This window comes from Benincasa hispida, chromosome 3 (genome assembly GCF_027475165.1).
Source record: "Benincasa hispida cultivar pf3 chromosome 3, pf3_genome.v1.1, whole genome shotgun sequence".
NCBI lineage: Eukaryota > Viridiplantae > Streptophyta > Magnoliopsida > Cucurbitales > Cucurbitaceae > Benincasa > Benincasa hispida.
The window spans coordinates 71,723,748-71,867,926 of record NC_143480.1 but is presented as its reverse complement, the minus strand read 5'-3'; the positions used below and the strand labels follow the sequence as shown (position 1 = coordinate 71,867,926).

Here is a 144,179-nt window from a genome sequence, read left to right as displayed (position 1 = left end):
CGATACTCAATGATCGCATAATCGATCTTCGACACGATGCAATCAACCCTTGATCGCTTACTCGATCATCAACAATTGCATACCCCATCGGCTACACGATGTGATCAACACTTGAACGCATACCCCATCATTTAACCGACGTGATCAACAGCGATCACGTACTCCATTGTCTGCACGATAAGATCAACCCTTGATCGTCTCCTTCCTCGAAGGATCACAATGCTTGCTCCGATCTTCTTCACGAACAACTCAAAACTCAAATAGACTTTGAATACAGACTCGATAATGATTATTAATGCCCAAAAAAATGCAAGGGCCTTTACAAACAACCGCAAATGTAAAGGCATTAAATCAAATCGAGATTAATGATAACTTTTAGAAATACAAGTTATTTATACTGTTTTAATTAGATATTGCGGTAAAAAGAAAGGGAAGTTGCGTCGATAGTATACAAATTGGTTAAGAAATGTGAAAATTATAAAATGTCGTAAATTAACCCACTAACACCATTGCGATGGTAGAATAGAATGTTCAGATTCTGTTTTGCAGGAAATAAGTCACTGCATGCATTCATGACTCAAAAGCAAAATAAACAACGCATCTACGTTGTATTACGCCCATCAATCAAGAACGAAGAGATAATCAATGCAATGATAGCACATGCGACAATCGATCAAGAGCTCTAGCAATCAACGCAATTTCAGCCGCATGCGGTAATAAAAAACAACACCGCATGTGGCGATAGACCGAAGATGTAAAGAGCAACGCATTTACAGAAGATTCAGATATGTGTACAGCTTTCAGTTGTGCACTTCTGATGGATTGATTGCATAACAAAAGGAATTTTCCATTCCGCCATTTCAGGAACTACCATAACTATACAGTGGGGACAACAAATTCAAAAACATAGGCCTCGCCTATAAATAACTTCTTCAAATTCGCTGAAATATATACAGATACAGATACTAGTACATACATATATACATAGAGACGTGCATATACTGATTCTGAGATAGAGGTTGGTCTGAAGTGACTGTCCAGAGTAGATTCGGGAAGAACCACGAGACAAGGCCGAGAGGTGAGTCTCCGAGTAGAGAATTCTTCCAATTCCCGTAGTTGAAGCTCTGTGCAAAGGTCAATTCTACCGAGAAAGCAAGCCTGAGAGGGAAGCTTTCCTCTCCACCACTACTATACGCTGGCAAGCACTATCTCCGATCGGGATCTGTGTCAAGACGTTGACACTCTTTCTATATTTGTTTCTAATCTCTATTTCATCATCTTTATTCATCTTCTCTAATATTTCATTCACAACATGTATCGAACGCTTAATTTTAGAATTAAATGTTATGATAGTCACCATTGTCATCTCTCTGTCTCTTTCCGTACATCCATAACCCATTTTCTCCATGATGTGTTCTTAATCCCATGGGTAAATAGCAAGAATTAAGCAAGTGAGTTAATTTTTGTTAAGGAAATAATTAAGTTTAGCTAAAACATGCTCGACGGCATCTTCACCTGTGAGAGCAGAAGTGAAGATGTTATTCCACCTATAGAGAGAAGGTTGGAAGAATGTGTTAACTAAAGCGAGAAGTTCTTCCAGAGATGGAAATAACCTTGTGTTCATCATGTTCATCCCTGTTTCACCATAGAGATATGGGAATGCGGCTGATCACCGAGAGGTGTACGCCAAGGGAAAGCGGAACCTTAGTTGCATCTTTAACACAATTGACCACAGTGGCGAAATTCCTCAAGAAAAATATCTTTACTCGATATGGAACGACCCGGGCCTTAATCAGCGATGAGGGCTCACATTTCATCAACCGCATCATCACCAACCTGTTAACCAAGTTTAATGTCAGCCATAGAGTTACAACCGCCTATCACCCACAAACCAATGGGCAGGCAGAAATTTCTAACAGAGAGATCAAAACTATCTTGGAGAAGGTAATCAGTACCTTCAGGAAGGATTGGTCACCCAAGCTCGATGAAGCATTGTGGGCATATAGGACTGCCTTTAAAATTCCAATAGGCATGTCCCTATATACTCTGGTCTTCAAAAAAGCTTGTCATATGCCTCTCGAGTTGGAACACAAGGCAATACGGGCAAGCAAAAAGCTGAACTTTCATCTGGCAAGCGCGGGGAAAGTCCGGAAGTTGCAGTTGAACAAGCTGGTCGAGTGGGAATGAACGCCTAGGAAAATGCCAAGCTCTATAAGAAGAGAACCAAAAAGTGGCATGATGACCGCATAAGCAACCAGACACTCTTCGAGGGTCAACAGATACTTCTATTTAACGGGCGTTTGTGATTGTTTCCAGGGAAGTTGAAGCCCCGCTGGTCTGGGCCATTCCGCATCAAGATTATCTTTCCCCATGGTGCAGTGGAGCTAACAACTGAAGATGGGAGCAACGCATTTAAAGTAAATGGTCAACGAATTAAGCCCTACTACGGGGGTGATGTGGAACGAAGCATGGAGACAATCGACTTAGGCAATCAGGATTGACCGCTTGCGGGGATGCTATTGCAGTAACTCTAAAAAACTTCCTTCAATCAGCATCCCAATATCTATATTTCATTGCTTTCTTTACAGCTTTCATTTACAATTTCTCAATTCTGTTAGTTACTGTTTATTAGAATTAGCCTTTACTGCTTCATGTGTTTACTTTCAATTTAATTCAATTGTGTATTTCCATGTTGTGTTTAATTTCTTTACTTTTATGCATTAGTAGCGCTGTTCTTAAAATTTCTGTGAATGACTGAATAAAACGATGAACACCGCAAAGTCTTATCGACTTGCATGTTTTATGAATTAAAAAGAAAAATAAAAATCGATGTGCATTGCTATGATGGGTGCATCTTGCACTAACAAGATACACTTTGTGTCTATCTTACCCAAATGCATTACACTGAGGGGTGTGTTGCGCTCGTATGTATTTTTTGCTCGTCCTTAGCAAAAATGCACTATGTTGAGGTAGTGTTGTGCCAGTATAAATACCGTGCTCCCGTCCTCTAGAAATGTGTTGAGTTAAGGGGTGTGTTGCACTGATACATGCGTTGTTGCTCGTCCTTTGCAAATATGCATTTGCAGTAACAGATGCATTGCGTTAATCTTTAACTTTGCACCCATCTGAGTAAAATACAAAGGATAATTTCATTTCATCATTTTTATGTGTAGAAGCTATTCCTTGATTCTTTGTACATGCTAAAATTTTGTATTCTGATATTTGTAATTCTTTGTATACATGGTTAATTTTTAATACAACTGAGTAACAATTCTTTTTGTATGCGTTAGCCTCTTATTTATCATCCTTTGTCAATTATTGCGATGTTCTTTACCTTATATTTTGCGTTATTCATTGCGTTGCCATGATGAGTATTATGCATACCCTTATCAACATTTCCCACACTTCACACTTTCTGACGAACACTTAGATAATTCGTAGCAATGGCACTGCTTTACCGTTTATCCTTCAAGACTCTGCTCAAACCTTCTTTTAAAAATTTTAACTAAGTGTTTTGTCTATTCTGTCTAAAACAACGCAATGAGGGCGTTATGCATCTCTAAATTTGGGGGTGGGGAAGGTCTGAGCAGAAGCGATCAAGCGGAAGCGGTTATCAGTAGAAAATGCGTTTATTATCAAACAAAAAATTCATACAAACTCTAATGTCAACGCAAGGGAAAACCCAAACCTGATAAGAGTTGAGTCGTGAAAGGACCTACTCGTAGTTGGATATTTGCATGACACCCGTGGGAGCAAGCCAAAACGAAGGTGGGATTCCAAGATCGACGCAATATGAAAAGAAAAGAAAGAAAAAAATGAGAAGAAAAATCAGAATATAAGAGACAACTCCTCTGACCAGCAAAAGTAAAACTTAGCTAAGAATCAAGAGTTAAAGTTGAGATTGGCACAAAACCGTAGTTGGATGTTCGCATGACAGCCGTGGGAACAAGCCAAAACGAAGGGTGTAACCATGATCAACAGTCTCTAATAAAATGACGCAAATTAGACCACCGCATAAAAACGCACCAAGTTGCTTTTGCAAGAAGAGGTAAACATTCTTTTCAAAGCAAGAAATGAATTTTTCAGTAGAGATTTGTTGTATAGAAGAATAAAGTAGGGCATGTTAATGAATTATTAAAGGATAGAAGGAAATTGCATTGTTAAGTAATGTTGTGTAGGTGGAGCATTCGAAGCAACCAATCGACGCAAAAAAATTGAGGATAAGAACTAAACAATAGTGCCTTAGTTGAAGAAATGCTTGAGGACAAGATGATGGAATACGAGACATACGCAGCGGAATTGGGACCTATACTCTAATTGCTTCTAAATTAAAGGATAATAGCATGCAATTGAACGGAAAATAGTGATTAAAAATGATGAGATGCTACCTTTGAAGCTCCCGAACAATGCTTTTCCTCGTCGAATCTCGACCCGAACACGGACGGACCACCACTAGAGTTGAACTACTATCCTCTGGACTCAGAGTCGAGTTGTGGGATCCGGTGGATGAAGAGAACTGAGAGAGAGAAAAGAGATGAAAATAAGGTATGGAATTTTGAGTAGGTTTGGGTGTTTCCTTTTTTTTCCACAAAGTTGTAATTTTCCAGCCCAAATATCAAAAAACTAATTTTCAAAATGGAAAAAGTCTTTTAACTAAATTGAAAAGTCCAATTTATAGAAAAAAGGCATGCAACAATTGCATGAAAAAACTTCAGAAAAAACCCAACACCTAGAATCCACTCACTTAGTGGGTTTAATGTCTCCACTATAAGCCAACACCTAGCCCACTATTTTGTTAGTGGAATTATCCAACAAAAGTTTGGATTTTCCCACAAACTATAGTCAAAGGGCAAAATAGTCATTTGGTTAAAGTCAAACTTTTACCAAAAAGTCAACAATTTGACTTTTTTAGATTTTTTTCGTGTTGACTAATTTTCACTCCCGAGCATGAATCCACATTCATTTTCTTAAAATTCAAATCACATTTGAATATAAGGTCGGTCAAAGTTTTGACTTTTCAAAGTCAAAAGTCAACTCTTTGACTTTTTACAACTTTGACTATTTCCATCATTTTCGAGCTTCCGAATATGAACGTATTCATATTCTTGATATTTAAATCATATTTAAATATTAAAGCTGTATTCTAAGCTAAAAAAAACCCGACCACTATACCACATATACTTGTCGGTTTCTCTCTCTCTACCTAATTTGAACAATTCAAATTATTCTATCATACTATTCTAAGTTTATTCCATATAAGCTAGTAAGGGAACCTAATGGACCTATATATCATGGGCTCCGACGATCCAAGATTAGCTAGCTAAACTCTTTAGACGGAGCTAATCAACATTCGTTAACTAACGGGTCATTCCACTAAAGTCCCGTAGTTGCACTCCCCTCACTATAGATATATTTGTGTCTATTTGATATAACCATGATGAGTAAGTTAATCCTTCACAGGTTGTTCGTAATCTCGGCTAGGTCATAAAAACCGTTTTACCCCCAAGACTACATCTTGTTCCTTAAGTTTCACTGATCCTCTAATGAACAATTGGTTTAAGGTCCAACCGATAAACCAAATTCTTCTCGGGCCAAGGAGAGGGTGGGGCCCCTTGTTCAAGACCTGGATTCAGTACTAAAGGGAACAACCTATCTACTATCCCTATAACGGGTAGGAGTGAATTCTGTCTTGCACCCTATGTTCCCAACTATCCACCCGTTCTTACCCCTAAAATGGGAGGTTGGGCCAGCGATATTGAGCTACCCTCACCATGCAGATATAAGAATAATTTCGAGTGAACAGGAGTTCATAGTTAGCTCAAGATTAAGATTAAGTTACCTAGGTCATCAATTAACGAAATAGTCAGTTTTATACATAAAACGGCATTTAGAACGTAAAAAGTGACTATTTCATGGTTCAGACTTATGTAAACTCTTTACATAGGATACCCCAGCTCACATATCTCTATATGAACGATTCAGGATCACATCGTTTGTACTATCTACAAAGTGGGCTGCATCCATAGTGTCCCCAGAATAAGGCACCCAACCTTATTCATATACTATAGACCATTTTGGCTATATATTTGAACTTGATCCACATTTATGTCACTACATAAAGTTCAAATTACATTAAATAGACTCGAAACCTTAGTTTATTGGATTCAAGATTACAATTTCAGTAACAACTTTATCGAAAAAGAAAACATAATGTATTTATTAATTTACAAACTACGAGTTTTAGAAGATAAAATCCAACACAAGTATATATCTAAATTTGGGGATGTGATAAATTGTAGAAATACAATTATTTATACAGTTTTATTTAGATATTGCAGCAAAAAGAAAGGGAAGTTGCGTCGATAGTATACAAATTGGCTAAGATATGCGAAAATTATAAAATGTCGTAAATACACCCACTAAAACCATTGTGATGGTAGGATAGAATGTTTAGTTTCTGTTTTGCAGGAAATAAGTCACCGCATGCATTCATGGCTCAAAAGCAAAATAAACAACGCATCTACGTCGCATTGCGCCCATCAATCAAGAACGAAGAGATGATCAATGCAATGACGGCGCATCGACAATCGATCAAGAGCTCTAGAATCAATGCAATTTCAACCGCATACAGTGATAAAAAACAACACTGCATGCGGCGATAGATCGAAGATGTAAAGAGCAACGCATATGCGGAAGATTCGAATAAGTGTACAGCTTTCAGTTATGCATTTTTGACGGATTGATTGCGTAACAGAAGGAATTTTCCATTCCCCCATTTCAGGAACTACCATAACTATATAGTGGGGACCACAAATTCAAAGAGCCAAGGCCTCGCCTATAAATACTTTCTTCAAATTCGCTGAAATATATACAGATACAGATACTGGTACATACATATATACAAAGAGACGTGCATATACTAATTCTAAGAGAAAGGCTTGTCTGAAGCGACTGTTCAGAGTAGATTCGAGAAGAACCACGAGACAAGGCCGAGAGGTGAGTCTTCGAGCAGAGAATTCTTCCAATTCCCATAGTTGAAGCTCTGTGCGAAGGTCAATTCTACCGGGAAAGCAAGCTTGAGAGGGAAGCTTTCCTCTCCACCACTTCCACGCGCTGGCAAGCACTATTTCCTATCGGGATCAATATCAAGATATTGACACTCTTTCTGTATTTATTTCTAATCTCAATTTTATCATCTGTATTCATCTTCTCTAATATTTCATTCACAACATGTATCAAACGCTTAATTTTAGAATTAAATGTTATGATAGTCACCATTGTCATCTCTCTAACTCTTTTCGTACATCCATAACCCATTTTCTTCATGATGTGTTCTTAATCCCATGGGTAAATAGCAAGAATTAAGTGAGTGAGTTAATTTGTGTTAAGGAAATCATTAAGTTTAACTAAAGCATGCTCAACGGCATCTTCACCTGTGAGAGCAGAAGTAAAGATGTTATTCCACCTATCGAGAGAAGGTTGGAAGAATGCGTTAACTAAACTGAGAAGTACTTCTATAGATGGAAGCAACCCTGCATTCATCACGTTCATCCCTGTTTCACCATAGAGATATGGGAACGCGGCCGATCACCGAGAGGTGTACGCCAAGGGAAAGTGGAACCTTAGTTGCATCTTTAACGCAATTGACAAACTTGCGATGTTTTTACTCTTACTCTTTCTCTTTCTGCTTCATTCATAAAGACTTGTCATCGCATACGTCGATTCTTTGTACAACTTCACAATCAGTTCTCGACCTCAGTATCATGTTGTAATCGCATATATCGTCGCAAAAATAGAGGATAGGAATTGAGCATGATTGCCTTAGTAGAAGATATGCTTGAGAAAAAGCATATATCTAAATTTGAGGGTGTGATAACTTGTAGAAATACAAGTTATTTATGCCACCTTATCTAGATATTGCGGCCAAAAGTTAGTAAATATGCGTCGATTGTATGAAGATTAGCTTAGAATTACAATAATTATAAATGATCGCAATTACACCCACTAACACCATAAAGATGGAAGACAAGCCCAGTTCTACTCTGTTTTGCAAGAAACCAAGTCACCGTTTGCGCTTAGGGCTCACGAGAAACTGATCAATGCATCTCTGTCACATTGCGCCCGTCAATCAACAATGAAGGAACGATTACCGCAATGACGGCGTAATGCGACAGTCGATCCAGAGCTGACTTTCAACCGCATGTTGTAATAAAAACAACACCGTATGCGAACTAACGATTGAAAGATGCAGCTGAGCAACGCAAAAGCGGAGGATTGAGACACGTGTACAACTAACGGTTGTGCAGAATTGACGATCTAATTGCATAATAGAAGGAATAATATCCCTCCATCTTCGAAATCACCATAACAATCAGTGGGGACCACAAGGCTGGAGTCAAAGACTTGCACCTATAAATACCCCATAGATTTCAGAGAATATGCTACTTGATACGGGGCGAATTACTGCTAAAGTGTTGAAAGAAAAGGTTGAACTAAGTGCTTAATTGAAGAAATCCGGGAAGAAGAAGACGAGACAAGGCTGAGAGGTGAGTCTCATATCTATTCTGCCAAATACCTGATCAGAAGCTCTGTGCATAGATCTCTGCTACCGGTGGAGCAAGCCTGAGAGGGAAGCTCTTCCTACCATCAAATCCATCCTATCCAGCAAGCAGATCTCCATAGAATCAGTACCAAGACATTGGCACTTTATTGTATCTGTTCTATCTCTTTCATCGTTGTATTTCACCTTCTCTTTATCTTTTCATTCACACACCATGTATCAAACGTTTAATAGATATACTAATTGTTTCGATAGATTTCATATACCATTCTCTGTCTATTTCCGTTCCTCCATTAATCATTTTCTCAATGATGTCTTCTTAATCCTCTGATAGTTAATATGAAAAAAACAAGTACATAATCTGTGTTAAAGGTATAAAATGCGTTTAGCTAAGGCATGCTAGACGACATCTTTACCTGTGAGAGGAAAAGTGAAGATGTCATTCTGATCTATCGAGAGAGGGTTAGAAGAATGCGTTAACTAAAGCGAGTAGTACTTTCAGACATGGAAGTAACCTTGCGTTCATTACGTTAGTCTCTGTTTCACCACAGACATGTGGGAGCGTGGCCGATCACTGAAAGGTGTACGCCAAGAGAAGAGCGGAACAATATTTCTAGCTTCAACGCAATCGAGAACTTAAGTTATTTATATTATTTATCTTTCTCTTTCAATTCTGTTCATAAGACTTGTCGCTGCATTCCACGTCTTTGCATAACTTTCACAGCCAGCCTTGACCCCAGCATCTTATAACATGAATCCTATATCTTGTATCATCTAGCTTAGGTTTATTTTATTTTATTTTATTATCGCATCTTTACTACTTTACTTTATTTTATCGCAATTTATATACCTGTACAAATACATTTTTAAAGATTGAAAACCTGGTCATATATATCATGAACATATCACAATAACCTAAAACAGCCCCTGAGTTCGACCTCGGATCACTACGTGAACATCCATAATTAATACATATCTAGCAGTAGTATTACATCAGAGCATAGAACATCATCAATCATACCTACCAGCGATTCGTCAACAAGTTTATGGCACCATTGTTGGGGACTGGTTAACAGTTAATGTTGAATATTTATGTTCTGTGGAGGACAGATCTCTTTGTACTAACTGTTCAACGCGAAGAGCAGTCTCACGGCTTACGAGTGCTGGAGTGATCTGGTAATTCTAAGTAGACCCAGAGATCAAGTGTATTCTTCGCATAGAGTTTATCGGGGCTAAATTAATTAGTGAAGAAGTATGGCTGATGAGAATGTGGCACCTACTAGAAACCAAAAGCGAGATTTGCCAGTGCAAGATCCCGTTTTTCTTGCTGCTGACTAGAACATCCCTATGAGGGAATATGCAGCACCAAATTTCTATAATTTTTCACCAGGAATTTCAAGACCAGTAGTTAAGGGGAATGCAAGATTTGAAATAAAACCTATTATGCTACAAATGATTCATAATGTGGGACAATTCGGAGGATTACAAGGAGAAGACCCACACACTCATTTGACTAATTTTGTAGACATGTGTAGCGCATTCTCCATGCCTAGTGTAACTTAAGAAAGTCTTAAACTATACCTATTCCCATACACATTGCAGGATGAAGCAAAGAGGTGGGCTCAAGCATTAGAGTCAGACGAAATTAATGGATGGGAGCAATTGGTTGATAGGTTCATAAACAGATTCTTCCCTCTGTCTGTCAACGCAAAGAGGTGGAAGGAGGTTTTGAATTTCGAACAAAAGGGTTATGAAACCTTGAGCACCGCCTGGGTGCGATTCCGGCAGTTAGTGAAGAACTGTCCGCACATCGGGATTCTTGATAGTATTTTGATGGAAACCTTTTACAATGGCCTAGACCAATCAACGGAAGCAGTTTTCGATGCCTCCGCAAAAGGATGATTAATGAATAAGTCATATATAGAAGCGAAGAACATATTGGATCGCATCTCACGACATTCTAACGAGTGGATTGATACCGACTTGAGGTAAGAGGTCCGGGAGCAAGAAAGAGTAGAAAGGGCCGATGTGCCAACAGACACAATGAGTGCATTGGTCGAGCAAATGACCACAATGACCTCACTTCTCCAGACAGTGGCTAATCAGCAAAGAACTCTCTCTCAAGGAGCAGCGCAAGTTAATATGGTGACTCATGTGACCACAATGGATTGCACTCAATGAGGGGAGGTACATCTAGTAAACGTTTGCCCATGGAATCAACAACCCATATATGCTATCTATGATGAATCATTGGGCAACAACCACAACCCTGGTTGGTGAGGTCACTCAATTTTTGGTTTGGATGAGAATCTCAATTAGGAGGGCCATAGTTTCTATCAATTCAGTTATCAAGAGGATCGAGGCAGCCCTCCGGTATTCACTAAACCGGACTGTAGCCTAAGTAATTCTCAAGGTACGCCACCCTGTGACCAACTGTTCGCATATGATACCTCTTGCAGTACCTCGTCTCTAGAGACATCATTAAAACATTATATTGAAAAGAGCGAGGCAATGAGACAATCACAAGTTGACTCTCTTAAAGAATTAGAAGATCAGATAGATCAACTTACGAGGGAAATAAAGAAGAAAACACCCGATATGCAGCACGAAAACTCAGGAGTGTCGGGGCCAAGAGGTAAAGAAGAATGTCATGCAGTGACCTTGAAGAGTGGTAGAACAACAACCCTTATTATGTTGAAAGTACCAGATGCGATAACAACACCAGCAAATTTGGCGGTTGATGATGACTTGTTACTTAATAACGAAAGCAACACCAGTTCAGAAGTAAGATCATCTACAAAAGATGAAGCTCCTCAAGACATGAATTCTCAGTCAACGCAACCTCCAGCCAATGACACACAGCAAGCACATGACCTCGCCAAACAGCAAAGTGAACAAGAAACATGGTGGTATCCTCCACCTTTCCCGTCCAGGCTGAAAAAGAAAGATGATAGCAAGTAATTTTAGAGGTTTTTGGACGTTCACCGAGAGCTACACATTAATATTCCCTTAATAGAATCATTAGAGAAGATGTCGAGTTAAGTGAAATTTCTCAAGGATATTCTCGCCAACAAGAGAAAGATTGGGAAAAATGAAATAGTTGCACTAACATATGAGTGTAGCACTCTGTTTCAAAACAATCTCCCTACTAAAATGAAGGACCCTGGACTTTTACATTGCCCTGCACCATAGGAGGGAAGATGGTTGGGAACGCGCTATGTGATCTAGGGGCAAGCATAAATTTGATGCCCTTGTCAATTTTTAAGAAGCTGGACATTGGCAAAGCAAGACCAACCACGATCGCATTACAGCTAGCCGAATCGATAAAGCTTCCTGAGGGTAAGATAGAAGATGTTCTCATGCAAGTGGACAAATTTATCTTCCCAGTAGACTTTGTCATATTGGATTATGAGGTCGATAGAAAAATCCCTATCATCCAGGAACGCCCATTTCTCACCACAGGGCGAGTGTTAATCGATGTGCAGAAAGGAGAGTTGACCATCTGGGTCGATGATCAAGAAGTAAAATTAAACGTACTCAATGCGTTGAAGTATCTAGGAGATATAGAGAACTGCCAATATATTGAGGAGCTGCGGGGAGAATAGTGCCACGAACCCCTGAAGGAAATGGAGAAGGAAGATTTTGAAGTTGGTGCAATGTTGGAGGAGGACTGCGCTGCAATTCATGCTGAATCTAATTTTGAACCGCTCAAGTTATCTGAACGGACATCGCAGTGTATTAAGCCATCTTTAGAAGACCCACCCACCTGTGTTAGAGTTAAAGCTGGTGCCAGTGCACCTAAAATATGCTTACTTAGGAAGTAACGACACATTAGCAGTTATCATTTCTACATCACTAAGTAAGGAGAAAGAAGATGCTCTCATACGGATTCTAAGAAATAATGCAAAAGCCTTAGGATGGACCTTGGCAGACATTTGAGGAATCAATCCCTCGTATTGTATGCACAAGATTCGTTTAGAAGAAGGAAAGAATGGATCGGTAGAAAGGCAACGCCACTTAAACCCTGCCATGAAGGAGGTTGTAAAGAAGAAAATAGTAAAATGGCTGGACGCAGGTATCATCTACCCGATATCTGATAGTAGTTGGGTGAGCCCAGTGCAATGTGTTCCAAAGAAAGGGGGGATGACAGTCATCACTAATGACAAGAATGAATTGATTCCCACAAGGACAACTACGAGGTGGAGAATCTGCATGGATTATCACAAGCTAAATTTGGCCACTAAAAACAACCACTTTCCACTCCCGTTCATTGATCAGATGTTAGACAGACTTGCGGGGAATGAATTTTTCTGCTTTCTTGATGGCTATTCAAGGTATAACCAAATAGCAATTGCACCGGAGGACCAAGACAAGACAACCTTCACGTGCCCATTTGGTACGTTCGCATTCCGACGCATGCCATTTGGACTCTGTAATGCACTAGGCACTTTTCAACGATGCATGATGGCAATATTCTCAGATTACTTAGAGGAGTCAGTCGAGGTATTCATGGATGATTTCTCAGTCTTCAACAGTAATTATGACTCCTGTTTGTCTAACCTTGAAAAAGTCTTGAAGAGATGCGTGGCAACAAATCTTATTTTAAGCTGGGAAAAATGCCACTTTATAGTGGAAGAAGGAATAGTTATGGGTCACAAAATCTCCAAGGCAGGATTGGAAGTTGATCAGGCAAAAATCGACGCAATTTCCAAATTACCCCCACCTGTGAACGTAAAAACACTTAGGAGCTTTTTGGGACACGTGGGGTTTTATAGAAGATTTATTCGCAACTTCTCCCAGATCGCAAGACCCCTAAGTGCACTTCTCGAAGCTAACCGCAAGTATAATTTTGATGACGCCTGCATCAAAGCATTTAACACACTGAAATATGCGCTCATCTCCGTACCCATTTTGATTGCGCTAGATTGGACGCAACCATTTGCGTTGATGTGCGATGCTAGCGGATATGCTGTGGGCGCAATTTTGAGTCAGCGCAAGGATAAGGTATTGCATCCTATTTATTATGCAAGCAAAACACTGAACGATGCGCAGAAGAACTATACGACCACAGAAAAGGAAATGATCGCAGTGGTATTTTCACTGGAGAAGTTCCAACAATACTTAATTGGAACAAACGTGGTGGTATATACGGATCACTCTGCGATTAAGTATTTAATGATGAAGAAGGATGCAAAACCGAGGCTGATACGGTGGGTGTTGCTCCTGCAAGAGTTTCACCTGGAAATTAAAGACCGAAAGGGTACCGAGAACCAAGTCGCAGATCATTTGTCAAGATTGGAAAATTGCAAGGTTCAAGGCACAGAAAAGGATATTGAGGAAAGATTCCCTGATGAGCTGCTGATGGCAGTAGACATTAATGTTCCCTAGAATGCAAACATAGTAAACTTCATAGTTTGCGGTCAACTACCGGAGGATTATACATACCAGCAGAAGAAGAAGTTAAGACATGACGCCAAATTTTATTTCTGGGACGATCCATTCCTATCGACAAGGACCTGATCATATAATACGTCGGTGTGTTCCTGAGTATGAAGCCAAGCACATTTTAGAGCTCTGTCATGAGTCTCCATATAGAGGATATTCTGAGGGGCAAAGGACTGCAGCAAAAGTCTTACAGAGCGGCTACTTTTGGCCAACACTGTTTAAGGATGCCCATGCCCATGTTGTGAAATGTGACAGGTGTCAAAGGACGGGGAATATGTCTAAAAGAAATGAAATGCCATTGACGTCAATCTTAGAGGTTGAATTATTTGATGTTTGAGGAATTGACGTCATGGGCCCGTTTTCACCATCTGAAGGTCATCAATATATTCTTGTAGCGGTTGATTATATATCGAAATGGGTTGAGGCCATCACATGTGCCAAGAATGACGTGGCCACTGTGGCGAAGTTTCTAAAGAAGAACATTTTTGCTCACTATGGGACGCCACGGGCCTTAATCAATGATGAGGGCTCTCACTTTATCAACCGCATAATTGTCAACCTGTTGACTAAATTCAACGTCAGCCATCGAGTTGCAACTCTTATCACCCACGGATTAATGGACAGGCAGAGATTTCTAACCGAGAGATCAAAACTGTCTTAGAGAAGGTAGTTAATACTGCCAGGAGGATTGGTCACTCAAGCTTGATGAAGCACTATGGGCTTACAAAACTGCCTACAAAACACCAATTGGCATGTCTCCGTACGCCCTGGTCTTTAGAAAAGCTTGTCTCTGCCGCTTGAGTTGGAACATAAGGCGATGTGGGCATGCAAGAAGCTGAAGTTTGATTTAGCCAATGCGGGGAAAGTCTGGAAGCTGCAATTGAATCAGTTGGTCGAATGACGAAGGGATGCCTATGAAAATGCTAAGATATATAAGGAGAAAACAAAGAAATGGCATGATGACCACATAAACGACTGAACATTCACCAAAGGTAACCAGGTATTACTATTCAATGCGTTTGAAATTGTTCCCAGGAAAGTTGAAGTCTCGCTGGTCTGGGCCATTCCGAATCAAGACAATCTTTCCTCACGGCGCAATAGAACTAACAACCTTAGACGGGAGCAGTGCATTCAAAGTCAATAGTCAGCGGATCAAGCCATACTATGGAGGCGACTTCGATCGGCGCATAGACACCAATGACTTGGGCAAGCAGGATTAAACCGCTTATAGAGAAAACGATTGCGGTAACTCTAAGAACTTCTTTCAATCGACCTTCCTATCTATGTTTACTTGCTTTCTTTATAGTTTTCTTTTACCGTTTTCTAAATTCCGTCAATTACTGTCTAGTAGAATCTGTCTTTAATGTTTTTATATTTTCTTCCAATTTAATTTTGCATCTCTCCATATCTTAAATTTAGTAGCACTGGTCATATAATTGTTGTGAATGATTGGATAAATCACAACAAGGTCTTTTCGACTGGCAGTTTTTATGAATCAAGAAGAAAGGAAACTAAACTATGAGAGGATGGGTGTAGTAAGTGGTACCGAGCGACACTGTGCATCTAGTACACCCAAATGCATTGCGGTGAGGGGTGTGTTGCACACGTATATGTCTTTTACCCGTCCTTAGTTAAATGCACCATGTTTAGGTATCCTCCAGAAATGTATTTAGTTAAGGGGTATGTTGCGGGGATGTATGCGTGTTTCCCGTCCTCGACAAAAATGTATTTGCGTTTATTGGAAGCATGGTGTGAACTTTAAATCATGGACCCTTCTGAATCAAATTTGTAAGTTAATCAAATTCTTTGACTCTTGTACAGGCAACAGAAAATTTTTGTAATGCGTTCATTTATACTTATTTGTACACTTTGTTAATATTCAATATAATTAGATTACATGATTCACTCTACTTTTTGCCTGTGCCTTTTTCTTTATGTTCCTTTGTCAATTTTTGTAATGTTCTTAATCTTTTGTTTTTATGATCTTCATTGCGTTGCTATGATGTATTATATGTTTATACAAAAAATTTCCCATACTTAGTAATTTCTGACTAACACTTAGTTAATTCTTAGTTTGGTAGTACTTTACCTTTTATCTTTCAAAGTTCTGCTCAAACCTTCTTTTTGAAACTTTCTTCTAAGTGTTTGTCTAATCTCTCCAAATAATGCAATGAGGACCTTGCTTATCTTTAAATTTGGGGGTGGGGAAGGTTTGAGCAAATGAGATCAAGAATATGTAGTATTTAAGAAAATGCGTCTATTTTCATAAAAAAAAATGCAAAACTCCAATGTCAGCGCAAGGGAAAACCTTAAAACTGTCCCAACTTGATAAGAGTTTAGTTGTGAAAGGAGCCTGCTCGTAGTTGGATGTTCGTATGACATCTATAGGAGCAAGCCAAAACGAAGGTGGGTTTCCAAGAACAACGCGGTATGAAAAAAAATAAAATAATAATAATAGATGCAAGAGACAACTCCTCTGAATGTCATGAGTTAAAGTTAAAATTGGCACACAACCGTAGTTGGATGTCCGCATGACACCCGTGGGGATAATCCAAAACGAAGAGTGTAACCATGATCAACAATCTCTAAGTGAATAAATGGCACAAAGTTTTCCTCACCGCATTTAGATACATTAAGTTGTTTTGACAAAGAAGAGATAAACATTCTATCTTGAAAACAACAAAAGCATTTTTGAGCAGAATTTTGTCATATAGAAGAATAAAGTAGGGCTTGCTAAGAATTAGCAAGGATAGAAGGAAAGTGCGATGCCAAGAAATGTGCCTAAGTATAACATTCGGAGCAACCAATCGTCGCAAAAATAGAGGATAGGAATTGAGCATGATTGCCTTAGTAGAAGATATGCTTGAGGATAAGCATATATCTAAATTTGGGGGTGTGATAACTTGTAGAAATATAAGTTATTTATGCCACCTTACCTAGATATTACGGCCAAAAGTTAGTAAATATGTGCCGATTGTATGAAGATTAGCTTAGAATTACAATAATTATAAATGATCGCAATTACACCCACTAACGCCATAAAGATGGAAGACAAGCCCAGTTTTACTCTGTTTTGTAGGAAACCAAGTCACCGCTTGCGCTCAAGGCTCACGAGAAACTGATCAACGCATCTCTGTCACATTGCGCCCGTCAATCAACAATCAAGAAACGATTACCGCAATGACGGCGCAATGCGACAGATGATCCAGATCTGACTTTCAACCGCATGCTGTAATAAAAATAACACCGTATGCAAACTCACGATCGAAAGATGCAGCTGAGCAACGCAAAAGCGGAGGATTGAGACACGTGTACAACTAACGGTTGTGCAGAATTGACAATCTGATTGCATAATAGAAGAAATAATATCCCTCCATCTTCGGAATCACCATAACAATCAGTGGGGACCACAAGGCCAGAGTCAAAGACCTGCACCTATAAATACCCCATAGATTTCAGAGAATATGCTACTTGATACGGGGCGAATTACTGCTAAAGTGTTGAAAGAAAAGGTTGAACTAAGTGCTTAATTGAAGAAATCCGGGAAGAAGAAGACGAGACAAGGCCGAGAGGTGAGTCTCATATCTATTCTGCCAAATACCTGATCAGAAGCTCTGTGCATAGATCTCTGCTACCGGTGGAGCAAGCCTGAGAGGGAAGCTCTTCCTACCATCAAATCCATCATATCCAGCAAGCAGATCTCCATCGAATTAGTACCAAGAAATTGGCACTTGTTTGTATCTGTTCTATCTTTTTCATCATTGTATTTCACTTTCTCTTTATTTTTTCATTCACACACCATGTATCAAACGTTTAATAGATATACTAAATGTTTCGATAGATTTCATATACCATTCTCTGTCTATTTCCGTTCCTCCATTAATCATTTTCTCCATGATATCTTTTTAATCCCCTGATAGTTAATATGAATCAAACAAGTACTTAATCTGTGTTAAAGGTATAAAATGCGTTTAGCTAAGGCATGCTAGATGACATCTTCACTTGTGAGCGCAGAAGTGAAGATGCCATTCTGATCTATCGAGAGAAGGTTAGAAGAATGCATTAACTAAAGCGAGTAGTACTTCCAGACATGGAAGCAACCTTGCGTTCATTATGTTAGTCTCTGTTTCACCACAGATATGTGGGAGCCTGGCCGATCACTGAAAGGTGTACACCAAGAGAAGAACGGAACAGTATTTCTAGCTTCAATGCAATCGAGAACTTGCGTTGTTGATATTATTTATCTTTCTCTTTCTATTCTGTTCATAAGACTTGTCGCCACATTCCATGTCTTTGCATAACTTTCACAGCCAGCCTCGATCCCAGCATCTTGTAACATGAATCCTGTATCTTGTATCATCTAGCTTAGGTTTATTGTATTTTATTTTATTATCGCATCTTTACTGCTTTACTTTATTTTATCGCAATTTATATACCTGTACAAATACATTTTGAAAGATTGAAAACCTGGTCATATATATCATGAACATATCACAATAACCTAAAACAGTCCCTAAGTTCGACCTTGGATCACACCGAGAAACTTGCGGTGGAATTACACTTGGTTCCATCGTAAGGAAACTTGTGACAACGCATGGCATACTACGTGAACATCCATAATTAACGCATATCTAGCAGTAGTATCATATCATTTCGAGCATAGAACATCATCAATCAAACCTATCAGTGATTTGTCAACAAGTTCATGGCCATCTTGTGAAGCTGAGTTCCTAACTCCCAAATTAAACGAATCCCCAAAGTGGTTGATTTGAGTCGACATTCTGGTCACTCACATTCATGCAAATTAAAGGACCGCATTCAATGGCAGGAGTTCCCAATTCACTCAGGATTGAAGTCATATTACTTATGGTCATCTTAGTGAAGTGAAGTCTCAGTCATGAATAGTGTTATATGACAAGACATTAATACTTTGAGGTCAAGTCTTATACAAACTCTTTGTATAGGACGCCCCTGCTCGCATGTCCATTATACGAATGATCAGGATCAGACCATCTATGACAAGTCACAACATTTGTAACAATTCCACAAAGTGGTTCGCGTCCATAGTATTACCAGGATAAGGTTTCCCTCCTATATTCATATATTACAGACTATTTTTGTTGTCACTTAAGACATGATCCACTTGTATGTCACTACATACATGCTTAAGTTACATAAAGACAACCAGGGATATTAAGTTTATTGATTTGTGGTAAAATGAAAAACATCTAAATATGAAAAGTCAAGTAGTGAAGTAAATATCATTTATATTATACATCACAAATATTCGTACAAAGTTGTTTACAAACTACTGGACATGAGAATTTAGGGCACAAACCCCAACACCGTTAATTGCCAGGTACTCCATTAAAGACCGACAATTGAACTCTCCTTACCATAAATATATTATGTGTCTATCTTAACCAATCAATAGCGTGACAACCCTTCACAAATCGCTAGTAAGTACAGCTCAGCCAATAACCGTTATGCCCTTGTAGTTACATCTAACTTCTTAAGTACCACTGAATCCTCCAATGAACATAAGTCATAGTCTTACTATGACTGAGTCCTCTTTTCCAAAGAGAAGCTGTGGCCACTATGTTCAAGCCCCGGAGTCAACCCTTAAGGGAGTAATCTATCTACTTACCCCTGCTTCGGGGAAGGAGTGAATTCCATCTTGTGTAATTGAGTTCCCAGCTCCTAAATCAGACAAGTCCCCAAAAAGGTAGGCATGTTGAGTTGGCAATCGACCACTCTCACCTATACTAATCAAAGGACCGCTCTCAAAGGCAGGAGTTCCCAAAACACTCAGGATTGAGGTTGTGTCACCTATGGTCGTTTAGGTGAGATGTAAGTCTCCGGTATCAACGACATTATATACAGAGTCTAGTCATCTCGTGGTTCGGTCTTATACCCAGGTTTAAGGCTAGACTCGTGACAAAGGGTTATACCCAGGTTGAGGGAGTTGACTATGAGGAAATTTTCTCACCTGGGGAGTCTCGTTGTTTTGTAAAGATACACATTGTTTAATGAATAAAATAAGTGTTATTTAATTCTGGTATTTACTCATATCCAATAAACAAAGCTCCTTGGTTATTTTATGTGAACTTAAGCATGTATATGTGATATACAAGTGGATCATGCCTTAAATGATAACTTAAATAGGTCCGTAATATAAGGATTAAGGTGGGATACCTGATCCTGATGACACTACGGATATGGCCCGCTTTGTAGAAGTTTTCAACTGTTGTAAATTACTATAGATGGTAGATCCTATACAAAGAGTAGGATAGGATCATGTGGAGATGTGCGAGCAGGGGTATCGTATACAAAGAGTTTATATAAGACCTGGACCACGAGATGACTAGACTCTGTATATAACGCTGTTGATACTAGAGACTTACATCTCACCTAAACGACCATAGGTGACACGACCTCAATCCTGAGTGTTTTGGGAACTTCTGTCTTTGAGGGTGGTCCTTTGATTAGTATGGATGAGAGTGGCCAGATTGCCAACTCAACATGCCTACCTTTTTGGGGACTTGTCTGATCTAGAAGCTGGGAACTCAATTCACAAGATGGAATTCACCTTTTTTCCCGAAGCAGGGATAAGTAGAGAGATTTCTCCCTTAAGGGCTGATTCCGGGGCTTGAACATAGTGGCCATAGCTCCTATTTGGAAGAGAAGACTCAGTTATAGTAGGACTATGACTTATGTTCATTAGAGAGATCAGTGGTACTTAAGTAGACAGATGTAACTACAGGGGCATAAAGGTTATTGGCCTAGCTGTATTTACGAGCAATCTGTGAAGGGTTGTCGCACTGCTAATTGGTTAAGATAGACACATAATATATCTGTGGTAAGAAGAGTTCAACTGTCGATTTTTAGTGGAGTGCCTGACAGTTAACGGATGGTGGATCCCGTGACTAAAGAGTTTAGCCAGTTATTCACGTATGAGATACATCTAGTGGAGGATTGATGTAAATGAGATATACATTAAGTACCATGAAATAGAAAAAAAACTATGGTTTATATGTTTCATGAGATGAAATATTAAAACTATAGGTTATAAATATAGTATGATAAGTTAGTTATCATTTGGACAACTAATTCCTTTTCTTTAATAACCAATTGAGTGGGTGGTTAAAGGTGATTCATGGCAACCATGAGATAAAAAGGAAAATGGTTTTACTAATTTAAGTAAGTTTTTATAAAAAGTTTTTAAGATTTCTCTCTTGCAGCAAAAAAAAAAAGGATCTCATGGAGTTGTCAAGTAAATATAGATTTACTAAACGACAGCTTGAGCTAGCTAACCGATCGTGCAGTGGTGAGCTAAGCGATCGTACAGTATTCACTAAACGATCGCATTGCTTTTGCTAAACGATCGATTGCCCAAAGTAAACGATCATGTAGTGTTTGTGGGCGACAGACACGAGCTAAATGATCGCATAACTTTAGCTAAACAATTGGGCATCGACCTATACGATAGGTCTCCACCACCTCCCACTTGCCTAGTCGAGTACACAGTCAGTGTTTTCTTCTTCATCTGCCTCATACCAAGTCCGAACAGAGCCCACCCTCTGGATTCTCACACCGAGAATACCAAGGTAGCCTTGTTGGTGGTGTCATACTCAACTCGACACCATCAAAGTGTTGTGGAAGCCATTCGTGCTGTTGTTGAGGAGTTCGTGGCCGAGGCGATCGTTAAAGACAAGCACAAAGTGTTCGTGCTATGTTGCGGTCGTGTAGATCAAGCATTCGAGGTTGTTGTTGTTTGAGCGGTCCTACACAAAGGAGCGTGGAGACGCATCTTCAAATGTTCATAGAGTTTTCTCTTTGTTCATTTGAGTTTTCATGCTGTAATTTCTATATTAATTACATAAACGTATGTTTTGTATTCAACTGTAATTTGTAATGTTCATTCATGATTGTAATTTGGAATGATCTTATTTCTGCTGCTCATGAAAATCTCGAATCCGATTTCCTTCAATTGATATCAGAGCTAGGTTCTCTAATATTCCAAATTATAACTTTGAATTGAACTCATTTTACAGTCTATCTACTCGGCAATTCATCTAGTGACTTCACGGTCGCATCAATTTTGGAAAAGGTGAAAAATCCATACCCGGGCGGTGGGACTCTGCATTTGTGGTTAATCATTTTCTGCATTTGTGGTTGAGTTGATGAATGTTTCGGGTTTAATTGCCTTTTTGTCAAAGCTTTCAGTATTACGAAGTGTTAATTGTAAGGGCCCTTGTGTTTTTGGGCGAAATTAACTTTGCAATCGAGACTATAATTCAAAGAGTTTAAGTTCATTGAGTCGTTCGTGCTGAAGCTTCGAAGCATGGAGATGCGGTTCTTAACGAAGAAGAAGAAGACCAAGTGTTGGTCGGATCGTGTAGCCTTAGGTAAACGATTGTTGGGATTTAACTAAACGGTCGTTTAGATTTTTCTAGACGATCGTATAGTATGTTCTAAACGATCGTTTAGGTAATGCTAAATGATGGGGCAAATTGTTTACCATATCGCGTAAGTGCTGGAGGTAGATGATCTAGAGGGAGCATGCGATGCTCATCGTTTAGTAGAAGGCGCGCGCTAGATGATCATGTAGTTAGCAAGCTTCATCGCTTAGTTACTACCTAGCTAAGTGATCGCTTAGGCAATGGTGCTTCGTGGCATCATAGTCGTTTAGACGATCGAGGAAGGCGGGCGTTTGATAACGGGCAGAAATGCACGTTATTACAGCGCAAATAAGTAAAACAATGAGGGAATGCGACGGTTAAAATATACAAAATCATGTCCAAAAGCGGTAAACTGAGAATAGTTGGCTTTATTTTTGTGATTTTAAGGCAATTTTACCCGATTCATCAACATTGGTTGTTTATACATGTGATGTATGGTACTTATATGCAAAGTGTTTGTCATATAGTTAAAACCCACCTTAGGTTGTGCAATTATTCATGCATCATGTATTATAATTGTTATAATCGAGCATGAAGAAATTACATGAAAGCATGTGCATGCATCATGAAATATAAGAGTTATATTTTGCATGCAGTGAGCATTATCATGCATCATCCTTTTATTATAAATGTTATAGTCTAAGGGTGAATGGAAGCATGTTTTGCTTGTTTCATTGTTGTTTTGTATAAGTGTTATATAAAAGAAGTAGCAATGAATGGACAATGCATTGAGCATGACACTTAGGCTGTTTATAATTTTTATGAATGCCTTGCATGTGTTAGCTTCGCATTGTGGTGGTTATTTCCGTTTATAACTGTTTGAAAGGAAATTAGACCTAAATCAATAATTCAGAGTTGTATGCGGACTTATGGTGAACTCAAGTTTTTAAAAGGGTTTTAAAATTGGATTGAGATAGACCTAAGTTCAAGTGGTTCTAAAGAGTTTAGTAACCTAGATTAATCTTTTAAAATCGGTTTACGGATTAAATTGGTTAGAATAGAAGATTAAATTTGTTATAAACCTATCTATAAGAGACTTTTTGTCTAAAGCGAGTTCTGGCTAGGCTAGGGTTCTTAAGTTGACGGAAACGTAACACCCCTACCTGGGAACCTACCTGGAAAGGTGAATTAGATAGATTTTCAACAAGCATGCGACGTTTTGGTCAAAGACTCTATTAAAGAGTTTAATGGATGATGATCAAAAGTTGTTCAACTATCCAAGGTAAATGTTACTCTTGGGAAAACCTAAAAGTCAGTTAGTTAAAATCCTTAATCGTTTTTTTTCTAAGTAAGCTAAACCCTAGGTTATAAAATACTTAGTGGGAGGAAGAGGCGTATCAGATGTGTCTATGATTCCACTCACGTTTCTCCTTGTATGTTCACACCGTGAGATTCATGCTTGGCCTCGTGGTGCCCTGGGAGCATTCCCCTTTGGATGGCGTTTGCATGAGTCAATATCAAGGTGGACGGAGAGAGTCTTTATAGTAAGTGGGTGAAGGGTGTGTGTCAACACGTCCTATGGTCTCTATCATTGGTTCACACCGTGAGATCATTTTGTACTCCCTCGTGTCACCTTTGATGCGTCCCCCTTCAGATGGGTTTTGTGCAGTTGGTCAATATCAATGTGAACTCCATAAATGGATAGGGTCACTTTAGGTTTTGCCTCAATCGGATTTTTTCCCTTCGAATTGGTCTTTTGAGACGGACCTTTAGGGCTTAAAATGGCGGGTCACACTTACGGGAGATTGTTAAGCAAGTTAATGATCTTTTGGCCAAATCAATGATGGCTAGTCGCTATAGGAGCAAGAGTTGTTCTGTTATTAATGACTGGTTGAGATCTTCTCAATTTAGAGGAGGGATAACTGACCTCCCTTCGACGACTTTTATTCTAAACCTTTGAAGTATCATTGCGAAACTAGATGTCACATGGGGTTCATGTTAGTTTTGCTAAAACATGTTGTTTTGTTTTACAACAGGTATTTGCTTAAAACCTAACGTAGGTCAATGTGTTTTTCTTTTCAACAACTCATTAGTATTTCCTTCTAAAGCTTTTACAAATGATCGAATATTTACAGTGGAAAGAATCCCGTGAAACAAATTTCATGGCAAACAACCTTGATCGCACTACTCTCCAAAAGAGGAGACAAGACAGTAAATATGATTTATTGGTCTTGGAGACGTGTTTGGTAGAGAATGTTGATTCTACCTGGATCCTTGATTCAGGTGCTACCAATCATGTCAGTTCCTCTTACCAATGATTCAGTTTCTGGTAAACGTTGCCACAGGGAGAGATGACTCTTCAAGTCGGTACTGGTGAGGTTGTTTCAGTTGTTGTTGTAGGTAGGCTGAAGTTATTTGTTGACAAGAAACATTATCTGTTACTGGATAATATTTTTTGTAGTTCCTCATATTAAGAGGAACTTAATCTCGGTTGCTTGTCTCATTAAACAAGGCTATACCGTCTCCTTTTCTGAGAATAAAGTGTTTATTTTCAATAATGGAATGGAGATTGGTTATGGTTCAATGGAAAATAACTTATATGTACTAAGGTCGTTAGTCATAAAAGCCTTGTTTAACATTGAAATGTTCAGTACGACAACAACAACTAAAAGGCCAAAGGTTTTTCCAAAGGAAAACTCCCATCTTTGGCATCTTAGGTAGGTCACATCAACCTCAATAGAATTGAGAAGTTAGTGTAAAGTGGACTTCTAAAGAGTTTAGAAAAAAACTCCTGGTCGGTATGTGAATCATGCCTTGAAGGCAAGATGACCAAACGACCTTTTACTGGAAAAGGTTAGAGAGCCAAGGAAACCTTGGAGCTTGTACATTCAGACCTCTATGGTCCGATGAATGTTAGAGCTCGAGGTAGGTATGAATATTTCATCTCTTTCATAGATGATTATTCAAGGTTTGGGTATCTCTTCTAGACTTCGAGACGGGGTGCGAGGTATTGTGCAAGCTCTGAAGTCTCCCACCTACGCCGCAACATTTCGAATGGTAGGACATGTGGGCTGTCCTTTAGGGATAGAGTTCCTGAAGTCCTTGACAGAAGAACCTGCCCCAAGCCAAAAGAGGAAAGCTGAGCAGAAAGCTCGGGGACCTCCATAGAAGGTTCAAAGTACAGACAGGTCACTAGGGCACGCCCAACGGCAAACTACTGCTTCAGGAGAAGTTTGAAGGGAAAGACCGGTGTGCAAGTCATGTGGGAATCTTGATAGTGTCGAGTTGAGTATGACACCACCAAGAAGGTTACCTTGGTATTCTCGGTGTGAGAATCTAGAGGTGGGCTCGATATGGACTTGGTTTGAGGCAGAAAACCAGAGGAACCACAATCGTGTATACGATTGAGCAAGTGGGAGATGGAACAACCTATCGTATAGGTCGATGCCTAATCGTTTAGGAAAAGCCATGCGATCGTCTAATAAAAGCTATGCGGTCGTTTAGTTCATCGTTTAGCTGAGTGTCTATCATGTAAGAAACTCCACGATTGTTTAGCTAACTCCAAGTTGTCGCTTAGTAAATCTGATTCACTTGACAACTTCTCCGTGAGAAATTTTCGAGAATAGAAATCTCAAAATCATAATTTCTTTTCTTTTTTAATTCTCTTACTAAAATTAGGAAAACATTTTTCCTTTATCTCACAGTTACCAGAAAACCACCAATAACCTCCCACTCAATTGGTTATTAGAGAAAAAGAGATAATTATCCAATAATTAATATTATTATAAATATAAATGATAACCAACTTTTCATATTATATTTATAACCTATAGTTTTAATATTTCATCTCATGAAACATATAAACCATAGTTCTTTTTCTATTCCATGGTACTTAATATAAATCACATTTACATTAATCCTTCATTAAATGTATCTCATACATCATATCGATCATATCATATATAATCGAATTACCTCTTGTCAATTTGAACATTTCAAATCAACACCAAGAACTGATCCTCAACTGAATCCATTGAGCTACCAAGGGGACCTTATGGACCTATAACTCAAAGCTCTAATAGTACGTGAATAACTGACTAAATTCTTTAGTCACGGGATCCACCATTCGTTAACTGTCAAGCACTCCACTAAAGACCGATAACTGAACTCTCCTTCCCACAGATATATTATGTGTCCATCTTAACTAATCAACAGTGCGACAACCCTTCACAGATCGCTCGTAAGTACAACTCGACCAATAATCGTTATACCCCTGTAGTAATATCTAACTCCTTAAGTACCACTGAATCCTCTAATGAACATAAGTCATAGTCCTACTATGACTATGTCCTCTCTTCCAAAGAGAAGTTGTGGCCACTATGTTCAATCCTCAGAATCAGCCCTTAAGGGAGCAATCTATCTACTTACCCCTGCTTCAGGGAAGGAGTGAATTTCATCTTGTGTAATTGAGTTTCCAGCTCCCAAATCAGACAAGTTGCCAAAAAGGTAAGCATGTTGAGTTGCCAATCTGGCCACTCTCACTCATACTAATCAAAGGACCACCCTCAAAGGCATAAGTTCCCAAAATACTCAGGATTGAGGTGTGTCACCTATGGTTGTTTAGGTGAGATGTAAGTTTGTAGTATCAACGGGGTTATATACAGAGTCTAGTCATCTCGTGGTCCGATCTTATATAAACTCTTTGTATAGGACACCCTCGCTTGTATGTCTCCATATGAATGGTTAGGATTTATCATTTATAGTAGTTTGCAACACTTGCAAACCTCTACAAAGCGGGTCGTATACGTAGTATCACCAGGATCAGGTATCCTACCTTAATCCTTATACTACATACCTATTTAGGTTATCACTTAAGGCATGATCTACCTGTATATCACATATACATACTTAAGTTTACATAAGATAACCATGGAGCTTTGTTTATTGGATATGAGTAAATGCCAGAATGAAATAACAGTTATTTTATTCATAAAACAATGTGTATAATTACAAACAACGAGACTCTGGGAGCATTAGGACACCAATCCCAACACAATTACCATAACTGATCACAACTTACCACTAAGTTGGTTATTGGGAGAAAAAATCGTAACCAATTATCCCATAATTGATTTTATTACAAATATAAATAATATATATTCATGACCTATAGTTTTAATATCATATTTCATGCAATATATAAACCATAGTTCTTTTTCTCCCTTATAGCATTTAATAATAATTCTTCCAATTAATGTATCTAATACATTAAGTCAATTATATCTCACATAATTGATGCAATTTAATTATATCATATATAATCAAATTTCCTCTTGTTAATTTGAACACTTCAAACTAACCCAAAAAATGATTTTCAACATGAATCCATTGAGCTACCAAGGAGACCTTATGAACCTGTAGCTTGAAGGTCCAACAACACATGAATAACTGACTAAACTCTTTAATCACGATATCCACCATCCGTTAACTGTCGGGCATTCCACTAAAGGCCAACAGCTGCACTCTTCGCGCTACAGATATATTTCCGTGTCCATTGGATATAACCAATCAACAATACGATGACCCTTCACAAATCGCTCGTAAGTACATTTGAGCCAATTTACCATTTTTCCCTAGTAATTACATCTAACTTCTTAAGTACCATCGATTCTTCTAATGAACAATACATCATAGTCTTAGTATGAGTAAATCCTTCTTGGGTCGAGAGAAGGTGTGACGCCACATTATTCAAGTCCCAGAATCAGCCTTTAAGGGAGCAATTTATCTACTTACCCATAAATCAGGGAAGGAGTGAATTTCGTCTTGTGTAGCTTAGTTCCCAGCTCCAATTAGATGAATCCCCAAAGTGGTAAGTTTGAGTCGGTGGTCTGGCCACTCGCACCCATACAAATCAAAGGACCGCGCTTATAAGCAGGAGTTCCTAACTCACTCAGGATTAAGGTCATATTACCTATGGGCATCCTAGTGAAATGAAAGTCTCTGTCATGAACAACGTCATATAATGAGACTAAACATTTCGTGGTCCGGTCTTATACAAACTCTTTTGTATAGAGCATCCCCGCTCGCATGTCTAATACATGAATGGTCAGGATTAGATCATTTGTAGCCCTTTACAACACCTGTAACATCTACAAAGCAGGTCACACTCGTAGCGTCAATAGGATAAAGTTTCCCTCATTTATCCATATACTAAGACCATTTAGGTTATTACTTAAAGTACAATCCACTTGTATATCATCACATATATGCTTAAGTTACAACGATAACCAGAGATCTTAGTTATTGGTTCATGGTTAATGCAACTAAAATATCTCATATTTCAAAGAATGTAACGAATAAATTATCTCATATTATTACATCACAATATATTTGTTCATACATGTGTCTACAAACTACTAGACCCTACGAGATTTAGGTAGAGATGTCCAATTTTCCCACCGGGGCCCCGTCCCGATCGGGGCGGAGATTCCTCGATTAGGCAGGGAATGGGGGAAGGAGTGAGGGAAAAAAATTCCCCGTGAGCTAAATGGGGATGGGGACGGGGAATGCATTCCCCGTCCCTGCCTCGATTAGCTTTTACATATTAATTTAGTATAGTTATCTAATGTTATGTTATTATTATTATATAAATATTACATTTAAATTTTAAATTTGATTATTTATTGGGAAAGATAATGAATATGTTTAAATTGAATGTTTAAATTTAGATTATATATGTGAATAATTTGATTTATATTTCTTTCTTTCTACTAAAAAAAATTAATTAGCTTTTTTATGCCAAAATTTGAGTAAAAGGTAACGGGAAAAAATTTCCCGTGGGGAACCCGATCCTTACGAATTCCCCACGAGGAATCCCCGCCCCGATCCACATGGAGAATTTCATGGAGATGGGGAATGAAATGGGGAGCGGGGACGGGGATGGGGAATGGCATCCCCAACCTTGCCCTGCCTCGTGGACATCTCTAGATTTAGGGCATCAACCCCAACACATGAATCCGCATTCACTTATTTAATATTTAAATTGAATTTAAATATTATTAAATTCTCCAATTTCGTTGAATTCGATAATTAAACATGTAATTTTATCGTATATAATTACTAATTACCTTAATTCGAATTCGAACGTTTTAAATTCACTTATTACTTTATTCTAAGATTTAATCTGTTTATGAGCTAGTATAGGGACCTAATGAACCTATAGATCGTGGGCTCCAACAATTCAAGATTAATCGGCTAAACTCTTTAATTCCGTTTAACCAACATTTGTTAACTATCGAGTTACTCCACTAAAGCCCAATAATTGCATCCTCTTTACTGTAGATATATTTCAGTCCACTTGATTTAACCGTAATCAGTAAGTCAATCCTTCATAGGTTGTCTGTAATAACGACTGAGTCAAATGTTGTTTTACCCCCCAAGATTACATCTTGCTCTTTAAGTTCCACCGATCCTCACCAAACCGAATCCCTATTGGGCCAATGAGAGGGTGGGGCCCCTTATTCAAGATATGGAATCAGTATTTAAGAGAACAATCTCTTTACTGACCCTAAAGGTGGGTAAGAGTGAATTTCATCTTGCACTCCATGTCCCCAACTATTTACTCGGTCTTACCCTTGAAATGGGAGGTTTATTGAGTCGGTCCTGTAGAGCCAACCCTCACCTATGAAAATTTAAGGATAATCCTGAATAAATAGAAGTTCATAGTTAGCTCAGGATTAAGGTCGTGTTACTTAGGTCATTGATTTAAAATAGTCAACCTTAAATAGTAAACAATGTTATAAAGTAACAATGACTCATTTTTTGGTCCGGTCTTATACAAACTTTTTACATAGGACGCTCCACTTGTATGTCTCCTACACGAACAATTTAGGATCGCATTATTTGTACTAAATACAAAGTGGACCCCATTTTGTAGTGTTACCAGAATAAGGTACCCAACCTTAAATCATTTTGGCTATGTACTCGAATTTGATCTATCTCTCTATATAAAGCCCAAGTACTCATGTAATAGCCATGAATATTAGTTGATTGGATTTAGGTTTTTAGAAGTGCAATTTACATATTCAATAACATATTTATTGAATAAACTTCATATCTTTATTTCAAATAGAACATGTTGAATATTACAAATTGTGAGTTAAAGGACATATAACCCAACAAACTCTCATTTGGATTAAAACTATATATATATATATACAAAATGCTGAGCATGAGAGAATAATAAATATAATAAATTAGGATATCAGATATTCAGCATTTGGTCTTCCAAATGAGGCCATCTGGAAAAAAAACAAAAAAACCAAAGTCTCTCTTTTAAAAAATGATCCTAAGAGCTTTGATCCTCAAAGTTCCGTACCAAATTCCTCTTCCCTTTCTAATTTCGCGTTTGTTCTCTTCTGCCTGGCATTCCAATGGAAGAAGACGGAGGCGAACTGCTCCTATGGAAGTCGGACTCAGCACCACAATCTATGGCCTCCGTCACTATTGGCAGAGTTATGGTCACCTTACTCGCTGCTCGCCCAAAGAAGCTCCACGACGCTATTTCCAGTCTTTCACCCGACCACCGCCACGGCGCTTCTTCACTAGGTTCGTCTCTCATTTCACTAGCAGATTGTATTCCTCTTTAATCGTTTCCCTTTCAGTATACACTAATGAATTTCACCGATTCCACAGATTCTCTTGACCAATCTCTCTGGTTTCTGCACCAGTATGTCGGGGACGCTGTACAAAACCATGCCTCTTTAGATGAAATCCTCGTCCCCATAATTGAACATGTACTCTCATTCTTCTTCTTTTTCTATGTTTACGACTAAGATACGCTAGTTCGTCTGTAAAAATTTCGAGTGTAATCGTGCAGACTTTGAGGTTCAAGGATAAGAACTGGAAGCGAGGGGGCCAAGTTATGGTGCTTCTTAACTGGTTGTTCCTTGATGAACTTATTTTCCAAACGCTGATAAAAAATCTTGCGGATATTATCGTGAGAAAGGATGATCGCTATGTCGCCCTTGGCTGGTGTATACTTGTCCGTAGCCTTGTGGAGTACGAGTCTGTCCCTTGCGAACTCCCATTGAACGGTAATAGTATCATCCTATGCCAGAATTTCTATTTGTATTCATACAGTAAAATGCTGATAAAAAAACGTCCTCTGTTTCTGGTATTGTTTCCCTTTTTTTGGTTGTTATTTATCTTTCTTTTTGGATAGGGTTAAGGGAGAGATTCAATGATATGTTGAAGGTACTCTGTTCGTGCATTCCACGTCTGACATGTATTTTAAGTAAAGGAAGGTAAATTCCTTCTAGTAGTCATAGCAAGGCTGTCAGCCCCTGCTTTTCATGTTTATTAGTCTATCTTGCTTTAACATTATGGAAAGACGTAAAAATGGTTAATGCTGCAATGAATACCATCTTTTGTTATCCATATGTTGTCATACTAATTTTCAAGACAAATCAAATCACCCCTTTACTTCTCAGTTCTCATTGTGGGAGTATGTCATCTACCTTTGTTTGTGTTCGCCTTATTGGATTTTACATCTCACAGATGACTTGATTTTGCAGTATTATACAGGAAGGGTTTGAGTTACCTTCTCGCCTTTCAGTTTTTGCTGCTGATTGTGTTGTATCTCTTACTAATGCACTGACCACAAAGGCTGAGGTTCAAACTAGGCAGAAAAGATTAAATGCAAGTTCATCATATCAGCAAGATACTTTCTTTTCAAATGTTGTTGATGACCAGCGAGAGAAACCAATCAGTAATTCTTCAAAACACTCAGACTCGGACATGGACTATTTACTCTGGCATCAGTTGAAGGATCTCATGATTTTAGTACAGAAGCTTCTTGCAGTATGTTTCCGTTTGCATGTTATTCTCTTCTTCTGTATTGCAGGGTACATCTTTAATTTGTTACATGTTACTGGGAACCTAGGTTGGCATGCTGTTTTATCCTGGTTACTGATAACACTTATGCAGCAAAATATAAAACATTTGGGAAATGATGTATTATTTTCTAATTGTAAATCACAATTACTGAATCAAATTCCTATCTATAAAACCAAGTTAATCGCTGTAAGTTTATCACAGGCATCTTTATGTGTGTGTACATACATACATACATACATATATAGGAGGCTATTCATTGATATATGAAATATTAAAGATGTACGAAGGGGCCCTATCAAACGGATTACAAAAGATGATCCTAATTAGAGATGAGAAAAGAGTACTGAGGCTCTTAATGGCATGTATATCTTTACACCAAAAGAAAGCATTGAATAAGGTGGAATCTAAAATGTCCTTTGAAGGATTGGTTTTGCCTTAGAAAATTCTAGCATTTCTTTCTTCTCAAGTCTTCCACAAAATAGCTGTAATGCCCAATTGTGTCCTTTATTGGCCTTGAACAGGTGGTCTATAAGCAACAACCTAAGCCAACCATGAGAGTCATTAGGGGTTACCACGGACCATATCTGTAGTAAAGGGACAATTGATAAACAAGTGGCTATGTGATTCAATCTCTATGGCATAAACAACACCATGTTGGAGAGAGGCTATTCCAAAGGGAGCATTTACGAACTCTGTCTATAGTGCTGAGACATGAATGAGAAATTTCCGAAACGAGGAATTTGATACTTTTAGGGCATGACAGCTTCCAAACCATACTGTAAAGATCTCGCACCACAGTTTGTTGAGTGTCAAGGAGATGTGCATAGAGGGATTTTGTAGAGAAAATCCCACATTTGTTGAGATCTAAACCCAAGAATCAGTGAGATGCGTTAGATGGGTGCTTGGGACGAGGTGAGGTAGAGGCCCACTTGGTAATTTCTTCTCCCTTGAGGTTTCTCCTGAAATTCAATGTCCATGATCCATTCTCACTATTCCGAACATCCAAAATGGAAGCCTCTTTGCAATTTGACAGAGTAAAAAGTTTAGGGAAAACCAGTTTCAATGGCTTATTGCCAATCCAAGTGTCGGACCAAAAAGCTATGGCTGCCCCATTTGCAGGATTGAGAGAGTTTTTGCCAATGTTTGTAACTTCCCAAGATCTGTGCTTGATCCATGTTTTCATGGCTTATGATAGTTTTGTTAGGTTGAAAAGGGTCAATGAGCAGTATGCATAGACATTGAGGGTTATGAGGATTTTGTACCAATCATCATGAAAATTCATTTTTTGATCACTATGATGTTACTAGTGTCAAAAGAAGACCAAAGTAGTTGAGGATGCATTGGTTAACTGGCTCACATTAGTGGTGGTCATTAGATCCTTGGAGGATAAAGCTTCTTTCCTACAAGAAGAATTTATGGTGGCCTTTGTATTGCCTCCTTTAATGAAAGCTTCCTTGTAGGAGGGTGGTTGGGCTTCATCGATGAAGATGGAAGAGTTTGACTTATAAAAAGTGGTTAGATTTATGAAGGCTTTGCAACCATTTCTATTGTCTCTAGAGGGAATAATTAGACGATTCTTACTCCCTTTTTAGTCGAGCTTGACTATTTCCATTAAATATCCCCTTTTGCTGGTAATTTTCTCTAGCCAATCAATATGGTCATCAACCCTTATTTCTTTGGAAAACTTTTGGTTAAGGGGGCCGGACAGTAAGGAGGGAATTGAAAGCCTCAGTAACCCATCTCAAAGTGCTCTAATGAAGTGAGAAGGAGAAGGATCTGCTCTAATGAAGTGAGAAGGAGAAGGATCTATATCTAGTAGACTTTGTGATTTGTACTCTTTTACCTCTCGATTCAGGTTCTATATCTATCGAGAAGTTTTTTCTTTCCACGACAATCGATCTATGCGACCAAGTAGTGTTCATGACTAATGGTGGCTGGATGGCTATGGGGGGAGGTCATGGCCGAAAGTAGTTGTTGTTAAATGAGGCGGTGGGGCTGAAAGGGAGCGGATGAGAGAGGGGGAGAAGAGAGAGAGAGAGACTTCATCTTTCTACTCACATATATTCTATATTTTTGTTGGAGTTCAAAAAATTGAAATTGAAGTATGGTTGAAATACCATTTTGGTCCTTGTACTTTGAGACTTTGTTCTATTTTAATTCTTATACTTTTAAAGGTCCAAATTTTATCCTTTTACTTCCAATAAATCATAAAGTCTTTTAAATAATATTTGACAAACATCTCATTGCATTATTTTGAAACGAAAAATTTGTCAAATATTGCTTGACAAGAATCATCACCTGATTTTGACCAAGTAAATTTTTCATCGACTAACTCAACAATAATTTGTCTAAATTGTTGCATTCCTCCGGTAACACGCTTGATTGGAATCCTCTCATGAATCCATCGATCATGTTGAACATCTCTTTCATGATAACCATCTTCTGATTATAGAGTGTTTTGAATTAGCTCGTTTGGATGTCTCTACTTGGTGCTCTCTTTCCAAATCATTTGGGGTGTTCTTCTTTTTTTTTTTTAAAAGAAAATAAGACTTTTCCTTGATAAAATAAAAGAGACTAATACTCAAAGTACAATGATATAAAAAAGTAAATGCAACCATTAGATCCAAATACGACCAATTAAGAACTCATAAAAAAATTTGCATCTCAGTGATCAAAGATCGACTCAAGGACCAAATCAACAAAAAATAGTTACAAGCATTACTAGAGGTAAATATGCTCTCTCCTCTCTCCTATTTTCTCTCTCCCCTTCATCAGTAGCTCCGGTCATTTCGTTACCTCTTCTGATCAACATTTCATTTTCCACCTTTTCCGGTTAGCAATCATTCTCTTGAGGCTTTGTCTTTTTGATTTCGTTTACAAGAAAAGAGTATCATGCTTTCAGATTTTGTTTATTATTGATTTAATGGAAGCTAAAAGCTCTTTGTATAACTCCTTCATTTCAGATTAGTATCATCCATAGGTCTTATACTTTATGCTCTTTGTATAACTCTGATGTACTTTGAGCATTAGTCTCATTTAATTTTATTAATGAAGAGACTTGTTTCCTTAAAAAAAAAAAGGTTTAATGGAAGTTAAGAGCTCTAGTACTAATAAGCACTACTTCTTTGTTTGGCACGTTGGAAATGGCTTCTTTGTAGAAGACGAGTAAGAACCCGAAGACCTTTTCGTTGCCAATAGTAAGATCGTTAGGGGCTCGTTTATTTGAGTTGTTGCTTTGCCCGATACATGTTTTCTAAAAAAATCTGGAGTTGATAGTGGTGTTATCCGTTTATCTAAGTTTCATTTTCCAGCGGGTTGGCTAGCTTCAGGTGGTAGAAAGAATATCCATGTTCTCGTGGAATGATTGTGTTCACCTTTTAGTGTCCGTCCTCCACCCATCAACATGCCTGTCGTATAAGCAATAGTAGATAATCTCAAAAATAAAAAATTATCATTTGATGAGTTTTTACACTTCGTGGTTCAAACATGCAGTCTATCGAAAGCAATTTCAGCTCCACTTATCCATTGCACCAACATTTAAGTATTGATTGAGATTCAAATGAGGAATCAATTGTTAGCATCAGTAGTGAAGAATCTGAGCTCGTTCCTCCTGAAATAGAAACTTTTGAGCTTTCTTCAGTGGATTTATTTGGGGAAGATGTGGCTAATCGGAGTAATCTTGGTAGCCCTTGTTATCCCCTTCTCAAATTCCATCCGATTTTTCTTCTCTGATTGACATTTGTGGGCTCTAATGAAAAATATTTCACCCAAATCTACATTGGTTTCAGCTTGATCGTGAAAAGATTTTCTAATATTGCTTGGATTTTTATTGAATTTCTCACGGTCTTAAGGTTAACCACATTCGTTTAGCAGTAAAGCTTTTATCATATGGAAATTTTTTAAATTGGTCTTGGTGCAAAGTTGTTTGAAGATGACTTTTTCTTTTGGGTTTACGTTTCATTGGCCACGTTCTTGGTCTTGTTACTCTGAAAGTCTTCCTTTGGTTTTATGTGTTGCTTGTCTTGTTCGACTCACCTCAAAGTCTCTTCCTGTTGTTCTTTTTTCCATCTTTTTGTTGGCTACTTTGTTCATTTCTTTGTATTTTTTGGATGCTTAATTTCCTTCATCAAGGTTCTCTTGGTGTTCTTTTTCTTTCCTTCGTTCGAGATTTATGTACTTTGAGCATTAGACTCTTTTCATTTCATCAATGAAAAGTATTGTTTTCTTTTAAAAGAAAAATTCACTACTTCTTTCTCCTTTCGAACCCACGTGGATAAATCATCAACCCTTGAGCCAACTAATGTTTTTTTTTCCTATATTAACTAAAGCCGGAAGAAGAGTGTTTTTGCAAAACCACATATGCATAACTTCTCTTATCCTCTTTGGCAGCCTTCAATTCTAAATCAAATCGACCAGCCTGTGAAGCCTTGGGATGAGTCTGAGGCTGAAAATTTTCAAATGCCGCGAGGACATCTTCGTTCATTTCCTAGAAAACTAGCCACCATTTTTCTTATCAAATCCAGTAGGCACATGAAGATTGGCTAGCCAAATCACACACTCAAAAAATCAATTAGACTGATTTCAGAACTTTGCTAGCTGAATCACTATGCAATCATTTTTCCTTTTCCTCTGGAAGAATTCCTTAATGGGAGATTGTAGCATCCCCACCAAGGCACTAATCCAGCTTCAAGCCATTGTAATGCAGATAGAGGAAAATCTTCCTTTCATAAGTCATAACTTTCAAGAATAAACCATTTCCCTCCCACCAAATACAAAAATATGAATTTCTAATGTAGCAACTTCTGTCTTCCATTTTCTGCTAGTGGAAATAACCTTGAAGATGTTAACCAAAATCCTTCGAATGAGCGTGAAACTAATTGATAGTACTCGGATTATATATCCACAATTTAGGCTTAATAGCCAAGGAAGCCGAGGCCCCCTCCCTCTACAAGCTCTCTGAGCCATTTTCAATGAAAGCAAAAGATGCCCAACCTTCTCCCCCCATTCCTATTTAAAGAAAAGCCTAATAACAACTTAATAACAGAATGATAATGGAACGGAAAATGACAGAAGGAAAGAATAATCCTAATAACAGAAAGATCCCTGGTCCTCATAAAATCCCCTACTCATTTTGCATTACATCATTTTGTCCATTCTGCCCTTTATCTTGCTTGTTCTTCTTTTGGACGTATACTTTCTTGATCAGGGGTCTATCACTACCCGCCCCCTAAAGAGTCACCTTGTCCTCAAGGTGAAAGTTAGGGAATTGTTCAACAATGATGTGCCATTTTCCCACGTAGCTTCTTTCGAGAACAAGCCATCACACTGGATTAACACTTCAAAATCTGTTGGAGAGACTATAGTAGTGCCAACCTTTCGAATACCCAACACTGCTAGTGGAGTGGTTGAGGATGCAGCCCTGTGTTATGCTGCCATGTCTGGGGGGCGGCGATCCTCAGTAGGATGGACCCAATTTCCTTCCGTAATTGGGACACATGAAAAACTGGATGAATGTTCACGTGGGCCGGGAGATCGAGTCGATATGCCACTAGGACGATCCGTTCATTGATCTTGAAAGGTCCAATGAAGCGAGGAGCCAGATTTGGGTGTTTGTGGATGAACGTGCCTTGCCGATATGGTTTAAATTTAACATATACCCATTCATTGACTTGGAACTTCACTTCTTGTCGTTTGGCATCCGCGTAGGCTTTCATCCGTTGTCGTGTTTGTTCAAGTGTGACTTTTAGATGATTCAACATGTCATCTCTTTATTTCAAAAGGACATCCACTTCTGCAACTACTGCAGTGCCAGCTTCATAAGCAATTAAGGGGGGCACTGGGTGACCATAGACTCCCTCAAAGGGTGATTTTTTCAGTGAAATGTGGTAGGATGTGTTGTAGTTATATTCGGCCCAAGCTAGCCATTTTGCCCATTTAGTCGGGGTGTCCATTGTAAAACACCAAGGTACGCTTCCAATCCTCGATTTACGACCTCTATCTGGCCACGGTTTGTGGGTGGTATGAGGTGCTTCGTTTCAATTGGATTCCTGTCAACTTAAATAATTCTTCCCAGAATAAGCTAGTAAATATCGTGTCCCTATCTGAAACGATGCTTCGAGGTGTTCCATGTAATCGAACTATCTCACGAAGGAATATTCTGGCCACTATAGCTGTTGTGAAAGGGTGTCGGAGAGCGATGAAATGCGCATATTTTGATAACCTATCGACCACCACCATTATTGCATTGTGCCCTTCTGACTTGGGTAAGCCTTCAACAAAGGCCATGCTAATGTCATCCCAAATCATTTTTGGTACTGGTAAAGGTTGTAACAACCCTGTTGGCTCCAAGGACAAATACTTAGCTTGCTGACAAACTGAGCAATCCCCACGAAAGATCGTATAGTCGCTTTCATCCCTTTCCAGAAGAACTCCTTCGTGAGGCGTTGATACATCCAAACTGTCCCATTATGTCCCCCCACGGGATTATTATGGAATTCTTGGAGTAAAAGGGGGAAAGTAGGGGAATTCGTAGGTAACACAATCCTGTTTTTGTAGAGCAGTAGGTTCCTTTTCATAGAATAGTCGATTGGTGTCGGATCGTCGGTTATAATTGCCTCCCGAATCTTCCTCAATTCCTCATCTTGGTTGACTTGGCTACAAAAAACAGCTGGGTTGACGTTGTCCACACAACTTAATGCTGTTAATTCGATGGCTGTATGTACTCGAGACAAGGCATCAACAACTGAGTTATCTAAGCCTTTCTTGTATTCGATGACAAAGTCGTAACCAATCAGCTTTGCCACCCACTTCTGGTATTCACCCACAATCACTTGTTCTAATAGAAATGAGACTCTTTTGGTCCATTCGCACTGTGAATCGACGTCCTAACAAGTAAGGGTGCCATTTCTGAACAGCTAACACAATGGCAATTAATTCTCGTTCGTAAACTGCCTTTAATCAATGTGTTAAGGGTAGAGCATGACTGTAAAAAGTGAGTGGTCGGCCTTGTTGCATTAATGCAGCTCCGACTCCTACCCCAGACGCATCTTTCTCGACCACAAATGGTTGTGTGAAATCCGGGAGGCCTAACACTGGAATCTTAGCCATGGCCTTCTTTAGAGTATCGAAAGCTTTTGGGCCTCCTCATTCCATTAGAACTTGTCCTTTTTGAGCTGTTGCGTGAGAGGGAAAGCGATGGACCTGTAGTTGCACATAAACTTTCGGTAGTACCCCGTCAAACCCAGAAAACCCTTCAGTTGCTTCACTGTTGTTGGGGTTGGCCATCTTACCATAGCTTCAATTTTAGACAGGTCAGTTGCCACCCTTTCAACCGATATCACATGACCAAGGTACTCAATGCTTGATGTCGCGAACGTGCATTTTTTAAGGTTAGCCACTAGTTGATTTTCAGTCAAGACTTGCAACACCATGGAAAGATGGTTTACATGTTCATGAACATAAGTGCTGTTATATTAGAATATCATCAAAGAAAACTAATATAAATTTGCGTAAAAAAGGCATAGGATGTCGTTCATTACCGATTGGAATGTGGAAGGGGCGTTTCGTAGGTCAAATGGCATTACCAAGAATTCGTTGTACCCTTTGTGCGTCCTGAAGGCCGTTTTGTGAATGTCCTGTTGTGCGAGATCAATCTTAGAAAATATTACTACCCCTTTGAGTTCATTAAGCAGTTCATCCACAACTGGAATAGGGTAATTGTCAGGAACCGTTGCTTGCTTGGTTCAATGCTCTATAATCGATGCAAAACCTCCAGCTGCCATCTTTTTTCCTAACCAATAGAACCGGGCTGGAGTAAGGGTTGGTACTTGGGTATAATGTCTGCTATCAGCATTTTTGCTACCAATCGCTCAATCTCGTCCTTTTGAAATTGTGGGTATCGATACGGGCAAACCTTGATCGGTCCTCCCCTAGTTTCAACTCAATAGCATGGTCATGATGCCTTAATGGTGGTAGCCCCTCCATTGGTCTAAATACTGATTGGTATTGTTGCAAGACTTCCTGAATTTCAGAACATTCGCGGGTCAGTTCACAGCTGAAGGGCTCTTCTTCAGGTAGAATCCCTACTGCATTTAACTTGAGGAGAATTCCTTGTCCTTCCTCCATTATGTGTTTCATCATAGACTTCAACGAAATCTGGGACTTTACCAAACTTCGGTCCTCTTTCAAATGTACCTACCATTCACCCACTTGGAAGTCCATCTCCGATGTGCTCCAGTCACATTCAATGCGCCTGAGGGTCATGAGCCACTGGACACCTATTACCACATTGGCACTGCCCAACGATATCGGAAAAAAACGTTAATGATAGTTAAATTTGGGAGGTTAAGGACTACACCTTTACAGAAGCCATTGGTTCGAATCAATTTCCCTGTGCCAAGCACAATTCCGCAGTTGGAAGTTGGTGAGCGTGGAAGGTCGATTGTGTTGACCAACTTCTTGTCAATGAAATTGTGGGATGCTCCACTGTCAATCAACACTACCACAACGTTGTCCCTTAAGGTGCCCATCAGTTTCACCGTCCTTGGGGAGTCAAGCCCTGCTAAAGAGTTGAGGGATAGTTCAGCAATTTCGGTTTATGTTGGATCTATTATAGTCGAGTGATGCTCCATGTTTTCTAGTGTAGCTGGGGAAGCTCCTTTGGCATTCTCTGGTCCCAAACTTCCTTCGGCTAGGGTTGAGGGAGATTGTACTGGCTGTGGGGGTTTTATTTGAGCTAATTTGGCCCGATACTGAACCCGTACCCGAGGTCGTATTGGACCTGGTCGTTTTGACAGATGGGCTTTGGTTTGGGCTTGCCCACTTCTTTTTGCGGGCTTTTTCTGTATCTTTGATCAATTGGGCCATTCTCATTTTCTCTTTAATACCCACTAGCTTAAACATCCGCATTTCAACTTGGATGTCCTCCTTCAGCTCACTAACAAACTTACTTTCTAATGTCTCGTTGGACAAGTCCTTCAATGGCCCCGAAAGTTGCTCAAACCGGCGTCGACATGCTCTGGCCGTCCCTTCCTGTTTCAGGGTCAAGAACTGAGCTCGTCAATCTTCTTCCTTCGTGGCAGAAAGTGCAAGAGCATCTGCTCTTTGAAATCTGCCCAGCTCTCCATCGGTGTCCGCTCTTCTTCCCACTGATGCCACTCCAGTGCTTCACCTTCTAAGCACAAAATCGCAGCTTCAATCTTGTCCTTCTCTGACAAGCCATCGACGACAAAGTAGCACTCATCGATGGAACCACCCAAGCGGGTCATCTCCCACCTCCCCTTTGAAAATCGGAATTTTGAGCTTCTGGAAACGCATATCGAACAGGGGTACCTCTTTCTTTTCTCTATCAGACGAGCTCTCTTTCTTATTGCTTCCTTCACCCTCTTGGATGTTTTTCTTTGTCCGTCGACAAGCTGGTGCCTTCCCCCTTCCCTGCAGAGTCCCTTTTTCTGACCAAGCTTCGAGTGCGAGCAACATCTTTTGCTCCATCGTTTCGCCCAATGTTTTGAAACGTGCTGTCATAACATTGTCCGTCACCTGTTGCATCTTAGTAAACCGTTGATCCATCCCTATTTGTAACAAGTGATAGTAGAAATTTGAGCTTCCATCTTTTTCACCATTCCCTAGTGACTCTTGGCTTTGATACCAAAGTGATAGTACTCGGATTATATATCCACAATTTGGGCTTTAATAGCCAAGGAAGCCGAGGCCCCCTCCCTCTACAAGCTCTCTGAGCTATTTTCAATGAAAGAAAAAGATGCCCAACCTTCTCCCCCTTATTCCTATTTAAAGAAAAGCCTAATAACAACTTAATAACAAAATGATAATGGAGTGAAAAATGGCAGAAGGAAAGAATAATCCTAATAACAGAAAGATCCCTGGTCCCCACAAAATCCCCTATTCATTTTGCATTACATCATTTTGTCCATTCTGCCCTTTATCTTGCTTGTTCTTCTTTCGGAGGTATACTTTCTTGATCGGGGTCTATCACTAACATGGAGATGTATGTAGGCTAGACGAAGAGCGGCGAAGAGCGAGAAACTAAAAGTAACTTCATGTATGTGTGTATTAGTTCCTTAAAAGGAAAAATGCACTGGATACTGTCTCCATTTAGGTTTTTTGGTGGAAGACATGCTTTAAGTTTGTTATTAATCTTTGTTTTTCAAGTTGTATTGTCATGCTACTGTTTTTTTTTTTTTTTTTTTCCTCTCATCCTTTTGCTGGAGTTTATAAATTTGAGCAATAGTTTCTTTTCATATCAATGAAAAATCTTGTTTCTTGTTTCTTCCTCCCCTTTTTAAGAAAACCTAACATTGTATTTTGACTCAAAGAGGCGAGTTGATATAATTGTACTGATATACTTCTCTTGCACTTTAGTGGAGCAGGAAAAGTCGGCCGTTGCATGCAAAAGGTCTAGAGCAAGTGCTTAAGTGGTTGCATGAGATAAATTTGCATTATGGTAACTTCCAAAATGAGGCAGGTCCTACACCCAGTAAATTATTCGATTCATATATTTTCTGATCATTTAATATTGTATGTTAAATCATTTGTTTGGTTTGCCATAGGGAAGGCAAAATCTAAGATTCCCCGAACTGGAGCACTGCTACTTTCTTCTTGTTGGAGGCACTACAGCATATTATTATTTTTGGAAGATTGTCGATTTTCTCAGCATTATGAAGAATGGTTGAACCAGTACTTGTCAGGCATTCAGGTTAGGTATTCTAAATCTAGCTTTGATGATTTTCATGATGATACATTTATGCATTTAATTATAGGTAGTGCAGTTCCTTAGTTGTTCAAAAGTCGAATTTCCTATCTAAGTGTAACTGATGTGGCCTCAAATTTGTCCTTTTTATTTTCTTTTTTGTCTTATCTAATATGCATTTCATGTTCTCCGTTTATAATTATATTACTTTATTTTGTGTGTTCACTTTAAGTGTTTCTCTTTCCTTGCTGCTTGGTTTTGTATGTAAACATCATGTAAATATATGAAGTTTTTCTTTTATATAGAGCAGAAATGTAAAAGTTTATTTCTTCCTGGATTAGAGCTCATCTGATATTTTCTTAGGTTGATGGTTGGTCCTTTCTACCCCTGTTATCAGAAGTAGTTGACATTTTGTTGCACATCCCCTTCTGTAATTCTCTTCACTATATTAGATAGAGCAGGAGATTCATATTACAATTGAGCCTATCAAGTCCAAGTTCTTGGAGAAATTTGAAATCAAAGCACAGAACCAGACATCAATTACCAAATAAAGTTGACTGACTTACGGTTATTACCCAAATAAAGTTGATGTCCAAGTTCTTGAGGTTATTTTAAGAGCATCAAAGATTATATAGTATTTGTTGAATTTGAATTATGGGAAGCCTTGGACTCCGATCTTGGCCCTAACCAGACGGAGGGGCAAATCAAGCTTTTCAACGGATTTTAGTGCCTCCTATCTCGGAGTTCATCGCAAAATCCATACCAAATCCTCGACTTCAGAGCTTTCTATGAAATCCTTGGTTACAAGTGGAAGTGCAAATCAAACTTCGGTTGGAGACAAAGGGCACCATATAAAGGTTTGGACTCATTAGAAATTCGTACTTATTCTTAAAATAATATCTTCCATCAATAAAAATTTATAAGAATTTGGGCAGTGTCTAGCTTTTTTGAGATGCGATTTGTTTCACTACTTCTGTCACCCACTATCTATACACCATGGTGCAAGCATTCTCATCAGGTCAACTGAAAAGAGAGTTTGTGGACGACCGACCAGTACTTGCCAATGCGGACCTCCTTTGTTCCTGTTAGCTTAGCCTCTCCATTCACTTCACGCTTGACACCCCACTGGAATCATCATCTTCTTCCTATCTCTGTGCTTCTTAGTTGGAACTTGGCTTTGATTATCTACGAGACAATCTAGCTGGAAATGATGGACAGCTTGTGATGAGATGGTATGTTATTACGTAACATGAAATGAGTCGCCATGGCTTTGTTGAACTACCGGACCCACAGGTCGTAGACAAATTTCTAGGCAAAGAGCAAAGAGCGATTCTCCAATGACTTATCTGGCTAGGTTGAAAGAGTCCTAAAATAACAATATAGCGATGACTTCTTCACGCAAGTTTTTCAAAGAAAGATTGAGAATAGACTTTCACACGTGAGTTTGACAGTAGAAGTAAAGGCAGAGTGGTTCATCTAATGGAATCCCACCTCAATAGATCCTTCTGAATCACCAGAGAAGAAGATGTTATTGTTTGGCTTTCCGATACTTTGGAGGATGTCCTTTAATGCCCCAACCCACAAAAATTCTTCAGGAAGTCCTACAATGGAGGTTTCATATGGGTGCAGAAAACGTCGAACAAAAGAGGCTGCTTTCTAGAAATCACAAAAGTCCTTAATTTTGGAAAGAAAGATAATCTGGTTGTTCACTTTGTAGAAAATCGTAGTGGATGGGTGGCTTTTAGGTCCTTGCTAGTCAACTTAAGCAAATGCTTCTTTGTGGAGACGACCTCGAGCGCCACTCCTTTGACCTATTGGCACAATGATCTCACATCCCTTGGTTCTAATCAAGATGCTATTAGTACTCATGGAAGGGAGGTTAGGAAGATCTGTTGGGAAGACACCCTGGTTGTTACTAAACGTGACTTTCATGATGACTGGAATAGAATTTTGGAGGTTCTCCAACTACAGACACAACGACCTTTTATCATCAATCCCTTCCACCCTGACAAAGCTCTTCTAAAGTGTTCGGACAAAGACATGGCGAAACTCCTCTTGATGAACAAAGGGTGGGCCACCTTTGGGCCAATCACGCTGAAAATGGAGCTGTCGGGCCCTAATAGACATGGCAGACTCTCGGTTGTGCCTTCATACGGGGGATGGATTAAGCTTCATAACTTCCCTCTCCATTTATGGAATGGGTGGGCATTGAAGGCTATAGGTGATTGCTTTGGCAGATTGTTGGATTTTGTTGACGGAAACTCAAGCCTCATTGATTGTTTGGAAGTGGCTATTAAAGTGAAAGAAAATTGTTGTGGTTTTATTCTGGCGGAATTCTATATAGTTAACGGGTCTAAAAAATTCCTTATACAGGTGATGACCTACCAAGACGCCAACCTCCTTGTCAACAGAGTTGCTAGAATCCACGGTTCTTTCTTGTCGGAGCAAACGGAGAAGTTCTACAGAGGCCCCGACACGTAGGACCTGAGGATGGGCGCATGGAAAGATCTGACACTTGCCTATTGATTGATGTGACTTTTCCTATGTTGGAAAATTGTACGGCGAGGCATTCGTTGCAGCAAAGCCCTGGCTTCCACCTAAAAGCGTAGGGGTGACTTGACGAAGTGGCTATTTCAAATATGGCGCCGAAGGGGACTAGTGGGGAATTGGGCCTCGTCTCACGGGCTGTGAAAAAGAAAGATAAAGGAAGATGATTCTTCAGGAAGAGGTCTCTAGACCTCTTGATGAGTCTCCTAATGGGTCGGGACAAAAAGGAATCATAGTTCGTGAGTCGGATCAACAGGATGGGGTCGAGAAGGGCAACAGATCGGCCTCAAAAACCCAAAGGGCCAAAGGGCTAAAGGGATTAAATTTGTTGAGAAAAACCAACTGCATATTTTTTTTAAACAAGGGACAATCTGTTTGACGGATGAAGGCACCTCTTCTTCTCCCAAAATTACAAAGTGTGCCCTAGATGAAGCAATCCTTGTACACATATCTGATGCCTCTATCTCGAGTCCAGGGAGTCTGACCTCTGATAATCCCTTTACCCCCTTGGATGAAACCTACTCGGATATTCCTTCGGATTTCCAGAATGTGTTTCATATCGAAATTGAGTCAGGAATTGATTCATTGGGGAATCATTTAGTGGTGATCGATCCCCCTCCCTTTGTTATGGATCAGTGCGGAATCTCGACCAAAATTGAGAGTGAAATTGACCTCGAACCGATTATTTCATCTCAGAAACCGTTCTTTCTCAGCAAAGATGTCGTGGAGGTGTTTTTAGAGCACAATTTATGTATTTGGCCATTTAGTCGAAAGGGAAGTATGCAGAGAAGGGGGGAGGGGCCCAAAATAAGAAATTATCTAGAGAAGTGAAAGCCTTGTTAAACAGTTGGGAAAGGAAGCCTTAGCTAGACCAAGTAGCTCACTCTCTTGCAAAAGAAGGAAAAACTCTTGAAAAAAAAATAGACCATGTAGCTCACAGGACCTTGCTGGTTCTCTATGTTTGTTCTTTCTTAGAATGTCAGGGGTCTCAATGCTCGCCCCAAAAGAGCGCTGGTGAAGGATATTTTGGTGAAGTACAATCCAGACATTGTGATTATTCAAGAGTCTAAACTTAGTAAAGTCGATAAGCAGCTGCTGAAGTTCGTGTGGAGCAGTCGTCACATTAACTGGTTGGCCCTTGACGCTGTTGGCTCTATTGGTGGCATTGTGATTATGTGGAAGGAAGAGAATATCACTGTGATTGATTCAATTCAAGGTCAGTTCTCTCTCTCCATCTTATGTAGAACTAATGTCGATTTTTGCGGTTGGATCACAAGAGTGCACGACCCTTCGTCTCATAGAAATAGAGACACTTTTTGGCATGAGCTGTCGAGTTTGTACAGCTGCTGCAATGGCTGGTGGTGCATCGGTGCGGACTTTAATGTTGTTAGATGGATGGCTGAGAAAAGCTCAAGGGGTCCTGTAGCTAGAAGCATGAATATATTTAATAGCTTTATTGAGGAGTTGGATCTTGTCGACATTCCTCTTCAGAATGGTTCCTTCTCCTGGTCTAGGACGGGAATTAGACCGGTAGCTTCCAAGATTGACCGCTTTCTTCTTTCCAAGCCTTGGGTTGACTTTACAGAGAGGTTAAAGTAGATCGGCTCCCTAGAGTTACTTCCGACCACTTCTCTATTTTATTGACTTCAGGTGCGTACTCGAAGGGGTTTTACTCCCTTTAGATTCGAGAATGTTTGGCTGGAGCATCATCTCTTCATTAATAATCTAGAGGGCTGGTGGGCAAATATTAAAGTCGATGGGTGGCCAATCTTTGCTTTCATGGAGAAACTGAAGGGGCTGAAATCCATTCTGAGAAGCTGGAATAAGGAAACCTTTGGAATGTATCTTCTCAAGAGAAAGCCTTGATGGATAAGATCGTTTCTTGGGACCTGATGGAAGACTTGGGGGCCCTCTTTGTTGATCAGATTAATGAAAGAAAGCACTGTAAGATGGCTCTTCCGGAGACCATCATCAAAGAACAGAGGATATGGGCCCAAAAAAGCAAGATCCAGTGGCTTCGGGAGGGTGAGGAAAATTCTAACTTTTTCCATAGATGGGTTTCTTCGAGGAAAAGCAAGAATACTATCTCGGCTCTTGAAAGTAAAGACGGCAGAATCCTTCTTAACAAAGAGGAGATTATAGGCGAAATTCTTGACTTTTACTTCGAGCTATACATATCTAAGACTTCCCAACCGTTCATTTGTTAAGGCCCTGAATGGAAGCCTCTAAGTCTCCAAGAGTCCTCTTCTTTGGAAGCCGTTTGAGGAGAAAGAGGTTAGAGATGCAATGTTCGACATGGGAAATCTCAAGTCCCCGGGTCCCAACGGAATGACAGGTGAGTTTTATAAAAAATCTTGGAACATCTTGAAGGATGATTTAATTGGGTTGTTCCAGGAGTTTTTTAAAAACAGTATTATCAACAAGAGGTGTAATGAGAATTATATTTGTCTTATTCCCAAAAAGAAGAAGGCTTCAAGGGTGTGCAATTTCAGACCCATCGACTTAGTCACTTCCCTGTACAAGATCATCTCCAAGTTGTTTGCTAACAGATTGAGAAGAGTTCTCCTTTCCACAATGTATGAGTCTCAGGCCCCTTTTGTAGAGGGGTGCCAAATCCTTGATGCTATTCTGACGGCCTTGGAGTCCGTTCATGAATGGTAGTCCTGTGGGAAGAGAGGGGCTCTTTTAAAGTTGGATTTGGAAAAGGCTTAAGACAAGGTAGACTGGAGGTTCCTTGATACGGTCTTGAAGCTCAAGGGTTTTGGGAGACAATGGAGAAAGTGGATCTGGAGCTGCCTGTCCTCTACCAATTTTTCTATTATTGTCAATGGAAGATTCAAGGGTACGATCCTCACCAAGAAGACCTCTTTGCCCCTCTTCACGATTGTTGAGGATGCTCTTAGTAGGCTCATCCACTGTTGTAACGAAAGAAAGATGATCACTGGTTTCTCCTTCGGAGATATGCCTTCAGACCTGACCCACCTGCAATATGCTGACGACACCCTCCTCGTTTGTTCATGGGAAGACAATAATCTTATGAAATGGTGGGCTGTGATTAATCTCTTCCTCCTTGGCTCTGGACTTGCTTTAAATTCCTCCAGTATTAATCTGGATAGAGGGGATCTGGAGGCTATTGCTTTGAGGCTGAGTTGTAAAGTGGAAACTCTCCCTTTCGTGTACTTGGGCTTCCCTATTGGTGAAAATCTTAGGGTGCAGGAGTAGTGGAAGAACCTTGAAGAAAAATTTAAAATGAAGATTGATAAATGGAGAGGGATCTCCCTCTCCAAAGATGGAAGGTTGACCCTTGCTCAGTCGGTCCTTAATAGTCTTGCTATATCTTCTCTTTATTGCAAGCGCTGGTTGGTACGATCAATAATTTGGAGAAGCTTATGAGAGATTTCATTTGGAATGGTGGCGCTTGCAATCCGACTTCCCGCCTTATCAAATGGAGTTTGGCCTTGCTTCCTCGGATCATTGGCAGACTTGGAATTGGCTCGTTTAGACAGAAAAATACTGCCCTCCTTATGAAATGGTTGTGGAGATTCTATCATGAAGAGAACGCATTGGTGTGATCTATGGCTTGGATGCTTGTGGGTGGTTTACTAAGCAGCCTAAGAAAGGGGAAAAGCATACAATCTGGGCTGGAATTTTAAAGCATAAAGAGCCGTTTATTAATTTCACAGGTTCGTGTTGGGTAACGGTAAATCCATTTGCTTTTGGGTAGGCAGGTGGTGTGACCCCCAACCTCTTGCTTTGAGGTTTCCTAACATCTATTCCATCTCCTCCAAAAAAGAGGCTAGAGTGGCTGATTGTTGGTGCTTAGCTAATCAATCGTGGGATTTGGGCTTGAGGAGAAGCTTTTTTGATAGAGTTGTGAGCTGATGGAACTTCTGCAGGTCCTTCACCCTTGGATTCCGCAGGGGAGGAGTGATAGCCTCAAGTGGAAGATTGATGCCTTGGGGGAGTTTACTACGAAGTCTACCTTCTTTCATATGGCTAAGCCGTCTCCTTCAATCTTGGCCGTGAGTTCTGTTTGGAAGAAGAGAATTCCCAAGAAAGTTAAGTTTTTCTTTTGGTCTCTGCCATATAGGAGTTTAAACATCCATGACTTGCTGCAAAGGAAGCTCAAAAACAGCTCTCTTTCTCCATCTATCTGCTGTCTTTGTTTCAAAAACGAGGAAACGTTGGATCATTTATTCGTGCACTGTGATTTTGTTTACAAGGGGTGGTCTCTCTTGTTTAGCATTTTTGGGATGAAGAGCTGTGTCCCAAACAAAGTCTATGACTGGCTCCTTTAGAATTTTTGAAGATAAGTTTGTTTCTTTTGATTATTTTTGGGCTTTTGTTCAACTTACAGCCTCTTGGTGGTGCACAAATCACACAAAATTCTTTTGTAATTATAGTCGTCGATGATTTTTAACAATTGGAAGTCTCTCCTTTGTTAGTTCCTTGGGGAGGGGTTCCCACTACCCCTTGCCCTTAGGTTGTTTCCTTCTTTTGCCTTTTCTGAATATATTTTCTCGTTTCCTATAAAAAAAGAGTTTGAATTATGGCCTTCTGAAATTTATATGTTGTTTTCTTTCTCAGTATTGTTCAGGGCACCACACTGGGGAAAGTATTCGAAACGAGGATGGTAGAGAGACCATAATTTTTTTCCTGAATTGTTTATGCCTTCTTTTGGGACGGCATGACAGCAAAAGATTTGAAAGCACAATTTCAGAATATGGAACTCAGATTTTTCAGGTTCTGCTATTGCAGGTAGTTATGTATGTAAACATTTTAAGCTGCATTAATCTCTTTATGTATTCTTTTTTTCCATTGTAATCTTTTTATTCTCTTTCCATTCACTCTCTCGTGGAGTTTGTATGTTTAGAGCATTAATCTCTTTCCATTACATCAATGAAAAGTTTATTTTCTTGTTGAAGAAAACATTATTAACATTTTATTTATTTATTTTTGTGACAAGTCAAGCTTATATGGGAAAATATGGAAGAACATAGAGGGATTGGGCATACAAATAATTTTCCAAAAAAAGGTCCAATAAAAGCAGCCACATACAAAACTAACCATATAAAAAAAGGCTCCTATCTAAGATAGGCCTAAAGGATGGCTCGATAATTTATGTTACTGCCTACCGGTTTTCACTCTAGGAATTGCATGACAGACACCTATTAGGATAGTATGATGTTAGGATTTCATTTTTGTATGATATTGGAAGAGTTAGTTTTCCATAGCACATAAACCAACTGAAAATTTGTCTTCTTTGCTTAAGTTTCTAGACTAGAAGTTACCAATCCCTTCATAATATGATTCCTAGATCGTATACTATATACTTTTGTTTTAGTTTTACTTAACAAAAAACGAAACATTTTATTGATGAAATGAAAAGTGGCTATTGCTCAAAAGGTACAAACTCCATGAAGGAAACAATGAAGAAAACAAAAAAATAACAAAACGAATTACTACACTTTAAATATGTGTATAGCTTGCTTGCTTACTTTTTTCTTTGTTTGTTCTGTTTTAAGTTCCACAGTACAGATGATGTTGTTGACGAGGTTGTTAGCATATTTAAGGCGGTTTTTCTTAATTCAAAATTATCTTCTGGAGGCAGCATCACTGACAATAGGCAACTGGATATTGTGATGCCATTGTTGCTTAACCTTCTAGACGAGCCGGATGTCACAGCTAGAGCTGTCATCATTCTCATTGCTGAATCTTGTTTAATGTAATCTATGTCCCTGTCTCCGTCTCTGTCTCTGTCTGTCTCTCTAGTTAAGGAATTCATGGTTTTCTTTTGGTTTTACTTTGGTCTGCTGGGGCTTATCAGGAGCAGAGATAATCAGTTCCTTTTGGAAGTCTTTAAGCGATTTGATTCTGATAGAATCATGCCGAGGAGGAATGCTATTGATGTGATATCTGAAATTGTTCAGATGTCATCAAATACAGGAAATTTACTTTCTCAGTCAGCATGGTACATATGCGCCTTGTTTCATTTTTCATTTTTCCTAAATTCATATTTTTAGCACTGTAATAGCTTTGTCTGACGTTAATTACTGCAGGCAAGATACAGCTAACCAGTTAATCAGGTGCCTGGAAGATGAAGAAATTCTGATTCGTAAACAGGCAGCTGATTTGCTTCCTTGCGTTGGTTAGTTTTGATATCTACTAATTGTTCATATTAATAGTTGCTTTACCCTTATGGCTATGTGCTCTGTGAAGTGAACCGTTTTATTACTGGACCTTTTATTCCATTTATGTTGAGTGTGATGGGTTTATTAGCTCGTCTGGTTATACTGTGATGAAAAATCAGCTTGAGGTGTTCATATAGTTGATTGTGCTGTTTGTAATCAGACTGAGTTGCATTGCTGTCTTTCCGTCTTTCTGCTCTGTTTGTTAGCCAGTTTGGTTTCCCTTTGCTTCTTTATATTGTATTGCTTTTTGACTCATTTTGGAGTTTGTATCATTGAGCATTAGTCACTTTTCATTTCCTTGATGAAAATTTCATTTCTTGTTAAATAAAACATTTTAAACATCGGTCATGGAGAGGTTTGAGATGTTTATTTTGTTTCATTTTAATTTTTAGTGGGTCGGTCAATTAGGAAAGTGGTTCTAACCCTGTCAACTGGGAGCTTGTTTCTTGTTTGATGCTGTATATGATGTGTTTTCGGTCAATTAGCTTGTTTCAAATAGTTGTTTTGAATTGCATCCAAGAGCTTTGTTGTGGAAAATCCTTTGATTTCTTTCAAACCAAAGATCTGCCAAGAGGGCTTTTATTGCATTACACCATAGTAGACGGGTGGGGTTGTGGAGATTAGGGCCAGCTAGGAGTTGTAACACATTGCTTTTGAAATCATTGCACATGATCCATGAAAAGTTGAAAAAACACAGCAGTTTTTTCCAGCACCAATCTGAATAAGGGCATATGAAAAATAGGTGAAGGGAGTCCTCACTGTGTTGGAGACAGAACGGGCATACTGAGGGAGAAAGGGAGGATGCTGGCTGTTTTTTTTGAAGAACTTCAGCTACATTAAGCTGACCGAAAAGCATAATCCAAATGAGAATATTGACTCTTCTTGGACTCTTTGTCTTCCAAATAGCCGAGAAGAGGGGCTTTTCCAAAGGGGAAAAAGGTGATAGGTGTACTTTAAGGGAGTTAACAGTATAAAAACCAATGGTTGAGATGGACCACACTCTTTTATCAAAAGAGTGAGAAGGACTTCTACTTACAATTTTCACCGATAAATCTTGAAAGGCCAACATTTCTTCATCTTTGAGAAGTCTTCGGAATGAGATGGACCAAGAAGCTATGCTGCTGTCCCAATGATGAGCAACTGATCCATTGGGAAGCATGGTGATTCTTAATAAGCTTGGATAAAGGGTGCTGAAGGGGGAAGATCCTTCCCATGTGTCTAACCAGAAAGCAATTCGACTGCCATTACCAAGTTTGGAAGTGGCCAAGGATTCTACCTTAAGCCAAGTCTTTGAGATGCTAATCCATGGACTTTTCAAATAGTTGTGTTATAATAATTTTTGTTTGAGGTGTAGATTATTTTAGTTCGGGTTATAATAATATGTGTTTGAGGTGTAAATTCTTTTAGTTTGAGAAGGAAATAGTAATTGCTGTAGCAAAAAATAAAAAAAATGATGAAAGTAAAATAGTAAAAACGGTAGCAAATAGTAAATATGGTAGCAAATGGGGTTTTGAAATAGTGTTGTCTGTAGCTAATTGAGAGTTTTGAAATAGTATTTACTGTAGCAAGAGGTGATTATTATAGTTTTAGGATAATCTTTGCTCCAAACGACCCCTTAGTGATGTAAAACACAACTAATAAATAGCTTTCCAAGTAATCAGATATGTACTTCAGATACCTCTCAGCACGTCTTCTATTCTCTAACTGACTTCCATGTCTTCCCAAGATGCACGATATGTAGGTAGCGTTTTTGCGGACACTGAAATTCATAGCTCTTCTAGTAGTTGGGCATCTGGAACCTTCCAACCTGTCAAAATTCTGTAGATTTCCTCAAAGCCAGCATTGAAATTTTTGAAATTTTCCTTTAAAGTAGATAGTTTCAGGGCACTATTTGAACTCCCACCAGTACCACCTTCCTTCAAGAATAGTTTGCCCCAAGATGCCCAAGATAGTTTGTTGCATACATGCGAACCTGCCCACAATGTTTACGAACCCAACGGTCACCCAAGAGCTCTCCAAGCTCAGAATCTTGCACTTTCACTGAATAATATCATCGACTGCCGTAAAGTACTCAGCCGCCTCATTTGGTGAGTCCTCCCAATTAATTGAGTTTCGAGAAGCTCCATGACTAAAATCCCAATGAAGAATCACCTTCTCAGCAGCTTCAAATTGATCCCCCTCCCTCTTCGAATCCCCACTGTTGAGCAAATTGGGGATGTTAGAAAGACAGTTGTCAAAACTAGAGAAGATCAAAAGCATGTTGCCTCGAACCTCCTTAGGGGTAGTATTGAGGCTTTTACTATGTGCTGAGCGGTAGCCATAACTCTATCCTCCCCACCACCAGCGCCGCCACTAGCGCTGCCACCAGTGCCGCCAATGCTGGTGGTTGTCATTTCCATTCTTTACACCTTCCGTGAATCAAGCATTCCTAGAACAAGATTCAAACCCTTCAGATTGAGCATTGAATATTGAAGTTCAACAAGGCAAGCTCGTACCTTTTCTGATCACTTTCCTATTTTATTTGAAGCCGGTTCCTTTGAGTGGGAACCTCCACCCTTCAGATTTTGCAACAGCTGGACATTAAAGAAAGTTACCGAGAAATGGAAAGAGCATTGAATAATGAAGTTCAAGAAGGTTGGGCTGGGTTTGATATTTCCTCCAAATTAAGAAAAATCAAGACAACATTGAAGTCTTGGAAAGCAGATTTTGAGAGTAAAAAGAAAAAAAATAGAAGAAGCCTTGTTAAAACTTAAAAGAAATGGAAAAATTCGATATTGAAGCAGAAAATTTAGAAAGATTCCTTTCGGAAAGAGATATGAGAGAGTATCTTTGAAAGTTGAATTGTTATCACTTTATCGTATAGTGAAAGAAATTTAAGACAGAAAAGTAAATTAAATTGGATGAGTTTGGGAGATGAAAATTCTAAGTTTTTCCATCGATATTTAGCAGCAAAGAAGAGGAGGAATTTGATTTCAGAATTGATTAATGATCAAGGTTTACCAACAAGATCATTCAAGAATTGAAGACCTAATATTGGGCTTTTATGCTTCATTGTACTCTAAAGCACCACATCAGAGTTCTTCCCTCAATCTGCATTGGCCCATTGTCCCTCGAAGTTAGAACACTTCGCTGCTTGCTAGATTTACTCATGTGGAAATCAGAAATGATTTGGAGTTGTTGGGAAAGAATAAAGCTTTCGGGCCTGATGGTTTTATGTCAGATTTTTTCCTAAAATTCTGGGAACACTTCAAAGAAAATTTCGTGGAACTTTTTGAGGATTTTTATGCAAACGGTAGATTAAATTCTTGTGTTAAGGAGAACTTCATTTGTTTGATTCAAAAAAAGGAAGTCGCTACCTTTGTAAGGGATTTTAGACCAATTAGCTTAACTACAATAACATACAAGATTGTAGCGAAAATGTTAGCCGGGCGTTTAAAAAAAGTTATGCCAAGCATAATTGCTTCAACACAAAGCACTTTCATTGGGGGAAGACAAATTCTAGATCCAATCCTCATAGCCAACGAAGTGGTAGAAGAATATCGTTCCAAGAAGAAAAAGGGGTGGATTCTAAAACTTGATCTAGAAAAAGCCTTTGACCGGATCGATTGTGTCTTCCTTGGAAATTCTCAATCTTTATTAATGGAAGACCAAGGGGAAGAATTAAAGCTACAAGGGGCATTAGGCAAGGGGATCCTCCCTCGCCTATTCTTTTTCTATTAATCAGCGAGGTATTGAGTGCATTATTGGCCCGACTTCATGAAAAGGCAAATATGAAGGATTTATGGTAGGGAAAGATAGAGCTCATGTCTCCATCCTTCAATTCGCCGATGATACCTTGATCTTTTGTGAATATGAAGACGAGATGATAGAAATTTTAAGAAAGACTATTGGATTCTTTAAGTGGTGCTCGGGGAAAAGGTTAATTGGGAAAAATCTGCATTATGTGGTATTAACATTGATGACAACAAGCTGTATGCAGTGGCGTCCAAGCTAAATTGTAAGGCTATCCACCTTCCTTTTATGTATCTTGGTTTACCTTTAGGTGGTTATCCAAAACAAGTTGCATTTTGGCAAATGGTGATAGAAAAAATTCAAAGAAAATTGGAGAAATGGAAGCAATACAACCTTTCCAGAGGAGGTTGTGCCACTCTATGTAAGTCCGTCCTTTCTCATCTCCCTACTTATTTATGTCAATTTTCTTGATGCCGGAAAAGGTAGCCCTAATTGTAGAATGGCTATTAAGGAATTTCTTTTGGGAAGGACATGAAGGGGGCAAACTAAATCACTTAGTCAAATGGGATTGTCTCTACATCTCAAGCAGATGGTGGCCTTGGTCATGGTGGCCTAAAAACAAAAAATTTAGCCCTGTTAGCTAAATAGGGATGAAGATTTATGTTTGAAGAAAATGCGCTATGGAACCAAGTTGTGAAAAGTATATATTGAAGAAGCTTGTTTGGGTGGCACACCAATGGAAAGGTTAATTGCAGTCTCGGTAGTCCTTGGATTTTTCACAGACTTGGTTAAAAGTCGATTCTTTGGCTTCTTACAAATTAGGAAACAGAAGAAGAATAGCTTTTTGGCATGACCCTTGGCCGGAAATTATACCCTTAAAGGATCTCTTTCCAAGACTTGAATCCTAATGGTGTTGTCTTCGAATTTTGGGACTCCTCAATCGCTTCTTGGTCCATTAATTTTAGAAGGCTGTTAAAAGAAGAAGAGTGTGATGATTTTCAAACTCTCATTGGCATTGTTTCAGCAAAAAGTAATTACACAATTGCTGATAAACGAAGTTGGGAGCTAGAAACTAATGGAATTTTCACGGTCAAATCCCTTGTAAATCATCTCTTCAAAGCTTCCCCTATTGGGAAAAGTTTGGAAACTGCACTATGGAAAACTAAAAGTCTCAGGAGGATTAATATCACAATTTGGATAATGCTTAATGGCCTTTTCAATTGTGCAGCTGGGATGCAATTGAAGCTTTCCTCTCACAGCCTTTCTCCACATGTTTGTCCCCTTTGCTTGGCAGATTTGGAAGACCTACTGCATTTGTTCTTCCATTGCAGCTATGCTGAAAACTGTTGTTATCTCTTATTTGAATGTTTCAATATTAGTTGGAGTTTTGGTAATATATTCAAGGATAATGTGGAGCAGCTGCTTATCGGTCCCACATTTAAAGAAAAACCAAGGTTGATTTGGACCAATGCAGGGAAAGCTTTGTTAGCAGAACTGTGATTTGAAAGAAATCAACATGCATTTCATGATAAAGCTTCACCTTGGATGATCCGCTTCGAGATTGCCTGGCTCAACGCTTCTTCATGGTGCTTACGGTTGGCAAAAATGCCTACGGGGTCGGGTCCCCTCGACGGGGCGGGGAATCCTTGATTTGACTGGGGATGGGGTCAAATCGGGGACCCAAACTGGGGACGGGGCAGAGATGGGGAGGGTATCCCTGCCCCGAATAATTTTTTTTAATACGTATATTTATTTATGTGTATATATGTTTACTTATATTTGTATATATATATATATATATAACAGTAGCTCTAAAGCTATTGTTTTTGTTTTCTCTTTTATTTATTTTATTTTATTTTTTTAAAATTTCATTTCATTATAAAATTAATTTTTAAACTTTTTATTAAATTTTAAAACAAAGAATTGTTAAAATGTTTTTTATTATTAATTTAAATAAATAGAATAATAATAATACCAAATTGTTACCTAAAAGGTGTACCATTTTAATATAAATACAAAAATTTATTGATTTTAAATAAAAAATAATGAAAAATAAAAAAATAATAGACGGAGAATTTTTCCCCGTGGGGACCCGATCCCCGAACGGGGATTTCCCGACCCTGACCCTGACTCCTCAAAATGGGGAATGGGGTGGGACAGAGATTAAAAATCCCCATGGGATTGCATCTCCGGCCCCGCCCTGCCTCGTTGCAAAGCCTAATGGTTCTCCCTTGCCAAAGTTTTCGAAGACTTTTCCATCCAAGACATCAGTCTCAATCGGAAGGCTTTCATCTTCCATTCACTATAGTTTATTCTGTTAGCATTGCCTTTTAATGCAGGCTATACTTTGTTGTAGTCGTCTACTTTTAGTTTATGAGTTTTGTACCGTTTCGTTTCTGATCATATATTTTCTTGTATCGGATCCTATTTATTCTTGGAATCTAGCTTTTGGATTGTCTGGATTGTATTGGAAATGATGAGAGTGCTAAAGAGACTTCAACCTAGTATCCAATCAAGTAAAGTTCTGTCTCTTCATTGTATTGTTATTCTCGCTTTGTATTGTCTCATTTCATTATCTTAATGAAGAGGCTCGTTTCCTTTTTAAAAAAAGAGATCAAATCTATAGACACAAAGGAAAGCATGTTGATGAATTCTTATCTTTTTATGATGTGGTGCATCAAATTCTGAATGATATTTGTTTAGGAATACAACACTATGCAGCTGATTAATGAAATAAAGATATTCTTTTAGGAAAACCCTGATTTAAGCCATATAGAGAACTATAATGAGCTACTTATACAGTAATTCTTTCCATACAAAATAATGCTCGACTACTTGGGTTGTTGCCAAATGTTAATCTTGTCTGCTTCCTTTGTTATTAATGAGGATCAACATTTTCTGTCATTTTGTTTATCACTGATTTTTATTTTCTGTTCTTTTTCGTTAATTTTATGCTGCAGAACCTACGTTGTTCTTACCTTCCTTAGTACGTCTTGTCTACTCGTCAAATGATAAAGTTCTAGCTTCAGCCAGGGAGGCTCTCATTGGGGTGCTCAAATGTCATAATGAGAACGTTGGAGTAATTTTTATGCTACTTGACTGTGTCAGGTATTTTGTTTGCCTACCTCTGTTCCCTCTCCCTAATAAAATGAGAAGATGCATAAACCTGTGTGCATTTTACATCAACTTATAACTAATAAAATGAGAAGATGCATAAACTTATATGCATTTTATATCAACTTATAACTTATCATTGTTAAGATCAAACCGGGTAAAAATGGAAGAATAATTTTCTTTATTGAGAATCTTGCATACAGTGTGAGATATTTGGATACACCTATTGATCCCCTCGGCTTCTAGTTTACATGGATTATTACGTCTCATTGTAATTCAAGTATTAGCCTCTTTTCATTATATCAATGAAAAGTTTTGTTTCCGTTTAAAAAACAAGTAATCCTGGATCTATAGAAAATTTAATGTTTTAATTTCGAGTATTTTTTTTTGTTCGTGAATGATAAACTAAAACTGATGTTAGCGGGTCACTCCTTGTATTTGGCATACATTACTAAAAGCAAATTAAATATTAGGTTTCAGTATGAAATAAACAAAGTTGGGATGCCCTATTCTAAAAATGCCACAAATAAAATTTATCCGTATTGGCTATGGCAATAGATGTCGTTTGAAGGCAGGAGTTGCTTTATGCTTCTTTGTTTGAGTTTGACTATTCGTCGAAAAAAAATAAAGACCTTCGCTTTCTGTAGCCCTGTCAATCATCTTCCTCTTTTGTGAGTTTATGAATGGATATAAGGTTACACAATAATTTGGGAACATTTATGAATTAGATAAGGTTAAGAAAGAGGAAATTTTGATGTTACCAACACAGGTCATGATAGAGTAAGAACTATCTACAATTCTTACCTTCTTATTTCCTGCACATGGCTTATAAGAACAAAATATACTAAGCAACTAGTCATATGGTCGGTAGCTCTTGAGTCTATTATCTATATATATATATATATTTTAATTTTTAATTTTTATAAATTATATTTTAAGGAACAATTAAGGGACGAAAAGGAAGACATTATTTTATTTGTTTGGACAAATGAACAAGATGGAGTTGATTGGCTGGACGGTGGCACGGTTAGCTTTGACCATCACCATTTGTTATGGAGTGAATTGAGTTGCAACAAATTTGACTTGTTGACCTTGAGAAGTTTCAATTGCAGTGTGAAGAGCTCGTTTAACCTTTAGGGCCTGTTTGGGGGCCTATATGTGGGGAGAGACATAGCCCCTATATCACTGTTTGACCCATTGATATATCATCTCCCCTTTTCACTTCCTTCAACATGTGCATAGTAACCCTCATTTAACAACTCTCTTAGCTTCTCCATCCCCACTTCCTATATCTCCTCCCTTCTCATACCCGATCATCACTTTCTCCTCCCTTCTTATGGCCCACTTACGTTTTTATTTTTTTATTCTTTTCTTGACTTTATTTCATTATACTTCGGATGTAATTTTTTTCCCACTATATCCATTTTATTAAGAAATCATGGTATTTCAATCTAGTTCCATGTACCTATTTATTACCTTCAGTTTACATACATTGTTTTTTCCTCCAGTGTCCTATGATAGAGTATATTAATAATTTATTATCTATAAATTATGTCATTCAAGTTTTCATTTTTATTTGCTTAGTATATCAATTATTTATTTGTATAATGCCCATTAAAAAATCACAATATTTTTAATTAAATCTTTGTACACAATTTTTCTAAAATAAAAAAAAATCCATCAATATTCAAAATCTACTATTTTATTTTATTTTATTTTTTATTCAAAATCTACTATTCAAAAGCCAAAGCCCATTATAAAACCTCAACATAAAACTCATCTATGAATATATATGAGAAAATAACTGACCATTCATAACCTTTTAGTTCTCGATAATTTTTAAAAATTAAATTTATAAATACTATTTTCACTTGTTTATTTTTATATACCATTTTCAATTGTTTATTTTTATTTTTTATTTGTCTTACTTTTGAAGACTCTCTTCAAAACTCAAGTCATGATTGAAAATTATATATATATATATATATATATATATATAGTATTAAAAAGTGGAAAAGTGTTTTAGAAAAAGAGTTGGTATGTTCATCCCTGACTTAGAATTAAATTTCGTATTTTTAAATGTTGGTATTTCGTTGACTATTTACGATTAATCTTAAATTTTGACTGAGTTTGAATAATAAAGAATTATTTAAAAGACAATAATTGAATACAAACAACTGAATCGATACTGTAATTGAATTATAAGATTAAAAAAAATAGTGTTCATACAGGCGAATTATTTTAGAGTACAAAGAACTGAACCAGATAACACTGACATATGAACTCAGATAACACAACTCTACACCCCAAACACAGACATCAGAACTCCCCAAACATCAGAACTCCAGACATTCTATATCATCTCAGCGCCCCAAACAACCCCTTAGTTCCTAGTAAGAGGTTTATCGTGAATCTTCCAACACATTCCTCTTCATAATTTTGGGTCAGCTTTCCTCTCGTTAAACCTCATAGAACGATTCACATATGGAAGGTAGAAGGCGAAAACCAAGGATTCAGCCTTTTACTCTTATTCTTATAAGTAAGCTTTTCTAAAAAATTTCACCTTAATTAATGCTGATGAAACAATCTAAAAGACTTAAGGTATGTGTATATGTTTGGTCAAGGCCTCCCAAATAATGCCCAATGGCTTCAAGAACTGAAATTTTCCAGAAAGGCAGTGGCAGATTCTTGATGGAAATCCAACCTCCATAGCTGCTGACGACCTTTGGAAGAGAATGTTCTGACTTGGACGGCTTGAACTTAAGACGAAATTTCCTGAATTTGCCCCATTGGCCATTTGCAAATTTGGAATCAGTTTTCTTGTTACACATAATTAAAGCTTTATCATCCAGAAATGGATTGATTACAATGGAGGCCTGAAAGAAGTCTTCAAGAGTGGTCTCAATTTCAGCCCAAGAGTAAAACCCCATCAATCTTGTTACTACTAGCATGGAATTGAAATTCAGATAGAATATCCTTTTCCTTCTTGACCCAAAATGACGAAGCTTGAGGGAGGGACTTATGGAAGTGCACGTTTTTTATCTTGCTCGAGTGTTCATCACATCATTTGATTTTAACTTCAACATATGATTTTGATTGACTCTTTACCTGAGAGTCACTTGGAGAGTCTTCGAGCTGCTGTGATGTAAACCATATGAGTGTTTTTATTCAAATGATTAAAACCTTGTCCATACAAGAGAAGGGATTCTCTATTTATAGAGAATAAGTGTGTGATAGGAGTAACTAATTCTAAATTTAATATTTGACCCTCAATCCAATTACATCTATTCTATCCCTCCCATGAAAAAAACCCGTTCTTGAGTTTTTTAAAGCAAAAATGAAGGTAAAAATAAAACAATAAGCCTTAGAAAATGTACAAACATCCACTTTGCAAGTTTGAAGAAGAGTCAATTGGGGATGGGGATTTTGTATTTCAATGGATTTGGGTGTGGGTTGTAATGCAGATTTCATGATAAAAGGATGGATTTCAAAGATTTCAAATTGGCATCGGGGTTGGGTTTGATTTTGGGTCATAGGTTAAAAAATCCCAATTTTTAGGAAGTAGGTAGTGGACCGATGAGTCGGGTCAAGAAAAAGAAGCTGGGTGGGAGAATTGTGAAATCGGTTTGAAATTTGGGTGAAAATTTCGCGAAACCCTTCACCTCGCAAAGTTGATTCGTCTTCTTCTTCTTCCTTGTGTATGACTGCGAATGGAGTGTGCATCTTGCCTCCAATTGCAAACGGTTTGCATAGGAGCTTCTGATGATTTTCTCTGTTGACCATGAGGTTTCCTTCTCCTTCCTTCTTTATTGGAACTTTCGGTTCAGCCATGCGACCTTCTTCTACTTCCTTTTTCATCGGAATGTTTGAACTGACCTCCTTTGTGTTGCCGACGATTTCGTTCGAATATTCAAATCTTTTAATTCGATTGTTTCCCTTTTCTTCATTGTTGTCGATTTTCACTTCCAAATTAGGTTGTGTAAGTTCCAATTTAGAAATAGTTTTGCTGTTTTCATTCCCACATGTGATTTCTTATTCTTTGCAGTTTATATTGGAATATTCCCACTTCTTTGAGTTAATTTCTTCTTCATCTTCTTTACTCGGTTTGTCTTCTTCAACTTGAATCTCATTTTCCTCGTCTTCCTCGTTGGAGTCAACACTGTATTTATGATGTCGTCGTTGGCGATCTAGAAATTTTGGTCGTTCTTGAAATTAAAAAATATGGATCTTGGACGTTTCTTAGTGAAATTTGTTGTTGTAAATTCAGACCATTTCTTTCTTGAAGGTAATTGCTGATTCTTGGTTGAGTCTCTCCAATTCGTGGTAGCGAACGAAGGTCGTTTTGTATTTGATCGAGTGTTGAGAACATGCGTTTAGCTAAATGATAGATATCATCCATAGTGTTTTCGATTGGCCGCAAGCATCGGGTCAATACCTTTGGTGATATGGTGGTGGTTTGTTCCGTCTCTTTGAGGGTTGTCACAGGGTTACTATTGGTAGGCCTTCTTCCCGCCATCAGGTCCAAGTTTCTTGGAGCTCTGATACCACTTGATGTAAGCCAAATGAGAGTTTTTATTCCAATGATTAAAATCATGTCCATACAAGAGAGGGGGTTCTCTATTTATAGAGAATAAGTGTGTGATAGAGGTAACTAATTCTAAATTTATTATTTTACCCTCAATCCAATTACATCATGCTGTGCATTGAAGTGAGAGGTTTGAGGGATGTGTGGGACGATTTCCAGACTTTCTGAAATCATTGTTGCAAAAGAATGCCACCCCTGTTTATTTCCACCTGCTGGAATATGTATATTCATTGTACATTCATTCTTCCCCTTGAAGATGGCCAAAAACCATATTCAATGAACCAACCTTTTTTTGCTTTGAACTTTGCAGTACGGTGGATGCCTCGATCTACTTTGTTTTTTTCGAAGAAAAATCTTGAGGATTGTCCTTTAATATCTTGTGAAAATTCTCTTTCAAACCTTCCATCATTTAGGATGATAAGTATACAACCTGTTTACCTTCCACATCTTCCACGAGAAAGACGAATTCAACTCGCCATGCACAAAAATGCTGATCATCTGAGATGCTGATGAAAGTAGTCGCCGGAGCTACAGCTGAATGGAACGGAGGAGGCCGCCAAAACTAAGGGATAAGAGAGAGGGGATGAGGGAGGAGAGATGAGAGAGGAGTGAGGAGAGTCTATAACCATCTGTAATTATCATTTCAAACAAAGGCTTGTGACAAGTCTCCAAATTTAATCACTCACATACAAGTGAACTACAATCATGAGCATTGTTTTCCTCTTTATGTTTGGAAGAAAATATCTTTTCCTTTTGGTAAGGGTACTTTTGACAATTTTTCAGATGATTGTTCATAGTCCCAATACCATTTTGCTTAGAATGACATGCACAAATAACTCCACGATATTTACATTTAGCGTAAGGGTCCTTAGGATTACCTTTTAGCCTCTCAAAATGATTCTAAACCATAGATTGTTTCACAGTCCTCTGCTTTTTTTTTTTTTTTTTTGGTGGATTTGGAGCTTCATCATTTTCTGATTCAACCTCAATGGTAGTCTTATTTTTTTTCTTCGGCTGATTTTTTTGAAGTATCAATATCTTCTACATTTACTGAAGCCATATTTTCTCTACAATCAAAATAAAATAGCCATTTAGCCCAATCTCACAATTATCACAAGTCACAACCAACTAGTTCACGATTAAATCAGAAGAGTCTAACTTTCTACAATAAAAAGAGAAGCAAAAAATGGCCAATAGACCTCAAAAAGATATAGCAAACAGAACATTTCTAAGTTCTAAAGTTTCTAACTTTCTAAATCAAATATGGTAAATACTCACAAACCAAAAGTGCCTAATACCCATGAAACAAATACAAAACTAAGTCATAAGGGCCTTAAATGAAAAAAAGGGACAAAAAGCAAACACAACTAAATTAGAAATGCCCAATACTCATGAATGCACCGTTGTTGTCGAGGTGGGTGGAAATTGGGAAGGACTATTCAAAAGTCACAAATCAAAACAAAGAGAGATGGGAGGTGGAGATTGGAAAGACACGGGTTGCGGCTGCGGCTGTGGAAGGATGCTGGACGGTGATGAAGGTGATTGGGCTGGGCACCAACATTGAAGATGAAGTGAATGAATAAGAAATATAAATTACAAGTTGGTTGGTCGGTCGGTTCTCGACCAACCCAACAATCCCGACCGACTGCTTCTCAGTTTGTTTTTTGCAAACCAAAGCTGACCGAACCCTCCATCTCCCCCGACCGACCGACGTTGGTTTGCTCAGTTCCAGTCAGTCGGCTCGATTTTTCAGCCTGTCATGCTTACCCCTACCGAACACAATTTCTTTGGCAGAACCTTCTACCCAAATTGAAAATGAAGTTCAAAATGATCTATTTGATGATGGGGTAGGGGGTCTTGAACAAGTTAAGGTAGATGACAAGTCTTGTGTGAACCGAAAGTTCCTACAAATGTTCCACTTAGGAGATATCTTTTAGAGATCTATGTTCGTCGTTGATAAACATGTGTTATTAACTTATGCAAGACAACCTAAGAGTTTTGCTTTCGTTAAGCAGATAACTTGAACATAATTTTTTTTTTTTATAGTGAACAGAACCCATTTTCTTTCTTATGTTTGGAAAAGTATACACCGTACTTTCTTTTTGTCTGATGGGCTCTCTTACTCTCGTTTTCTATTAATTCATTTTTCCCATGAAAGTTTGGTTTCTCTTTTGAAAATTACGATAGTAATTCTCTTGTTTCTCTTTGCAGTGATTTTGCCCAAAACACAGTTCTTCTAAATACAGGGGGTAATGGTCAAGGTAAATTTTCAGATTTATAGCGGATGCATAGCATTTCACCTGTTGGTTGTGTTCAACTCCCAAGTGGGATACTTTTATATAGCAGATGCATAGCATTTTAAATTTTTCTTGGTATTGTATTAGGTGTACATCGGTCGGTCGGTGACCAAACATGTCAGTGTTTTTTTTTTTTTTTTTTTTTTTGTGTTAAAAAAGGCAACATATTTAAATCAATCATGTAGTAGGTTTGGAAATTAGACAACATAAAAAAAAAATAATAAATCGATATTAAAGTAGTAGGCTTGGGTTTGGGTTGGTGGTAGTGGGTTTATTTTTTTACTTTCTTTTTTTAAAAAAATAAAAAAACTAATATATATATTGGTCGGTTGGTTGATTTTGCAAATTTTTTTATAGGAAAACCGAATACCAACTGACCGACCCCTTAGCCTCGACCGACCAACCTTAATTTGGTCGGTTTCAGTCGGTCGGATCGGTTTTTGGTGCCTTTATATACACCCCAAATACGTACATGACTTATGTGGAAGGCTCTGATTTTATGTAATTTATGCATCTTCTCATAAAAGTACCATTGAAAATTTTGATTGAAGTGTAACTTTAATTGTATAGTACATAAAAAAACAAAGTAGCAAAATAAAAGTAAGCATACTAGTTTCCAACTCCTGGTTAAATAATTTTGCACCCTAAACATTGATATTTAACTCCACAAACAAATTAACTCTCCAAACTAAACAACTCTTGATATAATAACTCAATTCACCGCTCCAGATGCCTTCTTATTCTAACCTTTGATCATTCATTGTAATCTTCATTTGTTTCAAGTATTTTCTATATAAAAGAATTTGGGGATTGGAGTTGAGAATTAGAAGAATGGAGAAGTGAGGGCCAGAGAAGTGCATAGAAGATTTCAGTTTGATGCCTCTCTTTGTGTTGTCAACTCTACATTTTTCATATGTACTTTAATTTCTTGCGCTTGATTATTAGGTTGGATTTCACTTGAGTTGGGTGGAATTAGTTAAAATAATCATCCCCTTGTTTGGTCCACATACTTCACAAACAACATGGTATCAAATAATTCAATTCTACCAACTTCAACAGTGTGCTATTGAACTCTACATATTTACCAAGGAACTTTATTGTCCTCTTTTCCTCCCTCCAATATGTTTGCAATAACTCCTTCATAGAAAAGGAGAAAAAAAAAGAAAAAAAAAAGAGATAATTATATAAAAAAAGAGCATGTACTTGAAAATTAGGCCAAGGTGAGCTCCTTCACTCAAATACCCTACAAGGTTAAATCAAAGCACAAAAAAAATAGGTGTTGCAGCGATCTAAGAAGGTTTTCTATCTTCTCTCTCCTCTCCCCTCTCCTCTTCCCATTCTTCCTTCCTCTCCTGTTGTAGCTTTTCTCGTCAGCGCTCCTTTAGCTCGTTCAAGCACTCACGACTCTATCTTCAGCAATCTCCCCTCTTTCGGTTTTGGTGCAAGATATGGAAGTGGAAAGCTACAAGGTGAATGGCTCTTTTTTCTGCATTTGGTTTGACTCAGACTGGTATTATATTGAAGGTATGGAAGTCAACAATGTTCTTCCTCTATCGAAGACACATTTTCATTGCTTTGTGGAGCAAATTACAGAGCTTCTTCAGGGTTCAAGTAATCGTTATTTTCTAAGAAATGATCGCAGGGGCAACAAGGCTTTCAAGTTGAAAGATACCTCCGGTTTGGTTCTCAGATGCATTGTGTGGCTGGTTTCAGGGGGCCGATTCTATATTCATATTCTAGTAGGGTCTTTGTAGTAGGGTTGGCAATCCTTTTTGGGAATGATTAATGGTTTCTTGAAGAAAAGCGAGCTTGTTGTACGACATACTTCGCAGAGGAAGACGTTGGAAGTTTCTCAGGTCACCTTGTTACCCTCAAAGCCACCATCTTTAAAAGGTCACAATATTAGCTATGTGGATATAGTAAAGAAAAAAAGCAACTCGCAATCCTTTGTTTCACTATCGAAAAAATAGAGCATGGAAAATGTGAAGAGAAATCCTCGACCACAAGCTTGTGTTTTAGAACCGTGGCGAACCCTCGGACGACCTATCTAAGATTTGGGGGGATACTTTTTTGTTTGAAATCATGGATCGTGGGTTTCATTACTTTTCTTCCATTCCTTTCTCTCATAAGTCAAAGGATATCGAATGATTGATTCACCTTGAGAGCATTAACCCCATAGAGGAGGAATTCATTTTGCATGCAGAAGAATTATGACATCTTCAAGGGAGATTTCAGTAATCTATGGATTATATCAAGGTTGTTTGTGTTCAATGATTGGAAGGAGATTAGTAAATTATTAGAAGAGTACTTTCAATCCAAAGTTATTATCAATCCTTTGTTTGCTGATAATGCTCTGATTATTATGGAGTAAAATTGGTTTTTTTTTTTTTTTTGTTTTTTTTGTTTTTTTTTTAATGGAAACAAAAATTTTCATTGATATAATGAAAAGAGTCTAATGTTCAAAGTACAAGAAATAGAAGAACGACTACTGACTGGGCTCTCTCCTATCTCCTCTTTTACCTTGCCCTTTGACCTACTTCTCCCTGTCCGATCACCTTCTAACCATCGCCGATAAGCCTTCATCTTCCTCCAACCTACTTCTCCCTATCCGAACACCTTCTTACTGTTGTCTTCACCTTCCTCTGGCCTTTCATCTTCCGAATCAATTGAGATAAAATGTTGTTGCATTTTAGACTGTTTCTTCAGCATGTGGCAAGATGGTAATGGTTTTTGGGTGGAAGATATGAAAAGAGGTCAGAAAGTTTTCTTATCAATGATTATGGCACAGTGGCTCCACACCAGCTTGAAAAGGCTTTTTGAGTAGTCCAACTTTTGAGTTCTTACTTAAGGAAAGAGTAGATCAATGTGTTATTCGTCTTGCTAAATTTCGTGACAAAGAGCGGTGGTTTGTGGAGTGTACGGTATGGCCTTCAACAGGAGGAAGGAAAAACATCCACATCCTGTATGGAGATGGCAAATCCGATTGGCAAGAATTTAAAGAAATGGTTAGTTTTGGTATTTATGGCCCCCTGGAATCCCCTGTTCAAATGAATGAGCTTCAACATCCTTCAAGTAGTTGCAAGTTACAAGCAACCTGCATCCACTCTCCATCCTCAAAAATCCAGAAAGCAAGCTTTGCAGAAGTTTTGACGAACAAAATGGGACCTTCCAGCAATGTTATCTCCTTGCATAATCAGAAGACGGTGAAAAAACAGAGTTCTTACCCTGTTTATTTAAAGGAAAAACAGAGCAATAGTTTGTTTTGGGTGCAAAAGAACCTTGAAGGGTTAGAGAAGACTTTAATAACCTTTGGATTATTACAAGATTATTTGTGTTTATTTGTCTTTAATAACCTTGAGTTTTAGGACGACCAAGGACAAAGTGAGCCATTATTAGGACCCCTTAAAGAAAAGCTCTGATACCAATTATTTTTTATGTATCTAGTTTAAAATACTTAGTCTGTTTTTTTAAAATTTCTGTTACTTCTGTTATTTAACCAACTACCTAGGTAACTAGTTCCAGCTGTATAACTGACCTTGCCCATAAATTAAGAGGCTGGGTTCTAAATTAATAAAATAATAGGTTTTTTTTTTTTTTTTTTTCCAATTTCCTTTCGTCGGCTTACATCAATCTTCAAATGGGCAACCTAGTTTAAGTAAGGAAGTGGAATTCTTAAGGGAATATGGGTTTTGGACCAGAGGGGAGGTGCTGGAAACATGGAAAATTAACCACGTGAAGATCCATAAAAATAGACGAAGGGGGCTTAGTAGGCTTGAATTTAACAATGACATTGAGGCGCATTTGTTAGAATGGCAGAAAAGGAGCTGGAATATGGGCTGGAGGGGCCGGAAGCTCATGGGTAATTTTAAAGAAATGGTGAAAGGGCCCAAAGGCTGAACTGGTTTGTGGTCCAAAAAGTTGTTAATGATGGTCACGTGCCTAGTGAGGAGAAGGAAGATTATGGAAGTCTATGGGGTATTGGGCTGTCCAATGGGCTGAATGCAAGTGAAATGACTCAAGTCCAATTGATTTCCAAGGCTAAAGAGAGACAAATTCTTCCAACAGAGCTGGTAGTGGGTTCCGTGTTTTAGAAGTGTGAGAAGGAAAGTAATTTGTAAGCACACCGTGAGGACAATGTGTCTTCGAAGGGCGGAGTATTGTAAGACCCCTAGTTATATAAATAATAGGATTATTAGTAGAATATTAGTACGGTTATTTGTTGGGGCATATTAGTAAATAGTTAGTAAGTTGGTTAAGTGTTTTTGGTACAAATAGAAAGAGAGGGGTTGGAGAAAGAGAAGAATTTTTTGTGAGAATTTCTTAATTAGGAATTTGGGAGAGGATTCCTCAGCCCTCTAAAATGTGCTGAGGTATATAGTAATTTCTTCATGATATTGCAATATAATTCCATCTTTCAGTTTTTTTTGTTTGTTCTTTATATTCTTGAGTTTGTTCTTGTTAAGAGGGATCCTAACACAAGGATACAACACTTGAACTTTCTAAGCCATCCTCTATTTCACAAAAGTTCTCGAGACTACCGAAGCCATTTCCTAAGCACTTCTCCAGGAAAAAGAAGTCGATATTTAAGTCAATTGTAGCAATTACCAACCTAAACTTATTGGAGGCTCGTTGTGTCCATGCTCAAGTTCCTGATCTTTCCAAGAGGTCAGTTTCTCTCTCCCCTCCCTCCTTTAAACGTTTCCAACACTCTGTTTTCAATATCCCTAACTCTACCCTATGCAAACCTTCAACGTCTCATCAAAAGAAGAATATTGAATTCGATATTAAATCCACTTTTAGTATAAGCAGTGCAGATTCAGTGTTTTGGGGCTGAAGTGGAATCAGAGCAAGTTGCCCGTTTTGGGGATGAATGCAATGCTCTGTTTAACAATGATGTTGATTTGAAAAGTGGTAAGGCGGGTGTTTCCTCTTTTTCTCCACTGCACCCTTTCGAAATCCCATCAAATTTGAAGTCCATAGTTGAAGATTCTGGTCTAACATTGGGCTGACTCTGCTTTGTTTGACGAGTTAATTGAGTTTTTGTTTCTTAGTCTCGGCCTGAAGATTGTCTCCTGGAATACAAGAGGACTCAGGGATGCACCCAGACGATTGGGTCTTAAAAGATTTCTTAAAGAACATATTTCGGATTTGGTTCTAATCCAAGAATCAAAGAGAGATGATTTTAACATATTTCGGACTTGGTTCTAATCCAAGAATCAAAGGAGCTCTAAAGACATTGGATGGACTTATGTGGATTCCTTTGGAAAATCGGGTGGTATCTTGACCTTGTGGCTACTCTTTATCAGTTAAATGCACAATGGTTTGCAAAAAGGTTTCCTGGGTCACTAATGTGTATGGGCCGAATGACTATAAAGAAAGGAGATTTGTATGGCCGGAACTATCCTCCCTTTCCTGTTGTTGCTTGGAACCTTGGTGTATGGGTGAGATTTTAACATAACCTGTTGGGCTCATTAACGATTCCCTTTGGGAAGAGTTACAAAAGGTATGAGGATGTTCAACAACTTTATAGAATCAGCCAATCTTATGGAAATACCTCTCTCAAATGGGAGGTATCCTTGGTCACGTGAAGTTAGTTCAGTCTCCCATTCTCTTATTTATCGTTTTTTTTGTTACTAAAGAGTGGGATGAAGCGTTTGAAAACACAAGAGTTAACCGGAAAGCTCGTACAATTTCTGATCAGTTTCCATTGTTGATGGAGGCCGGTTTGTTGAGTTGGGGACCCTCACCCTTTCGCTTTTGTGGGAGTTGGCTGCTATAAGGAATGTTGTCGAATCATTAAAAGAGCTTTGAGTGGAAGTAGAATCAATGGCTGGGCTGGTTCTGTTCTTAGTGCAAGATTGAGAAGGGTAAAGGCTGCTTTAAAAGTTTGGCATGTTGAATTTGAAGTGATGCAAAAAAGAATGGAAGAGGGGATTATAGAAGAAATTGAAAAGTGCGATGCCATGGCTGAAAATTGTAGTCTTTCTTCACTAGATTTTGATACCAGAATATCCTTGAAGGCTGATTTGGTGAATTTGTATAGAACGGTGGAAAGGAATCTAATCCAGAAAAGCAAGTTAAATTGGATTAGATTGGGAGATGAAAATTCCGGTTTCTTCCATCGGTTTTTAGCAGCTAGAAAAAGGCAGAATTTGATTACAGAATTGTTAAATGATCAAGGTGTACTGACCAATTTCTTTTGTGAGATTGAATGCCTAATTTTGGGCTTCTATGAGTCATTGTACACAAAATCTTCAGGGATTCATTACATTCCTATAAATTTTGATTGGCATTGTGTTACTTTAAATCAAAATGCTATGCTTACTGCTAGTTTATCCGAGAAGCTGAAATTAGATTGGCATTGAAGGCTTTCGGTAAGGGTAACGCCCTAAGGCCTGATGGATTACTGTTGAGTTTTTGTCAAATCCAGGAGAATTCCATATGTTTGATTCAAAAGAAAGAAGATGCTGTCTGTGTTAAAGACTTTAGGCCAATTAGCCTCACTACATCAATTTATAAGGTAATTGCAAAGGTACTTGCTGTAAGATTGAAGAAGGTAATGCCTACTACCATTGCTCTAACTCAAAGTGCTTTTATTGGGGGAGACAAATGCTCGATCCAGTTTTAATAGCCAATGAGGTGGTGGAGGAATACTGAGCTAAGAGAAAAAAAAAAGGGGTGGATCCTTAAATTGGATCTAGAAAAAGCTTTTGATCGTGTTGATTGGGTCTTTCTTGAAAAGATTATAATTTGCAAAAAATTTGATTCTCGTTGGATCTCATTGATCTTGGGTTGTGCTAAGAACCCTAGATATTCAGTTTTCATTAATGGAAGACCAAGAAGAAGGATTTTTGCGTCAAGGGGATCCCTTGTCACCTTTCCTCTTCCTTTTGGTTAGTGAGTTTTTGGAGCTCTCTTAGCTAAGCTTGACGAGAATGGATTGTTTGAAGGCTTTGTTGTGGGTAAAGACCAAATTCATGTTTTCATTCTTCAATTCGCTGATGACACTCTTATTTTTTGCAAATATGATGATGGAATGTTGAATAAGCTAAGGTAAACTCTTGAGTTGTTTGAATGGTGCTCAGGACAGAAGATAAATTGGGAAAAATCTGCTTTGTGTGGAGTCAATGTGGAAGAAAACAAGCTGTTGTCCACAGCTTCTAGGCTGAATTGTAAGGTTGAACACTTGCCTTTTACTTATCTCGGTTTGCCATTAAGCGGGGGTATCGTAAACGTGTTTCATTTTAGCAACCGATGATTGATAAACTTCAACTTATCTAGGGGTGCATGTGCCACTTTGTGTAAGTTTGTTTTATCTAACCTTCCCACTTGCTATATGTATTTGTTCTTAATGCCAGAGAAAGTAATATCTATATTGGAGAGAATTACGAGGAACTTCTTTCGGAAAGGACATAAAGGAAGCAAGATTAATCATTTGGTGAAATGGAACATGGTCACAAAATCTCAGCTTGATGGAGGTCTTGACTTTGGGGCCTTAAAGCAAAGAATTTGACACTTTTTGCTAAATGGGAATGGAGATACTTCAATGAAGATAACTCCTTTTGGAGTCGGGTTGGTACAAGCATACATGGAAAAAACACCTATAATTGGCACATGGCTAGAGAGTGTTGTTAGTTTGCAAAGCTCTTGGATTAGTAACTCTCGAACATGGTTGAAGGTGGATGCTTTGGCTTTATTTAAGCTTGGTAATGGTGCTAGAATTACTTTTTGTTTGGATCCTTGGGACCACTTGATACCTTTGAGTTTTTGTTACTCGAGACTTTATTGGGTTGCTCTCTTCCCAAGGGTTTAGTATCAGATCATTGGGATATGTCTTCCTCCTCATGGTCTATTGTATTTCGCTGGTTGCTAAAGGATGATGAGATCATTAAATTACAAAATTTACTCAATCAAATTTCAGATTTTTTTTTTTTGAAAGGAAACAAGCCTCTTTATTAATAAGGTGAAAAGAGACTAATGCTCAAAGTACAAGAGGGTTATACAAAGAGCAAGAGAAACTAAGGACCAGGAGGCGCACTGGGGTATCTCAACTAGGTTGACACCCTCTTAGCACCCTCATCATATCCATACAAAACTAACATAATGATAAAAGCAAAGGACAACCAAGGTCCCAAGACAATTCACTAACCGATACACATTAATACAAAAGAAGACTATGCCAAATAATATAAGATTGAGACAAAAACTACTAAAAATATGGGAAGATGAAGGCCTGCCAGTTTAAACATAAATCTTGTATGGAGAAATCTTTGAAAGTCTTACATAAAGTGCACTAGGATGAAGCATTTCTTTGCTTGTAACATCTTTTTAGTGTGCTTGTTTGTATTGCACTTTATGTTCGTTTCCTTCTTGTCACTTGTAACATCTTTTCATTATCTTAATGAAGTGGATTGTTTCTTGTTCAAAAAAAAAAAAATGAAGCATTTCTTCTCACTAATCCCTAAATCTTCAGTCAAATTTCAGATAGAAGGGTGTCTGAGAATTAAGATCGAAAATTGTGGTCGTTAGAAGCTTCCGGGAATTTTTTAGTTCAAATCTCTTTCTGCACAGTTATCCCCCTTATCACCTCTAGATAAGTTGTTCTGTAAGGCTTTATGGAAAACAAAAAGCCCACGATGAGTCAACATCCTTGTATGAATCATGGTTTTTGGTTATTTAAATTGTTCCTCGGTCATGCAAAGAAAGTTACCTTCACATTGCTGTCTCCATCCCGTTTCCCTTTGTGCGAAGCGGCTGGTGAAGATCTACAACACCTTTTCTTTGATTGCATGTATACTACTCGGTGTTGGTGGAGGCTCTTTTCTTATTTCAAAATTGCTTGGGTGTTTGGTGATGATTTTCGAGACAATGTTGGCATCTTCTAATTGGTCCAACTTTGAAAGTAAACCCTTGGTTGATTTGGGCTAATGTGGTTAAGGCATTAGCTTGCTGAACTTTGGTATGAAAGAAATCAAAGGGTGTTTCAAGCCAAGCAAATGGGGTGGATGGATTGTTTTGAAGTAGCTCGTCTAAATGCTTCATCTTGGTGTCCTTTATCCGAGCCTTTTGAAGACTTCTCCATTCGAGACATTTGTTTAAACTGACATGCTTTTATTTTTCCAGCTTAAGTTTCTTTTCTCTTGCGGTGTATTGTTCTAGGTTGATTAATGTGTTATTGTGTTTTTGCTCCTACTATTCTTTGGAATTTTTGTTCATTACTTATCATTGGATATGACGATGATGCCAAGGGGGTGTCAACATAGTTGAGATTCCCAGGTGAACCTCCTGATCCTTGTCAAATTAAGATTTTTGATGCAAATTATAATCCTCAAATTGGTTAAATTTAAATCAAAAGATATAAGCCGGATAAATTTGGAATTTGATTTAATTTGAATCAAATTTCCTTCCCAAATGAAATTTCACCAAGTTTATCTTAGAATTTTATTCTAAATCTAAAACCAATGTTTGGATAGAACCTAATATTTACTTTGTATTAAATTTTGACATATTCCAAATTTTGTTCCAAATAATTTTAAAAAATGTAAAATCCAAATTCAAAGCATCTAGAATTGATCTCAAATTAAGAAAATTTGTTACCTTTGTATTCAATCCTAGACAAAATTTGAGTGAAATTGAAAATTTAAAGGTACAACAAATAATGTTGGAAATTTTAAAATCAATTTTTGTTATTATTGAAAATTTTGATTGAAGTGTAACGGTAATTGTATAGTACATAAAAAAAGGACAAAGTAGCAAAATAAAGAATAAGCATACTAAACTTCAAAGCTCCACGTTAAATAATTTTGCACCCCAATTATTGATTATTTAACTCCACAAATGAATAACTCTCCAAACTAAAAAACTCTTGACTTGATAACTCAACTCACCGTGCCAGACACCTTCTTATTCGAACCTTTGATCATTCGTTATAATCTTCATTTGTTTTAAGTATTTCCTATATAAAAGCTTTGGGGAGAGAAAATTGGACAGTTGCTTGAGCAGAAACCCCACAATTAATCTTTGCAACTCACTGCCCCATTTATCCATTTTTTCCTTCCACATTATTTTGAATTTCAATTGATGAAACTCTAATTCCTCCGAGGATCAACTTTTGTCTATCCTAGTTGACGTACAGTTATCTATTTCTTTCAAATCTTTTAGGCAGAACTTTATTTTGTTGATCATGCTGGTCTGGCAATTACCATAGTTTATGAATTGAGTATATCTCTTCTGCTGTCCTGCAGGATGAGCCAACAATGTTCACTTTAAATGCTCACCTGCATACTTAGTTGCGGATTTGATTGATGCTTTTTGGCGTGAAACTTTTCCTTTCATATAATACTTGTATCTGACATAGAGTTTTTGCTAGGATCAAGGTTGCAAAGTGACCGAGTGCTGAGCCTAATTCCTCAATGGTCTCAAAGTGTAAGTTTTATCAAAAGAAACTCAGTGTGTGTGTGTGTGTGTATTTCTGCTAAACCCTTGTTTACTGGAAAACAGAACAGCAAGTGCTAATTTTATTACTTTCTTATATATGTCTCCTGCTGATGCTGATTTTTTTGGAGTATTAGTCTATTTTTATTTTTTCAATGGAAAGTTCCGTTTGCTTTTAAAAAACAATTTTTTTTTGCTTCCTTTTAAATTTGATTGGTAGGCAGTGCATGTTGACAAAATCCTAAAAGAAAACCTCAGTTCTTACTTCACACCCCCCCCTCCCACCCAGTTTGTGTGTTGTGTTGCAATGAGGAGACAATAGTTCATGATGCTTCTCCTTTTTCATCCTTGTTTTGCAATTTTTTTCTTGTTTGTGTGAAAATTATGCAATATGTTCAAGTTGGTTTTGCTTATTTGTTGTTAGTAAGTCTGCAACAACTGTCAAAAGAATAACGGGTTGGTCGATTGTTTTCTAATTTCTCAGGTACAAGATTGGAAGTTCTTGATAGGACCGTTGATTGATAAGATGTTTGCAGAGCCATCTAATGCAATTCTCGTAAGATTCTTGAGTATGATAAACGAGCACTTGGTGAAAGCCACTGATGTGGTCCTAAAGCATATTTTGTCATATGTGAAAGGACAGAAAGAGTACGTAACCCCTTACAAGCCTTGATTCACACCCTTTAGTCTTCCATTAACGAAAATAGAAAATTTATCATCTGTTTTTTTTAACAAGTGACCACTTTAACAGAAAAGATGAAAAGAGAGACTATTGCACAAAGAATACAAACTCCAAAAGGAATGAAAAAGAGGGAAGAAAAAGTAAAGAGAAATATAAAGATACCACAAACCTTAACAAATGTCAAACTTAATAACTTAACGAAGAACTGATACATTAATTTGATCAAGAGGTTTAACGTCAAGCTGCTATAGAAGTTGGGATAGGTTTTTGAAAGCTCTATCAAGTCTTAGCAAAGGAAATTTGTTATCAAGATATAGTTTATTTAATTTTACATTAATTTGATCAAGAGGTTTAACGTCAAGCTGCTATAGAAGTTGGGATAGGTTTTTGAAAGCTCTATCAAGTCTTAGCAAAGGAAATTTGTTATCAAGATATAGTTTATTTATTTATTAATTTTTTGGGAAAGGAAACAAGACTTTTCATTGAATAAATGAAAAGAGACTAATGCTCAAAATATAAGATACAATTAAACGTACATGTAATTTATGTCTGGGTGAAACCTTTATTCTTAAAAATCTCTAAGAAAAGATTCCGTTCGACAAGTTCTACATTTTTTAAATTACAAAATTTTCTCTTTCACAACCCATTGGGATGTGTTGCTTTTTGTATCGTTCCTTATCTTTAATTCATCTTCTCCCGTTTCTAATTTGAATTTTGGTTCAATAGGTGTTTCAGATACCTTGCACCCAAGTTTGTTATCCAAAGTAAATCAATAATATATTTTCTTTGAATCACGGAGATATCTTGTTTAGATCTCGCAAATTCTATTCCCAAGAATTACTTTAGTGTTCCTAGGTCCATGATTTGAAACGCACTTGCAAGTTTTTTTCTTCTATATAGTCAATTTTTTTGTGAGCGCCTGTAAGAATAATGTCATCTACAGATACAATCAAAATCGCAGTTTTGTTATTTGTAGAATGCTTTTGAAAAATGGTGTGTTCACCTTGACTTTGAAAAAACCTAATGCCTGTAACTACTTTTCCAAATTGTTCAAACCATGTTCTTGGAGATTGTTTGAGTCCTTGTATAAAATTTTTTTTAAGCATATATACTTTGTTCTTCCCAAGATTAATTTCAAAACCTTGTAAGCTCATAAACACTTCTTCTTCAAGGGCTGAGAAAGACATTTTTACATGCAGCTGGTGAATGAGCTAATCTAAAATTAGAGGTAAAGGTACTCTAATGGAATTAACTTTGGCAATAGGGAAAAAAATTTCTTGATAATCAATCCCAAAGGTGTGAGTGGATCTTGTTGCAACTAGTCTTCTTTATAATTTTCAATATTACTATTAACATTACATTTTATGGTAAAGAACCATTTACATCCATCGTTTTCTCATCTCTTGACAAATCGACAGTCATTCATGTACCATTATGTCTTAGAGAATTCTTCCTTTTCATGACAACTAGTCTCCAATTTGGATCATCCAAGACTTCTTGCATATTCCTTGGGACAAACAAGTTGTCTATCCTAGAGGTGAAAGCTTTATGACTATTTGATAAATTTTGTACTATAGGGGCTGTTTGGGGGCTCGTAATGGGATGAGTTTGGACTGTAATGTAATCCAAAACCCATATTTGGATTGAGTGTTTTGGGCCCGATTCGTAATATTAAATTCATTCCGTTTTGACAGTTTTTAACCAACCCTTTTTCCCATCGTTTTCACGTTTCACAATCTCATTTCCGTTCCGCCCTCGATTCCTCATGCATTCCAACACTCTTCTGATTTCCAATAATTCTTATTACGTTCCAGCCTCCCAAACAAGTCAATGATATATGTAGTGCAAGTTTTAGTTTCTCAAAACAATAGAGATATCAACAAGTTTAGAGGTAACGGGCAAGACATTTTCAATGGTTAGGGAGATAACAAGTGAAATAAGAGTGGACGGTTGGGTACCTGAAGTGACGAAATTATACCTTAGAGTTTGAGATTGGGTTTGTGAGGATTCAACTATTTGGTCCTTGCTCATTTGATTTAGTATTCTTCTAGTCAGTATTGTTGGGCGACCTCAGGCACTTGCCTATGGCGAGAGGCTAGGCGACGTGAGGCCTTAGCGCCTTGATGGTATACAAGGCGAGTGCCTTGAACAGGACACTCGCGTTGTTGTGCCATACTTCGCTTTTTTGTGCCCTTTCCACAAATAGAGGTGAGCGCATATTCTTAATAATATGTTCTGCCCTTTCCAGAAGAAGATGCCCAACATGTTTTCTTTGACTGCCCTTTCTCTATAGGGATATGGATGGAAGTCTTTTTTGCTTTTATTTGGTCTGTGGTCCTTCCAAATGATTTGTAAAGCTGGCTTCACCTACTAATCGGTTGGACTCCTTTCAAAACTGACAAATAACGCCTCTAGTTAAGCATCATTTGTGCTGTTTTGTGGAAGATTTGGGATGAAAGAAATGCTAGAATCTTCCAAGATAAGGCTAAAACAACAAAGGACATTATTGATACCATCTTACCCAATGCTTTTTTTTGGTGCAAAGATTTACAGGCTATACACAATCACAAAAGATACCCCTTTGAAAGATTTACACCTTTTGCACTCCCTTTAAAAGGGTCTTTTTGTACACCCTATCATTGGGGTCCTCGTGTACCAATGGATACCATGAATTTCATTAAATCAATGAAAAAATAATACGCTCTGGTATCTTTTATTTAAAAAAAAAAAACGACAAAGAATACTTCTGACATGAGAAATAAAAGAGTTGCGAGAAAAATACTGATGCAAAGATGAAGAATAAGTAGAGTCTAAATGCTTTGGGAAGAAGAAGCATGCGGAAAACGAAGAAGAAGATTAAGAAGTAGAAGAAAAAGAGTGACTAGAAGTAGAAGAAAAAGGGTTTGAAAGAATAAGAAGTAGAAGAGAGTGAAGAATAAAAAGTAGTAAAGTTATATTGCATTAAAATTGCATGCTGCATGCAGTCATGAGCCATGACAGATGGCATTTTTCTTCTAGTAAATTGAGTTGCTAGATGTATCTTTTTCCATGACTGACAGATGGCTTCTTCAAAGCTTCATTTCTTCAATTTTTAGGCATAGGCGGAAAACCATCTATGTACACTATTACAAAATATACTCTCAACCTTCTTTTTATCCTGGAATATAATTACTATTTTCTAATGTTATTTAAACCTAAGATAAGATATTTTATTCAGATTTTTATCTTCTCAAAATTGACTTTTTATTATTTGTTACCTATAAAATAGTTATATATAACATTTATTTAGTGTTCTATTAAGTGCACCTTACTTCACTCCGGCGATGCTTTTTCATCACCTCTCGCCTTAAGGCGATTGGGAGACTTGTCGCCTAGAGTGCGCGCTTTGGAAACACTGCTTCTAGTACAAAACTTAAACTCATGATTTAGCTTAGTAAGATTATTTGTAGTAATTCTCTCTCTGATTTAAAAATTTATATATTTGGCATTGAAGAACCAGCAATATTAGGGCAAACAATATTTATAAGTGGGACAAATCCATCCAAAACATTATCATCCTCCAAATTTGATTTAAGGTTCATCCCTTACAGTTAATTTTGGTTTTTGGAAAAAAAAAAAAAATCTCACATCACTTTTTCTTTTTAGTTTGAGAATCAAAACATTTATCTCTCATTTGGCTAGAAGCATAGCCCAAAAGATACATTTTATGGCCTGATGGTCTAATTTCAATAGATAAGAACTAGAAAGATGCACCTAACTAGTACACCCAAAATCTTTGATAGGTAAATTATAAATTAGAGTACGAACATGTAGTTGGAAAAAAAAAAAAAAAAACTTTCAAAACAGCAATTGGAGTTCTAAAATCTAAAACTTTAGAAGGCATTTGATTTATTAGATAGACTCCTGAAGACTTCCCAAGTACTTAGGATTGTTCATAGAAAACATTATGGCCTGAGCAACATTTTGCAAATGCCTATTTTTATGTTTATCAATACCATTTTTTAAAGGGTGTCCTGGCAAGTGGATTGGAGAACAATCCTTTTATTTCTTAAAAAACTCACAAAATATTCATTGAAATATTAATACCTATTTTTTTTTTTTTTTGAAATCTGAGTTTCAATCATATTTTAAAAACATTTAAATGCCCCATGACAAGTGAGTGTGATCATCAGTTAAAGTCACAAACAAACGTTTTTCACGATGTGTTACAACTTTAGAGGGACCACAAATATCGTTGTGAATTAAGTAAAATGGAGGAGAGATGGTTTTTCGTGAGTATGCAATTTTCACAATAAAAATGAGAACAATCAACTCCTTTAAAGAGATTGGGAAATAGATATTTGAGATAGAAAAGACTTGTATATGTATTTTTATACTAATATATTTTGAGTATGAAATAAAATCAACCTGTTGAGTATAGTCATGAAGTATCGAGTAAATTTAATATATTTTCTTTGGGCAGGATAGATGATTGCTTCGACACTAAACGGGAGAGCCAAGACGAAGATATCTATCCGAGACTTCAACATTATCTCTTTGAGCGCCTTTGTCCACTACTCGTTATTAGGATGCTTCCCCTTGAAGTTTTTAATGACCTGAGTATGTCGGCCATGTATGGTCAGCTTCCTAACCGAGCAGTTTTGCATGGTATATTCTTGTATTTATGTTGGTTCTTTTCTCTATTCCTGTGTGTACTAGTTGGGTTTATTGGTTCTTCATTAAATGTTTATTGTTGTAGAAATTGGAGGAATAGAAATATTAATCTCCTTTTTCTCTTATTTAATATGGGCAGATTAGATCTTCTTATACAGGAGAAATACTTTTTACAAATATGGAAAGAATATTGAATATGGAAAGAATAAAGACAATAAAGGAAAAAATATTCATATACAAATATAGAAATTCCAACACTCCTCCTCAAGCTGGTTTGAAGATGTCTTCCATAGCTAGCTTGTCAATCAATCTGTCAAATTGTTTTTTTTTTGGAAGGCCTTTAGTTAACACATCAGCAATTTGCTCTGATGTAGGAAGATAAGGAATACATATTGTTCTTGCTTCAATTTTTTCTTTAATAAAATGCTTATCAACCTCAATATGTTTGGTTCTATTATGTAGAACTAGATTATGGGCAATAGAAATTGCAATTTTTATTGTCACAATAAATCCGTATAGGCATAGTCAAAGAAATCTTCAACTCTTCAAGTATCCTTTTGATCCATATGCTCTCACAAATTCCATGAGCCAAGGCTTTAAACTCTGCTTCAACACTACTTCTGGCCGTCACATTTTGTTTTTTACTCCTCCAAGTAATCAAATTTCCTCCAACGAAGGAACAATAACCAGAGGTAGATTTTCTATCTGTAGTACCTCCAGTCCAATCTGCATTCGTATAGACTTCTATTTGGAAGTGATTATTCATTTTGAATAATATACCTTTTCCTGGAGACCCTTTCAGATATCTCAAAATTTTGTAGGTTGCTTCAAAATGAGTCGGTTCAGGAGCATGCATAAATTGACTAACCATGCTCATAACAAATGTAATATCAGGACGTGTATGAGATAGATAAATTAATCTACCAACAAGTCTCTGATATCGTTCTTTGTCCTTTATTACTTCTGCTTTTACTGCTAGAAGCTTTATATTAGGTTCAATAGGAGTTTTTGCAACTTTACAACCAAGCAAGCCTGTTTCTTTAAGTAAGTCAAGGACATACTTTCTTTGGTTAACAAAGATTCTCTTTTTTTGATCTTGCAAATTCCATTCCTAGGAAATATTTCAACGTTCAGTCCTTAATTTGAAATTCACAAGCCAGTTTTTTCTTGAGATCAGTTAAGCCTGCTTCATCATCAATCATGAGAATAATATCATCTACATAAACAATCAAAATTGAGATTTTATTATTCTCTGAATGTTTATGAAATAATGTATGATCTGCCTGACTTTGAAGAAATTCATAACTGGACGCAACTTTTCCAAAATGTTCAAACCAAGCTCTTGGGGACTATTTAAGACCATAGAGAGATTTTTTTAATTTGCAGATTTTACTACAGTCAAGCTCTTTCTCAAAACCTGGTGGTAAGCTCATAAAGACCTCTTCCTCAAGTTCGCCATTCAAAAAACGTTTTTCACATCAAGTTTGTAAAGCGACCAATCTAAATTAACTGCAAGAGACAAAAGAACTCTAATAGAGTTAATTTTTGCAATAGGGGAAAATGTTTTCTGATAATCAATTCCATATGTCTAAGTGAAACCTTGAGCTACCAGTCTGGCCTTGTACCTTTCAACACTACTATCGACATGACATTTTATGGTTAACACCCATTTACACCCCACTGGTTGCTTATTCTTAGATAATTCTACTATTTCCCAAGTTCCATTTTATTAGAGCATTCATCTCCTCCATAACTGCTAATTTCTAATTTGGATCATCAAAAGCCTCATGTATATTCTTTGGGACAAACAAGTCATCAATCCTGGATGTGAAAGATCTATGACTATTTGACAATTTTTGATATGACATAAAGTTTGCAATAGGATGTTTGGTAAAACTGCGAATACCATTTCTAAGGCCAATGGGAACATTGAGATCAGACACTACTGGAAAAGTACTTTAAGTAGTTGAAGGAGTAGTGATAGAAGAAGAATTAACATCGAGATCAGACACTACTGGAAAAGTACTTTGAGTAGTTGAAGGAGTAGGAATAGAAGATGAATTACCAGTTTCAGTCGTCGAGGTCTCAGATTGGTCGTGTGAAGGACCAACTATCTTGTCTTGGTTCCCTTGATTGAATTTTCTAGTATAAAACTTAAACTCAGGCACTTGATCAATCTGATAATTTTGTAGTATTTTTCCCCTTGATTGAGAAGTTTCTACACTTGGCATCATAGATCTAGTGACATCTATATGATTAGGACTGGAAAAAGGAATACAAACATCTTAAAAATTTTCTTCCAAATTTGGCTTCTTCTCCTGAAGAGAATTTTGGGGAAAATAGGGTTGATTTTCTAAAAAAGACACATCCATACTCACAGATAGTTTTTTTGTCAAAAGGATCAAAATATTTATGGCCTTTTTTATTTAAAGAGTAACCCACAAAAATGCATTTAACAGTCCTATGATCAAGTTTGGACCGGAATTGATAAGATATGTGAATATACGTAGTAACCCAAAAACTTTGAGGGGTAATTTAGAATATATGCGGGATGTTAGAAATTATTTTTTAAGGCAGTTGATGAGAGTCTTAAAATTCAAGATCTTACTAGGCATTCTATTTATTAGGTAGGTAGCTGTAAGAATTGCGTTCCCCCATAGATATTTTGGAACTTGCATAGAAAGCATTATAGCATGTGCCACTTCAAGTAAATGCCTATTTTTTCTTTCAACAATCCCATTTTGTTGGGGAGTATCTCGACATGTAGATTGATGAAGGATACCTTTGTTTTTCAAAAATTCACCAAAAAACTCATTAAAGTACTCGGTTCCATTATCAGAGTGAAATGCAGATTTTGGTTTGAAATTGAGTTTCAATCATATTGTAAAAATGTTTAAAATGTCTTTCACCTTAGATTTTTTCTGTATTAAATAAACCCAAGATAAACGAGTACGACCATCCATAAAGGTAACAAACCATCTTTTTCCACAATGAGTCGTAATTTTAGAAGGACCCCTAACATATGTATGAACTAAATAAAAAGGTTTTGAAGCCTTGTAAGGTTTTGGAAAATAGGATCAATGATCTTTGCGAAAATGCAATTTTCAAAATCAAGAGATGAACAATCAATTCTCTTAAATAAATCTGGAAATATATTTCAGATAAGGAAAACTGGGATTCCCTAGTCTATGATGCCAGAGTATAATGTGTTCTTTAATAGAAAGAGAACTGATACTACTAAGACCTTGAGTTATTTTATTGCTAAAAGAACCTTCATCAAGGTAGTAGAGACCATCAAGCATCCTAGCACTCCCAATCATCCTCCCTGAATCCTGATCCTAAAAAATACAATGAGATTTAAAGAATGTAACACAGCAATTAGAATACTTGGAAAATTTACAAATGGATAAAAGATTATAGACTAATTTTGGAACATGTAAGACAGACTGGAGAGAAATATTTTCAGTCAATTTAATAGTTCTGTTTCCTGCAATAGAAGAACTACTGTCGGCAATTCTAATATTCTCATTGCAATATAATGGAGAGTACAAATTAAAAGAAGACGAAAAACTAGTCATGTGATCTGAAGCTCTGGAATCAATAATCCACGGAGATGAATTACCACACAAGAATGTCTTGGGATCTGTGTGAGTCAAAGAAACACATGAATTATTAGATGAAAAATTGGTGGTTGACAGTTGTAGGATTTGATAAATTTGCTCTCGTAACATGGTAGAAGATTTAGCAAATAGTAGAAATCTACCCAAAAAAATAAAGAGTTTTTTAGAAACAACCCAAACCAGGAGTGAACCAAACCAGAATTTGAACCAACAAAAAATAAACTAGTAAACCAAGCCAGACCAAATGCAGAACCAAATCAGATGTTGAACCAATTGTTGGAAGAGGAACAGGCTAGTGCACTGGGCGGCGGCTAACAGCGTAGAATTGGCAACCTGAACGAAACACAACCCAACGACGGAATGGACAACGACAACGCTCGGACAGGACTCAACCTGACGATGATCAGTGGCGCTTGAGCAATGGTCAAAAGTGCGAACGAGCGCTAACAATGGTGGACTAACGCGTGAAAGGCAACACACGATTGGTGGGAGGAGGCTGCACGTCGTGATCCGAAGAAGGAACTTTTTTTTTTTAATTTAGGTTTAAAAGAAAAAAAAAATTAGGGTTTTTAAGATTTTCCTTGCTCTGATGCCATGTAGAAATTGGAGGAATAGAAATATTAATCTCTTTTTTCTTTTATTCAATATGTGCATATTAGGTCTTCTTATATAGGAGAAAGACCTTTTACAAATATGGAAAGAATAAAGACAATAAAGGAAAAAATATTCATATACAAATATAGATATTCCAACAATTGTTTACCCATTCATTATTTATTCATTATGTTTCCTAAAATTCCAAATAATTTTCTAGATGATTCTTAGTCTGATGTGGTCTATTAGATACAATTTTTTGAACTTTGGTTTGTCTTTGATAGAGTTGAGAATTTGGTTTCGGCATCAGTTGGGAGTCCTCCAATATTAACGATTGAATATCCTTCAAACTTGGTCATAATTCTCAGCGGGCTTCATTTTGGAAATGCCATCTTGGATAAGGTCCAAAAGCGTCACTTGTCCTCAGAAAGGGGTTATTTTTTGAGGGTAGGCTGACTCTTATTTAGTTTGTGTTTAGGATTTCTTTGTCAGTTGGGTAAGAGTTTGGTGACGATTGTGGAAGATTTTTTGTTGGAGGGTGCAGAGGAGGGTGGATGTCAGATTTTATTATTTGGGAAGTGATGTTAGATCAACCTTGGAGAGCTAGGATATGCAATTTGAAACTTTGTAACGTGGTCCTATTGGTTGAGTGGGTGTCGCATTTCCTATTGGATCCAAACAACACTCAATGGCATGAGGTCCTTGTCAGTAAACACATCTCTCAGTCTTTTGAGTAAGCCTTATTTAGGATTTAAAGGCATATTCTTAGATCCTAGAAAGCCATTTTTTCTGGGCGTTCCCTTCTTCTCCTAGTCTGAAATGCTTTGTTGAGATGTCTCAGACATATTTGGGAGGATAGGTGGCTGGTTGATGGCCCCTTTACTTTTTTGTTCCTTCTTCTATACTGCCACTCTTCTTTGGGGTTATCATATGGCTTCATCCATCTTGTGTCTGAGTAATTCTGCTTTGTTTAATTTCAATTTTCATCATCCTTTTTTGAATAGGGAGTCATCAGACGTGTTTACACTTATTTATTGGGAGATTTCCATCTTCACTTGGATTGTAAAGATACTAATTTTTTGTTCCCTAACTCCTCTTCAGGGATCGTTTGGTTTAAAGTTATGTAGAAATTTGAGAATAAAAAATGGTTGGAAATTAAAGAAACCTATATTTGGTTGCGCATGAAAAATGCTATAAGAATTTTATGAATAAAAATTATGTTTGTATTTAATTTATGAAATTAAGCTTAATAAGATTATATAATTTAATAGAGTAATTAATTAAACAATAAATATTATATTGATAAAAATGAATTAATTAGTAATCAATAATAATTTTAATTATAAATATTTGAAAATTGAGTAATTTGTAACTAAAATTAGCCAATTAATATATTTAATAAATGTCATATTAATAATTATCGAATACTTTAATCTTTTTTAATTAATTAAGTTCAACATTAGCAATTTTAATTTTAATTAAATAATATAAGAAAATATATTTTAATCAACTATATATTAGGGCCATTACCCTATATTATATAAAATATGAAAAAAATGAGATTAAAAATATGATACATTAATAAAGAATATTAATAAAGACTACTAAAAAAAGATTTATAAATATGATATATTAATAATGAATGTAGTAAAAATTAATCACAATAAATAATTAACTGATCATAAATAATCAATAATCAATAATGATCATATGTTCATAATGATGGATCAAATTAAAATTAATCTCAATAAATAATTATTTCATTATAAAAAAAACCAAGTAAATGATTATTATTATTTAAAAATGAATTTTTGTACCAACTAAATTTAAATAAATAATATTTTAATAGATTATTATTTACCTAAAAAAATATTTATATTAATTTTGTTAAATTACTATTAATTAATTAATTAATTAACTAACTAACTAACTATATTCAAGACGAAATTATATATATAATGAAAAAAAGAAAAGAAGGGAGAAAAGAAAACCCACAATTTTGAAATATGAGTTTTGTATGCTTGTGCCAGTTTCCATCTAGAAAATCTCCAACCAAATGACCCATTAAGAGTTTTCTTTCCACATTTTCCTTCTTTTGGGTATCCATCAGAGAATTAGAAATCGTTTGTGTCTCGTGAGAGCGTAATTCTCCCGAAGGTCAAGTTTTTGCTTGAAAAGTTTTATTTTTACATGTAAGAGCCTACAGAGGGATTGGAGCATGGGTGGTGAAAAATAGATGAATCTAATTTTGTAACAGCACATGTCATACTCAATGTTGTAACAATAGGAATGACAAGAAGGCAAATTGAGAATCAAAATAGTAAAGTAAAAACACAAAGATTGGTAACCTAGTTCGATGCAGTATCACCTACGTATGGGACACTAGAAAAAAAACTTCACTAATATAGAGTCAAGTGATTACAATGATGTACTTATCTGTTAAGGATCTTTAACATTGACTATCATACAACCTATTCCTAGTGAATAAATTAGGCTCCCCTGTGATTGAGATTCCTTGTCTTGTTGCATCAACACTCTTTCTTCTTCTTGTTTGAAACAAACTTCTAACAAACTTACTTAGGGGCCTCAATATAACAAAACTTAGACGCTAAGTATGGTTTAGTTTTGAACTTCCTAAAAGTACCCAACTCGAACAATCTCTTCAATTGAATCTCCAAGACCCTTAGCAACAACCTCACTGAGAGGTTCACACAATATTCTGTTCATTAACGCTCTCGCACCACATACACACGCATACAAAAAAGGGGCTAACTCTAAAAGAAGGTAAACAACCTTACATATAGGAGCAAGTTTTTATCGAGAAAAAAAAAAATGGAAAGCTGCTCCTGCAAATCAGAAAGACAAATAAGGGAAAAAATAACTTTTCCAGATAGATATCTCATATGAAAATAATGCTCTTGACAAACCAGGGAACAACCTAGCCGAGATTTCGCCTATAACAAAGATTCAGCCAACTCATCTGCAATAACAGGTGGAAATTTGGAATTGAACCCAAAAGAAATTGGAGGAGGAGAAGAAATCGAAGAAGATGCGGTAGAAGATGAGGGCAAAAATTGAAGAAGATGCCGAAGAAGACGGATAAAATTGAAGATGAAATGAGGAATTAAAGAAGATGAAGTGGAAGAGGGACCAAAATTGAAGAATATGAAGACAGCTGTGGCACATGCACAGGAAGGTGGAAGGACCAAATGATGATCTTGGGACTTGGAGAGATAAATAAAAGGGATGGATGAGGTCTCTATTTAGTGATTTTTCTTCAATTTTGGGACTAGGTTAGCTTCAAAGAAGGTTAAAGGCCTAACTAGGATAGGATTTCATTCTGGGATTCGAGAGAATTAAAGAGTCTTCTAATTTAAAGGAAGATGAAAAACCCATGGGTCAGAAAAAGATTAAGAGAAAGATGACTAAGTCTACTTTAAAAAAATCTATAATATTTATAAGGCTTCATTAACAACTCTTCATTAATTCTTGATTGTATATACACACACACACACAAATAATTTCTATTTAAGTATTAATTAAAGTTACGACTTACGACACACAATACACTAACTTTAATTTCGATACACGTTCCGATTTACGAGTTAGCAACCTTGATTATATTTGGTGATTTTATATTTCCTTGTTTGTAATGGATGTTTATTCAAGAAACTCTTTCCTTCTCAAAGCAAATAAGACGAAAATAAGACAGAAATTAGTACTTTCAGCACATTTCCTATTCTAAAAACTCCCATAACACGCCATGTATAATCTTAAAAGTAGAATTACTTAGACAGTTTGATGGTCTGCAGATATGGACATGGTTGATCACATGTGTGTTGCAGCACTCTTATTAAACAGGTTAATCAGGAGAGGATAAATCTCTCTTCTTTTCTCCTTTTTTATGTTTATTATTATTTTTGTTTTTTTTTTTTTGGAGGGGGTGGTTTTGTTTGTGGGGTAGCTTTGTGCCTTATGTTTTCTGCCTATTTTACAGGGCATTTTCCAAGTTTGAATTTGATGATGTACGGAAGCTGGCTGCTGAGTTGTGTGGGCGCATTCATCCCCAGGTGTACCGCTACAGTTTTACCTATGTAGTTTATTACCAAGATGTAGTGTGGTAGATGTTTTCCTTAATGTCTTCTATTGCATGATGTTCTTGGTATTAGACAGTGAAGTTCTGAACATCTGTATCGCCTATTATCGTTGGTTTTAGTTAAATAGTAAGCTTACCCAAAAGTATGACATTTGTGGCTAGTCTTGACTAATCAACCTTCATTCTTTATGGTGTCATAAATTTCTGATATTTTGAACGACATATACACAAAGGTTACTAGCCTTGTTTTGAAAGGGTAGGTCTTATCAATTAGTTTAACTGGAATTTAGTTAAAACAACAGATGAGGAAACTGAAGTTTGCCGAGAAATTATAAATAAGGAAAAGTGAAACGCTCAAGATTAAAGGGTTTGGTTGTCGTGGTGTCCAATGTCCATATCCATGACTCTGATTTTGAATGGTTATTGGGTTCTTTTGGTTGCAAAAGGGGCTTTTGGCCAACTACTTACTTAGGACTTCCTTTAGGTGGTAACCCTAAATCAATTTTTGGCAGCCGGTTGTGGAGAGATTTCATGCTACCCTTTCTAGCCTCCCTGCATACTACTTGTCATTGTTCAGGGCTCCTTTCTCTGTCATTAATTACCTTATAAGATGGTATGTGACTTCTTTTGGGAGGGTTCTCGAGGGAAGGTGTTATGCACAATGTGAATTAAGTGATTTCTTAGCGATCAACTATTGAGTGGTATTGGTATTGGAAATTTTGAACATCGTAATTCTGTCTTCCTTGCAAAATGGACCCAACATTTCTTATCAGAACATGATGGTTTATGGTGGAATCTCATCGTGGCAAAATACTACTCCCTAGATTGCATTTGGCCCACTTCTATCTCTAGTGGTTCTTTCAAAGCTCCCTGAACGTTTATTCGTTAGTATACTAGTCTGGTTGATGCACGTATTTGTTGTAGACTTGGTGATGGTGCTACTACATCTTTTTGTCATGATTCTTGACTTATCTATGGTGTTCTCTCCACCATGTATTTGCGACTTTACCGTCTTGCATAACATCCAATCATGGAGACTTCACCAAAACAAAAACAAACCCGATCGATTTCTTCCTCTAGCAAATTGACTTCTGTCGAGAACACTTTATTTGAACTCAGTTTGGGCTACTGATAAAATTCCTAACCTCGGTTCGTCAAGATAAATGGCAGGGGATCTCGTTATAGATTTATCAATGCAAATCATAGTGCATTGATTGAAGGGGGAAAATTACTCGGAGTTGGCCCAATCGGTCAAGCTAGCCATCGATGGTAGGGGAAATTTTAGGTTTTTAATCGGTGGATCTCGTAATACACTCATCAATGCAAATCACAGTGCATTGATTGAATGGAAAAAATTACTTGGAATTGGCCCAATCGATCAAGCTAACCACCAACTGTAGGGGAAATTTGGGTTATTAATCGGTGAATCCTATACTCCATAGACTAATGATGCTACATACGAAACATGGAGGTTGAACTCCTTGCTAACTATTTGATTGCTTAAGTCCATGGATCCCTTAATTGTCAAACCTCACAAGTTCCTGAAGACAGCAAAGGAAGTATGTGATTTTGTTGGTGGGACTTATTATAACGGGAATACTTCCCAATTTTTTTTGAATTGAAAATTAAGATATGGCAATCAAAACAAGCCCAACGTGATGTCACAACCTACTACAGTGAGATGGTTGCGTTATGGCATGAATTAGATTAGTGCAAGGAGGATGTGTGGGAGAACACAACAAACTTCGCTCGTTTTTGGAAGCGTGAAGAGAATGACCGCATGTTCATGTTCCTTGCAGTGTCAACCAAAGCCTTGATGAAGTGAAGGGTCGTGTTCTTGGTCATTGGCCCTTGCTCTTTGTACTCTGTATTTTTGGAGAATAAATTTCTTATCATTTAATTAGACAAAAGATACATATATATAGGTGAATGAGAAATCCTAATCCAGGATATACAAAATTACGATAAAGGACGACTGTACATATTAATTTAAATTTATATTATCACACTCCCCCTCAAGCTAAAGCAAATATGGCAATCATACCCAACTTGTTGCATAGATAGCTTATTCTTGCTCCATTTACAGCTTTGGTAAAGATATCTTGCAATTGTTCTCCAATCTTCACATATCCCAGATATTAACCCTTCTTATATTTTCTCGCGAACAAAGTGACAATCCACTTTAATATGTTTAGTTCTTCATGAAACTATGGATTGGATGCAGTGTGAAGTGCAACTTGATTATCACACTATAATTTAGCTGGCACGGTAACGTTGAACCTCATCCCAGATAAAAGTTGGTGTATCCATACTTTGTTCTACACCCATTTACATCCAATAGCCTTCTTTCCTATCGGACACGAGACTAAATCTCAAATACCACTATCATTCAAAGTAGTCATCTCTTTAATCATGGTACTATGCCACCCAAAATGAGATAAAGCTTCATGAATAGAGTGAGGAATAAAGATGGAATCAAGAGATGGAGTAAAAGAATAAGTGGGCGAAGACAACCGGTTATACGAAACAAACGAAGTAATAGGGTAAGTACAAGTGCATTTACCTTTTCGAAGGGCAATGGGTAGATCATCACTCAATTCTGGATCAGATGTTGAAGAAGCCATTGGTGTAAGACGTGTCTGAAGGTGGCTGTGGAGGACGCCGGGAGTAAACTTGAGTGACAAGTGGGCGAGAAGGAAGAGACATAGAAGAAGATTGATTAGGAGATGATGTGGAAGAGGTAATCTCATAGATAAAAAGATCATCCTCCTCTCCTTTACAATGACTTGACGGTGAGGGGTTAAAAGATACATTTTCAAAAAACATAACATTGGGAGAGACAATATACTTGTTAAGAGTAGGACAATAACAACGATAACCCTTTTGAGCACGCAAATAGCTTGAGAAAATGTATTTCAAAGATTTTGGATCAAATTTGGTACGATGTGGACGAATATCCGAGCAAAACGAACACAACCAAAGATCTTAGGGGCAATAGGAAACAAAAATTTCGTAGGAAAAAGAGTACGATGAGGAATCTCTCCATTGAGGATTGAGGAAGAGATTCTATTAATTAGGAAGCAAGCAGTGGACATCGTATCAGCCCAAAATTGCTTCGGAACATGCATTTAAAAGGATAAGGTACGAGCTATTTCAAGGAGGTGTCTGTTCTCTCTTTCAGCCATTCCATTTTGAGATGGAGAGTCTGCGCAAGAGGGTTGATGAATGATGCCATGATCACATAAGATCCAAGTACATGAGATAAATATTCACCAGCATTATTAGTGTGCAAGGTTTTGATAGAGACATTAAATTGATTTCAAATTTCAGCATGAAAAACACAAATATGAGACAATAACTTGATTTTTCATTAAATATAACTAAGTCACACGAGAATAATCGTCAACAAAAGTAACAAAGTAACAAAAACCTGATTGGGACATGACTGGACAAGGACCCCAAATATCAGAATAAACTAACTCAAATAGAATGTTGGCTCGTTTATGGACTCTAGGACTAGAACTAAGATGATGAAATTTATCAAACTGACATGAATCAGAATTCAAAAACGACAAAGAACAAAATTCAGGATGAAGTTTCTTCAACACGGACAATGAGAGATGGCCCAGGCGAAAGTGAACTACAAATCGGGATGTAACTCTGGAGCAGGCTACAACTTTTGGTATCTGGTGGTAAAAAATGTAAAAGCCCCCCGACTCATGTCTTCTACCAATAATCATCTTCGTCATACGATCCTGAAGCAAGCAATAACAAGGGAAAAATGAGACAACAATTAAGGTTGCGTGGAAGTTGGCTAATGGAAATTAAATTAAAAGATAATTGAGGCAAATGTAATACAGAGGAAAAAGAAAGAGATGGGGTGAGAGGAATGGTGTCGGATCCAAGAACAGAGGAGGTGGATCCATCTGTCTAAGTCATAGATTGGGATGGGGCATGGGACAAAGGTGTAGAAAATAAGTTAGAATTACCAATCATATGAGTGGTGGTATCTGAGTCTATGACCCACTTGGTAGATGATGTAAGAAGGCATTTCGAATTATCTGTCTCAGCAGTGGTGGCAGTAGGATTCGATGAAGAAGATGCCTACAAGGATTTCTATAATACTTGAAATTTAGCAAAGTCGTTAATAGAGATAGTAACAGACTTTTTGGCCATATCATTGGTGGAAGCTATCTGAGCATGTTGAGATCGTTGAGCCTTGTACAACAATTTTCGACAATCACGTTTAAGATGTCTTGGCTTACGACAATAGTGGCAAACAATCTCCTGAGAATCTGATTTTCGATTATCATAACTAGGCTTTTGAGAATTGTTGATCATCCCTAGAGTAACTTGAGAGTTATTATTCTTGCTTATAAGAGTACTACTAGGTTGAGAAATAGACGACCCAGATTGAGAGCTCTCAATATGAAAAACACAATTGAAGGCCTCCTCTAACAATATAATTTTAGAATAAGAAAGAATATGTGTTTTAACCATTCCAAATTTTGGTGAAAGTCCATTCAGAAATAACATAACAACCATCTTTTCTCGCTGAGCTTGTTGAACTTTGACATCTGGGCCAAAAGGTAATAATAAGGCAAGTTCGGTAGCTGTCTTCTTAAGCCTCATAAAGTAGCTTGTAACAGATTATGCTTTTTGTTCGGCTTGAAAGAATTGCATACAAACTTCAAACATTTGATGGACGTGTTCTTTTCCTGAGTACAAAAATTCTAAGAACTCTAAGAGTTCCTTAATAAAATTACCATGATCTACCAAACCAACCACCTTACTCTCCATGGAATTTTTAATATGAAGATAAAGTCGAGCTTCATCATGAAGCTAGCTCTTTTTCTTATCATCTTGTGGTGGATTCTCAGTCACATGATCATCCATATCGGTATTAAGTAAATAAAACTAAATCATGTGACGCCAATTAATTAGCTCCATTTAACTTATGTTCCCTTATCTTTGATGCTAAGGGAATTACATTGGATACAATCATATGCTTCATTTCATCCATTAAGAACTAACACACAATCCCACAAGCATAATTAAACAAATGAGAATCGAAAGCAAGGTAAACCAAAGAGCGAAATAGCCCCAAATTAGAACAAAACCGTCACAAACCCTAGGAACAAAGCGTATTTTTCAAACAGCTTCACACTCGAGTAGATGTTGGTAGAACCAAAGGCATAGATGGACCGGAAAATGCAACCTGAGACGAACCCAATGGATGGAAGTGAAGAAAACAGCCTCACGCATTCCCACGCACTGGCCCGTGGCGAAGGAGTAGACTTGATCTGGCAATGCGTGTACCTCATGGACGGCTGTTTTTGGCGAACGGCGAAGGCAGACTGAGACGAACGGCGGTGGCACTCCTCCTGAGGTGGGTGTAGACAAACGGCCACTCGAAGTTGATGATCCAAACTCAAACTCTAACTCACAAAGCCGTTAAAGAATATTCTAAACCCTTAGCGAATAATGCTCTGATACCATGTACTCCGTATTTTTGGAGAATTAATTTCTCATCATTTAATTAGACAAAAGATACATATAAATAGGTGAATGAGAACCCTAATCTAGGATAGGATATACAAAATTACAATAAAGGACAACTGTACATATTAATTTAAATATATATTATAATACTCTCAATGCAAGATTTTTTTTTTGAAGTCCATCCAGAGGAAAGTTGCTGCAGAATTATGCATAACAAACACCCAATTCTTGAAAACTATGATGCAACAGCCATGGTGATTCGTAATTATGATCAAAGTGAGGAAGTCGTAGTGTGGTCACTGCAGGAGGTTTTGGCATAGTCATGGAAATTGTTGGAAAATCTTATGGCGGCAGGCCCCCAACTGGAAACCAAAGGCTGAACATGCTCTTCGTGGTTGAAACTTCTCATAAACATCAAGTGAAATCGCCTGCAGCTCAGTTAACTTTAGAACAAATAGAAATATTTTTGAAGTTGCTCAGATCTGAAACTCCTCAATCATGCTCCTTTGCACAAAATGATGAACTGCACTATTTGTCTTCTTTCAATTGTAACAAAAAAAACTACTCAACAACAAAATTTTCCTTGGACAATAGATTTAGGAACCTTTGATCACGGAGTAGTTGCCCTAGTTCATTCTCTTCTTATTAACCTTGTGCAGGAAGTAAGAAAGTAAGAATTGCAGGTGGTTCTTATTCTACCATAGCTAGTGTTGATAACATTAAAAAATCATGTACCTTCATTCTGTCTAATGTCTTGCATGCTCTCAAGTTGATTTATATAAGCAAAATCACAAAAGACCTTCCATGTCTTGCTAATTTTTATCTTCACTTCATAAATTTCAAGACTTGGTCTTGGTGAAAACGTATTGTCTCTATTTTTTGGATGAGGAGTCTAGCTCAAATAAAGATGCTTGAAGAGTTCGTGTTTCCTAATGTCTGTCATTGCTAATGATGTAATTTATTTAAACTAGACATCCAAATTTCTTTCAATTAAAAACGTTGTTTCCAAACTTATTCCGTAATAAAGATCCCTCTCTCTGTGTTTCGTTTGATTCCTCCAATGATCAAACTGGAGATATTTTGACCTAGCCCCTAGGGATTGTTCAAACCAATCTATGGCAATCTTATAAGTCAATGCATGACATCTATGCACCAGCTTGAGGGGAGTACAGAAACATGTATTTAGTTATTTATTTATTAATTGTCGATTTATTTGTATCCTTATTTAGGTGTATCTAAATAGTTGATGTAAATTATTATTATTTAAATTTGTTCCTAGTTTTTAGCTCACGCTAGTTTAACCTAATTTGTATCTCTAGAAGGCCATAGTAAATAAGAAAGTATTCTTCTACTTAGAATCACAATAACTATATTCGATGTAATGCTAACATTCTGCTTTTGGTATATAATATATGGTCACTTTTGTTCTAATTTTCCTGATGTCCTTTGTTTTCTTTAGGTGCTTTATCCTTATGTTAACTCCATGCTAGAAGATGCTGCCACTTCTCATAATATACCAAGAATAAAAGCCTGCCTTTTTTCGATGTGCACGTCCCTTGTGGTAATCAACCTTCTGTGAATATTTACCATGTCCATGAGCTTGGAGAGCTGTTATGCTCTGTTTTGCATTACGATCCATAATGTTATCTATTTGTACAACAGGCAATGAATAGAATTTCTTTTGGTTTGTAGGTAAGACGCGAGCATAACTTTTCACATTTTGATATTTTTGAAATCGTAAAAACCTTGGAAGTAGTTCTATCGTGGCCGTCTCAAAATGGAGATGAAGGTATGTTAACATATTATCTTGATTTTGCTTCTTTGTTACTCTGCAGTAATCTTGGTATCTGAATTTTTAATTTTTGTTTTATCAGTTTCCAAATCACAACATGGATGCATTGATTGCATGGCGTTGATGATTTGTGCTGAACTACAAGCTCCAGATTCCTGCAGCGCCTCCAAGTTGGAGAAAATTGACATTGATAAGAAAGGTGACTGATCTTTCAATCTAAGTAAGGCATATTAGTTCTTATCGACTTCTGACTTCACGAGCTGAATGAACAGGGCATGCCTCCTTAAAAGGTTCTATCCTCGAGTATGTGATCCATCAAATAATAACGGGTACAAAAGAACTAGTTTCAACCTATGACTTGGACAATAATGACAACACATCCGATAATTCAACGCCTCTATCTCTTCGCCTCTGCATGACAAATGTGCTCATCAGTGCCTGCCAAAAGCTTTCAGATTCAAGGAAAAAAAAATTTGCCCGAAAAGTTCTTCCACGTCTCATTAGTTTTGTTGAGGTTACTTCATCATCCAGATATCATTAACAAGATTTTGATTGATTTTTTTTATGTTTCCAGGTTTGTTTTTTGTGATTCTCATGATATTGCCAAATGTTGTAGGTAACAAATACACAGGTAGATATTAGAGCTGCATGTATTGGAGTCATCTTTTCAGCCGTATATCATCTGAAGTCAGCTATTCTACCTTATGCCAATGATATTTTCAGTGTCTCCTTAAACGCTCTGAAAAATGGGCCAGAAAAGGTATAAAATTAGGCTTATATGAGACACGATGCATAGTTATTTCTGTTTCATTTCAATCATTCTTACTGAATATGTTAGGTATCCAAGACCTCCTGCACTCAGAAAATACCCAACAAAGGACAAGAATAGGGATTGTAAAACTCTTAGGTTTGAGAAAGAATCAGAATACTCTATTCATTCACCAAAGATATGAATATATACAAGTATACAAAGCATAGAAAAGGAAAATATCACAAAATATTTACAAGAATGGAAAACCTTAACTATAGAATTATAACACTCCCCCTCAAGTTGGAGCATATATGTTAATCATGCCCAACTTGTTACATAGATAATCTATACGTCTTCCATCCAATGCTTTCGTGAAGATATCTCTTAATTGTTCTCCAGTCTTCACATATCCTGTAGATACCAACCCTTGTTGAATTTTCTCACGTACAAAATGGCAATCAACTTCAATATGTTTAATCCTTTCATGAAATACTGGATTAGACACAATATGAAGTGCTGCTTGATTATCACACCACAACTTTGTCGGTGTGGTGATTTCAAATCCCAACTCAACAAGAAGTTCATATATCCAAATCAATTCACACACAGATTGTGTCATTGCTCTATATTTTGATTCCGCACTTGAACGTGACACCATATCCTGAAGTTGATCTTCTGTCTTCTTTAGATCCTGCCCAATCAGCGTCTGAGAAACATTCAATATTAGTATAACCATAATCCTTATATAATAAACCACGCCGGGGAGCAGCCTTCAGATAACAAAAAATCAGTTCCTATGTAGCTCAATGATCAACTGTAGGGCATGACATGTATTGACTCACAATACTTACTGAATAGGCTATGTCGGGTCAAGTTACTGTAAGGTAATTAAGTTTTCCCACTAACCTCTTATATCTTTCATGATCTTTTAGCAATTCTCCATCTTTTGTGAGCTGTAAGTTGGGCATCATTGGGATACTACATGGCTTAGCCCCTAGCTTTCCTTTTTCAGTCAACAAGTCAAGTATATATTTTCTCGGTGATAATAGAATTTCTTTCTTGCTTATACCTTCAATTCGTAAGAAGTATTTCAACCTGCCCAAATCTTTTGTATGGAATTGACTATGAAGAAAGGTCTTTAGAGACTGAATACCTAAAGCATCATCACCAGTAATCACAATATCATCCACATATACGACTAATAAGATGACACCACCTTCAGATCTCTTAAAAAAGACCGAATGATCTGACGTGCTCTTCCGCATTCCAAAGCTTTCAATCCCCTGACTAAATTTTCCAAATCAAGCTCGTGGGCTCTGCTTTAATCCATACAAGGATTTACGAATGCGACACACCATTCTATTCTCCCCCTTAGCAACAAACCCTGGTGGTTGCTCCATATACACCTCTTCTTGAAGATCACCATGAAGAAATGCTTTTTTAATATCAAGCTGATATAAATGCCAATGATTGATTGAAGTTAATGAAATAAACAACCTCACAGATGTCATTTTTGCTACAGGAGAAAAAGTATCAGCATAGTCAACGCCATAAGTTTGTGCGTAGTTTTTCGCTACAAGGCGCGCTTTTAACCAAGCAACAGAACCATCAGGATTGATTTTAATTGCAAACACCCATTTGCAACCGATAGCCTTCTTTCTTGCAGGAAGAGAAACTAAATCCCAAGTACAATTATCATCTAAGGTAGTCATCTCCACCATTGCGGTACACCAACCAAGATGAGACAAAGCCTTATGAACAGTTTTTGGGATGGATACAGACTCTAAGGATGCAATGAATGAACATGTGGAAGGCGACAAATGGTTATATGAAACAAAAGAGGAAATAGAATGAGCACATGTACGTTTACCTTTACGAAGAGCAATAGGAATCACTCGTTTCTGGATCCAATGACGAAGAAGACTCTGATACAGGTCATGGAACTAAAGGAGGTTGTCATCGAGTATAGACCTTAACGATGGGTGGAAGAGTAAAGGTAGCCACAGGTAGAGATGAATCAGGAAGAGGATCGGAAGGAGAAATAATTATGTAGACAAGGAAATCATCCTGTAATTCCTTATGCTCCCCCTGACTCTTATTCGAAGAGAAAGACAGTGATGATAAAAATGGGGTATGTTAAAACAATGTGATATCAGGAGAGACGAAATATTTATTTAGACTAGGACAATAATACCATACCCCTTTTGGACACAGAATAACTAAGGAAAATACATTTTAAGGACTTTGGATCCAGCTTGGTATGTTGAGGCCGAACATCCTGAACAAAGCAGGTACAACCAAATATTTTGGGTGGAATGGGAAACAAATGTTGTTGGGGCATAAAGTACGAAAAGGTATCTCACCCTTAAGAATGGAAGAGGGCATGCGAGTTATTAAGAAACAAGCTGTAGAAACAGCATCGACCTAAAAGGATTTTGGAACATGCATCTGAAACATCAAAGCTCTGGCTGTCTCAAGGAGATGGTGATTCTTTCGTTCTGCAACCCCATTTTGAGATGGAGTATCGAGATAAGAAGATTGATGAAGAATGCCATGGGCATCTAAATAAGACTTGAATGTGTGAGAGAAATATTTTTTAGCATTATCACTCTGTAAGATTTTAAGAGCACCACTAAACTAAGTTTGAATTTCAGCATGGAAGTTACAAAAATGAGAAAGTAACTTAGAACGACTTTTCATTATATATAACCACGTAACACGAGAGGAGTCATCGACAAATGTAACAAAATACCTAAACCTTCATTTGGACTCAACGGGACATGAACCCCAAACATCAGAATGGACTAATTCAAAAGGAGCATTAGCTCGTTTATTGACTCGAGGATACAAGCTCAAACGATGAAATTTAGCAAACTAACATGACTCACAATCTAAAGAAGACAAATGTTGAAGTTGTGGACGAAGACTCTTTAACACAGAGATAGACGGATGACCCAAACGACAATGCTCTTCAAAGGGAGACGACCTTGAGCATGTGATGGCCGTAGGTGTTTGTGGTTCAATGATGTAAAGACCTCCAAATTCACACCCTTTACCAATCGTGTGTTTCGTCGTAAGATCCTAAAATAAGCAATAACCAGGAAAAAAGGAGACACAACAATGAAGATCACGAGTGAGTTTACTGACCGAAATCAAATTAAACGAAAAATGTGGTAAATTTAAAACTGATGACAGGGAAATTTATTCAGTAAGACGGACGGTTCTTGATCCTAAAACAGGAGTGGAGGTTCCATCAGCTATAGTGACATTAGGTGAAGAGATAGATGTTCAAAGGTTAGAGAATAAACTGAAGTTACATGTCATATGGTTTGTAGCGCCAGAGTCAATGACCCATTTTGACGTGGAGGAAAGAAGGCATTTAGAAATGTTACCTGTCTCTGCGATGGCCGTAATGGGAGTAGAAGATGATGCCCTCAATGACTCTTGATATTGCTGAAATTTAGCAAATTCCTCTGCAAAAATCGTAATTGACTTGTTAAGTTTATCAGGAGTAGAGGCGACGTGTGCATAGGGTGATGGCATCCTCTGACCCTTATTCAGCAATCTTCTGCATTCACGCTTTGTATGGCCAGGTTTATGACAATAATAGCAAACAACACCTCCTGGATTTGATCTTTGGTTATTGTGATGACCTTTGGAGCTATTTGATTCAACCCCCTTATTACCTCTATAATCATTTGTGCGCCCAATCAAAGCACTATTAGAATCAGATGACGTAACTGCTTGTCTCTTTTCAGTACGAAGTATTCGAGTGTAAGCTTCTTCCAACGATGAGATATTTGAGCTTAACAACACTTGATCTTTGGCCATCTCATATTTAGGTGCAAGACCTACTAAAAAGCTCATGATAAACAACTTTTCACGTTGACCCATTAGAACTTTTGGATCCGTGCTGATTGGCATCAAGACATTGAATTCCGTGCATGTATTTTTAACCTCCATAAAGTAGCTTGTAATAGATTTTTCTCCTTGATCAGGTTGATATAGAGTCTTACAAATATTAAACACTATTAATATTATTGAAATAAGGAAAGAGGATAACACAAGGAGTTTACGTGGAAAATCCTAATTCAGGGAAGAAAAACCACGATAGAAAAGAACTTATTATTTTATGTCACTTTACAATAGACCCAACCTTAGATATAAATAGAATAATGTGAAACCCTAATTTAGCAAATATAGTAAAAAGACAAAAATGCCCTTAAGGCTAATTTAACATATTTCAACACTCCCCCTCAAGTTAGGGCATAGATATCAGCAAGGCCCAACTTGCTAATACAAGCTTCAAACGTCTGTCTTGATAACCCTTTCGTAAAGACATCGGCGATCTGCTGGACTGAAGGTACATAGGGAATACAAATAGATCCGCGGTCTAACTTTTCTTTAATAAAGTGCCTATCAATTTCAACGTGTTTGGTTCTATCATGTTGTACGGGATTGTTTGCAATACTGATGGCAGCCTTATTATCACAATACAGCTTCATAGGCCCAGGACTACTTTCGTGAAGATCAGATAAAACTTTCTGCAACCAGATTTCTTCACACACTCCCAGATTCATAGCTCTGTACTCTGCCTCAGCACTACTTCTGGCCACTACACCCTGTTTTTTACTCCGCCAAGTTACCAAGTTTCCCCATACAAAGGTACAGTACCCTGAGGTTGACCTTCTATCAGTCACAGATCCGGCCCAATCTGAGTCAGTATATGCCTCGATGCTTCGTGTGTTATGTTTCCTGAATACCAAGCCCTTCCCAGGAGTGGACTTTAAATATCTCAAAATTCGAGTCACAGCTTCCATGTGCTCCTCATATGGACTCTGCATGAACTGACTTACTACACTTACAGCATAGGAGATGTCGGGTCTAGTATGAGACAAGTAAATCAGTTTTCTTACTAGACGTTGATACCTCTCCTTATTCACAGGGACTCCTTCCAAAACATTTTTCAGTTTGCTATTGACCTCAATAGGGGTGTCAATAGGTTTGCATCCGGTCATTCCTGTTTCTTTTAACAAGTCCATAGTGTACTTCCGCTGAGAAACAGATATTCCTGCTTTCGATCTTGCCACTTCCATCCCTAGAAAATACCTCAAACTACCAAGATCCTTAATTTCAAATTCACTCGCCATCCTTTGTTTTAGCTTAGTAATTTCTGCTGTATCATCCCCTGATAGGATGATGTCATCAACATACACTACCAATACAGCAATCTTTCCTAAGGGTGATTTTTTGGTAAACAAGGTATGATCAAAATGTCCCTGAACAAACCCTTGGGACTTAACAAACACAGTGAATCTGTCAAACCATGCCCTAGGAGACTGCTTCAACCCATATAAAGACTTCCTGAGTTTGCAAACATGATTCCCAAACTTAGCTTCAAAACCTGGAGGTGGACTCATATAAACTTCCTCTTCCAACTCACCATTTAGGAATGCGTTCTTTACATCTAGTTGATGTAGGGGCCAATCTTTATTCACAGCGACAGACAGAAGAACACGAATCGTGTTTAACTTAGCTACTGGAGAAAAAGTTTCTGAATAATCAATTCCATACGTCTGAGTGAATCCTTTAGCAACTAACCTGGCTTTATATCTCTCAAGTGTTCCATCAGACTTATACTTCACTGTGAACATCCATTTGCAACCAACTGTTTTGTGGCCTCTAGGGAGAGCTACCAACTCCCAAGTCTTATTTGCCTCAAGAGCTCTCATTTCCTCCATTACTGCTGCTTTCCATTCGGGAACTTCCATGGCCGCATGTACACTGGTAGGTATTGTTAGAGCATCTAGCTGAGTAGTAAAAGTCTTAAAAACAGGAGATAAGTTATTATAGGTCAAAAAACTATGCAAAGGATATTTTGTACATGACCTGATTCCCTTTCTCAGAGCAATTGGCATATCCAGGGTGTTATCATAGTTGTCAGTTTTCGTCTGTCTCTCTTCAGTATCGGACTTTTGAGACAATTCTGCATCCTCTTGAGGATTATTAAGCATCTCATCCCTTCCTGACATTTCAACCTTCTCTGAGCTCATTTCGTCACTTTCTATGTTCCTAGACTTTTCTTCAAGACTCTCCTTTGAGACAACGGGATCTTGAACTTGTGCTAGTTCTGACGCTTGGACACTTTCCGATGGAACATCAGAGGTTTCCTGAATTTCCTTTCTGAGATTCCTCCTATAATACGTTATCCAGGGCACTTGTTTAGTAGGAAGAACCGACACAGGAACAACAGGAGCCGAATTAGATTCAGGAATATCCGGACTAGGCTCAAGGTTGAGGCTAATGGGTATGGAATACGTGGAATTGTTAGTCTCTTCATTCGTGGTCTCCCCCTGAAGATGACTAACGGGAAAGAACGGTTTGTCTTCAAGGAACGTGACATCCATAGTAACAAAATATTTTCTGGAAGATGGATGGAAGCATTTATAGCCTCGCTGATGAAGTGGATACCCGACAAACACACATGTTTTAGCTCGTGGAGCAAACTTAGTCCGATGTGGACCATGAGTATGGACAAAGGCTGTACACCCAAACACACGAAGAGGAACCTCAGGAATAAGACGGGTAGACTGATAGGACTCTTTGAAGCACTCAAGAGGGGTTTGAAACTTTAGGACTCGGGAAGGCATTCTATTAATTAGATGAGCTGTGGTAAGAATCGCATCTCCCCACAGGTACGAAGGAAGAGATGCTGGAATTATCAAGGAACGAGCCACTTCAATAAGATGGCGATTTTTCCGTTCAGCTACCCCATTTTGTTGTGGAGTATATGCACACGAGTTTTGATGTATGATCCCTTTTGACACTAGGAATTCCTGGAAGGTGTGGTTGACAAACTCACGACCATTGTCACTTCGGAGAATGGCAATCTTTGTGTTAAACTGTGTTAATACAGTGGTATAGAACTGTTTGAAGGTAGATAAAACCTCGGACTTATCAGCAAGAAGATATACCCATGTAAGTCGGGTATGATCATCAATGAAAGTTACAAACCACCGTTTACCAGACAGGGTATTGATGTTCGAGGGACCCCAAACATCACTGTGAACCAAGTGGAAAGGCTGGGTAGGCTTATAGGGCTGAGAAACAAATGACACGCGATGTTGTTTAGCACGTATACAGACATCACAAGATAATGAAGAGACATTCACATTATGGAATAAATGAGGAAACAAATATCGCATATATTGAAAACTAGGATGTCCAAGACGAAAATGCCACAATAAATAATCTGTTTCAGATATAGCAAAAGAAGATAACAGGCTAGTCCTAAACAAGCTTCTGGAGGAAGCATCCGTAGAAAGGAAATATAGGCCTCTGTCATATCGGGCAGTGCCAATCGTCCTCCCCGAGCTCAAGTCCTGAAACAAAGCAGTATCTGGTGAGAAGACAACTCTACAGTTCAAATCTTTTGTTATTTTGCTTATGGATAATAAATTGTAAGAGATTTTGGGCACATGTAAGACATTTTGCAGGGTTAATCCATGAAATGGTGATAGTCTGCCTTTTCCAGCAACAGGAGCGAAGGACCCATCCGCAATTCGAATCCTCTCATTTCCAGCACTTGGATAGTATGAGAGAAATCGGTCGGATGAGCCAGTCAAGTAATCGGTTGCTCCTGAATCTAGAATCCATAACTCATTCCCCTCAACAAGGAAACTCAAGGATTGAGGATTACCTGATTGAGCAACTATTTTGATTCCTACGGTACCTGAATCCCCAGGATTAGTCACTGGAAACTGTGTTTGAGGTTGTGCAGTCCCCTCAACTGATTCACCCACTAGAGCACGCCCAGATCTCGACTTGTCATTCGGAGGGCGACGTTTACCATTTGGAGGGTGACCATGCAATTTCCAGCACTGATCCTTCGTATGCCACTGTTTTTTACAATGCTCACAAACTGGGGGTGTTTTACTATTCTGCTTGTCACCATCAGCTCCAGTGGACTTTACCCTGAAGGCAACTGACTCTGTAGTGATAACACTTGGCCCATTCATTACACTTGATCTATCTTCTTCCAATCTAACTTCTGAACATACCTCCATGAGAGACGGAATTGGTTTCTGCCCTAGTATTCTACTCCGAACTGTATCAAATTTGGGGTGTAGCCCGGCAAGAAAATCATACACACGCTTAACCTCTTCTATCTTGGAGTACTGAATTCCATCTTGTGGACAGGTCCAGATGATCTCCCGACATAGATCCATTTCTTGCCATAACAACGACAACTTGCTGAAGTATGATGTTACATCCATGCTCCCCTGTTTGCATTCGTGAACCTGTTTACGTAGAGTATAAAGGCGGGATGCGTTCTGACGCCTCGAATATAACCTTCGGACTGCATCCCAAATATCCCGGGCAGTGGCTGAATAGAGTAAGGGTTTGCCGATTTGTGGTTCCATACTACTAATTAACATTGAGCGGAGCAAAGAATCATCAGCCTTCCAGACACGCTCTTGGGGATCACCAGGATTCGGTCGTGGTATCTCTCCAGTTAAATATCCAACTTATGGCGTCCCTCAAGAACCATTTTAATGGTTTGGGACCAAGAGAAGTAATTTTGCCCATTCAACTTCTCTCCCGTGATCATTCCTGCAGAATTTCCAATTGTTCCAGATAAAAGATTAGAAGTTGGATTAGGAAACATTGATACCGGATTTTCTGAATACATCGGGGAAGAATCATGGCCATTCAATCGGGCTCCCAGGGCGACCATCTGTTGCTGAAGACTAGCTAATTGTTGTTGGAGTTCCCCATGAGATTCAGATCTGGAATTTTTCTGTCTAAATGCCATGGGATTTTCTTCAATGGATTCACCCATTCGAAACTGGGGCTGAACCGGATATACTTGAGGAAGAAACTGTCCACCATGATATTGTGACGACGCTACTGCCGGAAGTCCACCAGCAGCAGAGTTCGGCAACCCGTGACCGGCGCTGCTCCCAGACTGCTGTGATGGTAGGTAACGGATGAACGGCTCGGCGATCTGCTGTGCAGCGGAAGAAGTCGCGCCGATCTAACCCGACCCAGCAGCTGGAACACGCCCATGGGAAGAGATCGCGCTGATCTGACTCGACCCGGCAACTGAAACATACCTATAATCGTCTGGTGAAGACGCGATTCTGTGCGACGCCGAGATGCCTACCGGCTGTAGACCGATCTGACTCGACCCGACAACTGGAACGTACCCATAATCGTCTGGTGAAGACGCGATTCTGTGCGACGCCGAGATGCCTACCGGCTGTAGACCGATTGCGTGCGCCGGCTGGAGAACGTTTGAGGCTGAGATGGTTGTGAGCGACGTTGAGGATCCGATTGGTTGTGACCCGATTGCGTGCGTCGGCTGTTCGGCTGGAAGATTCCGATCGATGGTGTTTAGCTGGAACGGCTGAGACTGGAGGCTAATCGGCGAGCCATCTGGAGCAATTCCACCACCTAGGATGATAGTTCGGAGATATCGGTCAACCGCTGCTTGAATCACAGTCTCATTATTCAGCGTACCTTCACCTACCAAGTTTGACGACTGAGTTTCTTCTACCGGGGCTAGGGTTTCATCACCTTGCTCTGATACCATATTGAAATAGGGAAAGAGGATAACACAAGGAGTTTACGTGGAAAACCCTAATTCAGGGAAGAAAAACCACGATAGAAAAGAACTTATTATTTTATGTCACTTTACAATAGACCCAACCCTAGATATAAATAGAATAATGTGAAACCCTAATTTAGCAAATATAGTAAAAAGACAAAAATGCCCTTAGGGCTAATTTAACATATTTCAACAAATATTCTCTTTCCCTGAATAAAGGAAATCCAAATATTCCAATAGTTCCTTGACTGATTCGCAATGATTTACTAGTTCAACAATTTCATAGTCAATAGAATTCTTGATTTGTAGAAGCATTCTTGAATTGTCCTGCCACCAAATCTTTTTATTAGCATCAATCAGTGGCTCTTATGTGATGTGATCATCCATCTCCATGCTCCTAATAAAGTGGCGAACATTTGATCTCCATGAATAGTTGGATCCATTCAACTTGTGTTCAGTTACTTTTGACACCATAGGAACAATCTCAGACATGACTATTGGTTTCTTATCAGCCATTACCTCAAAAAATAGACATCGGACAACCGAGAATCAAACCCTAATTTACCGAAGAGATGTCTTTACAAGTAGTGAGTATATCTATATATCCCAAACAAACACACCACCAAAAAGAGTTAACAAAACTGAGGAAACCCACAGAAGACGAACCAAAATCAATGGCTCACGTGCCTACACGTGCCGACGCGTGGATGGACGGCAAAGAGGAACAAGCGGCATGTGATCCTCACGCGCTGGTCAGATGGGATCTGGACTTTGGGATTTTGTAGATCGGTGGCTGGGCTCCTCGATGGACTGGGCGGTGTTGAAAAAATAGCCTTCTTTTTTTCCCCCGGCGGCAGCTAACAACGGCGAACGAACCAAAGACGGCAGCTATGAGCAAAAGTGTAAACTCACCTCTCTACAAAACCCTAAACGTATCACAAACGGGTTCTAAATTCTCAAACCCTAAGGATCACAAAACCCTAAGTTTGTTTAAAGAGCTCTAATACCATGTAAAACTCTTAGGTTTGAGAAAGAATCAGAATACTCTATTCATTCACCAAAGATATGAATATATACAAGTCTACAAAGCATAGAAAAGGAAAATATCACAAAAAATTTACAAGAATGGAAAATCCTAACTATAGAATTATAATAGGGATAAACTCCCCTGTTTATGATATTCAAAGAATTCAACCAGCAATTACAATTTCAGTAATTAAAATATAACTGAGAACACTAGATGAAGAACAAAGAAAGTAATGAAGAAAAAGATAAAAAGGCAGGATTCGAGAGCGCCTCCCTCTCTACAAGATCCAGAAAGTTCGAAAATGATCACGCCCCCAACGAATTCTGACAAACTTCTCTTAACCCCTAGAATATGAGGCTGATATGGGTAAACGAAAGTTTGGTGCATCAACGGCTGTTTTGGACAAGAAAAGATCATATCCAGAAGTAATTAAACAAGGTGATTCAAATTTTAAGCATACCCATGTTAATCCTTCATCATTTTGGGTATGGTTGGATGTGAAGACTACTTTGGAGGATCATCTTCAGACAGAGTTTTAATCAATCCATTCATGGATGACAAAGCATTATTGAAAATTGATATGAATCAATTTTTTTTCAAAAATATTGGGAAATAACTTCGGACTGAAGTAGGCTATTGGTCGTCTGTCTTGCATCAACACTGCCCCGAGCCCAAGGCTTGAAGCATCCGTCTCAATCACGAATGTTTTAGTGAAATTCGAAAGGGCCAACACCGGTAGCGTAGCCTGTAGCCATGGTGCTCTTCAATCTGTTAAAGGCCTCCATTGCAAGATCATTCCACCTAAAAGCATTTTTTTTGCAAGAGTTGAGTCAATGGTGCTGCAATCACCCCATAATCCTTCACAAACTAGTGGTAGTAACCAGTCAAACCCAAAAATCCTCTAAACTCGGACACATTTCTTGGTATTGGCCAGGCAACATAACTTGAACTTTTCTCCCATCTGCTTGCACGCCAACCTCTGATGCCCAATGTCCCAAGTAGTTAATTCTTGTATGCCCAAAAACACATTTCTTTTGGTTGGCATGCAGCTGGTGATCCTTTAACACATCGAAGATGATTGCCAAATGCTTTTCGTGTGAATCTAAATTAGGGTTGTACACCAAAATATTGTTAAAAACTAATATGAAACGACGAAGAAAAGGTCGACACACCTAATTCATCAAAAGACTAGAACGTTGTTAGAGTGTTAGTCAGATCAGAAGGTATCGCCACGAAATCATAATGACTTTCGTGTGTTCGGAAGGTTGTTTTCTCAATGTCCTCTTCCCTCATTTGTATCTGGTGATAACTTGATCGTAAATCCAATTTAGAGAAGTAGGTAGATTTGTGTAACTCATCCAACAATTCTTCAATAACTGGAATTGGAAATTGGTCTGCAATCGTGACTTGATTAACCTTCCAATAGTCCACACAAAATCTCCATCCTGTCTTTTTTTCAAACTAACGACACCGGGCTAGAAAATGGACTTCTACTCGACCGAATGATGCCCATGGTTAACATCTCTTTCACCATTCGCTCTAGTTCATCCTTCTACACATGCCCATTTTTATATGGTCTTACATTGATTTGTTTTTGGCCTTCCACCATAAGAATCTGATGATCGATTTCTCGTTTGGGTGGTAGGTGGCTCGGTGTTTTGAACACTGCAGCGTTTTTGCTTATCCGACGCTTTAGGACTAGATGCATTTCTTCTACTTGATTACTTAGAGAATCGACAGATTTCCCCTTCCTCTAAGATCCTTCCATCACCACAGTTCCATCCTTATCCCTACCCAGACTTACTTCCATCTCCCCCATGAGTCGATGGACATGCTGGCACATAGTGAAGACCATCTCCTTCAATCCCACACTATCCTTATCATGGGATTCCAATTGGTATTCGGGTTCCTTCAATGCCATCTTGTTCTTCCCAGGATGAAATGTAGCTCTGATATCAATTTGTTAGGTATCCAAGACCTCCTGCACTCAAAAAGTACCCAATTTGTTAGGTATCCAAACCTCTCATGATCCCTACCCGCTGGTCCCCACCACACATAGCAACCTCCAAGTAAGGTTTAGCAGATATTTTCAAAGCATATATATATTTAATATATTTTCACAACAAAAATAAAATTTTGATTGGTATTCATAATATTAAGCTTGTTTGCTCAGCACCATACTCTTTGTAGTAAGAAAAAATTCAATTATTTCAGAAATAGGTCACCCATAATATAAAATTAAAGAAAAAGAAAGGGGAAAAAAAAACTTAAAAAAGAAGAATTCTTAAACGTGTCATTTTCTTGAGATTACTTAAGCCCTAAACTAATTGAAAAAATGTTGAACTTTTTCGTTCACCACCCTAGGTATAACAAAGTAACATAATTACTTCTCTAGCCAATTATTATATACCCTTAAAATCTTGCTAATAGTCTAATATTTCTAATCTTATCATAATACCCTTCCTATCAGAAACGTCTACAATCAGCTGCTTGCTGTTTTTATTCTATTCATCATAATCATGACACCAATTTTATATTTTTATATAATCATGCTTAAAAGAAGGGGAAAGAACCTACAGGCTTGAGGTAGAGATAATCCCCTTTCAAAGTAAGGGCTAAGGAATACTACAAAAGGGGAAAAAATGTATTTTTGGCTGCTTATTGTTCTATTAAGGATAAAGAAGGTATATTTTGAGTTGTAGTTCTTTTTCCCTGTTCATCAGGAAAGGATAGCCGGTGCTAAGCTGATGGTATCCCTCATGTCAAGTGAAGATCCAATTTTGGAGTGTATTTCTGGAGGATTACTAGAAGCAAGAGATGTGCTCTCAAGTGTATCTTCTTTGGATCCTTCAATTGAAGTCCAACAAATTTGCCAGAAAATGCTCCAATGTTTGCTTTCTCCATGAGTTCATGTGAGCTGTTCATCATCATAAGTGGACAATGATTTTCCTATATGACCCAAGTGATTAAACTTTTAGATAAAAAGTTATTGTAAATAATATTAATTGGTAAACCATGGTATATTTGGAGGGTTATTTTGGTCTTGGTCCAATGATCACTTCGAAGGTTACACCTGTATTTCAAATTTTTAATACACGGTACATTATTTGAAGGGTTCTTTTAGCACGGGCCTAACTATCAGTTAGAAATTTCACACTTTTTTTTTTAATAATATGGAGTACAAGGGATGTTTGTATTTAGTAGCTCTTTATCGATGACACGTCTTAACTAAGATGATTCATGCTCAAATTGAACCTATCTAAAAAGCTATTTCTTAACTTGCATCAACGAATAGTTATATTATATTGGGGAAATTGTTAGAAACAACATATTCATCTTTTAAGATTAGTATTCTTTTTTAAAATTTATTAAAATAATTTTCTGTGTGTTTCTTGGTCAAGATTGACCACTGAGATTTGTATAAAAAAAATTAATATTTTCAATCTATATTCAAAATTATCGATTCTCTTAAGCTCTTGGTGAATCTTGACTAGGATGAGGATTGAGATTCACATAATTTTTTCAAATCTTAATCTTTCTGAATCTTTCCAAAATTTAGAAATCACATGGCTAAATATTACGAAAAATTGAAAAGATAATTAGTAATTTCATTTAGATAAATGGTAAATCAATTTGAAAATGAGTGTAAAACATAAATTGGGTATAAGGTTTGCAAAATTACACAATTTTATGTAAAGCTTGGGAAAGATTACAAGAAAAATTTTGACGAGTTAAGAATTGCTATGATATTTGGAAAGATGGCATAATTTTTGAAAAAATTATGTGGATCTCGGTTAATTTTGTGCAAAACTGTATCGAGAAAGTCTAAAATTATTGATTCTTTTAGCTTTCTTGGTACAATTTCTCCTAAATGAACATCGAGATTAGGCTTTCTTGATGAAAGTCTTCTCAATAGCCAAATTATAATCGAATTTAAAATTGAACCTAACTGCCAAATCAAATAGAACAGTTTTCATCCCTACCTATCGGGCAAGTGAGAGAGAGGCTTCATTGTTCAAGTCCTAAAGTCTGCATTTAAGGGATCTCCTCATGTACTTTCCCTACACGGGAGGGCAAATTCAATCTTGTGAAATTATATTTCCAACTCTTTATTTGGTTAAGTCTCCAAAATGGTAGGCATAATGAGTTGACAACTCATGACACTCATCTATGCAAATCAAATGACAAACTTTCACATGCAAGAGTTTATAATGAAAGGAGTAGGTGACTATCTGCAGTGGAAGGATCGTGTCCCAATTTTAATTTTACAAAACATTGATTACAAGAATCCACAAACTAGGAATAAACAATGCTAATTAAGCATGCTTTTCTAACACATACAAAAAAAAAAAAAAAAAAAAAAAAAAAAAAAAAAAAAAAAAAAAAAAAAAAAAAAAAAAAAAAAAAACTAAAACAGAAAAGAACTAAGGGAAAAAAGGGTTCATGGATCTTACCCTTGGAGATTATCCTCTTGGGTCACGAACAAATCGGACTCTCCTTGTAATTCACAAACACATGATCACTAGAATGATGATGGACACCACCAATGGCTCTTTCCCATTATTCTCAAGGGTGAGGATCGTTGAGAAGCGTGGGCTTCAATGATCAATTTTTGAAGAAAGGGAGAAGGGAGAAATTCTTTTGAGAGAGAACACTGTTTCTGTAGAGAGCCTTTTGGGAGAGAATCTGAAGCGAGAAGCCGATAAAAAAAAATCTCATAGCCCCTCAATGTTAACGTGAAAAAATAGTTGAGAGATTAAAAGTTGTTTTTTTTTTCTTAAAAAAAAAATAACTTCCTCATTTTTATTATTTAAAAAGTAAAATTTGAAAATTCATAATTTTGAAAGTCAAATAATAATAACTTTATTATCCACATCCAACCATATGTAATATCATATATAACATATAGCCTATAGTTAATATTATATCACATATAATATAACTTATGGTTTGTCACATATAATATAACTTATGGTTTATCAATCTCTCAATTAAACTATAGTATAAATATGAAATCATATTCATATTAATTTTAACATATAATTTTTATATAAATCACATTCATATAAATAATATTTGAATCATATTCAAATATTTGTTTCTCTCAAACAAAACTTTATATTATAATGTATCACATACATTATTTTAACTATATCTCATATAATTAATTTGAACTATTCAAATTAATTCAAAATTAATTCGATTTTCACTAATCCCTATTGAGTTAACAAAGGGACCTTATGAACCTATAGATTGAAGCTCTAATGGTACTTGATTAATTAATTAAACTTTTTAATTAAATTAATCAACTTCCATTAACTACAGATCATTCCACTAAAGATCAATAGTTGCACTCTCCCTACTAAAGATATATTTTTGCATCCATTGGATATGACCAATCAACAGTACGTTGACCCTTCACCAATTTCTCATAAATACAACTGAGTCAAATTTACTATTTTGCCCTTGTAGTTCCATCTAATTCCTTAAGTACCATTGATCCCTCTAATGAACAATAGGTTATAATCCAACTATAATCGGACCCCTATCGGGTCAGGAGAGGGTGTGGCACCACATTGTTTAAGTCTCGGAATCAGCCTTTAAGGGAGTAATTTCTCTACTTACCTTAACATTAGGAAATGAGTGAATTCCTTCTTATGTTGCTACGTTCCCAGCTCCTCAATCAGACGAATCCCAAAATGGTAGGCATATTGAGTTGGCGAAACTAGTCACTCTCATCCATATAAATCAAATGACCGCCTTCATAAGTAGGAGTTTATAACTCACTTAGGACTCAGGTCAAGTCATCTATGGTCATTCTGGTGAAATGTAAGTCTCTTCTAGCAACGTGTTATATAGAGAGACAATCTATTTCATAGTTCGGTCTTATACAAACTCTTTGTATAAAATATTCTCGCTCATATGTCTCCACACGAATGATCAAGACCAGATCACTTGTAGCACTCTACAATAATTGTAACAGCTACAAAGCAGGTCGTATTCGTAGTGTCAGGTACCCAACCTTATCAATCTACTACAGACCGTTTAGGTTATAACTTAAAAATGATCTACCTGTATGTCTCCACATACATGTTTAATGTTGAGAATGTCCTAAAACTTGCAATTCGTAATCATGAAAGCATATTCTATTTATCAATAAGAATATATTGTTGAAGCATTATCAATAAAATTGTTATTGAAATTGCATTATGTTATAAAAATCAAGTAAAAGAATCTATGGCTATAGTATGAATACTGTAACTTTATGTAGAGACATAAAAGATGATCAATTTATAGTATATAGCCAAAAAGGTCTATAAGTATATGGATGAGATTGGGTACCTCATCTTAGGGACACTATAGATACGACCTACTTTGTATAATGATACAAAACGACGTGATTCTGAAATCTTCCATGTGGAGACATGCGAGTAGAGGCATCCTATGCAAAAGAGTTGCGCATAAGACTAGACCACGAAATAGGTCACTTTTTTTTATAACAACCGTTTACTGCTAAAATGACTATTTTAATTCAATGACCTAGGGTAACTCGATCTTAATCTTGAGCTAACTATGAACTCTTGTTTATTCGAGATTATCCTTTGATCTGCATGATGAGAGTAGTTCAATAGCACTGCTTAACAAGCCTTCCATTTTGGGAATAAGACCAGATAGATAGCTGGGGACATAGTCCTACAAGATGGAATTCGCTCCTACCCATTTTAAGGTTAACAGATAGGTTGTTCCCTTAAGTACTGATTCCTAGTCTTGGACAAAAGGGCCCTGCCCTCTCATGGCCGAGGGACATGGTTTATTAGTTGGATTATAAACCAATTGTTCAATAGTGGATCAATGGAAGCTTAAGGAGCAAGATGTACTTATAGGGGTAAAACGGTAATTTTGACCTAGCTATAAATACGAATGACCTATGAAGTATCGACTTACTGATCATGGTTAAATTAAGTGGACATAAATATATCTACAGCGAGGAGAGTGCAACCATTGAGCTATAGTGGTATGTGTCGATGGTTAATGAATATTGATTAACTCAGGTTAAAGAGTTTAACCGATTAATCTCAAATCAATAGAGCTCATGATCTGTAGGTCCATAAGGTCCCTCTACTAGCTCGTAAAAGATTAAACCTTGGATTAGAATATTGACAAATTTAAAGCGTTCAAATTCTGAATTAGGGTTTGAATTTGAAATGTTCAAATTCAATTTAGGGTTTGGATAGTTATATTCGATATAATTAAACGTTTAATTTTATCAAAATTAAACATAATTGGAGAGTTTAAAATATTTAAATATTAACTACATAAATAGTGTTTTATTAATTTAATATTTGATATTAAATTATTATTTAATTATTTAAATATGTAATTTATTAATAAAAAATTTTAATTATAAAATTCAACTTTTAAAATTGAATTTTAATTTTTTTTATCTAAAGTAATTTTTAAGTAAAGTTAATTAGATTTAATAAAATATATAAATTAAAATTGAATTTCAAATTTGAGTGAAAAAATCCAACATTGAGATGTTTTAGTGGATTTTTCCACATTTCAATACCTTGTCCACTCACTTAGTGTTAATTTAAGTGTTAATTAGCTGAATGTATGAGTGCTTGCATGTTTAAACTTATTAAATGCTTCATTTTTTAGAAATCTGAAGCTCATGCATTCTGAATTAGTAGAAAATTCTGAGAATTTTTTAAACTCTCTCAAATCCTCTCCAATTCCTACCTCTATACCTCTCAATTTAGAGTTTCCACCACTCAATCCAAGGATGAGAAAAAGTAGAGAAGTGCTCTTGCTGGTCTACTTAGGATTTGGAGATCAAATTCGTGGAGTTCAGCAAGGATCAAGAAGGAATCTACAAATCTATACCATCTAGAAACCATTGTTTCAGAAAAACTATTTTTAGCATGTTTTGAACTCAAATTAAGTGCAATTAGAGTGCTTAATGATTTTGTTCGCTTTTGCATTTTGCATCTTTACTCTGTCATTAGCTACTTCACAAGCAATTACGTACACACTACTTTCATAGAGTCTACAATGCATCCCTGTTTGATGCTCTGCCATACTATTTCTTCTTCACATAGAGTGAACACTGATCCCGGTGTAGATTTTTTAGAATCCTTACTAAGTCTAAAATGAAGAGTTAGTACATCCTGTAAGGATGTGCTGATTATTTTATTTGTTATTAATATTTCATTGTATTTATTGTGTTATATTTGTTGTATTTTTATTTTTCGCTTTTGTAATGGGTGACTTTTCTATTTAAGAAAACCTTTTCCTTCTAAGAAAAATAAGAGACAAAAATACATTATTTGGCATGGCATTAAAGCCACACATGTTTTGAAACCCAAAATAATCCTAAACTTTTTCTAAACCCTTAGAAAACTTAGTATTTGTTGCTGCTACTGCTGATCGTTTATCTTCGTCATTCGATGTCGCCTATCCCTCGAAGCCCTGAAGAACGTTGCCTCTCACTTGCCAGTCAATTGGATCTCTGTTGGAAAGTGCATCTCAACTGCGAGTTAAGATCAATTTTGCTTGATTCAAAGCATTTTCTGGACTCATCTCACCCATCTCCGTCGGTCATCCCAACTGCATTAATGACCGTTCCCTTCCGCCACGCACCGCCACATGTAGCTATCACACCTAGTCCCGAGCCTTCTCTCGTAGACCCAAAAGAAGATGTGAAGACAGTTGATACCACTCTTGTGATACCAACTTCACACCAATTCACAGATAGCTAATATATAAGAACTTAATTTTTTTTATGAACAGTTACAAAAGTTTATACGATTATACAATATTAGCTTTAATAATCCTAATGACTTTCAAAGATAACCCAATTTGAGTCTCATAGAGTCTCGCATTGTGAGAGATTAGTAGTTCCAGACCTTGGGTGATTTTTTCCAGAACGTTCCGCTTTCCGCTACCTGGGAAAAATAAAACAATGGAAAACATGAGCTAGAAAGCCCAGTGAGTGGCTCCCTTCAAATGAAAACAAGTTTTGTTTTAGGAAAACATTTTTGGGAAATCCATTTTCACACTCTATCAATCATCACACATAAGAATGCAATCCTTCCAGCTTGGTAACTGGATATCCCTAGCATGATCATGTATTTCCTCGAGTATTCCCGTAAATTCCCAGTATGAATGATGTGGAAACAATCCCAGTACCCTTATAGCCCCTCGAATGTGCACATGTCAGCAATATCCCGGTTAGTAATTTTTCAGGGTATAATCCCAGATTCCAATGCAAATCACAACAAGAAAAATAACACGAATTACATCAACCAATAAAATCCAGAAAAACACATTTCCCGATCATGCCAATTTTCAAACTTTACATATATATAATAACATATATATATAGAATTCAAACATACGAAAATGATAAAACCACTCACAGTCCTTTTGTTATTCCTCAGGAATTCTCCTAGAATGACTCTTAACCCGGATTCCCTTAAATTCCCCTTATTTTCAAAGAAATCCCAAATTAGTCCAAAAAAATCCTCCGACAATTCTATTTGAGTTAAAAAAAAATAACTTTAGAATAAAATAACCAGCTTACCCCCTTTAAAAAACACAAAACAGGCCTAAATTCCCAAAACACAGCCTTTAGAGGTTATTTTACAAGCTAATGGGTGTTGTGGCTACAAGGTGGGCATTTTCGTGCACAGCTGGGTGTCAAACTTCGCACAAGGTGGGCAGGTTGCAACATTGAGCGTCACATGGTGCTAAGTGTGCGTTGGGCGATCGCGTGCGCGAGGTTGGGCGATGGTATGCGTGTAGCCGTGCACTGGAGCGCTCAGTCGCATGGTCGTGCGTGCTTGGCATTGGGCGTCCATGTGCTGGCAAGGATGCGTAGGTAGAGCTGGCCGATAGGGCTACTGGACACCTGCGCAGGCACTAGACGATAGGCGATGGGCGTCTACGCAGTGCTATGTGTTGGGTTGTATGTTCTAAAACTCGCAGTTTGTAATGTTAAACATATTCTATTATGAATAAAGATGTTATAGACGTTTATTCAATAAAATTGTTATTGATATGCGAATTGTAGTTGTAAGTCTAAATCCAATAAACTAAAAGATCCATGACTATTACATGAATACTTGAACTTTATGTGGAGACATAAGAGTGGATCGGGTTCGAGTAAATAGTCAAAATGATTTATATTATACGAATAAGGTTTGGTGCCTTATTCTGGAAAAACTATTGGATGCGGTTCACTCTGTAGTTGTTATAATTTCTTGTAAAGTGCTACAAACGAAGTGATCCTGATTCATTCATGTATTGACATGAGGAGTGGGGGCATCCTATTGCAATGAGTTTGCATAAGATCAGACCAAGAACTAAGTCATCCTTACTTTATAACGTTGTTTATTATTTAAGACTAACTATTTCAAAGTGTTGACTTAGGTAACTTGACCTTAATCCTAAGCTAACTATGAACTTCTGTTTATTCAGGATTGTCCTTAGATTTGCATGGGTGAGGGTTGGCTCAACAAGGCTGGCTCAATAAGCCTCCCATTTTGGGGGTAAGACTAGGTAGATAGCTGAGGACATATGGTGCAAGACGGAGTTCACTCCTACCCGCATTTATGGATAGTAGAGAGGTTGTTCCCTTAAATGCTGACTCTAGGTCTTGAACAGGGGGCCCCACCATCTCATTGGCCTGAGGGGGACTCACTTTAGTGATTGAATCATAAACCAATTATTCATTAGAGGATCAGTGGGACTTAAGAAGCAAGATGTAATCTCGGGGGTAAAACAACTTTTGACCCAACCGTTATTACTAACACCATGTGAAGGGTTAACTTACTAATCATGGTTATATCGAGTGGGCATAATATATCTACAGTGAGGGGAGTGCAACTACTAGACTTTAGTGGAGTGACCCAGTAGGTAACAAATGATGGTTAATTTAGGTTAAATAATTTAGCCGGTTAATCGCAGATCGTTGAAGCCCAGATCTATAGGTCCATGAGGTCCCCCTACTAGCTCATATCGGACTAAATCTTAGAACAATGTGATGAACGAATTTGAAGTGTTCAAATTCGGGTTTTGGAGCAAAGCGTAAAGATAGACGATCTATTTAACCTAATGTTTAATTGTGAATTGAACATAAAAAAAGAGAAAATTGGAGATATTTAAATAAGATTTAAATATCAAGATTATGAATAGAGATTCACATTCATTGAGATTATTGTTTGATTTAATATTAAATTAATTAATTAATTTTTTAATATTAATTTAATTTTTAAATTTGATTATTAGAATTAATTTATTAAATTAAATGAAATTGGTCAAAATTTCATTAAAAGTTAAATTATTGACTAGGTAAAAAATGCAATGGAAGTCAAATTGTTGACTTTTGACTTTTGAAAGTCAAAAAGTCAAATTTGTTGACTTTGGACTTTGAGAGTCAAACTTCGACCAAGTTAGCGAAAAGATCCAACATTTGTGAGTGTGAAATGCAACCTTTTGCATAGCTAAATGTTGTCTTCATTTGAAGACACATGTCCCACTAAATCCCACTTTGAGTTAGTAGACTTTTGAGTATCAAATTCTCATCAAACTCAAAGTTGCATGTTTGCATGAAATGGTTTTTAAAAGTGAGTGCTCAATGTTTTTTAAGAACTCTTGGCCATAGTGGGTTTTGATGAGATTATGTGATAATCTCATCCCTTTTTTCTCTCAAAGCTTTAGCATTTTTCCTCTCAAAATTAGTCACTCACCAGATTCCACAATCCCGTTCTAAGGCCGAAGAATAGTCGGGAAGACTCTCGTGGTGGTCTACGAACCATTCATGAGGAGATTGGAGCTGATTTGGAGAAGATTTAAAGACTACAAAGGTTGTATTCTTTTTCCTCTTTCTCTTGTTTTATTGCATGCATGCATATCTTTGTAATTAATCTAATTAGATTATTTTAGATCCGTTTTCTTCCGTTATGCACGTGTTCATTCTATCACTATGCGTCCATCTAGGCCTTTTTCCTTCCAATGCTGATTCCTTTCTTCTCACAACTCCAATTTAAATGGTAGCCCATAGCCTTTTTCTTCATCCCCTCTGAACACTCCAATTTAATTACTCAAATTACACGAGTGACTTGTGAGAACTAAACCTCCCAAGTTGCCCTATTTATAGGCATCTAAACTTTCCCACAGCTTGACACCTCCACCATCTTTCCATGTCTAGCTGCCCCTCCCTTGTGCTGCTAACGACTCTCATTGACACCTCTGCCCTGAAGTGTCTTATCCTCCTTCGGCCAACACAAGACCTCTACTTTGCTTGTCTTCTTATTCTTCCACCTCACCTTGATTCAAGCCCAAATCACCCTTGGTCAGCCATTTGTCTAGATGAATTGTTAACTTAACCTTGTTCTCCAAGCCACACCTTTGTCAACACATAACTCATCCCAATAGCCGCATGACTCTCATGACCGCATGCCATTGACTATCGCTTGGCTTCTTCTTGTGCCACACTAACCTTAAAATCATCGCAAGACTCTCCTTGGCTGCACACTCCTTCCCTCACATGTCTTACTCTTGGTGCATCCCTTCTTGGTCCAATGCAACTCCTCATGCGATCATCCTCTACACTTAGGCCATCACATGCTCTTCATCACATTCAACACAACCAACGCCAAGTCTCCTCCCTAGGCCATCCTTGTCACATGTGTCCCATGAGTCCTTCCCTAACCTTAAGATGACTTATCCATTACATAGCTTCAACGCAAAGGCATTGCCTCGTCCACTCATGCGATCAAATAACTTTAAATTGTCTTGGCCAATGCCTTGCCCTAACGCCTCAATTCCTTGTGTGGTACATGTTCTTTGTTAACGCATGGCAAACTGTCGCCAACACATTGCGTTTGACATGTCCCTCATGCCTCCATCTAGAAAATTCTTCCATGTCATCGCTCAGTCAACCCATACCATGCGTCCATCATGGACTTGCTGAGCACAACACTCATTGCTTGGTGTCTTGGCTACATGTTTCACACCAATGTATGGTGTCTCTATGCATTTCACACTTAGTCAATAAGCTCGCCTAACCTCTAATGACAATGTCATCGCCTAAACTTCAAATGGAAAAGCCATTGTTTTGCATACTTTCACCTCAATGCATGCTTTCCACACTTTAGCCAAAAAAATTTGTCTCCTAAACCTCACTTAACTACAACTTATGTTTTAGTCTTTAAGGTCTAGTTTACAACACTTAAGGCATTCTCCTCCTCTTTTATCCTTCTTCAAGCTTCCATGTTAACCAAGTTCTATCCTAAGTCACTTAGGTGAAATTTCAGGGTTTTACATTTACCACCTCCTTAAAAAAATCGTCCTCGAAATTTAACGAACACTTATGTACACAACCAAACAACAACTTTTATTTAATAAAAAAGTTTTGATTACAAGGCTTGCTTTTACACTACTTCTCTGGAGTCTTGCCCTTGACTCTTCTAGCATTGGGCATCTCCTCATCCTGGGTAAAGGTATAGAGTTTTCCCTGTGGTCGATTGTGCTCCCCGGTCTCATTTTTCTTGGTTCCAGCAATACATCCTCCTCCTAAACCTGAGGGTTTTATTCCTTGATTAACAGTTTTTGATACGTTTCCTCCTTCATGACCCATTACTTGGGGACACTCACGCTTAAAATGTCCTGGTGTCCACACCTATAATAAGTATGTGCTTGCTCGGGACATCTTCCCCAACGATATTTATTATAGGTTAAACATCTGGGTCTTTGATTAACACTAGCCACAAATTCTTTTAATTGATCCGGGTAGGGTTGTCTAAATGATTTTCCCAATTGACTTGCTCCTCTAGAGCTTGATCCTGATTTTGGGGTTCCCTTCCACTTAAACAAACCTTTATTTCCTACTCCAGGAGTAAAATTTTTTTATTTTCTTCTTTATTCCATTTATTCACCGGCGGACTACCTTACAACCCTTGTTCCTCCACGACATACTTCTTTCAACTCTCATCGCTGCTTCAACCAACTTTAAAAACTCTACCCACGCCACACTTGCCGTCACGAGAGTCCTGACTTCCTTCCTCAATCCAGTTTCAAACCTCTTACAACGTTCTCTCTTGTCCACAATAATATTTAAAGCATACCTCGAAAGCTCGGTGTACTTTGACTCATATTCTGCTACAGTCATACTTCCTTGTACAAGTTGTAGAAATTCATCTCGCTTTGTATCACGAAACAATCGAGGGTAAAATTTCTCATATAAAGCATTGTGAAATTCTTCCTAGGTAGGTTCAACCTTTCCCCTCCTCCTATTTTCTACCACCTTCCACCAATCTTCCATTCGCTTTTGCAGTAAAAAGGTTGCAAGATTTACCTTCCTACCTTCGGAGCACAATATTACTTTAAAACACTTATCTATTTGATTAATCCACACCACGACATCAGTAGTGTTAAGAGTATATCAGCATACGACGGAAGCAACAAGGATCAATAAGCATTCTAATTAATTAATTTTGGCAATAAGCATGCTCATAAATTAATAAGAGGGTTTCAAGACATACTTTTGTAGAACCACTTGAAACTCAAATTCAGCTACAAATCTTCTCCAAATCTTATTGTGAACCTCAAGGCCTTCCTTACTATTCTCTTGGAGCTTTAGATTGAGTTGTGGGACACAAAATAAACTCAAATAAAGAGAATTTGGAGAGCAAGCAGACTGCTGCAACTTGAAGAATACCTTCTTCAACCTCTCAAGTTTTTCAGCAAAAACTCATGAATTGCATTAGTTTGTATGCTTGATTTCCACTTCAATCTTCTCTATTTATTGCAGAACCATCATGCAAAATAGATAGTTGCATGAAGTGCAGCTCATGCTTTGGAAATTTGACTCAAGATGAAGGTGGGAAATGAGTGAGCTACTACATGGTGAAAGTGGAGTTCACTCACTTTTCTCTTTTTCAAATTATCAATTTTTGAATTTTCAAATTGATTTCCAAAATCAATTTTGTTTTCGAAAATGAAAAAATTTTACAAAATTAATTCATTTAATTTTCTAAATTAATAATAATTAATTAAATAAATAATTTAATTAATTCTAATTAATTCAATAACAAATATTAAATTAATTTTCTACAAATTCCACCATCATGAATCCATTTTTATGAATTTAATATTTAAATCATATTTAAATATTAATTGATTCTCCAATTTCGTTTAATTCCAAAATTAAATGCGTAATTATATCACATATAATTACTAATTCCCTTAATTCTAATTTAAACGTTTCAAATTAACTTATCACACTACTCTAAGACTAATCCATTTACAACCTAGTAGGGGGACCTCGTGGATCTACAGATCATGGGCTCCAACGATCCGAGATTAATTGGTTAAACTCTTTACACCGAATTAACCCCCATTCATTAACTAATGGGTCACTCCACTAAAGCCCATAGTTGCACTCTCCTGGCTGTAGATATATTATGTCCACTCGATATAACCATGATTAGTAAGTTAACCTTTCACAGGTTTTTTGTAATAACGGTTGGGTCAAAAGTCTATTGCATAGGATCTTGTACAAACCCATTGCATAGGATGCCCCCACTCCTCATGTCATAGTATGTACGAATTAGGATCACATTGTCTGTAGCACTTTACAACTCCTTGTAACAACTACAGAGTGGGCTGCATCCAATAGTGTTACCAGAGTAAGACACCCAATCTTATTCATATACTATAAATCATTTTGACTATTTACTCAAACCTGATCCACTTTTATGTCTCCACATAAAGTTCAAGTACTCATGTAATAGTCATGGATCTTTTCGTTTATTGGATTTATTTCTAAAACGAAATAAGCAATTCATATATTCAATAACAACTTAATGAATTTTCAAAATAAGTTTTATTATTTACAAACCATGAGTTTTAGGACAGAAAACCCAACAAGTAGGGTCCTTTGTTCCTTCAAAAATAGTAGCTTCTAACGACCTTAGACGTTTTATCCCATACTTCTTCTCGGGATCGAGCTTTATGGTACCCAGGCTTTCATGTAGTCGTTGAGCGAACCTATTTAACAATTGTTCTTAATACCTAGCTCTTTCTTAGGGATGACTAGATTCACTTTCACTCTCTGTCATACGTCATCTCCGACATAAGTCTTTTAGTCCTGCTACCTACAGGTGTAGTTAGTTGTGATTGGTTCTTCCTCAAAACCTGTTTCTGTCTTTCTCTATTTTTCCACTGAAAGTACACACTATTGGGTTTTATGTCCTAAAACTCGCAGTTTGTAAAAGATAAGAATATTCTACAATCAATAAACTTATTATTGATTCTATTAAATTGCATATGTAAAAGTCTAAATCCAATAAACTAAGATCCACGACTATTATATGAATACTTGAACTTTATGTAGAGACATAGAGATGGATCAAGTTCGAGTAAATAACTAAAATGATCTATAGTACATGATTAAGGTTGGGTACCTTATTCTGGTAACACTATTGGATGCGGCTTACTCCGTAGCTGTTACAAGTTGTTGTAAAGGTATTACAAACGAAGTGATCTAGATTCATTCGTGTACTGACATGAGGAGTTGGGGCATCCTATGTAATGAGTTTGCATAAGATCGAACCAAAAAATAAGGCACTCTTACTTTATCACGCTGTTTACTGTAAAAGACTGACTATTTCACTTAGATGACCTAGGTAACTCGATCTTAATCCTGAGCTAACTATGAACTTTTGTTTATTCAGGATTACTCTTAGATTTGCATAGGTGAGGGTTGGCTCAATAGCGTTGGCTCAATAAACCTCCCATTTCAGGGATAACATTGGGTAGATAGCTGGAGACATAGGGTGTAAGACGGAATTCATGCCTACCCAATTTAGGGATAGGAGAAAGGTTGTTCTCTTAAGTACTGAATCCAGGTCTTGAACAATGGGCCCCACCCTCTCACTGGATTGAGAGGGATTTGGACTTGTGACTAGATCAAAAACCAACCGTTTGTTAGAGGATCAGTAGGAACTTAAGGAACAAGACGTAATCTCGACGTAAAACAGACATTTGACCCAGTCGTTATTACAAACAACCTGTGAAGGATCGACTTACTAATTATGGTTAAATCATGTGGACATAATACATCTACAGTGAGAGGAGTGCAACTATGGGTTTTAATGGAGTGACCCATTAGTTAACAAATGAGGATTAATTTGGTGTAAAGAGTTTAGCCAATTAATCTCGAATCGTTGGAGCCCATGATCTATAGGTCCACAAGGTCCCCCTACTAGCTCGTAATTAGATTAGCTTTAGAGTAGCGTGATAAGTTAACTTTCAAATTAGAATTTAACAAAATTGAAGAATTAATTAATATTTAAATATGGTTTAAATATTGAATTCATGAAGGGGGAATTTGTGTAAAATTAATTTAATATTTGATATTAAATTAATTAGAATTAATTTAATTATTTATTTATTATTTATTTTATTATAAAATTAATTTATGAAATTAACTTTGTAAAATTAATAAATATTTTCAATTTTGAAAAACAAAATTGATTTTAGAAATCATTTTATCAAAATTGGAAAAACACAAGAAAAAGAGAAATATGGGATTTTTCCACCAAGTTGCTCACACAAAATGCACTTGAATCTTGATTCACTCTTCAAAGCATGAGCTACATCTCATGCAGCCTTCTTCTTTGCATGAATGTCCTGTAATAAATAGAGAAGATGGAATTGGAAATCGGGCATGCAAATTATTAGAACTTGCTGAAGTTTTGCTGAAAACTTGTAAGGTTGAAGAAGGGTTCTTCAAGTTGCATCAGTGGTATTCTTCTTCAAATTCTCTCCATTTAAGCTTATCTTGAGTCCCACAACTCAATCTAAAACTCCAAGAGAATAATACGAAAAATCTTGAAGTGGTTCACAACGAGATTTAGAAAAGTTTTGCAGCTGAATTCGAGATTAAAGAAGTTCTACAAAGGTATTACTTAAACCCGTTTTGTTATTGTATAAGCATGCTTATTTATAGCTAAAATTAATGAATTAGAATGCTTATTGATCCTTGTTGCTTCCATTGCATGCTGATATACTCCTACAATTGGTATCAGAGAATCATTTAAGCATTCAATTTGGTTTAATTTTGGTGTGGTGGGTGTTTTTCATGAGTTATATGAAAATAGTGCACTGATATGGTTTTCTGAGTTTTGGTATTTATTTCTCTTTGATTCCTTGATTAAATTTGTAATTGGCACTTGTTTGATGAGCTTATATGTATACTCAAGAGTCTATAATTTATTTGGAGTCATTAGAGTTGAAATTAAGTTGTAATTGAAGAAAGAAATGAAGAAGGTCGAGTAGTAGGAACCAGTTTTTCCAGCTTCTTACTCAATTCTCATCAAGTTTTTTAGAGCGAGAGCAAGATTCCAAGTGTTCGAGCAACGGAGAGATGGTTTCAAGCAAGATCTTCGAAATTCCGATGAGATTACCATTTGGCCTTCAAGCGAGAGCGAGATTTCTTTCATTTCCAGCGAGATTCCATGTACAAGCAGTGAGATTTCTTTGTTTCAAGCGAGATTTCTAGTTCGTGCAAGATTCTAATGGAATTTCAAGCGAGAGATCAAGTTCGAATGGGATTTTGAATCAAGTTCGAGCAAGATTTTGAGCTAGGAGCGAGAGATCAGGTTTGAGCGAGTTTTTTGAACTGGTTTGACAAGTTTGACCCGTTGACTGAGCAAGGACCATCGAGGATTAACCGATTTGACTGGTTTTCTTCACACTTGACCCAGTTCACTTTCAAAAGGGTTTTGATTGGTTTGGTTCAGGTGGTTTATATCCGGTTCAAGATGTTTGGGTCCGGTTTTGGAGCGGTTAGAAGCTGTTTGGAGCTGTTTCTTATTGTTTTGTATTTCGTAGGCTTTTGTTTGCTTGTTTATGCCAAAACTAAAACTATATCAGTATGTGTTTAATTATTTATACATGTGATGTATGTTATAATTAAATAAATCTTGTATGTGCATAAAGTATACCATGTAGATTTAAAATCCCACCATAGAAAGTATGTGTACATGCATTATGTATATGTTATAATATGTTATAATGTATAGAATGCATATTTAGGATTTTTGTTATTTAATATAACTGTTATATTGAATTTGAATGCCTTTGATGCATGTTGTGAATGTAAAGCATGTCTATTTTTATAAATTGTTATAAAATTGACTTAGATATTAAAATCCATAACAAAGATAAGTTGCATGCTCACGTAGGTTAAACACTTGTTTTAACAGCTAAAATAGGTTGTTGTCTTATACATCACAGTTACAAACTCAACCGTTATATAATCCTGTCTAAGGCTGGGGATACTTAAGTTGACGGTCTATGGAACACCTTCTACCTGGGGATTATGGCCGAATAATTGAGTGTTGTTAACCCGTTTTATAAGCATACGTGAGCGGTGTGATGTAATAAAATAATTTATCACCTAGACTTGTAGGTTAAAATCCAATTATAAACCACTTAGACTTAGGGATTTTTTTATTAGCCAAAAAGAACCTACGTATTTTATTTTTACCCATATTAATAGAACACTTCAGTGGGAGTTTAATAATTTATATATGATAAAGTTATTAGAACACTTCAGTGGGAGATTAGTAACATATACGATATGTTATTTTTAGCTCTCACGTCCTTAAGAGTTTACAATCCAGATTTAAGCGGTACTTCGTGTCACCCTGGGAGTGATCTCCATATGAAAAGTATTTTTTTTAGCATAAATCTAGATTTCAGTGAATAAGGGGAAGTTGTTCAAACATAAATCAATTATATGATACATAGATTTAAACTGCCATGTCTCACATAGTTCACACTGTGAGATTCATATAACGCTTCGTGTCACCCTGAGAGTGACCTCTATATGGAAGTGTTTGTATGAGTCAATAACAAGATGAACAAGGGAAGTAGTTCATAGTAAGTGGGCAAAGAATATGTGTCAATATATCCTGCGGTCTCTTCCATTAGTTTGGACCATGAGATTCCTATGTTGCACATGCCGGTTTGCTTTAGGCAGCCCTTGCTAGTCATTTAAACAACGACTATCCCCACGGAGGGTTGTAACATAGGATTCGGAACAACTCAAACTCCAGAAATGAATAGGATTTCTTAGGTCCATTCCTAACCTTAACTCTCCATTTCGGTAGCATAGTTGGAGCCAACCACTGACATCTGAAAATGGGGGGTTACACTTATAGAATTATTAAAGTGTCAGTAGTTTCTGACAAAAAAGGGTCACTAAACGACTATAGGAATAAGAGTTATTCTGGAGATAGTGTTTTGTCAAAATTTTTTGCATTAGTGAAAGAGTATCTGACTACCCATTGGTCGCACGTATTCTGACTCACTATAGTATCGTTGCAAATAAATAATGGTCATGGGTATATTATTACTTGTTTTGCTAAAATTTGATTTTGGATTTAGTTCCAATTTGCTAATTGGAATTTGTTTAAAATTTTTAGCATGTCGAATTCTTCTAGAATACTCACTTTCGAGTTAGATAACGGTAAAATAGAATCAACAAACTGAAGGAAATCGAACACGAGGATTTCCATGAGCAGCAAAAAGATCATTCCAAATTACAATCATACATGAACTTTACAATTACAGTCATATACAGAAACATATAGTTATGCATTAATTACAGAAATTACAGCATGATATTTAAAAGATCAAGGGTAAACGCTACACACTTTTGCAGACTCATTGCCAAGCTCCTTGATCATGAACGCTCGATCACAGCAACACAACAACCATGAACTTGTTCCAACACCACCGCTACACTGCACGAACATCGTGTACTCGAACTCAGCAATCGCCTCGATCACAAATACCCCAACAACACGAACGGCCTCCATAGAACCTCGACAGTGTCGAGTTGAGGATGACACCACCAAGAAGGCTACCTTGGTATTCTTGGTGTGAGAATCCAGAAGATGGACTCTGTATGGACTTGGTTTGAGAAAGAAGACGGAGGAAACAACAATCATGTAAACGATTGAGAAAGTGAGAGATGGAAGAACCTATCGTATAGGTCGATGCCCAATCGTTTAGGAAAAACTAAGTGATCGTCTAGCAAAAGCTATACGATTATTTATCTCATCGTTTAGCTGAGTGTCTATCGCCTACAAACACTCCACGATCGTTTACCTTATCCAAGCTGTCGCTTAGTAAATCCTATTTACTTAACAACTTTCGTGAGAATATTTCCGAGAGAGGGAATCTCAAATTCACAAAATTCAACATTACTAAAATTAGGAAAACATTTTTCCTTTTATCTCACGGTTACCATGAAACCACCAATAACCTCCCACTCAATTGGTTATTAGAGAAAAATAGTTAATTATCTAATAATTAATATTATTATAAATATAAATGATAAGTAACTTACCATAATATATTTATAACCTATAGTTTTAATATTTCATCTCATGAAACATATAAACCATAACTCTTTTTCTATTCCATGGCATTTAATGTAAATCTCATGTACATTAATCCTCCACTAGATGTATTTCATACATCATACCGATCATATCATGTATAATCGAATTACCGCTTGTCAATTTGAACATTTCAAATCAACTTAATCCATTGAGCTACCAATGGGACCTTATGGATCTGTAGCTCGAAGCTCCAATGGTATGTGAATAACTATCTAAACTCTTTAGTCACTGGATCCACCATCCGTTAACTGCCAGACACTCCACTAAAGACCGACAGCTAAACTCTTCTTACCACAGATATATATGTGTGCATTTTAACCAATCAAAAGTGCGACAACCCTTCACAGATCGCTCATAATACAGCTCGTCAGTATCGCTTGTAAGTTCTACTATGATTGAGTCCTCTCTTCTAAAGAGAAGTTGTGGCCACTATGTTCAAGCCCCAGAATCAGCCCTTAAGGGAGCAATCTCTCTATTATTTCTGCTTCGGTAAAGAAGTGAATTCCATCTTGTGTATTGAGTTCCCAGCTCCCAGATCAGATAAGTCCCCAAAAAGGTAGGCATGTTGAGTTGGCAATCTGGCCACTCTCACCCATACTAATCGAAGGACTGCCCTCAAAGGCAAGAGTTCCAAAAAACTCAAGATTGAGGTCGTGTCACCTATGGTCGTTTAGGTGAGATGTAAGTCTTTAGTATCAACGGTGTTATATACAGAGTCTAGTCATCTCGTGGTCTAGTCATATACAAACTCTTTGTATAGGACACCCCCACTCACACATCTCCACATGAATGGTCAGAATCTACCATCTGTAGTAGTTTACAACACTTGCAAACCTCTACAAAGTGGGCCATATCCGTAGTCACTAGGATCAGGTATCCCACCTTAATCCTTATACTACAGACCTATTTAGGTTATCACTTAAATCGTGATCCACTTTTATATCACATATACATGCTTAAGTTTACATAAGATAACCATGGAGCTTTGTTTATTGGATATGAGTAAATGCCAGAATGAAATAACAATTATTTTATTCATCAAACAATATGTGTCATTACAAACAACAAGACTCTGGGAGAATTAGGACACCAATCCCAACACAAATAAATTACTAGCAGTTGATAACACCAAAGGAGTTTTAATAGAGGATTGTCCTTTATCTCCCGACTCATCTAAAATTTTGAATAATATAGATGACAATGAAAAATTCGAACAACAAGATAAATATGATTTACTTGTTATCGAAGCATGTTAAGTGGAAAATGATAAAACCTGGATAATCGATTCAGGTGTCGCTAATCATGTCTGTACCTTCTCACAGGAAACAAGTTCCTAGAGACAATTGACAGAAGGCGAAAAAATATTTAAGGTAGGGACCGGGAAGGTTGTTTAAGCTAAAGCAGTGGGAGATATGAAGTTATTTATAGGAGATAAATACATTTATTTGAAAAAATGTTTATTACATTCCTTCTATGAAAAGGAATATAATATCTACCTCTTGTTTGCTAGAACAAAATTAAAAAATTTCATTCGAAAATGATGAAGTGTTCATCAATACAAGAAGTAAACAAATTTTTTATGCAAAATTAAAAAATAACTTGTATTTGTTAAAACCAACTGAGGTTAAAGCCATTTTGAACATAAAGATGTTTAAAACTGCTGAGACTCATAAGAAAAGGAAAATTTCTCCAAATGCCTATCTTTGGCACTTGAGACTGGGTCACGTAAATCTCAACAGGATTGAGAGACTAATTAAGAACGGTCGTCTAAATAAGTTAGAAGACAGTTCATTACCACCTTGTGAATACTGTCTTGAGGGTAAAATGACCAAAAGATCTTTTTCTGGAAAATGTCTTAGAGCCAAAGAACCCTTAAAACTCATACACTCAGACCTTTGTGGTTCACTAAATGTAGAGCTAGAGGAAGATATGAATATTTCATCAACTTCATTGATGACTATTCTAGGTATGGACATATTTACCTAATGCACCAAAAGTCTGAATCATTTGAAAAGTTCAAAGAGTATAAACCAATTAGGTAAAAAGATTAAAACAATTTGATCAGATCAATGTGGTGAGTATATGGACTTAGAATTCAAGAACTATTTGATAGAACATGGAATCCAGTCTCAATTCACAGCCCTCTAGCACACCTCAACAAAACAGTGAGGCATAAAGGAGAAACAGAACTTTGTTGGACATGGTTCGTTCCATGATGAGTTATACTCAGTTACCAAATTCTTTCTAGGGACATGCATTTGAAACTGCAGTATATATTTTGAACATAGTTCCCTCGAATAGTGTTTCTAAAATATCTTACAAGCTCTAGAGAGGACGTAAAAGAAATTTACGTCACTTCAGAATCTGGGGTTGCCCAACACATGTATTGGTGCAAAAACCAAAAAAGTTAGAATGTTGTTCAAAAGTATGTCTATTTGTAGGCTATCAAAAAAAAATAAAAGGTGGTTTCTTTTACGATCCACAGAAAGATAAGGTATTTGTATCGACAAATGCAACCTTCCTAGAGGAAGATCACATGAAGAATTATCAACCTCGTAGTACGCTAGTAATAGAGGAAATGTCCAGAGAAACGATAAATGCATCAACAAGAGTTGTTGATAGAGCAGGTCCATCAACAAGAGTTGTTGATGAAACTGGTACTTCACATCCTTCTCAAGAGTTGAGAATGCCTCATCGTAGTGGGAAGGTTATGCAACAGCCTGACTAATACATTGGTTTGACTGAAACTCATGTCATCATACCAGTTGATGGCTTAGGGGATCCATTGTCTTTCAAATAAGCAGTAAATGATGTGGATAAAGACTAATGGATTAAAGTCATGGACCTTAAAATGGAATCTATATATTTCAATTCTGTTGGGGATCTTGTAGATTAACCTGAAGGGGTAAAACCCATTGGTTGCAAATGGATCTACAAGAGAAAACAAGACCAAGTTGGTAAGATACATACCTACAAAGCAAGACTTATGGCAAAAGGGTTTACCCAAAGAGAGGGGTAGACTATGAAGAAACTCTCTCCAGTTGTCATAATAAAATCAATAGAATACTCTTGTCCATAGCTACATTTTATGATTATGAAATATGGCAAATGGATGTCAAGACAGCCTTTCTGAATTGCTATCTTGAAGAGAGTAACTATATGTCTCAACCAGAAGGGTTTATTGAATAGGGTCAAGAGCAAAAGGTTTGCAAACTTAATCGATCCATTTATGGGTTGAAACAAACATCTAGATCTTGGAATATGAGATTTGACACTGCGATCAAATCTTATGGCTTTGAACAAAATGTTGACGAACCTTGTATATACAAGAAAATCGTTAACAAAACTGTCACTTTTCAACTGTTGTATGTTGATGATATTCTACTCATTAGGAATGAAGTAGAATTTCTAGCTGACGTTAAGAGATGGCTGACTACACAATTCCAAATGAAAGATTTGGGAGAAGCACAATATATTCTTGGGATCCAAATAGTTCAAAATCGCAAGAAAAAAACATTAGCATTATCTCAAGCATCTTATATTGACAAGATGTTGTCTAGATATAAAATGCAAAATTCTAAGAAAGGAATATTGTCTTTCAAACATGGAATTCACCTGTCGAAGGAATAAAGTCCTAAGACACCTCAAGAGGTTGAGGATATAAAACGAATTCTATATGCATCAGCAATAGGGAGTTTAATGTATGCAATGTTGTGTACTCGTCCTGATATATGCTATGCCGTTAGAATAGTTAGTAGATTTTAGTCCAATCCTAGATATGATCATTGGACTGCCGTTAAGAACCTTCTCAAGTATCTTCGGAGAACGAGAGATTATATGTTCGTGTATAGTGCTGAGGACCTGATCCTTACTGGATACACTAATTATGACTTCCAAACCGATATTGATTCTAAGAAATCAACTTCGGGGTCAGTGTTCACTCTAAATGGTGGAACTGTTGTATGGAGAAGCATTAAGCAGAGTTGTATTACTGACTTCACAATGGAAGCTGAGTATGTAGCTGTAAGTAAAGAAGCAAAAGAAACAGTATGATTCAGAAAGTTCCTAATTGACTTGGAAGTAGTTCCTCATATGCACCTGCCTGTCACTCTCTATTGTGACAATAGTGAAGCAGTTGCAAATTCAAAGGAACCTCGAAGCCATAAAAGAGGAAAGCATATCGAGCAGAAGTATCATCTCATTAGGGAGATTGTACACAGAGGAGACATGATTGTCATACAGATAGCCTCATAGGACAACTTAGCTGATCCATTTACAAAGGCCCTCTCGGTTAAAGTGTTCGAAGGTCACCTAATAGGACTAGGTCTACGAGATATTCATCACTAGGGAAAGTGGGAGAATAAATGGGTATTTAATGCCCTAGTTTATTGTACGTATACTTTTTGTTCTCTCAGTTTAACTCAACATTGTATATATTTGTATATATTGATCCACGGGAGTTTTAGACCAAGTGAGAGTATTGTTGGGTTTTATGTCCTAAAACTCGCAGTTTGTAAAAGATAAACATATTCTATAATCAATAAACTTATTATTGATTCTATTAAATTGCATATGCTAAATCCAATAAACTAAAATCCACAGCTATTATATGAATACTTGAACTTTATGTAGAGACATAGAGATGGATCAAGTTCGAGTAAATAGCTAAAATGATCTATAGTACATGATTAAAGTTGGGTGCCTTATTCAAATTAAGTGTAATTAGAGTGTTTAATGATTCTGTTAACTTCTACTTTGTGCATGTTTATTCCATCAATAATAGGGTTTCAATTTATTACTTTTGAAGAATTCCACTAGATCTTTTCTTGCCTCCACGAATTAAACCTTCAAATCTTCAGTAGACTACCAAGAGAATCTTCTCTATTTTTCTCAGTCTTGGATTTGAGTGGTGAAACTCTAAATTGAGAAGGATTGAGGTGAAATTGGAGAGGTTTGAGAGCAAAACTAATTTTTTGCAGAAATTTCTCTGAATTTTAGATTGCATTGATAACTTGTAGAAATACAAGTTATTTATACCTTTTTATTTAGATTATGCGGCAAAAAGAACGAAAAGTAGTGTCGACAGTATAGAAATTGGCTTAGAAATACGAAAATTATAAAGTGTCGTGAACACACCCGCTAACCCCATTGTAATGGAGAAATGGAATGTCCAAGTCTTTGTTTTGCAGGAAACAGGTCATCGCATGCGATAAACGCTCGAGGACAAAAATGTACAACACATTGCATGCGGCAATCGATCAAGAACAAAAAAGATCAACACAATTGCAGCGCATGCGATGATCGATCATGGATTCAAGCGATCAACGCATTTCCACCGCATGCAGCAATCGATAAGAGATCAAAACGATTACACCGAATGCGGCAATCGATCGAAGATGAGAAGAGCAATGCATTCACAGGGACTTCTGACAAGTGTACAGCTTTTTTGTTGTACGATTCTGACAAATTGATCGTGGAGCAGAGCGGACATTTCCACTATGCCATGGTAGGAATTATCAGATTTTCAATGTTGGACCACTAATACAGAAGGAGCCAAGGTCTATAAATAGCTTCCTCAAATTCAATGAAAAGAAGGCTGGTATGAAGAGACAATCCAGAGAAAATCTAGGAGAACGACGAGATAAGACTGAAAGGTAAGTCTCCGAGCAAGAAATTCTTTCCATTCCCGAAGAAGAAGCTTTGTGCGAGAGGTCACTTCTACCTGGAAAGCAAGCCTGAGAGGGAAGCTTTCTACTCCATTTCATCCACACACTGGCAAGCACAACGTTTCCGATTGGGATCTGTGTCAAGACATTGACACTCTTTCCGTATTTGTTCTTATTTTTCCATTCATCTATCTTTAATCTTTCATTCACCATTTGTAACAAACACTGATCTCTAGATTTAAATATCATTATCGTAATCATTGTCATTTCTCTGTTCTTTTCCACACATTCATCATCCATTTTCTTCATCATGTGTCACTAATCCTCTGGGTAAAGGGAAAAGATTAAGCGAGTGAGTTAATCCTTGTTAAGGAAATTGGCTGAGTTTAGTTAAAGCATGATCGACGACATCTTCACCTGTGAGAGCAGAAGTGAAGATGTTATTTCGCCTATCGAAAGAAGGTTGGAAGAATGCGTTAACTAAAGCAAGAAGTATTTCCAGAGATGGAAACAACCTTGCATTCATCACGTTCATCGTTGTTTCACCATAGACATATGGGAACACGACCGATCACTGAAAGGTGTAAGTCAAGGAAAAGCGGAACCTTAGTTGCGTCCTCGACAAGATTGACGAACTTGCGATGTCCTTTCCCTCAACCCATTCTCTTTCTGACTCATTCACAAGACTTGCCACCACATTCATTAGATTCTTTTGCATAATTTCACAGCCAGTCCTCAACCTGTATATTAATAGTTTAGTTATTTACTTTATCACCGAAATTTACTTTATCGCAATTTATTTACCATTGCATTTTATTCTTTACCACAATTTACTTTCACCGCATTTTACTTTTCTACAAACCAATTCATTATTATTTATGTTAAACTGGTCGTATATACTACATTAGTATCGCATTAATCCTATGTTCCTAGCTATTTACCCAGTCTTACCCCTGAAATGGGAGGCTTATTAAGCTGGCGCTATTGAGCCAACTCTCACCTATGCAAATCTAAGAATAATTTTGAATAAACAGGAGTTCATAGTTAGCTTAGGATTAAAGTCGAGTTATCTAGGTCATCAATTTGAAATAATCAGTCTTAAACAGTCAACAACGTTTTAAAGTAAGAGCGACTTATTTATTGGCACTGGTCTTATACAAACTCTTTACATAGGACGCCTCCACTCGCATGTCTCCACATGAACGATTCAGGATCAGATCATTTGTACTAGATACAAAGTGGGTCGTATCCAATAGTGTTACCAGAATAAAGTATCCAACCTTATTCATATACTATAGACCATTTTGGTTATTTACTCGAACTCGGTTGATCTTTATGTCTCCACATAAAGTCCAAGTATTCACATAATAGCCATGGATCTTAGTTTATTGGATTTGGTCATTACAAGTGCAATTTAAAGACTCAACAACACATTTTATTAAATAAATATCAATAACATTTTTTTTGGTAATAAAATATGTTTGACATTACAAACTGCGAGTTTTAGGACATACAACCCAATAGGTTCTACCTTAAACAACTAGGGCCAATGAGAGGGAGTGGCCCCTTATTGAAAACCTGGAATCAGTACTTAAGAGAGCAATTCATCTACTCTCTTTAAAAGCAAGAAGGAGTGAGCTCCATCTTGTGTAGCTATGTTTCCAGCTCCTTACTCAGACAAATCCCTAAAATAGTAGGCTTATTGAGTCGGCGACTGGAGCCGCTATCACTCATACAAATCAAAGGATTGCTCTCATAAACAGGAGTCCATAACTCACTTAGGATTGATATTGACTTACATACGATTATCCTATGAAATATTAGTCTCTTTAGTTAACGGTGTTTTAAAGAGAGATTAATCATTTATCGGTTCGGTCTTATAGAAACTCTTTGCACAGTATACTCCTACTCACATGTCTCCACATAAATAATTTGGATCAATTCGCTTGTAACATTTATAATTTTTGTAATACTTACAAAGTAGGCCGTATCCACAGTGTCATCAGGATAAGGTACCCAACCTTATCTATATACTGCAGACCTTTTAGGTTATTACTTGAACATAATTCATTTGTATGTCTACCACATACTGTTCAAACTATATAAATTATCCTTGGATCTTAGTTTATTCGATTAAATTAATGCGTTCTAAATGTCGAATAAAATACTGCTTATTTTATTAAATAAATCATTTGTATTTACAAACTACAAACTATAATATCCACAAGATTTAGTACACTAAATCTAATATCTCTAACTCAAATAATATTGTTATGCTAAATAAGTCTTTGAAGCATGGTATGGAATTGTTGGAATGCTTTGCTATGTTTCATGAATGAAAAGATCTATGTGCATGTTGAATCCTATGAGTTGTGATATATGATTATGATATGAGACCAATTGATTGCATGACACATGCTAGATAAGTTAGTGACAGTTGACCTTCCTATTGGTAACATTATACATCCTATGCTTGTGTTCTTATGGGTTTACTACCTATGCTTGTGTTCCTATAAGATCACTACTTATATATGACATTGTTCCTATGGGTGCAATTCCTTGTACATCTCACCTACACTAGAAGAGTTAAAATTTTCACTTGGATGCCCAACTATGTTAAGTTATAGAACATAGATCCCACTAATTATAAGTAATTCATTATATGTGATTGCATAGCCTTGTCTCAATAATGAAGTAATTTATTGGGTATTTAATATACTCACCCTTTCATTTAATACTTTTCTAGGTAAAGGGAAGAACATATCGAGTGCATACTGAGAGGACATGTGACAGTGCCATGGGACCAATTCAAAGCTTTTGCTCAATTTTCGTGGCTTTGTCACTAGTTATTGAATGATTGAACATGGAACTTTTAGAAATTACATCCTTTAACTTTTAAAGTATTTCTTGTTTAAATTACTAATTTTAGTGGGACCCCATTGCGTCATTGATGTTTTCCATTTTAATAAAGTAGTTTTATTCAAGTTAAATTTGTCAGAAGGTTTCATTTTTCACATTTGCATGCATGAAGGAATGGCCATGTTAATAATCTTAGGAAAGTTGATGGTCACACAATCATTATAAATTGTTACAAATTTAAAATTATAGATTAAATCGTTATTAACTAAAATTTAGAAACTAAGTTTTACAAATTTAAAATTATAGAGACTTAATCATTACCAACTAAAGTTTAAAAACAAAATTATTACTTTCACAAAAGTTCAAGGACTAAAAGTGTTTATTAACCAAGGCTAAAACTTAATAAAATCCCAGGTTTTACTTGCACCAATCACCTTTCCAATATTTTATTTGTTACCCTCGGTTCCAAAACAAAATGTTTTATTCCCAAACTAAATTTCAAGATCTTAGGATATAGTATTTGAAATACTATCCATCTTAGTACTCGTTGACAGAGTGCACTTGCACTTGGCCATTGACTCTTCTTTGTAGGTTTTCGAACCATTTTGATGATCAACAATCTTCTTTTCCAACCCTCAAGCATACTACTAACTTTTTCTTTCAAAAAATCTATGACAAATATCAATTTATACCTCTGAACTTTGAGAGTTGTATCAATCTAAACCGTAAACTATTAATTGTATCAATTTAAACCTTGAATTTTCTTAAGTGTATCAATTTAAATCTCAAACTATTAAATGTATCAATTTAAAACCTGAACATTCATTAGTGTATCAATTAAAAATTTCATAAGAGTATCAGTTTAAACTCTCTATTAAAGTTTAAATTGATATACTCATGAAAGTTCATGGTTTCAATTGACACTATTATTAATATGAGATTTAACTAAACTGGTATATCTATAAAAGTTAAGGGTTTTGGGTTTAAATTGAATATTCCAAAGTTTAGAAATTTATTATTTTTTATTCTAAAATAGATAAGAATGATGGAGAGCCTAAATATTTTATTCATATGCTCCCTCATCACGTAGAGTTGAAGAATGCAGGCTAGATGTAACTTAATATCATGCATAATTGTCGAAAGGAACAACTAATTAGATTCTAATAATTTATATTATTTTATTTGAGGTCTTGATCTTACGATTGTTTAAAATTATTTAAACCTCCCATAATTTAAAGAATAAAATACTACATAAAAACTATATAGATCATCAACCCAAAATGAGGAATATATAAATAGGAGGATAGAGGTGTGATCTCTACCTAATATTTTAAAGTTAAAATGCTTTATTAGAAATAACAATTTAGTCGTTGAATTATATGGTCGGTGACTATTTAATTTCTGTACTTTTAAATTTGAAACATTTAGCCATTAAACTTTAATAAATAACAATTTGATCCTTATATTTTAAGATTTGTAACAATGTATGGTTATAAATCTTATCAAAGTTAAAAGGTCAATTTTTATTATGTAATAACTTATTATTTATAGTTTATATAAAAACATATTTATGATCTAGGATCAGTTTATTGATTTGCATGCATAATTTTTTTTTATTAAACCCTACAAATTTTTTTACAATAGAGACTATATCATTACAAATTAGAAAATCATGGATTAAAATGTAACAAATTTAAAAGTATAGAGAACATAATAAACAGTTACCAACCATAATTTAAGGACTAAATTGTTACTTGATGAAAGTTTAGGGACCAAAAATATTTTTTAACCTACTTTGTAAACTCCTTATTTAATAAAAATAGAAAATGTGATTCATTTGATACACATCTTGATTCTATGTTGAGTCACTCTCTACTAAACCCTATTTTATCTAAAGATGTTTGCAAATATCGGATTTTTTTGACAAATATTCACCGTTTATTTTTTAATGTTTATTATCTTTTAAAGGAAGATACCAAAGTGAGTTTGAGATTTGGATTTAATCTAAATCTAGACTCAAACGATGCACGATAATTACTACTGAACTAAAGTCAAATACTCAGCTTTTATATGTTCGTTCCTTCGTTTCACTCTCCAATTTATATAGAAAAATATTTTCTTGGAGAAAAAGTATGATATATTTGGAGTTATAAAATTACAAAATAGAAGAAATGATAAGCATGGCTGACTCTACCAAACTCGAGTTTAAATTAGAAAACTACTTCATTGACCTTTATTATATTTTTTATATTGTAAACAAAACAAAACAAATTTAGAGCTGGAAATCTCTTCCAATGGGCTCTCCTAATTCCTTCAAATTTTCCACTGATTTCAATTTGGACAGACACACACCTTTATCTTCTCCCTTCAAATCTTTATATTAATCCGATTCTTCCCTCAAAATTCTTCAAATTCTTCCCATTTCTTCATCTCTGATCCAACCTAAGCTCCAATGCTTCAGCTGTTCTTCGCCGTCGCTTTCTCGGCCGTGCCATTGACGCTCTATGTGCCGCCGATTCGAAGCCTCAGTTTGTTCGTCGAAACCCTTGAAGATCTTCTCCATCACACCGCCATTCATACGCTCAGAGCTTATCCTCGTTTCCGCCTTGCCTTCTCTCGCCTCTTCGCCTCTGTATTCCGCGTCTCTTATTCCAGGTAGCTTCGATTCGATTCGATTGTTCTTCAAGTTGACCGAAGTAATTAATTACTCGAGGTTCTTGTTTTGCTGCTACTGCTGTTTGATTTTGGAGATTCGATCGATTCGTGTTGTTTTGATTTGTGTTTAGGATCTTGGATCTTGGATCAATATTTGCTGTTGTTCATGGAAATGATATTTTGGTTTATAATCATTCGTGATGATGGATTTTTGTTTCGTTTCGTTCTTCTCTGATTCTGTTTCCGATCTGTTCAGAGCTTTGGATTGTTTAGATTCTCTGGTTTTGTTCTTCGTTTTTCTTGTAATTAGATCATCTGGATGCAATTTGAATTTATGAAATCGATTCAATTTTGTGCATATTCGGTTCGTTAATTCTGGCCGTTCAGCCTTTACCAAACGCGCAAGAAGCAAGAACATGGAACCTCTACGCTCTGTCGCTCTCCATCTTTCAATTTTTTTCTTCTTTGAAAAACACACACAATGGTCAAATCATTTTTCTTCATAATGCTTTAAAATTTAAATGACATTTTGAAATACCAATGTATTTTTCCAAAACCATTTAAAATTAAAATTTATTTAAGAATAAGGTCAGGATCTCATATGGGTTTGAACTATTCAAGTCCATTTGGCCTAGAGTTGGAAAATACGGACTTTGTGAATTTCACTTCTTACTTGATCTATAAACTTCTTACACTATTGACTCGAGACTTCACAACTCTTTTCAATTCAACTTTACTCGATGTCTCAAATATCTCTAAGGAGGTGTTTGGTCCTTCAAGTTGGATTGGGTTGGGACCCATCATTTGATTCACCAATAATTAAATAAGTTTATTACCTTTAACACTCACATTTCTCACTTTGATATTTGCGACAACTTCTCCAATTACTCATTTCTTATAATAATTATTACTTTAACTCAATTCAATTCTATGAGTCAAACGTTCCTTAATACATTGTAATAATCTTAATCTATTATAATCAATTAAGTCCTCTAAATAGGATGTATGATTATTACACTTTTGTTTTTAATCTTGAAGCATCTCCCTTTTTTTTTTTAATTCGTTTCAAAATGTTAAAAAGTGAAAATTGTCAAAACTGTCCATTTTAATTTCTAAATTCACAGAAGTAGTTGGAATTATTAGGCTATATTATAGAAATTACCTTTCAACTAATACTTTGTTTTAAAAATATTCCTAAAGTTAAGAAAATTAAAAATACCTTTACTGATGGCACACAGATGAAAATCGTTACTAAAAAGTTTTAAAAGTGTCATTATTTAGTTAGTATATGAACTGTATTGACCAATTTCTAAAAGTTTTTTCATTTCCCTACGCACGTACGTCATCTTTAATGTCGATTTTTTACTACTTAAAGATTTTTCACCTATTTTTTATCGATAATTGTCTTTTATTAAATGTCTGACATGGTTTTGTTATTGAAAAAACTAAAAATATATATACACTCTTGTTTGCTTACGTACGTGTAGATCAATAATATTTTTCATTTATCTGTACATGCATAAAATAAATTCTTAATTGCTATTATATATACAACTCAACTTTAAACAAACACACAAATTAACTAATTCACAACGAAGAAAGTGACAAATTGTTTAACTAACCTATCAACAAGTTATATTGACCAATATATACATAAAGCTTTAATGTCTAAAGATCTAAAAAGTTGATTGTCTACTTTGGAGGGTCATATAGATACATCCAACAAAAAAAAAGAACAAAACTAAAATAATCGCGTAATTAAACTAAAATAATCATGTAACTGAATGTTGTCGTATTAATAAAATCCTGTCAATCTGCAAGTTTTTTCTGCAAAAAATCATACATTTTCTTAACATATTGAAAACCACGATTAAAAAGAAAACTTGATGTCAGATGAGTTTATTTTGAAAAGAAAAAAATAGAAAGACCCAAAACCAAAAGATACAAGTGTTTCACCACTAACCATGTTAATTAAATTATATTATTGTGCACCAAGATGTCTTTATTTCTAGTAAAAATATATGTATATTTAGTTTCATAATGAAATTTAAGCAATTGAGTTATGTAATATTAAATATTATTTTTATTCTACTATTTTGTTTCCCTTTCAATTATACTAATGGTATTTTATGACCAACTTTGTGATATTCTTTTAGTTCATATCTACCAAAAACATATATAACAAATAAAATAAGACAAAAGCATTCAATGTCCACATATAAGTGTGTCACATTCTAAATTAGAACCAAACCCCCTAAAAGATAACGATCATAGAAGATGATATATATGTATATTGATATGATATTTGAAAATTGACATATACGGTGATGATAGTTTAAAATATCTCGTTATCAAAATATCTTATCGATTTAGTTTTACATGAATTGGATTGTGTTATAGGCTAGTTTGAGGCCAAAATCAAATAAATGAAAAAAAAATCTATGTATAATTGGATTAAATTATAAGTTTCGTTTTATTTATGTGTAGATTTCAAACATCTAACTTTAAGAAAAAATAGTATATTTTTTAAGTAGAGATCGTATTGTATTTATAATAATAGTAAGACTAAATGGTTATTAAAATATTTAAATCTATGATCTTAGAGAAAAGAGTATAGGTCAATTATCGTTAAACTATGTTTACTTTGAAAATTGATTTAAAAAGCGACGATTCACAAAAACAAATAAACAAATAAAAAAATAGTAAAATAGAGCAATAAAGTTGTTCATATCCTTGCGACGGTGGAAGCTAGCTGATTTTCCGCAATATATATAGTAGTTTCCTTTTCCCTAGTGCAGAGTTGACAGAGGATTTTGGGTTCATTCATTCTCTGATAGTGTCTACTTCTTTAGCTAAAGACCTTTATCTATATCTAGTTTGTTTTCGGTTCAATACATTTATTCTCAAGAAAAGGTAAAATAGAGTAGATTGACTAGGCAAAATAAAAGGTGGACAAGTTACAAGGTTGAATTTAAGTATATTTTAGTCCTCCACTCTTTATTTATTTATTTATTTTTGGTCCATCCATTCTATTTTTTTCCAATTTCTAACTATCATGCAACACAATGTCAACAAGAAAATTTCTAGTATTAATACTAGTACGGAAAAATTTCCATATATCTACATTTATTGTTTGTCAGGATAGTAGCATTTAAGAATTAAGTAGGATTCACGAAATAAATGAATAATAAATTAATAAATCCTTTAATGATGTGTCGATTAATGGATGGAAGAAGGTGGTGATAGGATAGTACTAAAATTTATGCATATATACCTAC

The 144,179-nt window shown here is 36.9% G+C and overlaps 1 protein-coding gene across 7 annotated transcripts; it reads left to right on the top strand.

The window, feature by feature from the left end:
- The first annotated feature begins 30,680 nt into the window (after nucleotides 1-30,680).
- On the top strand, nucleotides 30,681-111,436 carry LOC120073376 (ARM repeat superfamily protein). Of its 7 annotated transcripts, none has more exons than XM_090312106.1 (24): nucleotides 30,681-31,014; nucleotides 31,102-31,202; nucleotides 31,286-31,502; nucleotides 31,631-31,712; nucleotides 31,983-32,268; nucleotides 42,682-42,763; nucleotides 42,870-43,015; nucleotides 50,144-50,314; nucleotides 51,082-51,281; nucleotides 51,384-51,527; nucleotides 51,616-51,704; nucleotides 58,440-58,587; nucleotides 65,390-65,439; nucleotides 75,845-75,900; nucleotides 76,394-76,557; nucleotides 81,054-81,238; nucleotides 89,271-89,319; nucleotides 89,456-89,528; nucleotides 96,516-96,617; nucleotides 96,749-96,845; nucleotides 96,931-97,047; nucleotides 97,121-97,362; nucleotides 97,465-97,608; nucleotides 110,960-111,436. In XM_090312106.1, exons 1-24 carry the CDS (start codon nucleotides 30,840-30,842, stop codon nucleotides 111,140-111,142), a joined length of 3,303 nt encoding a protein of 1,100 aa, XP_090168232.1. In that variant the 5' UTR covers nucleotides 30,681-30,839; the 3' UTR covers nucleotides 111,143-111,436. The 7 variants fall into 7 exon arrangements, with proteins under 7 accessions (XP_090168232.1, XP_090168231.1, XP_038882127.2 ...); XM_090312105.1 differs by having other exon boundaries at nucleotides 42,682-42,780; nucleotides 42,875-43,015; XM_039026199.2 differs by having other exon boundaries at nucleotides 42,682-42,784.
- The last annotated feature ends 32,743 nt before the right edge of the window (nucleotides 111,437-144,179 follow it).

Coding starts and splice junctions, on each gene's coding strand:
- LOC120073376 (XM_039026197.2), top strand. CDS start 30,840: ATGGAAGAAGACGGAGGCGAACTGCTCCTATGGAAGTCGGACTCAGCA. Junction 31,503..31,630: donor TTGCGAACTCCCATTGAACG/GTAATAGTATCA, acceptor CTTTTTGGATAG/GGTTAAGGGAGAGATTCAAT. Junction 76,558..81,053: donor TATGTGAAAGGACAGAAAGA/GTACGTAACCCC, acceptor TTCTTTGGGCAG/GATAGATGATTGCTTCGACA.